At 40.5% G+C, this 144,179-nt stretch overlaps 2 protein-coding genes across 2 annotated transcripts; one reads left to right on the top strand and one right to left on the bottom strand.

Moving 5' to 3' along the window:
• Positions 1–26,557: 26,557 nt before the first annotated feature.
• Positions 26,558–53,965, bottom strand: LOC126424974 (nucleic acid dioxygenase ALKBH1). The gene is made up of 6 exons (XM_050087856.1): positions 53,638–53,965; positions 43,229–43,334; positions 42,982–43,138; positions 42,822–42,900; positions 31,809–32,002; positions 26,558–26,893 (listed from the first exon to the last, which is right to left on the bottom strand). Exons 1-6 carry the CDS (start codon positions 53,734–53,736, stop codon positions 26,599–26,601), a joined length of 930 nt encoding a protein of 309 aa, XP_049943813.1. The 5' UTR covers positions 53,737–53,965; the 3' UTR covers positions 26,558–26,598.
• Positions 53,939–135,604, top strand: LOC126424973 (beta-1,4-glucuronyltransferase 1-like). Its single transcript, XM_050087855.1, has 8 exons — positions 53,939–54,009; positions 62,967–63,193; positions 74,106–74,261; positions 90,163–90,390; positions 99,729–99,872; positions 108,626–108,817; positions 121,553–121,720; positions 135,410–135,604. The coding sequence occupies exons 2-8, from the start codon at positions 63,032–63,034 to the stop codon at positions 135,602–135,604; spliced, it is 1,245 nt and encodes a 414-aa protein (XP_049943812.1). The 5' UTR covers positions 53,939–54,009; positions 62,967–63,031.
• Positions 135,605–144,179: the final 8,575 nt, after the last annotated feature.

Below are 144,179 nucleotides of genomic sequence, written 5' to 3'. Positions count from 1 at the left end.
CTTCCCATGCTCCATTCACGAATGGAACAGAAAGAAGCCCTAGTAACTGGGGACATACAAGAATAGAACAGGAAGAAATCCTAATAACTGGGGGACGTACCCTCTGCTATGCACCTCATGTGGTTTTCAGAATATAGATGTGGATGTAGATGTAGAAGTAAAACTTATTTATACACGCCATTTATTGCACACTCTATTGTAATGCTGACCTGTCGGGTACGTTAAATGAGATAGAGCATCTGAGCGAGTCAGACCCAAATGTACTGCATGTTCTCATTTAGGTATGCCAATTTGTTGTCATACTGTTTTTCATTATTGTAAATACAGTATCACGAATACCACGGCTGTTATTCTATTGGGTCCAAGCATAATGAAGAGTATTTTTGAATTAAAAAGACCAGATTTTAGATACTTAACACATGTGTGCCTGTTGAATTATTAGGACAAATACCATGTGAATAGTCCTACACATATATGCAATAATTCATAAGATTGTTACCAACTGTTTGTTGCCACATAATGTCATCAAAATGGCACTTATATTACTTGATTTTATTCATGGTTTCATAATAAATGAACATGAAACCTTTACGAAGTTTGATGGAAGGTTTAGTTTCAAAGAGAATGTCAGCTTACTCCGGGTCCCTTGAACATATTTATCTGGAACCATTTGTTTAATACACCTACACTACTGGCCATTAAAACTGCTACACCAAGAAGAAATGCAGATGATAAATGGATATTCATTGGACAAATATATTATACTAGAACTGACATGTGATTACATTTTCATGCAATTTTGGTGCATAGATCCTGAGAAATCAGTACCCAGAACAACCACCCCTGGCCGTAATAACAGCCTTGATACACCGGGCATTGAGTCAAATAGAGCTTGGATGGTGTGCACAGGTACAGCTGCCCATGCAGCTTCAACACAATACCACAGTTCATTAAGGGCAGTGACTGGCGTATTGTGACGAGCCAGTTGCTCGGCCACCATTGACCAGACATTTTCAATTGGTGAGAGATCTGGAGAATGTGCTGGCCAGGGCATCAGTCGAAGATTTTCTGTATCCAGAAAGGCCCGTACAGGACCTGCAACTTGCGGTTGTGCATTATCCTGCTGAAATGTAGGGTTTCGCAGGGATCAAATAAAGGGTAGAGCCAAGGGTCATAACACATCTAAAATGTAACATTCACTGTTCAAAGTGCCATCAATGCGAACAAGAGGTGACCGAGACGTGTAACTGATGGCACTCCATACCATCGCGCCGGGTGATATGCCAGTATGGCGATGACAAATACATGCTTCCAATGTGCGTTCACCACGATGTCGCCAAACATGGATGCGACCATCATGATGCTGTAAACAGAACCCGGATTCATCCGAAAAAATGACATTTGCCATTCGTGCACCCAGGTTCGTCATTGAGTACACCATCACAGGTGCTCCTGTCTGTGATGCAGTGTCAAGGGTAACCGCAGCCATGGTCTCCGAGCTGATAGTCCATGCTGCTGCAAACGTCGTCGAACTGTTCGTGCAGATGGTTGTTGTCTTGCAAACATCCCCATCTGTTCACTCAGGGATCGAGATGTGGCTGCACGATCCGTTACAGCCATGCGGATAAGATGCCTGTCATCTCGACTGCTAGTGATACGAGGCCGTTGGGATCCAGCACGGCATTCCGTGTTGCCCTCCTGAACCCACCGATTCCATATTCTGTTAACAGTCATTGGATCTTGACCAACGCGAGCAGCAATGTCGCGATACGATAAACCACAATCGCGATAGGCTACAATCCGACCTTTATCAAAGTCGGAAATGTGATGGTACGCATTTCTCCTCCTTACACGAGGCATCACAACAACGTTTCACCAGGCAACGCCGGTCAACTGCCGTTTGTGTATGTGAGATCGGCTGGAAACTTTCCTCACGTCAGCAAGTTGTAGGTGTCGCCACCGGCACCAACCTTGTGTGAATGCTCTGAAAAGTTAATGATTTGCATATCACAGCATCTTCTTCCTGTCGGTTCAATTTCGCGTCTGTAGCACGTCATCTTCATGGTGTAGCAATTTTAATGGCCAGTAGTTTATAATTTACCAGCTGATGAGCTTTTTGGTTCGAGGTGAGTATAAACAAATATATACTCCAGTTTCACCTCAGTACCTGTAACTTAATTTTGAATATTTTGACACAGGTGTTAGTGATGAGCCCCCACACCCATCACCATCTTGTATGATATCATTGGATGATGCTTAGTTAGGATAAGAACTATCACTTATAACCAAAACTAAATGATTCCAAATGACTAATCGAAAATGCTGCTAGCTCCTGGACTATATGCTCACTGCATTCATGCACTTGATACGCTTTTACATTCTTGTTTCAGTCTCCATAACATACTTTGGACCACTTTTTGACGTATTGAAACAAAGCCAATTTGTTAACTGTAAGCTTGTGTGGAAAGAATATGGCTAAGTAAGTGAAGTGGGTTTATTTAGTGAATTTAATACCATAGCATTTTGATTTAGTGAATCATTTGCTGTAAACATGATATCTCATTGATGTTTATCACAATTTTTATTTGAACCTTGCATCCCCAGAGATGGCACAGTAGAAATCTCATGAAGCACATCCAAAGACACCACAAAGATGCTTTTCAAAGTCTTCAAGAAAAGTTGGAAAACCAGCCCCCCAAAAAAGGGAAGTGCACTGAAAGCGCCCTGAGAGGTATCAGTATGTCTGGCTCACAGCTGAGAAAGCAGGTTGTGCGATTGGTGATAGAACACGGATACGTGTTCACCCTTCATATTACCAATGAGCTTCGGACAGGTAAGCGGATCTTTACTTTTTTCTGACAGAAGTTGAAGTGCTAACACTACAGACTGTGCAGCTCATAACCGATTGCCATGCACGACTGAATACCGTCTGCCTTTCGATATTTCATTGCCTATAGTCTTTTTTTGTTACATGTTAGTGAAAATAGTAAAAACTGATGTGACTCACGGTTGCAAGAATCCCATACATTTATTTGTTATTGCAAAAAGAAAATCAATAAAAATGGAATGATTTTATGCCACCGACTGTATGAAAAGTAGATTAAATTTAGATGAAATATTGATGATTATAACATTAGCCTACATTGTACAGTTGTTAAACACTGGTCAAACAATTAAAACAATTTGGAATGATTTTGTAGTCATCACTGCCAAATGAAGATGTTGGTGTGCAGTGGAAGAGTGTTGGGTATGGATGCACCATATTAAAACTTTGCCGCAATCTTCAAGTGTTTTATTATACCCACTACAGTGCCGAGTTCCTCTCTGTATAAGTCACAGGGCCCCGCAATGCTGAGGACGCCACTTCACTGTCTGCTTAGCACGGAATGGCTACCTCAGCGACCCATGCAACGTACTGTGGTGTGCCGGCTGTGTACAGCTGAGGTGTTTTGACGACATCAGAATGTGCCGACAGCCGACTCAGCGGCCATTGACTCGGGATGCCTCTGGCTTGTGTTGGGAGCCAACAAGACTGCAAGCCATCGAGTGGTCCACCGCTGGCTCACTAAGGACCTCATGTTGGTCTCAGAGGGTCGAACCAGCGACCCGCTGTGGACTGGAATGCTGGCGCCCCATCTGCTGCTGCGTGTACCCGGTGGTGTGACACGCCCTGCCATCCAGGAGAGCTGCCACACTTGAATCCCTCTCGTTAGAAAACCGGCACATATTTATATGCAGCTGTGCGCCTCTGTTTTGCTAACGTGCCGCTCCGAGTCATGTACTCATAAAACCTAGGTTGGCCAGTGGGCCCCTTCTGCCTGTAACTTGCGTCATGCAAACCACTGCATTTACTCTTTTCAGCGGTTCTACGGCCCTGTGGCCTCCATTCTACTTCGCAACTGCTGGTAAGTGTAACTTACTGTCAACAGGCGCGTGCCTGGCTGTAACTTGTCCACTCAGAAATATTGCACCAAATCTAACTTTCCTATCTTAAACAGTGATCCCGCTACATTATTCCCCCATTGGAAAGACCCAGTCCCCAGGTTGACCTCTAACTACTCTTAAACTTGTTTGGGTTGGCACATACTTATGACATATTTACTACTACTATTAGAAAACTTAGATGTGGTCTAGTCCTCTTAAACACATAATTGAGACAAAATGTAAAAATTCCTTACTGGATGACCACTCCATTTAATGCTTGATCAACCCCTTATCTACCCATCTTACACCTTCGGTACCCAATTCACTGGGATTTGGACTACCGTCGGTTCCCTCTTGGAATTGGCTCTCCACCTGATCAGAATGAAAACAACACACTACGAAGTTAAGGCTGCGATGGCACTTCGCACAGTGGTGCTCAAAATGATCGTTACTTGTTGTTGCCTTTCCCTATATTGAGTGCCATGCTGCACAAGCTGCTCAGCTGATATGTGCCCCTCTTGCTCTAAAATGAACTGGTTTACGGATCTCAACAGACCTGGCTGCAGAGTTTGATTTAACAAGGTCAGATTCTGCCTTGGCAAAAACACTAAAGCCGCTTCTGGCCAGTACAGCTGTGGCTGTGTAACATTCAATTGCGTGATTCCTGAAATTGACACTGGCAGATGGACGGTTGGTCCTATTATGTTACACACAGCTCTATTGATTAAAATTCTGCTCCCCGCGAGCTCTATGAGTTTGGCTTCTGCAAATACTCCTTGCTCAAAACAACTTGCTACTATTACCAAATTCTCCTAGGCGGAGAAGATCCAATGCATCCTGACCCATTGAAAGCTCAATTTCGGCTTCACTATGTCACTTGGACAATCTATTTCTTTCCTCCTGGCTAAAGATAGCTGCACCATGCACATGTCCCGATTGGTGCCTATCACCCTGGCTGGACAATACCATTACTGTCCCTCTATAGCAGCTCCGTAATTCCTCCCTTGTCATCTCGGCATACTGTTTCTTAACCGCCGAGATCAGCAATACCTCCTCAGTTTTTTACTTCTACCAACTTGCTCCCCTTTTCAGTGACCTGAGGACAGTGATCACCATCACCCATCCTCCCTATTCAAAAATATTGCTGTCACGAGCAGGCTCACAATACTCGGAAACACATACAACACATGAAAATACAATACCTAATTAATCTACGCAAACCCAATGATACATAGCAAGAAAACAAAACTAAAAATACTCTACTACTTTCTGGATCGCAAGGCATACGGTACATCATGCAGTACTCTGTCTTCCTGGTTTTCCCTGCATTTAACACCTCTCTCCACTCTCTCTTTCTTCCTCTTCCCTTCCTGCGACATGCCTGGAATCACATCTGCACAACCCTTAAATCACCGCAACAGCCCAGTGTGTACTATCGTTGTTCTAGCTGGCAGCTGAAGCTTAACATTAACAGGTTTCAACTACTTGGTATGGTGGCCCTTGATACCTCGTGACAAACTTCTTCGTTTTCCCTTTTGGCATATGGGTGCTGGATAGCATTACCCATTCCCCTACTCTATACTGCGGTAAACTTCCTTTCTGCTTCACTGTGTCTTCCTGCCTTTCCAAAGCCTTCGTATTCGCCTTTTGTACCCGTTTCCAAACATCCCGAATTGTCCTCACAACTTGACGTACAGATTCACTGGCCCTTCCTCTCTGTTGCTTCACTGAATCAAACGGTGACAGCATTTTTCACCCGTACACTACCTCAAATGGAGACAAATCGGTATTGGTATGGACTTTTGCATCGTATGTACATACAATATGTTTCAAATACTTGTCCCACTCACGGTGATGGGAATCCACATAACAGCATCTTCCCGATTGTTTTGTGTACCCGTTCTGTCCTTCCGTTCACCTGTGGATGCAATGTGCTCATCCTCAACTTCTTTACGTTCAACAATTTACACAATTCCTCAATTAAATCTGACATGAAGTTGGTCCCTTGGTCAGTAATGACTGTCTCTGGTACATCAAACTTCAAAATCCAGTTGATTATTAGCACTTGCATGACCATTGCTGCCTGTTGATTTGGCATAGCCACCTTCTCCATTGTGTTGTTGTTGTGGTCTTCAGTCCTGAGACTGGTTTGATGCAGCTCTCCATGCTACTCTATCCTGTGCAAGCTTTTTCATCTCCCAGTACCTACTGCAACCTACATCCTTCTGAATCTGCTTAGTGTATTCATCTCTTGGTCTCCCTCTACGATTTTTACCCTCCACGCTGCCCTCCAATACTAAATTGGTGATCCCTTGATGCCTCAGAACATGTCCTACCAACCGATCTCTTCTTCTGGTCAAGTTGTGCCACAAACTTCTCCTCTCCCCAATCCTATTCAGTACTTCCTCATTAGTTATGTGATCTACCCATCTAATCTTCAGCATTCTTCTGTAGCACCACATTTCGAAAGCTTCTATTCTCTTCTTGTCCAAACTATTTATCGTCCATGTTTCACTTCCATACATGGCTACACTCCATACGAATACTTTCAGAAATGACTTCCTGACACTTAAATCAATACTGGATGTTAACAAATTTCTCTTCTTCAGAAACGCTTTCCTTGCCATTGCCAGCCTACATTTTATATCCTCTCTACTTCGACCATCATCAGTTATTTTGCTCCCCAAATAGCAAAACTCCTTTACTACTTTAAGTGCCTCATTTCCTAATCTAATTCCCTCAGCATCACCCGACTTAATTAGACTACATTCCATTATCCTTGTTTTGCTTTTGTTGATGTTCATCTTATATCCTCCCTTCAAGACACTGTCCATTCCATTCAACTGCTCTTCCAAAGCCTTTGCTGTATCTGACAGAATTACAATGTCATCGGCGAACCTCAAAGTTTTTATTTCTTCTCCATGAATTTTAATACCTACTCCGAAATTTTCTTTTGTTTCCTTTACTGCTTGCTCAATATACAGATTGAACAACATCGGGGAGACGCTACAACCCTGTCTTAATCCCTTCCCAACCACTGCTTCCCTTTCATGTCCCTCGACTCTTATAACTGCCATTTGGTTTCTGTACAAATTGTAAATAGCCTTTCGCTCCCTGTATTTTACCCCTGCCACATTTACCTTCTCCATATACCTCGAAAAATGGTCTATTATTGTCAGAACGAATCTGTTTCTCAATAGTGTTCGACTGAAAGGTCCGAAGGCATCAATTCTCAACATAGAAAATGGACACGTCACTTCCGGCAATCATTGTAGCTGTATCCGTTTCCGACTCAAATCTGCTCTCTGCGCACATGGTATACAATTCTTGACATACTGATCCACATCTGCTTTCCTATCTCTCCACCACTCTCCCATTCATCGCTCTAGCCCACCATGATCAGATAACACATGATCATGTGCTTCTTTTAAAACCTCATCTCTTAGCTTCGCTGGCACTACTACCCTTGGCTCTAACTTCGCTTCCTTGCACAGACCGTCATACATATTAAATTGTGGCTGTGTCCGATACAATTTACAATCATTGTCAGCATCCTGTAATTCTTGCCATACTGCTAGGTCATAACCTACGACTTCTACTTTTTCCACCTTTCTACACAGCGCATCCGCATTACCGTGCTTCTTCCCTGGCTTGTGCACCACCTCGTGGCCTCACAGCCCATCTAGTGAGTCTAATGGACGGATCCTTCAATCCCAACAACCACTTCAATGCAGTATGATCTGCCGCTACCTGAAATCTTCTCCCATATAAATAACATTTAAAATATGTGATTCCATAGATTACGCTAAGCACCTCCCTCTCTGTTGTTGAGTAATTCCTCTCTGCTGCATTCCACTGCCTAGACGCATAGGCTACAGGATGTTCTTTCCCATCAATTTCCTGACTGAGAACACACCCTAATGCTCGATTTGATGCATCGCATGCTAGAAAAAATTCCTTTTCAAAATCTGGAAACACAAGAACCGGACTTGGTGTTAACACTTCTTTCAGTTTGTCAAACGCTTTCTGACACTCTTCTGTGCACTCAAATTTCACACCCTTCTGTAACAATCGCGTCAAGGGCTGTGCTAAATCTGCAAAACCCTTCACGATCTTTTGATGAATGATTGCACTTCCTTAACTGTTTTCAGCTCCCTGTTCGCACTTCGTCCTTACTGATGATATGACCCAAATATTTCACTTCTTCTAATGAAAAATGACACCTCTCCAGGTTTAATGTCAAACGAGCTGCTCTTAACCTTATAAAGACTTCCCTTAACCGCTGTCTATGCTGCTCCATACTACTTGAAAACACTATAATGTCATCCAAATAGACCAGACACTTCCATGGTTTCAAACCCCTCAACACACTGTCTAGTCACCTCTGAAACGTTGCCGCAGCGTTTTTCAAACCAAATGGCATTCTGATGTACTGGTAATGGCGTCCAGGTGTAAGAAAGCAGTTTTTGGACGATCCTCTGGAGCCACCTAACTGAGAGATAACCATTTGTCATATGCATCGTAGAAAAGTACTGGCAATGTCCTAAGTGATCCAAAGTCTCCGATATGTTTAGAATAGGGTAGCATCCCTTACTGTCTTATTGTTGAGGTATCCGTAGTCACAACAGAAACCCGTCTTTCTTAGTTCCATCCATAGATTTTTTAGGCACAACGACAATGCCCGCACCCCAGCAACTATTAATATGCTCTATAATATCGTCTGCAAGCTACTGATCAATGAAATCCTCCACAATCGGCTGCAAATACCTCAGTATTCTGTATGGTTTATAGTAAACAGATGCTTCGTTCCCTGTTGGTATCCTATGTGGAACTAATGGAGTTGCTGCTAACGGCCCTTGCGGAAAAAACAAGCCCTTAAATTCCCACAACAATTCTTCCATATGCTCTTTTTCTCCTCCTTTCAAAGGCTTAACTTTGTTACACAATGCAGTTCTATCGGCAGTTAGTGGTTGATCGCTACGCCTGCCTCTCGAACACCAGTCTTCGTCATCTGGTACATCCAAATTCACTACTAAAACTCCTTTTCCCAAATTCGCATCTACAGCGCTAAAATTATCCACGTTCACAGGGACTACTCACCCATCATTTCCCTCCTGTACACGTACAACACTGTTTCACAAAACAACCTAATGGATTCAAAACTTCATTATCCTCCAATGGTTCAATAACACATATGGTACCAACAGGTAGACTTGACTCTACACTTACCCAAAGCAACTTCCCAGAGCCACTTAATACACACTCATGCGAATTAAGCCTCAATGCTAATGTACGCAGCTCAGTTGGTTTGTTCATGAAGTTGAACGCCCCTCGCGATAGCTCTGCATCGACAACAGTTTCCGCTAGATGAAATAACATTCCTCCGAGTTCCACAGTTTGTTGTCGAAGGTCAAATTTGGCATGATGCTGATGCAAGAAACCTACTTCTAGGATCATGTCATAGCCCTCACTTATCCATGGTACTACCTCCATGCCTTATCCATGGTACTACTTCCACGCATGCATCAAATCGGACTTTCCCTATGCAAAATTCAACTGTCACTGACCACAAAGGTGTGACCTCCTTATCCCCCACTCCACGTAACCTATAATGTGGTTGTTCTAACTTCCTTCATCTCATTAAACTCTTAGCAGCCACTGACACTTGCGTCCTTGTGTCCAACAAAATCTTAAACATTTTAGTTCCTATGGATTCAACCACTGAACATTCCACTTCTGCATACGTATTTGTAGCATTGAAATTAAATGGAAGCTCCCTTAGATGGGTCTTGGGCCCCCTCTGCCTTTGACGATTGTCCACCTCTACTAACTCCACTTCTCTATCCTCCACACTGCTGATCTCCACCTCTTCCTCTATTCCTCGGTGACTATGTATGTTGCCTCTGCACATGTCCCATACAACCACACTCATAACATTTTATAGCCACTGTAAATACTGTTTGTCTATCACATACCCTCGTTGCCATGTCTATTACCTCATATTGGATTGCCAGCTGAATGGCCGAACACAAATCTTTAAGAATCCCTTCACGCACTTTCCGTGCCATATGCGCCAGTAACCCCCTCAAAAATACATAAAGTGCCCTCTGCTTGGCCTCCTGCAACAGAACACCATTCACTTCATCTCTCTGACCCAACTCTAAAGTATACTCATTAATTTCTCTGATTCTGTCCGCAAATTTCTCTACCATCTCCCCCTGTCTCTTCATTATCGTACTCAACCTCTCCCTAAAGTACCGAGTGCTATTCTGTATCTTGTACCTCTGTAAAAGCCCCTCCTTCAACTGCTTGAACTGTCCTGCCTTCCTTAAGGACTGAGAACACCTTACATATGTCTTCACTTCACCCATTAATCTAATATTGGCTACATGTAACAACTGTTCATCAGACCAACCATTCATCACAGCTGAAGTTTCCAAGCCCACCACAAATGAACGCGCCTCCTCAGATGCCTTGCCAGAAAATGGAATAATCAAACTTGCGGCAGCTGGAACAGTCTCCTGCTGCGGCACCCTAGGCAACAACAACTGATCAGATGCTGTTTCCTGCTCACTCCTAGATGTTAATTCACTTATCAACTGCATATTGTCCACTGTCAATTGTGCTACCTTTTCCAACAAAATCTGTACCGCTTTTGGTTCCGACACACCTCGCGTCCCTGACTCTGCCATTGTGTTGCTTTTGTTCCCAGTTAGTCCTATTTCAATCTATAAAATCCCACAGAAAAAAAAAAAAAACATTTAACTACAAAAATAAACTGACTTCCTACAGCTCAGTATCTCATCTTACGTTTTAGGAGGAGATAAATAAAACATCATACTCAACCCACTACAAAAGTAATTAAATGCCACAAAAGAAAAAAAATCTTACTGCCCCAAACACACTAACATCTACTTTGACAACGCAAAGAAAGAAAACGTCCAACACTGCGGCATACCGGCCGTGTACAGCTGCGGTGTTTTGACGATGTCAGGATGCACCAGCAGCCGACTCAGCAGTCTAAATCCCTGTTGCCTCAGCGCTGCTCGCTAGGGAGCCACAGGGCGGCCTGCTGCGTGCTTCTTCGCCATCATGGTTAAGATCGCGGCGACAACAACCGCCTGCGATCCGACAGCCAAATATGCAGCCCTCACCTTGGGATGCCTTCGATGTTTGTTGGAAGCCAACAAGACTGCCTGCGGTAGCGAGCCGTTGAGTGGCCCATTGCTGGCTGTCTACGGACCCCGTGTTGGCCTCAGAGGGTCGAACCAGCGACCTGCTGTGGACTAGAACACTGGCGCCCCATCTGCTGCTGTGTGTAGCCGGTGGTGTGACACGCCCCGCTGTCCAGGAGAGCTGCCCCACTTGAATCCCTCTCGTTAGAAAACCGGCACCTATATATACGGAGCTATGTGCATCTGTTTTGCTAACGCGCCGCTCCGAGTCATGTACTCATAACACCTAGGCAGGCCAGTGGGCCCCTTTCTGCCTGTAACTTGTGGCATGCAAACCGCTGTGTTTACTCTTTTCAGTGGTTCTATGGCCCTGTGGCCTCCATTCTACTTCACAACCGCTGGTAAGTGCAACTTACTGTCAACAGGCCCGTGCCTGTCTGTAACTTGTGTGCTCAGAAATATTGCACCAAATCTACCTTTCCTATCTTATACGGTGGTGCTGCTACAATTTTATGTCATCGGTCTTTACTAAGAATAATTTCTGCTTGTTATATGTGTAGCGTCGCAACAGCTGCCAACACATTCCATAGACCAAACGTGGCTAACGGAGGCAGTGGCATGGTGGCAAAGTGGACGGTGAAGGCAGAGTTTATACTATACTATTATTGCACCTTCAGCATGCATGGCTGTCAGTGGTTGCCTGTCACCATAGTGCCATGCATGGAAGGTCTCCATGTTGGGGAGATGCTGTTGCCTAATCATTAGGAGCGACCTCGGGATTCACTGGGAGCTTACATTTGCAGGGGTGGTTATCACGAGGTGGTCCTAGGTGTGGTGAGGCACATCCACTCACAAGGGCATGCCATCCACCAGGAGGCAGGTATTGGCTAAGGCAATGGTGTAGCAGTTACTGAGTGGGATATTGTATGTTCGTAAGTCCTCGCAAGTATTGGGGGGGGGGGGGGGGGGGGGGGTTGTCGTGAATCCTGCAACCATTCCTCCACTCATTCCAGAGTTTGCTGCTACAGTTGAAGCCAAACCGATCCAGTAATTGAAGTGCAGACTGGTCTCTTTAAGAGCTGATGCAACATCAAGAAAACCATCGACATTTTTTAGGAGTAAATGTTCAGTATGTCAAGGACAGGAAGATTGTAGTTAGGATGCTGGTAGTCATCGAGCTATTCGAAAAACACTTGGCGGTCAATCTCAAGATGGAAATTCTTCTGTTGCTGGATTGCCTGAAAGTTCTTCTCTAAAACATAGTGAGTTTCACAACAGACAACGGGGCTAATACGCTGAAGGCCATTCAACTTTTGCCTGATGACATTCTTACATTGGAAGACTGCGATGAAGATCATTCATTGCCTGAGTGTGAGCTATTATTTGAGGGGAATCACCTAGAGAGCATCAGATGTGCTGCACATACCCTGCAGTCAGCTGTTGATGAGACAATCACTGCAACTCTGTCCTTTGCATGGTATGACCTCATCGCCCAAGTTCGCTCTTTAGCAAAGTGTCTTTGAACCCCAACAGTCACCTGCCTCATACGAAGAGAACAAGCTCTATACACACTAGATATCATCACTAGATGGTGAAGAGATTTAGAACTTTCAATCGTGATTTTTTTACAGACAGAGATGATGAAAAGTACAATCTTAGCGATACCGACTGGGGCCTTCTCAACCGTACCATAGCCACCCTCGAGCCCATCGAACCATAATTGCAAGAGGAAGGATTGCTCTTGGGGGATTTTTATGCGCTTTGGCTAAAGTGCAAACTTTGACTTGACAATATGCCTGGCAACAATCTCACTAACTTGAAAGTAGCAATGGACAACAGAGAACATGCCCAAACGTATAAAAGTGGTGAAGTGAGATGTACGGCATTGTTCGATTACCCAGGTTTCAAGGTGGCCCTCTTAATGGATCCCTGATTTTTTCATTCTTGGAAGAAGATGGCCTGGAAGCTGCTATTTCTTACCTATGTAAAATATGGTTTAAGATCCAGAAGGTGACTGATACCAAAACTGGCACTGAAGAAGTGTGACAAGGTCCTGTGGTGGATGATGAATCTGATGATGACGATGACAAACTTCAGCAACACTGGCCAAGAAGATTTCCAGTGAAACAAAGCTTCAAGAGAGTGTAACCAAACCGCTTTGTATAGGAAGACAAAACTCTGTAATTATTTCAAATGTACAAAGCAACTCTAGAAGAGCACAAATGTCCTCCAATACTGGGAGGAGCAACGTTTAGTACAGCCAGAATTTTATGGCCTTGTTTGTGTCGTTCTCGCTATCCCAGCAACGCAGGTGACTGTGGAGCAGTTCTTTTCATCTCTGTGATACATGCTGAACCCATTGAGGTACAAACTTGGTGAAGTATACGAGAACAATGTTTTGTACCTCGACCATAACATGGATATTGCACAGGAAATCTTCCTTGACACCTTCGTCCCCATTAACTACATCATCTTGTCTTCTGGGGAAAACTGGTGCTCATCTCCACTCTCTGATTTGGAATCTGTGTCATCAATGATGGAGATAACTACTGGTAATACCATAACCTAGGTTAAGCCATATATGTCTCTATTTTGTTTTACTGTCTCATATTGCATAATATTTCAGTCCTTATTTGGCTGGTTTGCTAGGCACATATTGGACAAAACCACATCTACCTCTAAATGCGAACAGCATCTTGTCAATTGTTGTGAATTCACCATGACTGCAATTATTATTCCTACAGTTGGCCAAAACCCTTTCATAAATATTGCAGACCGCTACGACCCTGTCAATCTTTTCTCTCTCTACTCTCGTACACAGATAATCAAACCCCATTGATTGACGCAAGAACAGGAAGTGCTTGTAACTGCATGTCGCCCTCGTGATCTCCATACGTGTTCCATCATCTTTCCATTGCTCTCTGCAGTTTTCACTTCACTCCAACTAAGAATAAAAGACCCATGCTTCACTCCAACTAGGAATAAAAGACCCAAACACCCACAATCTCATCCCATGTAGTGTCATTCCAGTCCCAATCACTTCGTCCCTTTCGTTTGCAATAAAAGAATTGGCACAGCCAACAATTGTTTTCAATAATATCGAGGCTTATAAATTTGAGAAATGCAACAATGGGTTTTGGAGTATTCCTACAAATCTGCCAGTACTCTTGAAGCAGCTTTCAGTGGGGGTTTGCTCCACCAAATAATTTCCTTGTCTTTTCCGATGTGTCATGTCTAATTTGTTTCCTGCGAGTGCACCAGGAAGAGAGAGCTAGACACTAACCTGGCTGAAGGCAGAGTGGGCTCATCCAACTCGTAGTTCTGAAGCAGAATCTGTGAAGCTGGAATAACTTTAAACCAGGTAACTCGGTGTGATTGTAAATAAGCTTCTAATGAAGAAGAGAGAGAGTTGGAGTAAACATTACTCAAGTTTACAAGGCACTGACATCTGAACTAAACTGTGGGAGGTGTTACTAATGTGTAACTACTACTATGTGCAACTAAATGCCGCAAGAGTCTAAGTCCTGTCCCTGAGGCAGGTTAGCGCAGTGACAACGTTGGAGGCAGAATACTATCGGAATCCTCGACAGCCATATAGTCTCCTGTGATGTTACTATGATCCTTGGAGAAACTTCCATTACTCTGGGTGCCTTCCGATCCTCGAGTATGTCATTTAGCTGCTCTGAGTGGGAGTTGCCTGTTATCAAGCACTGCGCCGCTCCGGCTCTTTCCATTGTGTACTAACCACGTGTGGAGGCTTTCCATCTGTCGAAGCACATTAATCCGTATAACAGTGGCTCCTACTGCTTTGTTACAGGACCATAACTTCACAGACAGCTTAACATATGCCTATTCATTCGCGACAGATGTAAAAAAAGAAATCCTCACCAGTATCATCAATCTCCATTTCATCTGCTTCCTCTTCAGAAACCTCTGAACCGCTGACTGCTCATTTGCTTCCACGCCCTCATCTTCCTCCTCTACATTTCAGCCCTCTATGCCTTCTTCACTATTCTGTGTCCCTTCTTGAACTTGCCTCTTCTCATCAGTGGTCAACTGATCAATAAGTCGCCTGATATCCTCATCGGAAGTGTCACGTTTTGCCCTAGATACAAAATACGATGGTGAAGACTAACAGACATAGATAGGTAAATATAATTAGTAGGTGCAATTATCATAAGATAGGTAGGCAGTAGATATACGTATATGCGTTACACTGCTGATATGAATATAACAGTGTATGGATAGATGAAATAGCTAACCAGTCATATTGTATGTTGATTGTGTGGTGTCACCGCCAGACACCACACTTGCTAGGTGGTAGCTTAAATCGGCCGCGGTCCATTTAGTACATGTCGGACCCGCGTGTCGCCACTGTGTGATCGCAGACCGAGCGCCACCACAAGGCAGGTCTCGAGATACGGACGAGCACTCGCCCCAGTTGTATGGACGACATTGCTAGCGACAATACGGACGAAGCCTTCCTCTCATTTGCCGAGAGACAGTTAGAATAGCCTTCTGCTAAGTCCATGGCTACGACCTAGCAAGGCGCCATTAGCCTTACCTAGTTTGAGAGTTATCGTATAAATGTCTCAAGAAGAACGTTGTAAACCAACAAAGATTAAAAGTTAAGTATAAAGCAGCTACGTACTTTTCTTGCTACCATTCAATAGTTATCCTGTTCTAGACTTGACGCCAGTCGGCGTGTGTGTACGCGTGCCTTTCTTTCGGCTCCCTTCCCAGTGTGGCGTAGCAAGCTTGTTACGCCACAACAGATTGGCGACGAAGGAAAAGTGTTCTTTCTGATTGCTAACATTTACTTGTGTCATGGCTTCGCCAGATGTACTGTCCGAATTTTATCGCTTGCAGAATCAGCAGACGCAGGCGTTATTGGATGCCCTTGGACAGCTCGTCCAGGGTCAACGTGCCATTCAAACCGATGTGGCAGCCGCCGATTCACCGCTACCGCAGCCACAACATGCAGTTGCACCGCAGTTTCGCCAGTTTGACCAAACCCACGAGACTTGGACGGAATGGTCCCGCCAGTTTGCATATCATCTAGCCACCTACAGAATTCAAGGTAATGAGCGGCAGCCGTTTTTGCTTTCTTGTGTCGGTGTGTCCACCTACCATGTGATAGTGAAATAGTGAAATTGTTTCCCCGACGCGACGTAGCAACTCTGTCCTACGAAGAAATTTTGTCTGCTTTAGATGCCTATTTCAAAGAAACAGTTAATGTAGTTGCAAAAAGGTATACGTTCTTTCGTACAAAGCGTACGGCCGGTCAAACTAATCGGGAGTGGGTTGCAACTTTGCAAGGCCTTACACGGGACTGTGCTTTTGAATGTGACTGTGGCCTTCCTTATTCCGATACTATGGTGCGTGATGCAATTGCACAGAACGTTTCTGATGTTCGCATACGGGAACAGATTTTGAAACTAGTTAATCCCTCCCTTCAACAAGTGATCGACATATTGGATAGACAAGACACACTTGACTTTGCTCAGGAATCATTTGAAACTTCGCCAGCTGTGTGTCGCATTAACCGGCCCGCCGGGCGAGCTGCGCGGCCCGGTAACCTGCCCTCGCGCACTTCGACTCAGCTGCCGCCGCGCTCTCAGCCTGGTGTGTCGCGCCAGCACACAAATGCAGTGAAATCATGCCCGCGGTGTGCTACTAGACATTCGCGTGAACATTGCCCGTCACGCCAAGCTATTTGCTTTTTCTGCAATAGGAAAGGACATGTTCAAAGTGTTTGCCAGAAAAAGCTCAGATCAGACAGTCACAACCATTCCAGGCCCTTTGCTTCGCGCCGGAATCGAACCAAGGACACTCAGGCTCGTGGACCTTCGCCCATGGACATTCATGTAGTTAATTCCACTTCGTCCAGTGCCACTCTTTCTAACAGTGACTGTGTTCGTCCCACAAAAACTGTGCGTCGACGTCGCCGGAAATCACGTCAATTAGCAAGTGATGCTGTACCTGTATCAGTTCAAATTGCACGAGACAGTTGCTCTTGTCGTCAGCAGGACAATAAACTTTTTGTAGATTTGGACTTTCATGGCAAGGTCATACCATTCCAGCTCGATACCGGAGCTGCAGTTTCATTGCTCAATCACGACACATACAAACAACTGGGCAAACCTCCGTTGCGTGCCGCAAATGTTCAGTTAAAAAGTTATTCAGGACAGAATATACCTGTGTTAGGACAGTGCAGCCTTCTTGCCACATACAAGGGACAAACAAAACTTGTGTCATTTTACATTCTTCATTCTTCTACTGCAGTGAACTTGTTTGGTTTACATTTATTTCAGTTGTTTAACATGTCTATTGTAAATCAGGTCCTATCTGTGAATCAGACTGTGCCTTTGGACAGTGTTTCTCGCTTATGTGAAGAATTTGCAGACATTTTTGCACCGGGCTTAGGTTGCGCTACAAACTATGACGCACATTTGGAACTGAAAGTAAACGCGCAACCGAAATTTTTCAGAGCGCACAATGTTACTCACGCATTGCGTCATGAGGTCGCAAGAACATTCCACGATTTAGAATCACAAGGTGTGAGTGAATGTGCGCAATGCCTCTTCTCTTTCAGCTCCGCTTCATTGCGTATGCCGTACAGGTGTTCCGTTCGTCAGGACGACGGAATGCGAACGCACCTTTCGCCAGTTGAAATCGGCGTTGCTTTCTAATACTTGCCTTACGCCATTCGTTCCCCAGAAACCCCTTTGTTGATGGTAGATGCATCGGATTTCAGGATCGGTACTGTGCTTGCGCACAAAGTTGGCTCGCATGATCGCCCTATTGCCTTTGCGTCCAAATTGCTCTCGTCTGCGCAAAGAAATTATTCCCAGATAGAGAAAGAAGCTTTGGCTCTCGTGTTTGGTGTTACTAAGTTCCATGATTTCTTGTATGGTCATCACTTTACCATCATAACAGACCACAAACCTTTGACATCGCTTTTTCATCCGAACAAGCCTGTACCTCCACATACAGCGCAGAAATTCATTCGCTGGTCTATTTTCCTCTCGCAGTACCGCTACGATATCTTGTATCGGTCCACTGCTAAGCACGGAAACGCCGATGCGTTGTCCCGTTTGCCTGTTGCTGAGGATAAAGCATTTGATTCTTCCGAACTTGCTTGCCTGTTCATTGATTCGGAAACCGATGAAGTGGTCGAATCGTTTCCGATTGATTTTCGTCGTGTAGCTACAGCCACAGCTGCTGACCCTGTCCTTGCTACCGTTTTGCGTTTTGTTGCTACGCAATGGCCTTTGTCAAAGTCTCGGATCGAGGACCCGTTGGTTCGCCAATTTTTTGCTCACAAGGAGAGACTTTTTGTTCGACGTGGTGTTTTGTTGTTGCGTTCTGATACTGATCAGTCCAGAGTAGTGGTCCCACGTTCGTTACAGTCCTCTGTTTTATGGCTTCTTCACCAAGGACATTGGGGTATAGTGCGAACGAAACAACTTGCTCGTCAGCACTGTACTTGGTTCGGAATCGATGCTGCGATTACGAATATGTGTTCTTCTTGCATGGCGTGTGCCGATCAACAATCCGCACCGCCGCGGAAAGTCTTTGCATGGCCAAACGCCACTTCCCCTTGGCAACGCTTGCACATAGATTTTGCTGGTCCATTCTGGAATGCTCGATGGTTGGTTCTGGTAGATGCCTTCAGTAATTTTCCTTTTGTTGTCCGGATGTCTTCCACGACGTCAACTGCCACCATCCAAGCGTTGTCTGCTATCTTTTGCATTGAAGGTCTTCCGCAGACTATTGTTTCCGACAATGGCCCACAATTCATGTCCGCAGAATTTCAGTCATTCTGCCAGGCCAATGGTATTCAACATCTCACATCCGCGCCGTTTTCGCCTCAGTCAAACGGTGCCGCTGAACGATTGGTCCGGACTTTCAAGTCACAGATGTTGAAGTTGAAAGAGTCGCATTCTCGGGAGGATGCATTGTTGCTCTTTTTGTCTTCGTATCGCTCTCAGCCCCGCGATGGTCGCTCGCCGGCTGAGTTGCTCCACGGTCATCCTCATCGAACCTTGATGTCTTTGCTGCATCCGCCGCATCAGGTTCCTGTGCAGCGGCGGACTTCTGCTTTTGCTCCAGGTGACGTTGTATTCTATCGCAACTATCGCGGTTCACGGCGTTGGCTCGCAGGGCGCATTCTTCGCTGCCTCGGCCGCGCGATGTATTTGGTTTTGGGGGCCTCTGGTGAGGTGCGTCGGCATCTCAATCAGCTGCGCCTCTGTCGTCGCACGGGTTCTGCCGCTCCCCGTCTGCTTTCAGCGACGGTGCCGTCCGGTCAGCGCCCTGGGGACCCATCTACTGGCTCGCCTCATCCACAGGTGTTACCGACGATGCCTTCCATTTTGCCCCATGGCGACGCGCTGCCGCAGCAGCCGCCGCCGCCTCCTGTTCTCCCGCCGGCGCCGCCCGCATTCGACGCTTTGCTGCAGCCGCCAAGCGCCTCCCTGGGTCACGCGCCGCCGATCGCTTCCCGTGACCAGCTGTCCTCCGCCATGGACCTCTTGCCCGATCCGGACCACATGACGTCATCGCGCGTCGGGTACCCCGACGCAATGGAGGTCGACCCTTCGGCCCCTCCTATCTCTTTACGGGCGCATACACCGCATGTTGACGTGCACCCTGGACTAGGTTTTCAGGCGTTTCCTAGATCCCCTCGGACCGAATGGCCGGGTGCGGGTGGCACAGCCTCGCCTGTTGTTAGGCTCCCCACCTCATCGCATACGTCCTCATGGGGTCCTCCCCGCGGCGAGCGGAAGCCTTATCACACGACCGTTCGCCGATTTGCGGGGGAGGAATGTGGTGTCACCGTCAGACACCACACTTGCTAGGTGGTAGCTTAAATCGGCTGCGGTCCATTTAGTACATGTCGGACCCGCGTGTCGCCACTGTGTGATCGCAGACCGAGCGCCACCACAAGGCAGGTCTCGAGATACGGACGAGCACTCGCCCCAGTTGTACGGACGACATTGCTAGCGACAATACGGACGAAGCCTTCCTCTCATTTGCCGAGAGACAGTTAGAATAGCCTTCTGCTAAGTCCATGGCTACGACCTAGCAAGGCGCCATTAGCCTTACCTAGTTTGAGAGTTATCGTATAAATGTCTCAAGAAGAACGTTGTAAACCAACAAAGATTAAAAGTTAAGTATAAAGCAGCTACGTACTTTTCTTGCTACCATTCAATAGTTATCCTGTCCCAGACTTGACACCAGTCGGCGTGTGTGTACGCGTGCCTTTCTTTCGGCTCCCTTCCCAGTGTGGCGTAGCAAGCTTGTTACGCCACAACAGATTGCACGAAAAACGTTGATCTAGATACATACTTCTACTAAATAATTCATGGTAAAAATGTTGTACAACAATAAAAAACAATGAGAGCCAAAGCGTCTCAAGAAACAATATCCACTCAGCAATCTTCAAAAAGAAAATGTATGTACATGAGCGGGCTCATGCAGAACGGAGTACTGCCAAAGTGGAGTACTCACGTTCGACCTCGGTTGGTGACTGCTACAAGGAGGGAAAACGACATCTGGTGCACGGATTGTGTTGACAGCATGGCCGACTGCAGGTACTGTATGTCCGTCGATTCAAACACCTTCACTACCACTTATCACATACACATCAATGTACTGTTATGCACCCACAGGAAGGTTAAACAAAGCTGATCGATCTGTTCATTTATTCCTCCGGCAGTGCTCTCACGTTGTTGTGTCTAATGATGAGGGGAAATGGTAAAATGCGATACTGCACAAATTTTTGTGACATTTTATATGCCATAATCATTGTACGCATTTATACTGCTAAACTTTGTGATATAATGTCTGCCTTTATCATGTTTAGCTAGTTAACACCTGTATATAACTAAACAGCTAACCCGGTTTGTGGTGTACAGTCCTAGTTGCAGAGCATTTCATATGAACATTGAACAAATTTAAAAATTTAGAATGCTGTCATAATTTTCTCAATAAGAGGTATAATCTTGTGTTAAAGGTTTAACACAGTAAGACAAGTATTAAATTTAGAAACCGTGCATCTGTTACGGGACACTGTAGCCAACAGCATGCAAGTTGCCCGGATTACATCTATCTGGTATTTGACAATGAGAGCACTTAGCGACTTCACACATATTTTAGATATAATTTGAAACCTTTACGAAACTACTTCTTGCTGCCACTCCCTACAAAATGACGAAAGAAAAACACATTTTCTCTGTACGTGTAGTATAACTTCAGCATCTGGCATGACATTTTAAGTTATTTGTTCTTTACTGCTAACTACATATTTAACATAAAATATTTAACACAAAAGGACCTGGAAGAGCAGCTGAACAGAATGGACAGTGTCTTGAAAGGAGGATATAAGATGAACATCAACAAAAGCTAAACGAGGATAATGGAATGTAGTTGAATTAAGTCGGGTGATGCTGAGGGTATTAGATTAGGAAATGAGACACTTAAAGTAGTAAAGGAGTTTTGCTATTTGGGGAGCAAAATAACTGATGATGGTCGGAGTAGGGAGGATATAAAATGTAGACTGGCAATGGCAAGGAAAGCGTTTCTGAAGAAGAGAAATTTGTTAACATCGAGTATAGATTTAAGCGTCAGGAAGTCGTTTCTGAAAGAATTTGTATGGAGTGTGGCCATGTAAGGAAGTGAAATGTGGACGATAAATAGTTTGGGCAGGAAGAGAATAGAAGCTTTCAAAATGTGATGCTGCAGAAGAATGTTGAAGATTAGACGGGTAGATCACATAACTAATGAGGAGGTATTGAATAGAATTAGGGAGAACAGAAATTTGTGGCACACCTTGACTAAAAGAAGTGATCAGTTGGTAGGACATGTTCTGAGGCATCAAGGGATCACCAATTTAGTATTGGAGGGTAGCGTGGAGGGTAAAAATCATAGAGGGAGACCAAGAGATGAATACACTAAGCAGATTCAGGATGATGTAGGTTGCAGTAGGTACTGGAAGATGAAGAAGCTTGCACAGGATAGAGTAGCATGGAGAGCTGCATCAAACCAGTCTCTGGACTGAAGATCACAACAACAACAAGTCATTTGTAAAGTAGTCAGCTGTTTGAAGCTGTTTTATAAATGAGAGTTCAATTCTTTAAAAATGGGTGTTCAGATTCAGGCTCTTGATTCTTTATTCATCAGTATATTTACTTACTAATATTACAAAACACATATTTACATTATTGTATTTGGCATTAATAAAAATTCTTCTAAAGAATTAAATGGTTTGGATAGCAATAATTGTGCAGCGTTTCCTTAAATGATTTGATTGGGGCACTTGTAACATGTTTACACAGTTTGTTGTATATTTTGACTGTCATGAATGTGTTTGATTTGTTATGTGTAAATTTGGTAGTTCAACGAGTATGTAGGTTACACTTTCTAGAATATATAAATTAATTATAGTTAAAAACTTATACATATTAAACAAAGGCTTGCAATGATGCAATGAGTTCTAGTATTTGCTCTTGCCATTACTCTAATTGCCTTCTCCTGAATTACAAGAATTTCATTTTTTATTTTTAGTTATTTATTTATTTATTTTGCTGTTTTCCACAGAGTATTAAACTGTATTTCAAAATAGTTTGTTTTTTTTAAAAAGGCAGAAAGGTGTCACATGACGTGAGTCTCTTTAGGAATTATATCAACCTTGATAACCTAACTTTTACTTGTTCTACATGAGTGTACCATTTTAGTTTATTGTCAAGTGTAATGCTTAAAAATTTTACATTTTGTTTTTCAATTTTTACTGTCTTTGATAGAGTGAATCACATACTCTGCATCTTATTCATATTTAACAGTACACCATTTGCACAGAAACATGGTGCTGCACTTTCTTTTACCAAGCTCATTCTTTTGACAAGAATTACAAATAAATAGTTTCCAGACATAATGTATACAATTATGTCTTAGCATCTGTATTATCCGATAAGTCATTTATTTGTACCAGGATCAGAAGAAGTCCTAATTTTGATCCCTGTGACACACTGTTGAACCTTACTTGTGTCTGATGACTGACATGAACTCATCACTTCCTTTTTTTTAGGTTTGATTCCATTAGTTTTAGGCATTTGTCACTGATTCCATAGTATTCTAGTTTGGAGAGTAAAACATGGTGTTTAGCCGTGCTTACTGGTTGGTAATGAAAGGGATTATCATTTTTTTAGTCAACCTTCAAAGCAAAAGTTGGGTGGTGCAGAAGGTCGGCACTTACATGCGTACGGCTTAGCTCAATGAGAATGAGAATTTGATGTGATACATAGCGAATCCGTTTTACATATTAACACACCACACACTAGCAAAAGTTGTTTCTGAATTAAACGTTCTTCTGTGTTTAATTTTTCATGTTTTCACCTATTTCTCAGATAATGTGTAATACGTAATACGCAGCACAATCGCTCAGTGTGATGCAGGCAGTGTTCTTTCATCATATGAAGCTACAGTCACCTACCCAGTGTGTTTCTTGGGTTAACTGAACGGTACACACTATGGTATCCTGTTAGTGGAGACATAGATTTCACAGATTAGTTGAGACCAGGGGCATAGATACAAGGAGTGTGGGGTGTGGTAGTTGAGAGCCATTTGAACAATGATGATGATAGTACATCAAAATTCATTCATATTTAATGCCATGAATTTCATTAACTATTGTAGATAAATACAATAGTACATGATTTGCTACTTGATTTGCATATTGGTGTAGAAACATTATTTATATTGGAGTATGGAAATTACTGTCTAGATGTGTTTCAGGAAAGGAGTATTACCAACTCAGTCTGCTCAATGACTTTATCAGGCGAACTATGTGTGTGTGTGTGTGTGTGTGTGTGTGTGTGTGTGTGTGTGTGTGTAGATTCATAGCGGCTCAATTTTCTTGAAATGTAATAGTTTCATGTATCTCTTACCGAGGTCCCGTGCTAAATTGACAATATGCAAACTCCAGTGCGACTCACGCCCAAAATTCTACTTCACAAAACTTCAATTTTCTACTTTGTTTAATGCCCTACATTGAATGTAAAGTCTTTTTCCAATTAACACAACAGTAATTAACACTTTTCCCAAAATATGAAATCTTTTTATCACAATATCACAGCATCTTTGACACTTATGTATTTTTAAGCTCGGTATTTGCTTTAATATATTACGAGTCAAAACACATGTTGCACATTGGAAACTTGTTATGTTACCAAACAAAAGTGTTCAATATTGCAAACCAATGTATATGATGGTCCAAATACGAACAACATTGTGAATATGACTCATTAGAAGAAAACTATGTAAGTTGCATTCTAGCACTAGCCTGTAGTGCAACAACCTTTATTACTCATTTGTAACTATGAATTATTGTTTATCCTAGGACAGATCACCACATCATACACTATGTGATCAAAAGTATCCAGACCGAATCCATTGGTAATGCTGGAATTCAATATGATGTTGGCCCACACTTAGCCTTGATGACAGCTTCCACTCTCGCAGGCATACATTCAATCAGGTGCTGGAAGGTTTCTTGGGGAATGGCAGCGCATTCTTCACAGAGTGCTGCACTGAGGAGGGGTAACGATGTCAGTTGGCGAGTCCTGGTATGAAGTCGGCATTCCAAAACATATCAAACGTGTTCTACAGCATTCAGGTCAGGACTCTGTGCAGGTCAGTCCATTACAGGGATGTTATTGTCATGTAACCGCTCCGCCACAGGCCGTGCATTATGAACAGTTGCTAGACTGTGTTGAAATATGCAATCGCCATCCCCGAATTGCTCTTCAACAGTGGGAAGCAAGAAGGTGCTTAAAACATCAATGTACGCCTGTGCTGTGATAGTCCCATGCAAAACAACAACGGATGCAAGCCCTATCCATGAAAAACACGATCACACCATAACACAATCGCCTCCGAATTTTATTGTTGGCACTACACACGCTGGCAGATGATGTTCACTGGGCATTCGCCATACCCACACCCTGCCGTCAGATCCCACACTGTGTGCCAACGTTTTTCCGCTGTTCCAATCATCCAATGTTAACGCTCCTTACACCAAGCAAGACATCATTTGACATTTACCGCCGTAATTTGTGGCTTATAAGCAGCCACTTGACCATGAAATCCAAGTTTTCTCACCTCCTGCCTAACTGTCATAGTACTTGCAGTTTGGAATTCCTGTGTGATGGTCTGGATAGATATCTGCCTATTACACATTACGACCGTCTTCAACTGTTGGCGGTCTCTGTCAGTCAACAGACAAGGTTAGCCTGTACACTTTTGTGCTGTACGCTTCCCTTCACATTTCCACTTCACTATCACATTGGAAATAGTGGACCTTGGGATGTACAGGAGTGTGGAAATCTCACATACAGATGTATGACAAGTGACATCCAATCACCTGACCACGTTCGAAGTCTGTGAGTTCCGCAGAGTGCCCCATTCTGCTCTCTCATGATGTCTAATGACTACTGAGGTCGCTGACTGGGGTACCTGGCGGTAGGTGGTAACACAATGCACCTAATATGAAAAACATATGTTTTTCGGAGTGTCTGGATACTTTTGGTCACATAGTGTATGTTTTGACAAAAGTATAAAAGCTGTCTTATTTTGAATAGTATAAATTCAGAACTGGAAATGGTACTTTCTGAACGAAGTCATCCAAAACCAATTAGTGGCTGGTTACTGAAAACCATCAACAATTAATTAAATACTGACCAACACTTTTGTTTGGTATTACTTCTCCTACACACTGATGAAATTTATTCACAGAGTAATGAATTATAAATCCACATTTAATCTGAATAAACCATTAGCTACTCTAATTATAACACTTTGATACTTCATTTTACCATAAAAAACTATGCCAATTTATTTGCACACATGGTGCCTCATTTATTCAGGCACCATTTAAACACAAATCTCAGAGATATAATAATTTTCCTTACAGTTTCCTTGCTTACCTTAAAGTTGATGTCTGTAAAATAAAAATGATGAAGTTTCTGAAAAGTTGGTATTTGTTTGTATTCTTAACAATAATCACAGAAACCCTGCTAACACATTTGTTCATATCATCAGTGAGTATTTATTACAGGCACTTTGCTTCTGAATACTGAATCACTTAGCATCATTCCCTTGTCAACATTCATTTTTCACTGCTTCATATCCATATGTTAATTAGCTTACAGTAACCACCTTGATACACAGATCAATGAATTAATTTAATTGACCCCTTATGCATAAACTGATCCCATACAAATTAATTATCCTGGAAATTCAAGTCCAAGGTGCATTTTATCAAAGGAAAATATATTTGTCTGTATGAAAGATACCTTACCAGGTGTGTGATGCACATGCCAACAATTAAAGAGGCACTAAAGCAGAAGGACAGATGCTGGGCATCAATTGCTATGCAGAACAATTCATCTATTTGCCTCAGATACTTATTTATTTTCCATAGTCACAATTTTCTGAGTCAGGATGCTACAGATGACAGTGATTTTTGCCCCTGCCTCAAAACTTGTCTTACATTTACATTTATACGTGATGACATAACATATTTTTCAAATGGTATCCACAAGTCCTCACTATCCCTGTCTAGCTCTAGATGCCAAGGCTGAATGGTGTCGAGAACAATTCGAGGGACACCGTGGTAACACAGCCGACTCCGCCCGGACATGATGGCTACATCCCCACTGTGTAAGTACACTGCTGATGGTTCGTCGTCCATGGTTGTTCCTCCCAGCAGAAAGATGGCTGTCTGTCCAAAACTGGTGGCAGAGATTAAGTGTCAAATACCAAGCAAAGGTTCACAGTCTGGCATGACGAATGCACTCAATATGACAACCAATTATCCTCATACATTATATTACACATGTAGAGTGGGAATTTACTGTATTTGGAAGATTAAATGATACACCCTAGCAGTGTAACTAATTCTGCGAGATTATGTTCTTGCTTTGGTCTCCAGTCTGAAGATTGGCTTCATACAGTTCTCCACAAGTGTATCCTGTACAAGCCACATCACCTCTTCCAATTCTGTCTTATAGTGAATTTGTGCCATAAATTTATTTTCTCCTTAGTTTGATTCAGTACCTCCTCATTAGTTATCCGATCTATTCATCTTCAATATTGTTCTGTAGCACCACATTTCACTTCCATACAACGCTATGCTCCAGACAGACAGCTTCTAAAATGAGTTACTAACATCTGAGTTTATGTTAAATGTTAACAAAATTGATTTTCAGAAATGCTTTTTTGCCATTACAAGTCTGCATGTTATACCGTGTTTATTTTTGCTAATGTTAGTTACAAAGGGCATTCAAAAAGTTTTGCACAGTCATCTCTAATATTTTTTTATTTTTTGCAGGAGGAGAAAGAAATTTTTTGCACACATACTTGGAACATTTAGCTATAAGTTGGTATATAAAATTATTTTCTTTTATTTACAGGTGAGCCATAATGGACCGAGAAGTAGATGTCAGGTTGCGACAATGGTCGTTGATGGAGTTCCTCTTCAAGACCGTCAATGACTCTGCCACATCAATTCACAGGAAGTTGCTCCCTGTTTATGGGGAGGGCACCGTGGATTGCAGCAGTATCCAGCGGTGGTTGCAGAGGTTTAAAGAAGGTGATTTCTCTCTACTAGACAATCCATGATGCAGTAGACCATCAACAGCAATGAGTGATGTGAATAAGGAGGCCATTGATCAAATCATCCAAACTGACAGATGTGTGACGACGCAACAGCTTGCTGAAATGACTCGTTTGTCATTGGGTAGTGTGGTATGACTGGCACAGTCAATGAGATACAGAAAAATCTGCGCACGTTGGGTGCCTAGATTATTGACAAGAGGAATAAAAACGATAACGAAGAATTTGTGCGGGGGTCTCATGAAGACCGTTACTGAAGAGTGGAAACAGTGATCTGACAGTGTCATTACCCAGGATGAAACATGGTTGTTTTTGTCCGAACCTGAGAGCAAAACCCAATCCACGGAGTGGCGTCATCTCGGGAGAAGAAACCAAGACTTTCACGAACAGCAGGCCGAAAGGTGGTGGCCTCTTTCTTCTGGGATCAATGTGGTTTCATTTTCATTGACTTTTTGGACCCTGGCTCCAAAGTTAACTGGGACTGTTACTGTTTGTCATTGGACAAGCTTCAATGTGCCATCAAGACCCACAGACCACACCTTCAGGGTCAGCTCATCAGACTACACCAGGACAATGCCAAACCCCATACAGCCCTTATGACGCAGGAGAAAATCAGGAAAATGGTTGGAAAATTGTTCCTCCGTACAGTCCAGACTTGGCTCCGTCTGATTTTTACCTCTTTGGTCGTATGAAGACCTATCTGCGCAGTAAAACATTTGATAGCGAGAAAGACCTTATGTCCTGTGTCAAGCAATGGTGTAAAAGTCAATCCCCAGAATTTTACCAAAGTGCATTTACATCATGGAAAGAACGTTGGGCCAGATGCATCACAGCTGATGGAGGCTACATTGAGTAGGCTCAATGTATTAGCTAAATGTTCCAAGTATGTTCACAAAAAATTTCATTCTCCTCCTGCAAATAATAAAAAAATTAGTGACAACTGTGCAAAACTTTTTGAACACCCTTTGTATTTTGCCCAACAAACAGTAAACTTATCTTACTACTTGCAGTGTCTCATTTCCTAAGCTAATTGTTTCGTCACTACCTGCTTTAATTAAACTACACCCTACTGCCCTTGTTTTACTTTTGTCAATATTTATTTTTAACATCTTTTCAAGATAATGAACTGAAATGGAAAAACATATTAATAATGTCTGTGAGAAACTGAGCTCTGTCATATTCTTAATGATGCAGCTATCACAGTATTCAGACAAGAACCTTCTGTGTACAGTGTATCATGGACTTTTCGAACCATACTTACAGTATGGAGTGACTGTGTGGGGAAACTCAAACAAACAAGAGACAAAACGAGTGCTCACATTTTAAAAAAAAAAAAAAAAAAAAAAAAAAAAAAAAAAAAAAAAAAAAACCGAGTGTTCACATTAAAAAGAGCGCAATTAGGACCATTTTAAGAAGAAAGACCTCTGAAATGTGCAGAAACTGTTTCAAGAATTTAGGTATCTTAACTTTTTCATCGTTGTATATATACAAAACAATAACGTACATCACAAAAGGTAGTGAGGACTGGATTACAAATGCTAGTGTACACAAACCAACAATAATACAAGAAGGAAGAATGAGGTATGGAGCATACCCCACCAACTGGCAGTGCTAGAAAAAGGACCACAGTACTCTGGTATCAGACTACTAAGAAGTCTGCCTAAAAACCTGCAAGATAGTGTACTTCACAATGACTTTCCAAAGAAACTTAAAGACTATCTCATTGAAAAAGAGTTTTATAGTGTTGCAGAATACTTATGCCATTAAATTTGTATATATTGTTATTCATTATCAATTATGTAAAAATGTAAGTTAAAGGTGTAGAAAAATAAGTGATAATGAATGTTAATTCTTGGACATGTCCTATATTACACGTACATTTACTGTACACAATGTAATCTTACAGGATCAAATAAAATTCAAATTCAATTCAGATACAATCTAATCGTTCACCTGCTTTTTCTAGTCCTCTGCTGTCTCTGATATAACTGCAATGTTATTGACAAACATCAAAGTTTTAGCTTCTCACTGTACTTCATTTTTCTTCCCAAGTTCTCCTTAACTGCCTTCACAGCTTATACTGAACACATAACAAGAGGGATAGTCTACAACCGTGTTTCACTCCCTTCTCAACTAAAGCTTCCCTTTCATGTTTATCTTAAATGCTGAAGAAAGCCGCCCCCCCCCCCCCCCCACACTGACTAAATCCTTCCACATTTGTCTCATGCATTTCTAGCATACTCTGAATGAAACAAATGTTACAAAAGCTTGTAAACAGGTGCAAATGGATGTTGGTTACTGCTCAGTCCTATATATTTTAATGTTATCTGATAGTTTTGTTCTGTATCTCCCCCTCCCCTCCCCCCCCCCCCCACTCCCCTTTCTGAATAAAACAAAGGATACTTTGTTTACTAACCAAACAATAAAGCAAACTCACCTCAGGCAGTGACAGGCTCAAATAAGGGAATAACCTTTTACAAAACAAATTATTAAACAACGTTCATACTGCATTGCTGTGTTGTAAAACGCTTAAAAGCGCTTACTGAACACAGCAAATGAAAAAATAGGTGTTAACAACAGCTGAGTGACTCAAGTGAGAAGGATGTAAAAGGAACTTGAAAAGGCCTGGCCAAAGAGAAACAAACAGGCTGCTGCCACTGTTGAAGATTCCAGCATAATTACAGCTAATTAAGAAGAACTATTGCAATGTTGGAACTTCATACATAACAGGAGAAGAATCATTGAAAATGGGAAACAATTGGAAAACTGAACATAAGTCCATACTTCTTTGGCCTCACTAATGCTGCCCTCTCTGGCTTATCATTGAAATAATAGTACTTTCTAATTTATAGCATTTCCAGTTTAATGGTGGTTCCTATTCATTCTTGTGACATATTTGCTTCTGCAAATCTAGGAATAGTTTCTGCCATTACATGTAAATCTACATATATGCTTCACAAACCACTAACCACTCGAAGTGCATGGCAAAGGATACTTCTCATTCCAGTTGCATACGGAGTGTGTGAAAAATGACCGCTTAAATGTCTCTGTGCGCCCTTGATCACTGAAATTTTGTTATCAGCTTTTCCTGGATAGTTTACTTTTAAAAGTTTGTCAATTTAGTTGTTTCATCATTTCTCTGATGCTCAACCGTGAGTCAAACAAACCTGTTACCATTTGTGCTGCCCTTCTCTGTATATATTCAATATCTCCCAGTTAGTCCTATCTGGTATGAGTGCCACACACTTCAGATTTTCCTAGTATTCTGACAGTAAACTGAAGTCTGCCACCTGCTTTACCCACAGCTGAGCCTTTGAGACCATTCCACTTTATATTTCTAGAAAGAGTTACACCCAGGCTTGTCAGATTCCAACCACGATTCACTGTTATCGTTGTCATAGCATACCACTTTTTTTATTCCAAAATTTCACATTTTTGTACATTTACAGGAATTTTTCAATCTTTGCAACATTTTAAAATCATACTGAGATACAATTTAATATTTCTGCATCTTTTTTTGGATGGTACTCATTATGGATGAAAGTGCATCACTTGCAAAATGTCTGAGGTTGCTATTAACACTGTCTGCACAACACGAACAAGGGGTGTAACGCACTTCCCTGGAACAAGCAGGAGGGCTGAAGATACTTCTACCTCTACTGATGAGTTTCCACCCAAGGTAACATGCTGCATCCTGCTTACCGAGAAATCCTTCGCCCAGTCACAGATTTCTTTTGATGCCCCATATGGTCATATTTTATTAATAAATTCTAATGTAGTATCAAGTCAAATGTGTTTTGGAAGATATGAAACACTGCATCCACCTGATTGTCTTGATCTATGGATTTTAGGATAGCAAGTGAGAAAAGTTTTAATTGGATTTTGCACGATCAATGTTTTCACAATCCCTGCTGTTTGGCACAGAGTAGGTCATTCTGCTGAAGATACTTCGTTATGTTGGGGCACATTTGTTTAAGCTTATTTAAGTAACCAAGTTTTAAAAAATAATGTTTGTTATCTCAAAAATTTTACCTGAACGACAGTAAAGGTGCAGTAACATCTTCCTCAGAGTGATCTGTATGTCCTGAGAGAGTTGAATCCAGCTGGTAAAAGTTCACAATAGCTGCTTCAGCAGAGAAGCTGGGAAATCCCACAGCCTCACAGACATATTTACAAACAGTGGCAAGGTCTGTTGGAAAAGGGTCCCTTGCAAACTCTGAATACACCTGGTGGGAGGAAAAAAATCAACATGAAATATGAAGTCTTTTTTAGTGGTACAAGTTATTTATCTGTAACATGATTATAATTAAACTTTCCCTACTTGAGAACGCTCCCATGAAAAGTGAGTGATCGTAGGAAAATGAAATTTTGTGGAAACATTTGTAAGGACATGCGGAAGAGAAATAACGAGCATTGAAAGAAACACATTTTAATTTCCACATGAGAGGATAATGTTAGCTCATTGCGTACAACATTTACATTACAGGTTACAACCATTGCTCAATGTGACAACTATTTACATCCACAACAGTCTGGAACCACACTAGAGATACTGTGTTACAATTGTTCGCCACACTTTTTGAACAGTGGACATTGCGGAATGTTCAGTTATTGTGATGCGGCTCATGCACTGCTTGATGGTCACACATTGCGACCAGAATTCTCAGCCCAGGTAACAGTAACCTCTTCAACAATTTGTGGTGCAGCTGGCCATCAGCCACTCTGGGGAACAATTCCCATATCACCAATTAATATAAACTTCCGAATTATGTTCTTCAACCCTGGTGTGGAAAGAGGAGCTCTCCATATTCCTTTAATGCGTCAATACTCATGAAGGGCAGAAGCACTATTACTGTTTTTTGGATGAAACAGCTTTACGAATAAAGCCCGACTCACCGTGCCCAGATCTGTGTTGACTGACTGCAACTGTAATTCACCCTGATGCTTGTGTTTCACTGCTATGTCACCCAGAAGTACCGGCACCTAACAGCAATTCATGAAACTAACTCTACTAACAACATAAATCTTGTAGTGCACACCATCTGAACGCATCCCTGTAAAGTTGGGTACCCATATGGCAAATAGTTTTCTCTCTACACTGGCCCAACTAGCAAAAGTTTAATTATAACCACACTGTATCAAATACAGGGTGATTCAGAATTCCTGTTACACAGTTACAGGCGTTATAGAGGCAACTCACGACAGCAATATTTGGTAATAAACTCATGCCTGGAAATGCAGTTTGGAGGATAAATGAGTGAATGATAGAAGGCAACACATTGATAGTGGTAGGTGTCACATGAAATCTTGTGTGATGTCATGTCATATGTCATCACAGAAAAACAGCGGCATCATCAGAGAACAACGCAATGAATTGAAGTGCATGTAGATCAGTTGCCACTAAATGATTTACAAAGATGGTGCATTACAGAAAGGAAGAGTACCAGTTCTCAGAATCCACCCTAACTGTGGTTGAGACCAGGTGCACTGTGCAGTTGATGGGGAAGAAGGAAGTCCTCCACTGATCCGTCAGAATCCACCGCCGAGTACCCACAACATAGTAGAACAGCAACTCCACCCATATCATCTCCATAGGGTGCAGGCAATGGGTGCAGGTGATTTTGCACCACATGCCATTCCTGCACTGTCGTGCCTATGCTCCAGACTTTCCTTGGATCATTTTTTCCACGCAGAAGGTGCATTTCACAAACACAGGTATGCTCAGCTGTCTTATTAGCCAGGTTTCGGATGAGGAAAATGCTCATGCCATATATCCCCATGGCTTTCAACACTGTTTGAGCTTTTAATGTGTGAGCTAGTATTACTTATGGTCGTTCGATTGGCTCTTGTATTCTACCAGCCCATCTAATGGGTCACATCCACTTTGCTTTCCTGCAAGACTTACTGATGCAGCATTTGGAGGATTTGCCATTACATATCCACCAGATGATGTGGTTCCAGCTTGAAGGCGTGCCAGCTCACTTTTTATGCAACGTCCAAAACATTTGGAGGAAGGTGGATAGGTCATGGTGGACTGATTCATTGACCACAACAATCACCTGATTCAACACCTTTGGACTTTTTCCTGTGGGGCTACATGAAGAGTATTGTTTACAAGACTTCTGTGGAGTCACAAGAAGATTTCCTTGCCCATGTAATGTCTGTAGCAGAGCTCATTTGGGACACTTCGGGAATTTTGGACCATGTGTTTATGAGCAAACTCCTGATTGCCACTTCGAGCATATGTAGGTACAAGTTGGTTGATGCATGTGCAGTGTACCTTTTGACATTTTTTTCAGTCATTTATCTTCCAAATGGCACATTTCCAGACATGGGTTTATTACCAAATATTTCTGTCCTGAGTCCCCTCTACAACACTTATAACTATGTAATAGGAATTCTGAATTATCATATATATATATATATATATATATATATATATATATATATATATATATATATATATATATATATATAATGGAAGGAAACATTCCACGTGGGAAAAATTATATCTTGTGTCTGTATGTGTTGATGGATATGTGCGTGTGTGCGAGTGTATACCTGTCCTTTTTTCCCCCTAAGGTAAGTCTTTCCGCTCCCGGGATTGGAATGACTCCTTACCCTCTCCCTTAAAACCCACTTCCTTTCGTCTTCCCCTCTCCTTCCCTCTTTCCTGATGAGGCAACAGTTTGTTGCGAAAGCTTGAATTTTGTGTGTATGTTTGTGTTTGTTTGTGTGTCTATCGACCTGCCAGCGCTTTTGTTCGGTAAGTCACCTCATCTTTGTTTTTATATATATATATATATATATATATATAAAAACAAAGATGAGGTGACTTACCGAACAAAAGCGCTGGCAGGTCGATAGACACACAAACAAACACAAACATACACACAAAATTCAAGCTTTCGCAACAAACTGTTGCCTCATCAGGAAAGAGGGAAGGAGAGGGGAAGACGAAAGGAAGTGGGTTTTAAAGGAGAGGGTAAGGAGTCATTCCAATCCCGGGAGCGGAAAGACTTACCTTAGGGGGAAAAAAGGACAGGTATACACTCGCACACACGCACATATCCATCCACACATACAGACACTGCTTGTGTCTGTATGTGTGGATGGATATGTGCGTGTGTGCGAGTGTATACCTGTCCTTTTTTCCCCCTAAGGTAAGTCTTTCCGCTCCCGGGATTGGAATGACTCCTTACCCTCTCCTTTAAAACCCACTTCCTTTCGTCTTCCCCTCTCCTTCCCTCTTTCCTGATGAGGCAACAGTTTGTTGCGAAAGCTTGAATTTTGTGTGTATGTTTGTGTTTGTTTGTGTGTCTATCGACCTGCCAGCGCTTTTGTTCGGTAAGTCACCTCATCTTTGTTTTTATATATAATTTTTCCCACGTGGAATGTTTCCTTCCATTATATATATATATATATATATATATATATATATATATATATATATATAGAGAGAGAGAGAGAGAGAGAGAGAGAGAGAGAGAGAGAGAGAGAGAGAGAGAGGGAGGGAAACATTCCACGTGGGAAAAATATATCTAAAAACAAAGATGATGTGACTTACCAAACGAAAGTGCTGGCAGGTCGATAGACACACAAACAAACACAAACATACACACAAAATTCAAGCTTTCGCAACAAACAGCAAACGAAAGTGCTGGCAGGTCGATAGACACACAAACAAACACAAACATAGACACAAAATTCTAGCTTTCGCAACCAATGGTTGCTTCATCAGGAAAGAGGGAAGGAGAGGGAAAGACGAAAGGATGTGGGTTTTAAGGGAGAGGGTAAGGAGTCATTCCAATCCCGGGAGCGGAAAGACTTACCTTAAGGGGAAAAAAGGACAGGTATACACTCGCACACACACATATCCATCCGCACATACACAGTCACAAGCAGACATTTGTAAAGGCAAAGAGTTTGGGCAGAGATGTCAGTCGAGGCGGAAGTAAAGAGGCAAAGATGTTGTTGAAAGACAGGTGAGGTATGAGTGGCGGCAACTTGAAATTAGCGGAGGTTGAGGCCTGGCGATAATGAGAAGAGAGGATATACTGAAGGGCAAGTTCCCATCTCCGGAGTTCTGACAGGTTGGTGTTAGTGGGAAGTATCCAGATAACCCGGACGGTGTAACACTGTGCCAAGATGTGCTGGCCATGCAACAAGGCATGTTTAGCCACAGGGTGATCCTCATTACCAACAAACACTGTCTGCCTGTGTCCATTCATGCGAATGGACAGTTTGTTGCTGGTATATCTGCTGCGTATATCTGATAATGCCCACCTAACGCCACATTAACAGGATTGACACAGATTCTGGAAATTGATGAACTTCAAACACACCAAGAAAATATCAGGGAAATTTAAAAAAAACACAGGAAACTCTCATTTTTGTCTCAGTAGGTGAAATGGTTTGTTTGCTGAGGTATCACGCATTGTCGCTGGCTGGGTGCAGTTGAGTACTTGGGCCGCTTCCCTCTCTCTCATTCCTACTACTTCTTCCCTTCCTACCACTCCCCTCAGGTTGCAGTTCGTGCTGCCACCACTTCTTGCCACTAGCCTAGCAGCTGCTGGCAAGAGGCAGGGACACGTGAGAAGTAGTTTGTTTGGATCTGATTCTCAGAGAGTGTCGACACAGCGGCTGAAGACAGCGGTCATGTGTGCACGAGTGACTGTGTGAATGTGTGTGTGCTCTCGTTTTCTGACAAAAAGTGTGGCTGAAAATTTACGTGTGACAGTATGATTGTCTTTTCTGTGGCTGTCTGCAGCTCAGCAATCATCTTTACCATGAGTCGCTACATATCTTCATTATTACTGATTATCAGAGTATTTGAACAAGTTATCTGCTGCACGGATTGATCACCGTGGTCTCATTTCATCAACATATTACCTACAGCTCGGGAACAGCTGGCCACAGGAGTGGTTTTCCATGACGGGTCAAAACTTGAGGCTGTTTCTGCACATATCTGTAATGGATTGGGCCTGCCAATCTGAAGCCATTCGGTTCCCACTAATGTGCATACCTGTCTGTCAGATCTAGTTTCACCAATCTGCCCACAGGCCACGTCTATTTGTGTGTGTCGTAATGCAACAGATTTTCACGGTTTATCCATGGACCAGGACTGCGGTGCTCCTCAGCAGGCCAGAGACTGTGGGTGATGGATTTCACTAATTGTGACTGTCTCCCTGCAAGTGTGTTGTACAGTGTGGTGTTTCATGGATATTTTATTTGTTCTAGCACATTTTGGCACTTCAAAAGTAGTTTATATGTTAGAAAGTATGGACAATAAGAATAAAAGAATTGTGTCAGTCACTGGTGGTCTGCGCGCTACGTACTCTTAATTGCACGAAAGAACAATCACACAATAGCTGTAAAATAACAGATGTAACACAGTGAGTAATAACCGACAATAGCAAACATAGTAGACAATAGCAAACATAGTAGAACCAACATTTTACTGGCGGTCACCTATAGTGTTGGTTTACACAATTCTTCCCCGCCTTATACACTTACTTGAAGAGACTAACTTTTTTCTGAGGTTATTTCTGAAATCAGTGATGGTATTTTAAATACATCTAGTGACTCCAAGGAAATGCGTATTTTTGTCACCAAATGTGTTCTGTTTTATTGAAATGAAATATCAGTGGTCTTAATGAAACACATATACCATACGTATTGCTTACTCCATCTAACAACAGTTCATCACAAAAGATCTTGATGTTAGTACTTAAGATTTTTCCTCACATCAGAAAATGCCATCTACTTGCAAGTTTATACTACTGTTTCATGTACTGTAGCTGTAAAGACAGATTGTAAACTTATGTCTCAATTTATCCTTGAGATCTCAAAATTTGTCAGGAAAAAATGCTAAACCTTGTCAGGAAATCAGGGAAATATCAAGGAATTTCACTTGGCAGAACTTGTGGCAACCTTGATTAAGTAACACGCCACATTACAGAAACTCTTTCCGCAGTCTGTGTCTGGTCTACTGTCAAGTACCTTAACACACTGTTTTGTCAGCCTCTTCTCACCTATCCCTAGCTGTTATCAGTAATATTTCATTCTTATATTTCTAACTGACTCAATCTTTCATTTTCCTTGGACAGTTCTTCCCTTCCTTGTAATCTCGACTGTCCATCAACAGTATTTGGATGTACTGTATTACAGAGTATCTTTCTCAAGAATTTCTTGGCTTCTCTTAGTCTCCACATTCCTGTGATTTGGAGAATTTCACTAGCATGCATACACAGTTGATTCACTGTGTTAGTTTGCCTTGAGATGGCTTTTCACTTGAATAAAGCGTGTCCTCTGGAGAGCAGTGACTGTCTTCTCTCACTTGGTGTTGCTCATTTGTTAGTTCTCAGTTTCACGATTTCCCTCAAATATGCATTATCCAGTCATATTAATGTGATAACCCGTCAAAAGCCTGAATAATTACCTTTTGCAGTGCAGCCCCCTGCAAGACATGGAGTGAGAAAGTCAATGAGGCTCTGGAAGGTACGGGCAGGATGTGGAGCCGTGCCAGCTCCTATGTCACGGTCAGCTGTGCTAGGTTTCTCGGTTGAGGATCCGTGGTGAGAACGGCGCAATCTAGGTTGTCCTGAAAACTCTCGGCTGGGTTTAAATCCAGAGCACCTGGTGGCCAGGGGAGTGGAGTAAACTCATCCCGGTGCTCTTCGCAACACGCACATACACTGCAATCTATGTGACATCGTGCACAGTCCTGCTAGCAGATGCCGTTGTGCTGAGTAAAAACAAACTGCAAGTAGGGGTGGACATGGTCCCCAATGATAGATGCATATTTGTGTTGATCATCCACAGAATACCTCAAAAACACTCCCCAGACCATAACACTGTCACCTTGTTTGTTCCACTCAGTGGACGTCCAGCTGCAGTATTGGCATGCAAATTCCAGCATTCTCAAATGCAGGAACATTCACTGAATTCTCACTGAGGAGACACTGAGCTGACCCTTGCTTCATACACGCATTCAGTTGCTTAAAAGTTGCATGTCTATTCACCTGTACACATCTACATAGCTGTTGTTCACCCTTACAATCTACAGCCTGTGACGCAACACAACTGCCTCGGTGTTAATTTTAGATAGCGTCATTTTGCCTTGAATCGTATACTTTAATGACAGTGACACGTGAACAGTTTACAAACTTGGCCATTTCAGAAATGCTTCCAACCATGGCCAGAAAGCCAATGATTGTATCCTTTTGAAAGTAGAAAAGTTCCTCCGTTTCTGTATTATAACAACTGCACTGTTTTCAGAGTCCCTCTGACATGCATTATTTACTCGCCACTGCTGGTGCTGCCACCTGTGAATGGTTATTGCATGTTGATGCCACACGTAGGCGTTGGTCAGATTACCGTGTATATAGCTACCAACTCTTCCTGTCTTACACTGGTCTTCAGATGATGAGCTGCTTTGATGTTTGCCATATAGTTTTTTTTCTTTTTTAAGGAAATTTGAAGTCCTGCTTTTTCTGCTTGCTATTTTAGTATATTTATCTGCTCTGTAGAGAGTATATTGGTATTCAAAGACAGGGTTGCAAGATCCCCTGAGAATGCAAAGCAGTTGAACTTGTGAACTTACTTGCAGTTTTAATTTTTTTGCTATTGTTCATTCGAACAGCTGATGTATTGTCCGTAAAGTCTAGCAAGATTTCCATTTTCAGTATTCCAGTACTCGCCCCACCCCAATGGAATTTGCAATCCAACTTTTGATGCATTTTTTCCCAAGTACTTCAAGTTTGACATTTAGCCTCTTCTACATTATTTGCAAGTAGTGCAAAATTGCCTATGAATGCTAGCAATTGCTAATTTTGTTGTTCAGTTGATATTTCTCATTCCTTTCTCATGTGACCTCCTCTGATCTGCAATTAAAGAGTAATGGTTACAGTACATCCCTTTGGTAAAGACCACAAACAGTAATGATGAGAGTACATCCCTTTCACAAAGACCAGTGCAGATTTCAAATGGTTCAGACAATTTGTCTATTATTACAATCAGTCTCTGAAAATTGATACTTGGAGGAACTGTCAACATCAGTGCCCCCAGCCAGCCTGTTAAAGTACGTCCTTCCTGTACGCCAGTCTGCTATTCGGCACATCTCATCCTGTTTGGTGAGTAATGATCTGTCCACATACATATACTTCTGTTCCATCCTGTTTTTCTCCCAGTTTATTTCAGACAATGCTAGGTAGGTACTACTATTATTTCCAGAAATTGCACTGATGTACTGTCATGTTGTACTTTACAGAGCAACAAGGAATGACAACCTGGAAATGGAGTGCTAATTATTTATATCATCTAACAGAAAATGAATCAATATGGAAGTTATTGACACTAGTTTCGTTGTGATGCTTTGACAATTTTGCAACCGTACGTTTAACTTTCATCTGTTCACAGCCGAGCAGCTTCAGCCATCTCTTGTCACCTTCAGATCCTTGTCAAAGATGCACCAAGCTGTAACATTTTGTGTTAAGTCAAGTTATGCAGTGTCTCAACTATTACAGCTGCAGCAATGTATGACTTGTACACAAATCCGTACAGTATGCTGTGTATTGTGTAAGGATCTGAAGGTGACTAGCAATGGTTGGAACCGGCCACATATAACAGTGGAAGATCTGCCAATAAAATTGTTGAGAGCTTGTAGCACTCACAGATTTCTCTTTAGACAACAAGTCTTTTCTTTTCTTACACAAAAGAAAGAGGGGGGAGGGGGGAGGGGAGAGACAGACATAATATTGATTCTATGCTTCACTACAGAACTGTACCAATAAGCATTGCATATAGTGTCACTATTACAAAAGAAAATGTGTGTGCTTATTAAACAAAGAAGAAAATGGAAACATCTTAAACTATGACTGACTTGCTGTAAAGTAGGAGTGACACTGGATTCAGAAGAGTGGAATGAAAAATCATATTAAATCATTTTTAAGTCATTGATACAACAGTTGCCACCATTTTTTCCACAGCATTTCACAGTGAGTTTCACGATATAAATATAGATGAGTGCTTGAGGTAAAAAGAATTTAGAAACTGGCATCAACTTACCATAATTTCAAATATAAGCTACTGAAACAGGCAAAAAGGAATACAAATGTCTCAAAAATGAGATCGACAGGAAGTGCAAAATGGCTAAGCAGGGATGGCTGGAGGATAAATGTAAGGATGTAGAGGCTTATCTCACTATGCGTAAGATAGATACTGCCTACAGGAAAATTAAAGAGACCTTTGGAGAAAAGAGAACCACTTGTATGAATATCAAGAGCTCAGATGGAAACCCAGTTCTAAGCAAAGAAGGGAAAGCAGAAAGGTGGAAGCAGTATATAGAGGGTCTATACAGGGGCAATGTACTTGATGACAATATTATGGAAATGGAAGAGGATGTAGATGAAGATGAAATGGGCGACATGACACTGCATGAAGAGTTAGACAGAGCACTGAAAGACCTGAGTCGAAACAAGGCCCCGGCAGTAGACAACATTCCATTGGAACTACTGACGGCCTTGGGAGAGCCAGTCCTGACAAAACTCTACCATCTGGTGTGCAAGATATATGAGACAGGCGAAATACCCTCAGACTTCAAGAAGAATATAATAATTCCAATCCCAAAGAAAGCAGGTGTTGACAGATGTGAAAATTACCCAACTATCAGTTTAATAAGTCATGGCTGCAAAATACTAGCGCGAATTCTTTACTGACGAATGGAAAAACTAATAGAAGCCAACCTCGGGGAAGATCAGTTTGGATTCCGTACAAATATTGGAATACGTGAGACAATACTGACCCTACGACTTATCTTAGAAAATAAATTAACGAAAGGCAACCCTATGTTTCTAGCATTTGTAGACTTAGAGAAAGCTTTTGACAATGTTGACTGGAATACTCTCTTTCAAATTCTGAAGGTGGCAGGGGTAAAATACAGGGAGTGAAAGGCTATTTACAAATTGTACAGAAACCAGATAGCAGTTATAAGAGTCGAGGGTCATGAAAGGGAAGCAGTGGTTGGGAAGGGAGTGAGACAGGGTTGTAGCCTCTCCCCGATGTTATTCAATCTGTATATTGAGCAAGCAGTGAAGGAAACAAAAGAAAATTTGGAGTAGGTATTAAAAGCCATGGAGAAGAAATAAAAACTTTGAGGTTCGCCGATGACATTGTAATTCTGTCAGAGACAGCAAACAACTTGGAAGAGCAGTTGAACGGAATGGATAGTGTCTTGAAAGGAGGGTATAAGATGAACATCAACAAAATCAAAACAAGGATAATGGAATGTAGTCGAATTAAGTCGGGTGATGCTGAGGGAATTAGTTTAGGAAATGAGATACTTAAAGTAGTAAAGGAGTTTAGCTATTTGGGGAGCAAAATAACTGATGATGGTCGAAGTAGAGAGGATATAAAATGTAGACTGGCAATGGCAAGGAAAGCGTTTCTCAAGAAGAGAAATTTGTTAACATCAAGTATAGATTTAAGTGTCAGGAAGTCGTTTCTGTAAGTATTTGTATGGAGTGTAGTGGACAATAAATAATTTGGACAAGAAGAGAATAGAAGCTTTCGAAATGTGGTGATACAGAAGAATGCTGAAGATTAGATGGGTAGATCACATAATTAATGAGGACGTAATGAATAGGATTGGGGAGAAGAGGAGTTTGTGGCACAACTTGACTAGAAGAAGGGATCGGTTGGTAGGACATGTTCTGAGGCATCGAGGGATCACAAATTTAATATTGGAGGGCAGCGTGGAGGGTAAAAATCGTAGAGGGGGACCAAGAGATGAATACACTAAGCAGATTCGGAAGGATGTAGGCTGCAGCATGTACTGGGAGATGAAGAAGTTTGCACAGGATAGAGTAGCATGGAGAGGTGCATCAAACCAGTCTCAGGACCGAAGGCAGCAGCTACAACAACAACAAGATATTGTGAGTAATAAGCCTCCTGGTAAGCTACGTCGTGATGCCATGTGAATAACAATTTTCACACAAAGAAATTAAACGATGTTCAACCAAGTTAAGGAACACTTTTATAACTCACCTTGGTGTCCCAGTCATGATGATACCCCAGTGTCGCCCATCGTAATTTCTTTAAGAGGTTCTGGCTTCTCACATCATATCTGTTCAGATGTTGGCAACAAGTTTATTAGTAAAAGTCTTGATTTCACTTAAGAATCATGGCAGTACACCAACCTACTTACTTACAGGAAGTTTCCCACCAGTCCTCCCCTTTCGTCAGGTCACCATGTGCATCGAGGTTCAGTCGGCTGTGAGGTTTCCTCGTAAAGTCACGTAGGCATCTCTGAATCCAGTACCTCTGTCCTGTACCTGTGAATGGATCTGGGATGACGAAGAAACCTAAAAGAATTTTATCATTCATTAGTTAAGGAAGGCCCATGGCCTTCACAATTACTGTAGGTTGGTAAGAATTTGATAAACTTAACATACCCGGACTGTCAGCAATCTCATACATTTTCCACATGTTGATGGGTTTCAGACCAAAGTTGCTCAAATCATCAATGTTTTTGTCCGTGAGTTCGACTCTCTTAACTTTCTGTAAGGTAAAGAGAACAAAAATTAATTCAAAATGAAAGTAAAGATTTAATATTAACAACATATACAAGAGAAAAAGATCAGGTAGTTAACGGGGGTAAAACAGGAGGAGGAGTAACAAATATCCAAGTTTAGAAGCACAAAAGTGTGGCTGGACCTCTGTAACTCAGGCAATTTCATGGTAGTCTGGATGATTTATTCATTCACCCATTGAATTCCATAAATACCATCATGAAGGGTGGATCATGTGATCCACAACAAAGGGTGTTTCAGAACTTTCTTTCCTCCTTTCCTTGTGTCCTTATTACTCATACTTACCTTCTCTCAGAATGGGTTGTTCTTGTTTGCTCATACTAGGATGTTACAGCCCTTGTATATACACTGCTTCGTGGCCAACTACCGATGTATAGCACGTCTGAAAGGAAAGAAATATCACTGCTCTCCATCTTACAAGGTTCAACTGCTGTTCCCTCAACCCCAGGGGAGTCATGGCTCTTTGTTGAGTTCACGTATGGAGCGCACGGGGCCCTGAGCTATTGCGGATCTTTCTTTCTTCCCAGGCTGCATTTCCTTACCCATGCCCTCTGTCCCTGTGCTCGCTCATTCCCCTCACTCTGTGTCTTTGCTTACACCGGCCTCGCTGTCCTCCTGGTCTTTACTATTCCTTACAGTTTTATTCCTCCTCCCTCCCCCCAGCATTTTTGGTCCCCATCAGAGGTTTGATCACCCATTCAAAATTTTGTCTCAGCAGTGTGAGCCAACTGGGGAAGAACATCTTACCTTGCGTCTTGGGCGTGTGGCCTTAGTGCCTCTTCCGTCTTTTCTTCGAACCAGTTGTCCTTTAATCCTATATATCCGGCACGGTAGCCTGTCTGTGTGGCAGGGTAGTTACGTACCCTTATGGCTGAGCTCACTGGGTACACCTAATAGCGGTTGCTTGTCATTCTGGAGCATCAGAACTCCCAGCAATGGCTGCTGTGCCAGATAGCATTGCTGTGGCTAGGTGGCACCCACCCCTGATCAGAGTGGGTAGTATCAGAGTGGATGCTTTGTATATGAAATGTATTAATGGGCCATTCTTCCACAACCATCTCTTTAGTTGGAAATGTATCCTTCAATGATGCTTCTTATGACGCTTTTGCCTTCCCTTTCCCGGCTACCCACTGGTAGGAGGGCCAGGATTGGCGCCTTTTTGTGAAACCATTTCCCAGCTACCAGATCTGCACCAGGACTGACGAGGATACTTTCCCACCACCAAGCCATAATTTTTTTTTTTTTTTTTTTTTTTTTTTTTTTTTTTTTTTTTTTTTGTGGAAACTACAGAAGACAAGTTTGACAAAGTAGACACACTGAGTAAAATGTAGTCAGGTTCGCTGCTGATCAAAACTTGTTGCATATGGTTCAGTGTGTCATTTTTCATAGGAACTTCTCCAACAAACTGAAGAAGTAGTCCACTCTAATCTGGAATAGTGGGGCGTTCATTTTGTTTGATGTATTCAGAAAGGCCGGAAGGGCAACCAAATTGATACCAGCACCTTTATTCTGGCACTGGAGGTGGATACCCTCCCAAGAAGATAAAGGTTATTTATCGGTGTGAAGTGAAGCCATACATTCTACCACCCTTGGGGTATTTTTGGGGTTTGCGTTTCCGGCATGTGTCTTCATGCTGTACAGCAGACCCTCTATGTTGTGAATGTCCACTCCATGACGGGAGATCCTGTATCATGATCATCATTTCCCACACTCACTGGATTTCCCAGTTTATAAGAAGGAAAAGTGTCTTAACTGCAGAAATGTGACTGTCTTCACCCTGGGTCTATAACACACCAGAGTCTATGTCACATCAGTCTGACCTCTTCTTATGGATGTCTCATTGTTGGTGACAGATGGTGACCAGATGATGTGATCAACTTCAGCGTATTCACCCCCCACTTGGATTCCCGTTCTGTGTTTATTCAATGGAATTGTAACTGATACTACCGTCACCTTCCAGAGTTGCAATCCCTTATTTCGTTCTACTTCACAGCTTATGTCTTTCTACAGGAACTTCATTTCATTAATGCTCACTCACTGACTCTTCATGGTTTCTGTCGGAATTGGGTTGCCCCACTGAGGGCTAATGTTGGTTTTTGCATGTTTGTCCATCAGAGACGTTGTTAGTATATGGATAGCCCTTTGTACCCCACTGGAAGCGGTTGCCGTCCATGTCCACTTGGACTCTGCACTCACAATTTGCATTTTCTATCTCCCTTGACAGAGGACCTGGTGCCCTAACTGACCTGCTTCACCAACTCCCCTCTCTCTTTCTCCTCCTTCAGGATTTTAATCCCCATCACCCCTTATGGGCAGTGCTTTTTCGTCCAGTTGGGGTCTCCTCATAGACCAGTTTCTTGTGGACCATTACCTGTGCCTTCTTAATGATGGTTCCCAATTTGAATGCCACTTCGGCACTTTCTCTGCCATTGATCTTTTGCTCACTTCCTCTCCCCTTCTCCCTTCTATACACTGGTCAGACCATGATGGATTCTGTGACACCTACCTCTTCCCATTGATTCTATCATTCCCTTCACATATCCCAATGGTCAGGTTTGACCAGCTCATACCATTGGACTTCCATCATGCTGATTGGCCTCTATATACCCCCAGGACATGTTAGGTAGTATTGCTGTAGCTGCCCGTGATGTGTCCAATACGATTAATCCCATTGCTGGCTTTGCAGTTCCCTGCTCGACCCCTTTCGCCGCCATCCAGTCCAGTGGTGAAGCACAGTCATTGCCGTCGTCATCACCATCTCAGATTGCCGTCGAGCCTCGCAGTGCCGTAAGCGGCACCTGTCCTCAACAGGTCTTATTACCTTTACATGCCTTTGCAACAAAGCCCATTACTTAGTCAAACAGAGAAAGTGGCTGAGTTGGGAATGCTTGGTCTCCTCCCTAGGTTCTACTGCCCCTTCGTTGCAGGTGTGGATTACACACTGCGTGCTCCCAGGGTGCAAATGACCAATTTTGCAACAGCATCAGTGTCGGCCGCCTTCCCAGCTTTCTTCCTCTTCTGGAAAGTGCAGGCTGAAGCTTCCCCCTTCCGATGTTTTATCTCTTGTCAGGTAGAATCCTACAATGAACCTTTTACTGAGTGGGGGCTACTTCTCGCTCTCTCCTCTTCCCACAATTCACTCCCTGGCCCCCATTCCATTCACAACCAATTGCTTCAGTACCCCAGAACTCCATAACGACAATATCTCCTCCAGGTGTTTAACTGTATTTGGTTCCAAAGTGTTTTCCCTTCTAATGAGGGTGTGTGGGGGGGGGGGGGGGGGGGGGGGCAGTATTGTGATTCCTTAAGCCAGGCAAGTATCTGTCGCCCCTCGATAATTACTAGCCAGTCACTCTGATCAATGTCCTCTGCAAGTTCTTTGGATGGATGGTGGCTCATCGGATCTGCTGAGTCTTCAAGTCTTAGAACCTTTTGTCTCCTTTTTGGGAAAGATAGTTTCTGATTGATCATCTGCTTCAGTTGGAAACCACAGTTCAATAGACCTTTCCTCAGCACCATCATCTTGTCACAGTGTTCTATCTTCGTAAGGCCTAGAAAATGGCTTGGCACCGTCACATGTTACTTAGTTCTGTGAGTGGGGTCTCCAGACCCCCCCCCCCCCCCCCCTCCTGATATTTATTCACCCTTTTATGTCCCCCAGTAATTAAGAGGTTGGGTTGACACCATTCTCAGTTCTCCGCAAATCCAGGAGAATAATGTTCCACAGGATTCTGTATTAAGTGTACTTCTATTGCTCATCGCTATTAATCGACTCATGGTTTCTGTTGGAATGTTGGTCACCCCTGCTCTGTGTGAGGATGATTCTGTATCTGGACTATGTTCCACTTGATGATCTCTGCAGAGCAACAGCTCCAGAGTGCCACCCAACACACTTCCACACAGACCGTCTCTAGTGGTTTTCAATTTCCTCCCCTTAAATCGTGGGTGGTGCATTTCTGTGCCGTACTACAGTCCACCAAATCTGGAGCTCTAACTCAGCTCTCAATGCCTGACCATGGCCCCCTATTTCCATTTCTTGGGTCTTCTTTTTGACAATTAGCTTACTTGTTTGCCCCATATCTGTCTTCTGAAGATTTTCTGTTTCCATAAACTCTGTGTCCTTTGCTTACTTGCCCACGCCTTTTGAGGTGAGAATTGTTCGACTCTTCTCCACCTTTATTAGACCTTAGTTCTGTCCTGTCTGGTCTATGGTTGTCAAGTTTATGGGTCAGCTGCCACCTTCATACTGCTCCTCTTGGACCCAGGCAACCATTGTGATACCTGTTTGGTCATCAGTGCCTTTCACACTACCCCTGTCGATAGTCTTCTGGCTGATATTGGGACCTGTCCTCCTCCCCCCCCCCCCCTCCCCTTTTCCGTTCAGCAGTCCCAGCTCCTAGTTTCCTACGCCACCACCATCCGTTGTTTCCCTGCTCACCCCTCCCATTCTATTCTTTTCACAGTCACCAGCTGCCAGCCGCGAGGTATGTTTACCAGTTGGGCTCCATCTCGCTTCTCTTCGCCATTATTTCTATCTTCCTTCTTTGTCCTGGTCCCCATGTTCTCTCCTGAACACCCCTGTTCCTCGGTTAGTGCCTCGGCGTGAGATCTGGATGGATCACTTCTGGGATCTGAAATGCTCCATCGCACTGATGGTGTTCCATTGTTTGTTCCACCCGCTCTTATGAGAGTTTCAGGATGCTATTATTTCTTACACTGATGGCCCTACATCCGCTGATCACATGAGATACGCCTTCACATCTTCTCTTAGCACAGAACACTTGTGGGGCGTATGAACTGATGCCCATTCATCAGGTCCTCTACTTTATTAAGTGGTGTTCCCTCACCTGAGTTTTGTTGTGTACCAACTCTATGAGCTGCCTTCAGGTTACTGCCCTGTGTTTTCCCACCACACCTTGCTCTGTGTCATCCACGACTTGCTCATCAATGTTGACTGTGCTCCTTGTTTAGTTGATTTCCTTTAGGTTATCGGCTATGTGGTTATCCCAGGTAATGAGCTCCCAATCGTCTGGCTGGGATCGGGGCAAGGGGCTGCTACCTAATCCCCCATTGACAGTGACCCCAGCAGGGGTAGATTTTCAGCTTTATGTCAAAAGTTCTTATTGCTCAGTCATGGGCCAACTCTTGTGGGGCCACCCCCTGTCTAATAAATTTTGCATTCTTCCTTCAGTATTTCTCTGTGATAATCTATCATCCTCTGCTGTCTTCTTATCAGCCATACCAGGTTGACCCATATTTTTTACTCTGTGTTAAACCCCCTCCCACCCATTCCCTCCCTTTGTAGTTGCTGGGAACCCCTCATGGTCCATATTTTGGTGGGATGCTCCCACACTTTGGCCTTCATGCTAAATATGCCCTCCCACTATCCTTGCCTTGGATGTTAGTGGATGATCCTCGTGTGGTTATATCTGTCCTCAGTTTTCTTCATAAAAGTGGGGTGTCCTTCCAGGTTTAAGTACCTGAATTTCCTTCCAGAGCTGGAGTCCCTTGGTTAGTATTGGTGTTGGTTTGGAAGTCCTTCGGCCTTACCTCCACACTGGTCAAATTCAACTCCCCCCCCCAATGGTATGGGGATTGGGAAGTCCCCAGCAGTGGCCCTTCATGCACAGTATGTCTGATTTGTCCCCTCCTCTCACTCTTCCGCAAATCCTCTCTTTACTCTTCTTGCGGCCCCAAGGTTCCTTCTGCCTCCATATTTGCCTGTTATCCTTCCACATCAACTGGGCTGCGATCGTGTTTTCCTCCTTAGTATCTGCTGCCAAGGGTCGTGGGACCAGTGACATTGCTGTGTGCCCCCACCCCCACCAACCAATCAACTAACCAACTAACCAACTGCTATTCTTATCTGCTACTTCATATTAACTTCAGCGATTTCATGAAATACTTTCAGCTCTCTATATGGTAGAGAAACTGAAAATTTGTGCTCCAATTTCTGTTCACAAGTGGCCCAACAGCAACCAGAGGCATTAGATTCTGTTCGAGCAACACCGTCATGCCAGTCTTTCCCAATTCGGGCTGAATTACAAATATCCAAAATAAGATAATTTTTCAATGAGACACTGCTTGTCCACACATCGCACGTGTCTCTGTGAACTGTCTGCCTGATGCTGAGGTACTCTTGTGGCCAGCAAGACCCCAGGTCTGTCCTCATTAGAACATGGGGAGGGGGGGGGGGGGCGAGGCAGCTCAAAATGTCACCTCTCTGTCCCAGTTCAAGTATCCATGTCATCAAGGATCAGTTACAATAGTTTTGGACTAGATTTCTCCAGGAGAGAATATAAAACCTTTATGGAACCCTTCCCAACTGGAAGGTTATATTGCCAAATTCTTTGTAAATTTGGCACAAGTTTCTAATCACTGAAATAACATAGCAGATCCTTTCAATGCGTGAAATTTCATTTTGTTTCCTCCTCCCCCTCGAGTGCTTCACTTTCATCGTCAGCCAGTGTAAATCACGCATATGAATTATTTCATTAATATTTTTATATTAAAATAACCATATCAGAACAGCAACTTTCAAGTTCTGTTTCACACTGAAGTAGGTGTGGGGTAGTGTATTTTTTATATTCATCAGTGTTCACACTTTTAATCAAAAAAGGAAACAAAATATGCATATACACTATGACAAACACCTTCCGAGTGAAAAAGTATTATGTTGCAGAAAATATTACTCCTTGCACAGAAAAAATATGTGCATTTCAACAACACAACACCAGATACTTAAAACCCATTCTCTTCTTCTACAGAAAGTTCTCACAAAGAGGTGATAAAGAAAACTCTGAGCCTGAAGAGAAGCTATTATTAAATTATCTCACTGACCAGTAAATCAATGTGTAGGGACATTCTCCTCTAGCATTACTTTTCCTCAACAGTAGTTGTCGATACCAGTATTATTTTTCGAACTTTGGACAGATCAATATTATCTCAGTTGCTCTCCTGAAAACTTTCATATCATTTTATACACAATATGTTAGTTTTCAAGATAAATTTTATGAGAAGTATTTAGTTAATAAAAAATTTCAGTCTCTATGTTACACTCGATAAATACTAGCTCTGAATGTACAGTTAAAATTACTTTTTCAGAAACATTTGAAATTACGAAATATTTGCACACTTAAAATTTCTATTATTAATTACGCAATACTGTACTGGCTACTATGTTTATTTCTGGATTCACTTATGAAGTAATATTCTAAAGTAATAATGTAACAGAAACTAGTAGAAACTCATTTGTTAAGAAAAATTGGAAACCCTTGGGAATTGGTTATTTCTGCAGATTGAGAGAGACATAAGTATACCTCTGATGTGGAATTAGGTGCAGTTTGAGAGAGACATAAGTATACCTCTGATGTGGAATTAGGAAGGAGGGGGGAGATTACACCTCTCAACTGGAATGCCGTAAGAGTCACACAAATGCTGTGTGATGGCTAAATGACAAAAACGACTTAAGGACTGTAGTGGCAAGCAACATACATGCGAAATGCACGAGTCAGTTTCAGAATCTGAGACTATAATCACTCGAGCTTGAGCTGAGACTGCTGTTGAGTGTAGTTCTGCCAAGGTATCTTTTAAAGGAACAGTGACTACTACAAAATGAACCTTTTAGAAGAATTTGAAATATATAAACATGCCCAACTAAATTCAAAAGATTTTTTGAATGATCAACTTGCATTAAAAAACAAACACCATTTTGATTGCATATCACCTATTATAAAATGTACATTTTACACATTAGAGCTATGTGCCACATTTTTTTCAACTGTATTGTATATAACTTCTTTATATACTTTGGTTATATTTAATGCTTTTACATATGTTCCTTGCTGCTAGCACAACAGATACTTAGATGTGATTCAGTAACTGTAAATCGTCAATCCGTGTTCACAATGATCACATAAAATATGTGCATTTCTGGACATGTAAAGGCATTACGCTTCTATGAAGAAGATACTGACATCTACTAAACTAATACTTAATAAGTATCTGTAAAATACGTCTCATACTTCACATAACCGTATAGCTATGGTCTCAAATTTTATAATATCCCCCGTTTTGTTGCCTTCTAAAGATGGCTCTGAGCACTATGGGACTTAAAATCTATGGTTATCAGTCCCCTAGAACTTAGAACTACTTAAACCTAACTAACATAAGGACATCACACAACACCCCGTCATCACATTCTAAAGATGACTAATTAATTTTTTTAAACCAGTGAAATATAATAAAAATATATGTGCAACTGATGACTGAATTTTAATCTGAAAAATATGTGCTACAGTTGCTGAAAATTACAGCCATGAATAAAATAATTATATGTAATGCTCTCAGTAGCACCAAAGTTACATTCTTAGATGAAACAGGGTCCAAAATTGAGAGTAACAAAGAAAAAGCAGAAGTGATAAACACCATTTTCTTAAATTCCTTCATAAAGGATGATACAGAACTAGTGCTCCTGCTTAATTCTTGCAAACTGAGGATATAGAATGTCAGTGTTGTTGAGAAACTGCTGAAATTGTTAAAATTAAAGTTCTAAACAATGATGAAACCTTTCAGATTATACACAGAATTTTCAGCTGAGTTTGTCCCCGCTTTAACCATAGTATAGCATAGACCTCTTAAACAAAAAGCTGCACCCAGTGGTAGAATCTAAGTTTGTGCTTAAACATAAGGTGGTATCTATAAAACATAATGAACTCCTCCATGTTGTCTAGCATGGATTCTGAAAACATCAATCATATGAAACCCAATTTGCACTTTTTTTACATATTATCCTTAAAGCCATAAATCAAGGCAATCAGGTCGATGTAGTATTTCTTGATTTCTGAAAATCATTTGACTCATTACCACACTAACTTTTAATAATTAAAGTATCATCATATGGAGCATCAAACAAAGTTTGTGACTGTATTGAGGATTATTTGGTAGGAAATGACATAGTATGTTGTCTTGGATGAAGAGTCATCAAGAGTTATTACTAAATAACTTCGGGTGTGCCCCAGGAAGTGTGTTGGCACCATTGCTGTTCATGTTGTCTATTAATGACCTGCCAGATAATGTTAACAGTAATCTCAGAGTATATGCAGGTGATACAGTTATCTGTAATGAAGTACTGTCAGATAAAAGCTGTGCAAATATTGTCTGCTCATGATAAGATTTCATAGTGCTGCAAATACTGGCAACTTGCTTTGAAAGTAAAACTGTGGACTTCACATAATGAAAAAAACTAGTATCCTATGACTACAATACAAATGAGTCACAAATGGAATAAGTCAACTCATACAAATACCTGAGTAGTCTGCAAAGAATAAGAAATGGAATGTTCACATAGGCTCAGTTGGATGCAATTAGTATATAAAAGGAATTAGTTATCAAACAGTAGTCCAACCCAGCACAGATTATTGTTCTAGTGTGTGGGACACATACCAAATGCAAAGAGAGGCCGCAAAAATTATCACAGGTTTGCTTCACTTGAGAGAGGGCATCATGGAAATGCAGAAAAACCTGGACTGACAGATAGATGCTTGTGGGTATACGCCAATTATTCCGTGAAAGCCTACTTACAAACTTTCAAGAACGAGTATTAAGTGAGAAATCTAGGAGTATACTACAAACCTTTAGGTATAACTGAAGACAGTGTCTGAAAAGACACTTTCAGGCAGTCATTTTTCCCACGCTCCAAATGTGAACTAAAAGGGAAGGAGGCCTATAAACGGCATGATAGGTGGCACACACTGGCATGCACTTTTAAAAGTGGTTTAAGGAGGATGGAATTAAATGTAGATAGGGAAGGAAATGGGTTGTCTCCTTTATCAAGTAAGCATCCCAGGATTTGTTGAATAAATTTAGTACGTGATTTGGAAAGAAGAAAACCAACTGAATAATTCCCTGTAAGTAGATAATTCCTTAATGTTTTTCTCCGCCGGCTACAGCAAACCCACGTTTCTGAGCGCATTTTCGATAGCATAATAAAGGGGGTATTAATGATTTCCTTTGTATGGATGGTGGCGTTTAAGAGTTTCTCTTAGTCCACATCTACCAGTGACGTCAACCACAAACTAGTCAGTCCTGGTATACGATAATTATAATTTAAACAGTTAATCACTTTCATAAAGATGTCAGAGCTATATAATCATGCAGGTATACTGCCTCCATGGACATGACACGTCCTGAAGTAAAAACATAACTTGTGAGTTTTGTTGGGTCCATGCTATTTATTGTATGTTATTTCGTTACGGATAGAAACAACTCACCTGATGTTTTTCGAATTCTGCATCTCTGAAGTTTATTACGTTTGATAAATCTGGAGGAGGACATTTACTTTTGTAATATTTGAAGTGTTTCTTAAACATACCACTACAAAACGTACCACGGAGCCCTTAATTACATGCGCGATCACAGATTTGTACTCTGCCGTTGACAGTTTGTTGTGGCGTTAGTCATTTGTTATTCTTGCTATCGTTGGCAAAGGTTGACAGCTAATATTTACGTTCACATAACATATGTAGTTCTAAACAAATAAGCGACACGTTCTAGTATAATTTTAATGTTAGTCTTTCAGTAACATTGGTTCCAGGATTCGTTCTACGAAACAAGACGTGCAACCAGACTCATCCCTGCCCATGGTAAGGCTCAAGGTGGCCATATTTAGCGTCATTTAAGTAGAAAAATGCATGTTTATTTGTATGTTTTCACTTTTCAGGTTCATTTCCTTTATTTAACAAAGCCGTTGACAGTGGAGTAATGTTGTTGGACATGTAGAGCAGTTCACCCGTAAATCAGAAGCGTAGTCACGAAGCCGGCGAATTTTCGACTTCCAGCCCGTATTATTCTGTACTGACGTAGTAGCGCGATGTTTGAACAAAAGATGAAAAGACTAGGCCACACCTGCCATGTAGTTAGTAATCTAAACCCTTTATCTTCACTTTTCGTTTCAGGCCGTTATAATGTGTAACTTGAAGTACGTTGTTGCGCCGATACTTATTAATGTATATTTCTTGTCGAATCGGTGTTGAGTGTACCTTGTATGATAGACGTCACAAACACAAGAAAGTCGCCAAGAATGTCAATTGAAACAGTAAAACGAATATAAACGGGGTTCTTTATCCGCAGTGGTGATTGACAGTGCATATTAAAATAGACTATTGTATACAGTTCCAACATTGTGTTGGTATCATGATCTGAAACTCAGTATATTTGTAATTTATTAATTAAAGGTACCGGTATCTTAAGAATTCCTTTTTTTTTTATTTTTTATTCTCAGACCATTACCTACACTATTATTAAGAAACATGAAATACAAAACGTTTAGTTACACAAAAATATTGCTTGATACAGTGCAGTTGTTAAGATACTGGTCCCATATTTGAGAGGCTGGAGTTTGCTTTGTCTGCTCATCCAAATGTAGGTTTTTCTTAGTTTTCCTAAATCATTTGAGGCAAATGCTGGGATGGTTCCTGCATCAAGGCCATGGGTAACCACCTGCCCTGCCCTAACATAACTATATTTTTCTGTGTACGGCCTTGCCGCAGTGGATAAACCGGTTCCTGTGAGATCACCGAAGTTAAGTGCTGTCGGGCGTGGTCGGCATTTGGATGGGTGACCATCCTCTGGCCGCCATGCACTGTTGCCATTTTTCGGGGTGCAGTCAGCCTCGTGATGCCAATTGAGGAGCTACTCGACCAAATAGTAGTGGCTTCAGTCAAGAATACCATCATGACGACCGGGAGAACGGTGTGTTGACCCCACGCCTCTCCTATCCACATCCTCCACTGAGGATGACACGGTGGTCGGATGGTCCCGGTAGGCCACTCGTGGCCTGAAGACGGAGTGTGTATGTGTATGTTTTTGATCTGTTTTGATTGTACTATGATGACAAATCCAGTATCATTTTAAAATGATCCCTGGATGGATGAATGAATGAATGAATGAATAAATAAACAAATGCATACTGGTACGCGCATATACTGTATTGCTAATGGTACTATAGCAAAGAATGTCCAAACTCTTATTTGATGGAAATAATTAAAATTGTTAGCTGTTGCTGATACGTATCTAAAGAATTTTCTGTGCATTGTCTGCAAGCTGTTATGGGTACTTGGACTGTCACGTTACTATGTCACCAAGTGAGGTGCTGTAGTGATAAGACATAACTCCTACTGATATTTAGATGGATGACTCTTTAAACAACAGTCTGGCCAACCAAAATTAGGTTTCCTGAATCACTTTTAATGTAAATCCTAGGATGGTTTGAATTGTCACAGCCGATTTCCTTGCCCAAAACAAATTTGAGCAGTCTCCAACGATTTCATTGCCTACACAATTCCAAACCGCAGTCTTTCTTCATACTTACTTACTTTGTCAATGTATATATGACACTCTTCTCATAACAACACCAAAGTTACCACGGAATTGGGTGAGATCACTAAATAGTTCTGTGTTGGGTAATTAATTTCTGGCTAATATGAGTATAGATGTTTGCTTTTCTAATGTTGGCAGCCACTTAAATGTACATCAAGAGAAACAGCCATTGTTGAACAAATCTGGAACTAATCTATGTGATGTGATAACATGATAAAAATTGATTAAAATTTCACCCTTATTTGTGTGGGCAAATACTTCTGAATATATATGAAACTTGTTTATGTATAGGTTGTTTCTAAAATGAATGTAAAAAAATGAGAGGGCTGGTGGAATGAATCAACAAGAAACTTCCACATAGCAACCCATGTCCATATCACTTAGCATTCAGCACTAGGCGTGACGTAACAGCATCACGCACTGCCAAGAAGGTAGGCACACAACCCACCATCCAAGTCGAAATAGTAGCAGGTAGTCTGGGTGGGATAACACCACAGAGTTTCTTCTGACATTTGCTAGGACCTGAAAGCATTGTATTTGGCTTTGCAAATGCCTCGTTGATACAGTGTCGTACAGAGGGCGGTACCTGCACACAGTGCAGGAGTCTGGTTCGCCCTGCGTCAGTGTGTCAAGAAATGGGGACACTCTTGTATTTGGTACTGTGCACAGTGCATGGGGAATGGTATACTTTTCTTGGGAGAAAAGGACAGACAGGCACAGTTCTTATGGGGCAGCAGGTGGAGGCACATGCACCGTCATCCACAAGTCCCTAAGAGAGACTGATGCAGTTCAGGTGAGTTGTCCACTGACAAGGTATCGTAATGGCGCATGTACGCTTCTGATGCGTTTATTTTGTGATGGCAGGTGCAAAGGCATGACATACACAGTCGTCTGCACACAGTGCATATGCCAGAGCTTGAAGAGGAGATTTTAGCACTGCAGGACTAGCCCTTAACAAACTAGCAGAGTGTTGCTTGAGGAATGAATGTAAGCCATTCCACAGTATGGCATGTGTGGAATGAAGATGATTTACACCCTTACCTCCTTCAGGAAATTCAAGCCCATAACCCAGATTATTTTGCGTGTCTCATTGACTTCTGCCAGTGGTTTTTGAGAAGTGTGCCGTGTAACTTGTATTCCCATGCTTTGTACTTTTTACAGATCAAAAATCTACATTTACATCTATACTCCATTAGGTGCATGGCAAATCCAGTGGGGTAAGATTGATCACAGTGTAACGCAATGGAAATATTGCAATGCATGTGTATCTAGTTTGTAATAAATTTGAAAGATAACCTTGTTAGTGTCTCTCCATGTAATGTGTTCAGTTATAGTGAGGACATCAGTTACAACCCTGAAAAATCACCTGTGATTGATACATTTCATTTGGTTTATTAATTCATCCAGTGGTATGTGATTTGTCACCATAATGCAGTGAAAATAACAACAGACACAAAGAAAATGCAAGTATATTTTAAGATGGTAGGACGGGTTGTGAGACATGACTTTGCTCCTGGAATTTGCCTGTAATGATTCTGGAAAATAGTGGGAAACCTAAATCAAGATTGACCATACAGAGTAAACTTCATCCTCCTGAAAATGTGTTCAGTGTGTTGACAACTGGAATTTCTCATTTGGTTAGTCCCTCTTGTATAGTGTTCTTTGGTTTACACACAATTTGCACCCAATAATTTATCATCATCATCATCATCATCATCATCATCATCATCATTTAAGACTGATTATGCCTTTTAGCGTTCAGTCTGAAGCATAGCCCCCCTTATAAAATTCCTCCATGATCCCCTATTCAGTGCTAAATTTGGTGCCTCTTCTGATGTTAAACCTATTACTTCAAAATCATTCTTAACCAAATCCAGGTACCTTCTCCTTGGTCTGCCCCGACTCCTCCTACCCTCTACTGCTGAACCCATGAGTCTCTTGGGTAACCTTGCTTCTCCCATGTGTGTAACATGACCCCACCATCTAAGCCTGTTCGCCCTGACTGCTACATCTATAGAGTTCATTCCCAGTTTTTCTTTGATTTCCTCATTGTGGACACCCTCCTGCCATTGTTCCCATCTACTAGTACCTGCAATCATCCTAGCTACTTTCATATCCGTAACCTCAATCTTATTGATAAGGTAACCTGAATCCGCCCAGCTTTCGCTTCCATACAACAAAGTTGGTCAAAAGATTGAACGGTGCACAGATAACTTAGTCTTGGTACTGACTTCCTTCTTGCAGAAGAGAGTAGATCGTAGCTGAGCACTCACTGCATTAGCTTTGCTACCCCTTGCTTCCAGTTCTTTCACTATGTTGCTATCCTGTGAGAATATGCATCCTAAGTACTTGAAACCGTCCACCTGTTCTAACTTTGTTCCTCCTATTTGGCACCCAATCCGTTTATATCTCTTTCCCACTGACATTACTTTCGTTTTAGAGATGCTAATCTTCATACCATAGTCCTTACATTTCTGATCTAGCTCTGAAATATTACTTTGCAAACTTTCAATCGAATCTGCCATCACAACTAAGTCATCCGCATAAGCAAGACTGTTTATTTTGTGTTCACATATCTTAATCTCACCCAGCCAGTCTATTGTTTTCAACATATGATCCATAAATAATATGAACAACAGTGGAGACAGGTTGCAGCCTTGTCTTACCCCTGAAACTACTCTGAACCATGAACTCAATTTACCGTCAACTCTAACTGCTGCCTGATTATCCATGTAAAGACCTTTAATTGCTTGCAAAAGTTTGCCTCCTATTCCATAATCTTGTAGAACAGACTATAACTTCCTCCCAGGAACCCGGTCATATGCCTTTTCTAGATCTATAAAGCATAGGTACAATTCCCTGTTCCACTCATAACACTTCTCCATTATTTGCCATAAGCTAAAGATCTGGTCCTGACAACCTCTAAGAGGCCTAAACCCACACTGATTTTCATCCAATTGGTCCTCAACTAATACTCGCACTTTCCTTTCAACAATACCTGAGAAGATTTTACCCATAACGCTGATTAAAGAGATACCTCTGTAGTTGTTACAATCTTTTCTGTTTCCATGTTTAAAGATTGGTGTGATTACTGCTTTTGTCCAGTCTGATGGAACCTGTCCCGACTCCCAGGCCATTTCAATTATCCTGTGTAGCCATTTAAGACCTGACATTCCACTGTATTTGATGAGTTCCGACCGAATTTCATCCACCCCAGCTGCTTTATTGCACTGCAATCAATTGACCATTTTGTGGTTCATGGTGTGGGTTCCTGTAGTCATGTCCTAGTTCATGAACCACGGGCAACATATGAGTGGCCAAGTAAGTGGTCCTGATAGTCGGATACCAGTTACTTTGGAATAAGGCTGGGCATCTCGGACATATTCTGAGTCGTGGTCACCTTTGTGCTCATACGGCAAAGACTACCAAATCCACCGGTTAGTCCCTCAGCCGTTAGGGGCAAAACCCAATGGGACCCGGGGCAAGTAAGGCTAGCAACCTGCTTCCCTGGTACTTTAAATATGATGCTGGCAACAATCAGAGCAAAATGCCTCGGGCCAATAATTTATAATAATGTAAAACACAGTTGCATACTGCATAACTGCACACACTAAGAACACCCACTGGCACCTCCTGAACCACAAACTTGTAGATATGAGCAGTGCTGTTTTTCTGGGGGAACGCTGGGGGATGTGTACCCCTAAACTTTTTCATCGACAAAGTAATTTTTTTACGATATTGAGAACTTGGAAGAGTGCCAAAGATTTATTTCACGGACATAAATTTTTTATTTCATTTTTTCGTGTTGGTAATTGCAATACGAATGATACCAGTGCAGTTTTTGGTGGGAAAATCGATGTCATTTACTGTTTCAAGCATTTCGTAGCTGTGGCAACCGTTCACGACAACTGAATCACTGGCAGCCAGTTTGACAAGCATGTAGTGCCTTCGCCTGCTAATAGTGGGCAATGGTAGTGCTAAACAGATATGCGTACACTCAAATCGCAGGCTTCATTTGAGGCGATGTAAACTGAAGTGTTCGATACCACTTTCTCTTGTATGTTTGTATTCCTCGGTATTGCCTGCTTCATTTGAACTGTAAAGTCAACTGAAGAGTCCGATACTTTTTTTTTAGTTCGACATGTTGATGACGTCATGGCTAAAAGCAGACGGGTGGTATCCCATGCTTCAGTTATAACTAATTTTTGCTGCATTATAACCCCTGTTGGAGTACCCTCAAATTTTTTTTTAGAAAAAAAGCACTGGGTATGAGCCTTGCACTCACTTCAGTCTGTTTGGAAAACTGACTCCAGGCCCATAGACATGCAACTATGCCTTATGCACATCTTCATGGCCACCTCTCAGTCTGCCTGAAAAACTGAGTCAGCATCAAATGAGATGTTGAGCTCAGGAGACAGACAAGTCATTACCATCACTTTCTGTAGATCTTGACACAGGGGTTTCTTGCAAAAGCATTATATTGTGATCATGTTTTATAATGACACAGGGTGTTATTGTTGTCCCCTTTCATTACTAACCACTACCCTTGAGTCCTTTAAATAATATTTATTTCTATAGTATGCATTACATATGAAGAACACCTTAGCTGCCTTTTTGAACAGATGTATTTTAGTAATATTTCTCATCTTCATGCTCAGTTTATTACACAATTTTATTTCCAGGTAGAACATTCTATTTTGAATTTTCTGTTTGTTTTTCTTTGGTAACGTTAGTCGAAACTGGCTCTTGTTCCATGATTATGTGTAGAACTATTACTGAAATTCTTAGTAATGTTTTCCCTGGTTTATACAACAGGATAGTAGATGTACTCTTTTAGTGCGCTAAGAATACCTAACTTTTTACATAGTTCTTTACAGTGGATAAGACTACTACTCGTGGTTATTACAATATTATGAAAAGGATTGTTGCTACTCACCATATAGCAGAGGTGCTGACTTCAGATAGGCACGACAAAAAGACTGTCACAAAATGAGCTTTCGGCCAACAAAGCCAGCCTACAAGCAGCAGCGCCTCAACCTTCATTAGTCATTGTCCTTACCCATCTGGCCCCTTCCCTGTTCCCATTCATGCACTACACAGCCCTCTGTTCCACCAACACACCCAGTCTTTTTACTTATCTCCTCCTTCGCACCCCCTCTTTCCCCCCTCTCCACCTACCTGCCCTTCCCTCTCTCCACCACGTCCCTGCGTGCTCCCACTAGCATCACTGTACTGTTTTTGTTTCCAGAGCTCTCGGGTGTGCAGCCAGATGTGATAGTTGAAGTCCCAAGATATTTCGGCGAATAACCTTTCCACCATAATCAGGTGGTTATGATGGACTGGTCTGTCTGCTCATTGTCAGTGTTATTTATGTCCATCATTCGGCCTTCGATTCCCTGTACCGACGGTCTGATTGCGACCACCGAACTTCCTGTTGCGGCCGCCGACATTCCGTTTGTGAGCGCCGACCCTTCGATTGCGGCCGCTGACAAACCGTTTGTGAGCGCCGACCCTTCGATTGCGGCCGCTGACAATCCGTTTGCGGGCGCCAACCCAGGTATGCGCCCACCCCGGCATCGCGCCGGATGGTGGAAGATGCAGAATGCCGTCATAGTAGGGTCTTGTGTTCGCTTGTGGCGAGACTCCTTGATGGAGTTAAGTAATGGTTGCCATGCCTTGCTAAGTTGAAAACCTGTGTCTCGGTTCATGAGATTGTCCGTTACGTGAATTTCAATGGCCTTCTTGAAGACGCTGTCCCAGTAGATACTGGTAGGGGCCAGAATCTTGGTCTCTTCGTATTTCGCGTTGTGTCCAGTTTCCAAGCAGTGTTTTGTCAGTGCTGATTTGGTGGGCTGGACTAGGCCTGTGTGGCGTTGGTGTTCTTTCAGTGGTCTTCGACTGTTCGGATTGTTTGACCGATGTAGGATTTGCCGCAACCACATTGAATATTATATATGCCCACTTTCTTGAAGCCAAATCCATCTTTCACTGTCCCCAGTAGGGCCCGTATCTTGGATGGTGGTCGGAAGACCATGTCAATTTTGTGTTGTTTTTGCAGTCTCCCAATTTTTGATGTCGCGTTGCCTGGGTAGAGAGGCAAGGCTTGTTTTCTCATCTATAGACTGTTCTTCATCTGGGTTTCTGCAGTGTTTCCGTCATCTGAGGGCTGCCTGAATCTGTCGTTTGCTGTATCCGTTCTTGTGAAACACATTTTCTAGGTGTTTGAGTTCTTTGTGCAGACTCTTCGTCCGATATCGAGTATGCCCTATGAACCAGTGTGCTGAGCATCCCGTTGAGTTGTGCAGGATGGTGGCAACTCGAGGCGTGTAGATGTAGGTCCGTATGTGTAGGCTTAATGTCAATTTATTACATACTGCCCAATCGTAAACATCCTTGGGGGTTTCATTTGCTTTCTCTAATAGCAATTCTGGTGTTTTATCATTGTCTATGATGTTGCTGTCATCACCAAAGAGAACTTTTCCCCCACATCTTATACTGCCAGAGAACACACACACACACACACACACACACACACACACACACACACACACACACAGAGAGAGAGAGAGAGAGAGAGAGAGAGAGAGAGAGAGAATGAATTGTATCCATACACTGTCCTGAGACATACCTGTGTTTATTTGTTCTTGTCTGACAATTGTTTCACTAATAATTTATCATCAGCAGACATATTAACAATCTGTCTTTTCATACTGTTTTCCAGGTAAGACTGTAACCACTCATCTACTATTCCTCTTACACCTAGTGCTTCTACCTCGTTTGGTGGTATTTTATGGTCAGAAGTGTCAAAATGCTTGAAAAAGTCTAAGGATGCGCCTGTAACACAGTCATCTTTGCCAAGTGCTTCGAGAACCTCTTCAGTGGATTGTAAAGTGGCTGATACTATACTTGTCCCACTTCAGAAACCAAACTGTCCTTTTTTTTAAAAAAAGCTATTTTTATATGTCTAACTCATTAGTCTTTCGTGGAAAAATACTGGAACTAACGGGATCGTTATTGTATATTTGTCAGTGGAGCTTGTGGGCTGCCTGTGCATGCCTTCAGAACAGAGACAGGAACATCACCTACACTTGCTGACTCCTTGTTTTTTACTTTCTGTATTGTCTTCCTGACTTCAGCCTCTGTTATAGGAAGCATAATTGTTGTGCTTGTTGCCTATGTCACTGTGGGTGCTACAATATTTTCCACCCCTGTTTTGTTTCAGGTGTGTTCAGTAGTGTACCAGTAATTGGCACTGTAAGATGAGGTGATAGGAGGCGCTGTGGCAGGATGCACCACTTGCTCTGGGGGAAGGTGGTGCTGCTGCTGGTGGGCGTGGTGGCAGTGCTGCAGGTGGTGCACCTGGTGCTGCTGAGCCGGCTCGAGTCGCGCCACCGCCGCCAGCCTGCCACGGGCCACGCCGAGCCCCTCCTGGTCGCCGCCGGCACTCAGGTAATTCCGTGTTCGAGAGCATCCCGAAGACGTCAGCCACCTGCCGTTTCTTATAAGTCGTACTTAACGAGATACCTCAAACACGGTGACCTCTTCTGTGTTGACTGGCGAGGAAAACATTGCGCTTTGCTCGTAGGACATCCTGAAAGTTGCGGATCGAGGCTGTCGAGTAGATGTAGTATTTCTTGACTTCCGAAAAGCTTTTGACTCGGTACCGCATATATGCTTATTACCGAAAATATGAGTCTGTGGAGTATTGAGCAAAATTTGTGACTGGAGTTGAATTCTTGGTGGGGAAGCCACAGTTTTTTGTTTTGGGTAGAATCATTGACAGAAGTAGAAATAACTTCAGGTGTGCCCTAGGGAATTGAGTTGGGGTCATTGCTGTTGTGTATTAATGATTTTGCAGACAATACTGACAGTAACCTTAGCATTTACATGTATGATGCAGTTATGTGTAATGAAGTATTGTTTGAAAACTGCTGCACAAATACTTAGTCAGATCTAGGTAAGTTTCCAGAGTGGCGCAAACATTGGCTACTTGCTTCAAATGTTCAGTTATGTAAAATTGTTCACGACACGAAATACCAGTGAGTTACAGTTGTAATCAGTGACTTCACAGAAATGCCTATGCAGGACTGTTGGTAGGGGTACAAAAAGGGACACTTGTGTAGGCTGAGTTGTATGTAAAGCAGGTGCCACACTTTAATTTATTAGTAGAATATTGGGGAAATGGAATCGGGCTATAAAGCACATTGCTTGCAAGCCATCCTAGAACATTTCTCAAGTCTGTAGTACCATTACCACACAGGAGTAACAGGGGATATTGAATGCATACAAAGAAGGACAACATAGATGGTGACAGGTTTGTTTGACCCATGGGGGGAGGGGGGGGGGGGGGGCACGGAGAAACTGATCTGACGGATGCTTGGTGATAGACACAAACTACCCCAAAAAGCCAAGTTGTAAAATTTCAAGTACCGTATTTAAGTTATGAATCAAAGAATATATTATAAGCCACTATGTACTGGCACCATAGGGATTGTGGGGACAACATTAGACTAATTAGAGTGATTTGAACATCCATTCTTCCCCTACAAACTGGTGCAGTGGGAATTACCCTCTGCTATGCTTTTCAGTGGTTTTGGAGAGTAGGGATGTAGACATTTCTTGTTGATATTTGGATAATTCCTATGTTTCTACCTATAGCACTTGTAAAACATACAGAAGTGTAATGTGTTCCTCTACTGTTGTGTTTAGTTTGACTTCTTATTTTAGTTTGATTTGTTTTTATTTATTTGTTTATTTATTTTCTTTTTCAATGGGTCGTATTTGTGACAACTCACCATGGTGTTGAACATTTCAGTAAAGTTCACATTCTCCTGGGCACACAGTGTGATATAAGTCTTGTAATAACATTATATATTTAAAAATTCAAGTCCATTGCTGCAATTGAAGTTCTGTATTGCGATAGAACTATTTCGGCTACAGTTGCCGTTTTCAAGCTATGTCTAGTTATTCGTGACTTCAGTATCACATTAGTGGCTGCTATCACTTATTAAATTGCTGTCTATGGTATTGTGAGAAACCGTAGGACTGCAAAAAGAGATGTCACTGAATGCACCCCACAAATACTTACCACAGTTCGTGAAAAACCGCTCGCATGCCACCGGCCCAGCTAGATGTCCAAATGCAAGCTACTTAGCACAGGTAGCTGCTTTAGGCAATAATTTTGTATTTATTTATTTCCTTCCAACATGCATGAGCTTAACTTAAAACATTATACATACAATTCTTTCATGCACAGATTAATAGCACAACACTTCTGATTTAAATTGTTCATACTCATGCATGTCAATGAAGCTCTCATTGAGTAAAGTGATTAATATTGAAGTAAGAGCTAATTTAGTTAATATTACATTTTAGACTAGTGCATTTACTACTTCGCTAGGTTATATATTGAAGGTTTCACTTTTCCGAACATATTTAGATAGAAAAGGAAATATTTTGTAAAGGCTGATAGTTGTTAGTTTTGTTTAAATTTTAGGTGTAAATTTTGGAAGAATGTAGATCTTTAGTTTTTTTACTAGACTTAGCAGTTAAAAGTTAAATTAATTCGTGTCCATCATACAGAGTTTAGTTAGCTGATTAGAACTTCCAAAAGTAAGTTTAAAAGTTTTTTTAAGTTAGGGTTTAGTTGCGTATTAGTACAGGCTATGATACTTCAGAGATCTTGCATCAAGTTATTCTCTGTTTTTGCATAAATTTTTCTATCAAATCATGTGTGACAAATGTGGTGGTTGCCGTAGAAATCTGAAGGAGGGGGTGTTCTGTGAAGACTGTAGGTTATGGTTTCATTGAGGCGAATGTAGAAGTGAGGAAATGTGGTAGATAATGAGGCTTTCCGTGGCAATGTAGGTTATGTTGAAAGGGCAGAAAAATCGCAGAACAAGAGGCAAAGATTTGTGCCCTTATGGCTGAATTAGAAAATGCAAATTTGGAATTATGTAGTATAAGGAAAGAAAAAGAGATGGCATGCTGGGAAAAAGTAGCAAGCAAAGGGCAAGAACGAGAAATTGTTGAAAAAACTTTAGAAATTCCATTAGTAAATCAGTTTGGCTTGAAACTTCCTGGCAGATTAAAACTGTGTGCCGGGCAGAGACTCAAACTCGGTACCTTTGCCCTTTGCGGGAAAGTGCTCTACTATCTGAGCTACCCAAGCATGACTCACGACCTGCCCTCACAGCTTCAATTCTGCCAGTACGTCTCCTACCTTCCATACTTCACAGAAGCTCTTCCATGAATCTTGCAGAACTAGCACTCCTGGAAGAAAGGATATTGCAGAGACATGGCTTAGCCACAGCCTTGGGGATGTTTCCAGAATGAGACTTTCACTCTGCAGCAGAGTGTGCACTGATATGAAACTTCCTGGCAGATTAAAACTGTGTGCCAGACCGAGACTTAAACTCTGGTCCTTTGCCTTTCGCGGGCGAGTGCTTTACCATCTGAGCCACCGAAGCACGAATCATGACCTGCGCTGACAGTGTAAATTCTTGCAGTACCTCATCTCCTACCTTCCAAACTTCACAGAAGCTCTTTTGCAAGCCTTGCAGAACTAGCACTCCTGGAAGAAAGGTTATTGAGGAGACATAGCTTAGCCACAGCCTTGGGGATGTTTCCAGAATGAGATTTTCACTCTGCAGCAGAGTGTGCGCTGATATGATACTTCCTCGCAGATTAAAACTGTGTGCCAGACCGAGACTTGAACTCGGGCCCTTTGGCTTACTATCTGAAGTAGTGGAGGAAGGGCCTCATCCAGATGTAGCTGAATGGATCTTGAATCAGAATATTAGCTTAAAGAAAAAAAAGACAAGTCAGGATGAAATCAGAATAGGAAAAAGAGAATTCTGCTTGTAGGTAGCAGTCATGGAAGGGGTGTAGCCCAGCAGCTTCAGGAGAAATTAAGTGAAGGGTACCAGGTCACAAGTTTTGTAAAACTTTCACCTGGCATGTAGGGACTTTGAGAAGGAAAATCAGGTAATTACAGTTGGGGGAGCAGGAAACAGCCTGGCTATGAATCCAAGATATAGTATTAGGAGTGATCTGGACAAAATAGGAGCAGAAACTGGGCTCATAAATGTGGGGTTTGTGGAGGTCTTTCAGTGCCTTGATTTGCCCTGGTAAACTCTGCTATAAGGCATGTTAACACTGAGCTGAACAGGGTGCTCCAGACACCAGCAAAATCTCACATGAGTGTTGTTCCAGTTGATGCCATTGATAGGTGGGGACACACTACACACGGCCTGCACTTAAATAGGAAGGGAAAAGATAAGTTAGCTTCTCTGTTAGCAGATACTGTAAGGGGAACCACAGTCACACAAGGGATGACCCTGGGGTTAATGGGATCAGGCAGACAGGTTTCTTAGTTAAAACCAAAATCCAGACAGGCAATAATCAAGAAAAATAGAATAAATGAAGCTTCATGTACTGTAAAGAGGGATAAAGCTAAGGTTATTATCAGTTTACTTCAGAGTCATGGGTGCTAACTCAGAGGCAGAAAGATTGCCTGCTGGCTGTCGAGATGGATTTCTGGAGACGGAGTTGTGGATACTCCAGACTTGACTATATTAGAAATGATAGGATCAGAGAGGTTATGAATGTCAAAAGCACAATCCTAGACTACATAGAAAGGAAGCACCTATTCTAGTATGATCACTTACAGTGTATGCCAGACAAAAGATGGCTAAAACGGGTATGGCAGAAGAAAGTGACGTAGACCTGCGAGGTACTGGAAAGACGACGTCAACGAAGCAATGGTGGCGAGAGGTCTTAATGAAGGAGACTCGAATGACCGTGAACGACGGAGATTGGGATGCGAGAGTATGGCAGAAGAAAGCGACGTAGACCTGCGAGGTACTGGAAAGAAGACGTCAACGAAGCAATGGTGGCGAGAGGTCTTAATGAAGGAGACTCGAATGACCGTGAACGACGGAGATTGGGATGCGAGAGTATGGCAGAAGAAAGCGACATAGACCTGCGAGGTACTGGAAAGACGACGTCAACGAAGCAATGGTGGCGAGAGGTCTTAATGAAGGAGACTCGAATGACCGTGAACGACGGAGATTGGGATGCGAGAGTCGGCGGCAGCCGTAGAAACCTCGCTCATATATATACTTCATCAAAATATCAGGGGAATAAAAAATAAAGTAGATGAGGTGTTAGTGTGTTTAGATGATCTAAAAAATAAGAATGAGATTGATATACTCTGTCTGTCTAACACTATGTGACTGTGGGGATGGAAAGTGTCTGTATAAATGGGTATGATTTAGCATCTTACACTTGCAGATCTAGCATGGATAAAGGAGGAGTTGCCATTGACACAAAACAAGGGTATAAGTACAAAACTGTAGAAGTAAGCAAATTTTGTGTCAATCAACACTTTGAAGTTTGTGCATGTGAACTACAGCTAGATAATGTAGTGTTGATATTAGCAACAGTGTACAGGTCCCCATTAGGAGATTGGGAGCTACTCACAAAAAAGTTTGACTCCCTAGTTATTAATCTGTGTTGATTTTAGTGTAAACTTTCTAAGCAATTCTGATAGTAAAAGTGAACTAGAAGTGTTGTTAATGATATATAATTTAGAGTCAGTGACCAATTTCACTACATGTATAGCTCAAGACAGCAGCACTCTAATAGATAATGTATTTGTGCAGCAAGAGGATGTAAAACTAACATGTGGTTTCCCTGTGATAAATGGATTATCAGATCATGATGCACAACTGATTAACTTACAAAAATTAGCATGGTGTACAGTTCAGAAACAATTAAGGAAAAATGTAAGGCTGGTCAACTCAGTATCTGTAGAGTACTTCAGAGTATGTTTAAGAAATGTTAATTGGGGAGATGTATATAATGAGCCAAATGCCAATGATAAATGCAACCTATTTCTTGATAAATTTTTATCCCTTTTTGAACACTTATTTCCCCCAAAAAATTACTAAATATACAGGGTGTTTCAAAAATGACCAATATATTTGAAACGGCAATAAAAACTAAACGAGCAGCGATAGAAATACACCGTTTGTTGCAATATGCTTGGGACAACAGTACATTTTCAGGCGGACAAACTTTCGAAATTACAGTAGTTACAATTTTCAACAACAGATGGCGCTGCATGTGATGTGAAAGATATAGAAGACAACGCAGTCTGTGGGTGCGCCATTCTGTACGTAGTCTTTCTGCTGTAAGCGTGTGCTGTTCACAACGTGCAAGTGTGCTGTAGACAACATGGTTTATTCCTTAGAACAGAGGATTTTTCTGGTGTTGGAATTCCACCGCCTAGAACACAGTGTTGTTGCAACAAGACGAAGTTTTCAACGGAGGTTTAATGTAACCAAAGGACCAAAAAGCGATACAATAAAGGATCTGTTTGAAAAATTTCAACGGACTGGGAACGTGACGGATGAACATGCTGGAAAGGTAGGGCGACTGCGTACGGCAACCACAGAGGGCAACGCGCAGCTAGTGCAGCAGGTGATCCAACAGCGGCCTCGGGTTTCCGTTCGCCGTGTTGCAGCTGCGGTCCAAATGACGCCAACGTCCACGTATCGTCTCATGCGCCAGAGTTTACACCTCTATCCATACAAAATTCAAACGCGGCAAGCCCTCAGCGCCGCTACCATTGCTGCACGAGAGACATTCGCTAACGATATAGTGCACAGGATTGATGATGGCGATATGCATGTGGGCAGCATTTGGTTTACTGACGAAACTTATTTTTACCTGGACGGCTTCATCAATAAACAGAACTGGCGCATATGGGGAACCGAAAAACCCCATGTTGCAGTCCCATCGTCCCTGCATCCTCAAAAAGTACTGGTCTGGGCCGCCATTTCTTCCAAAGGAATCATTGGCCCATTTTTCAGATCCGAAACGATTACTGCATCACGCTATCTGGACATTCTTCGTGAATTTGTGGTAGTACAAACTGCCTTAGACGACACTGCGAACACCTCGTGGTTTATGCAAGATGGTGCCCGGCCACATCGCACGGCCGACATCTTTAATTTCCTGAATGAATATTTCGATGATCGTGTGATTGCTTTGGGCTATCCGAAACATACAGGAGGCGGCGTGGATTGGCCTCCCTATTCGCCAGACATGAACCCCTGTGACTTCTTTCTGTGGGGACACTTGAAAGACCAGGTGTACCGCCAGAATCCAGAAACAATTGAACAGCTGAAGCCGTACACCTCATCTGCATGTGAAGCCATTCCGCCAGACACATTGTCAAAGGTTTCGGGTATTTTCATTCAGAGACTACGCCATATTATTGCTACGCATGGTGGATATGTGGAAAATATCGTACTATAGAGTTTCCCAGACCACAGCGCCATCTGTTGTTGAAAATTGTAACTATTGTAATTTCGAAAGTTTGTCTGCCTGAAAATGTACTGTTGTCCCAAGCATATTGCAACAAACGGTGTATTTCTATCGCTGCTCGTTTAGTTTTTATTGCCGTTTCAAATATACCGGTCATTTTTGAAACACCCTGTAACACCAAACAGTTTTCAAAGAAACCTGCAATCACTATAGGTATTAAAGTGTCTTCAGAAAGGAAAAGAAAATTTTATGAGGCAGCAAGAATTGGTAAAGACCCAGAAGTAGTTTTATACTATAAAAATTATTGTAACATACTGAGAAAATTTGTCAGAAAATCAAAACATTCGTATATTAGAGAGAAATTTACAATTCGGGCAATAAAATAAAATCAGTATGGAATGTTGTTAGAAAAGAGAGAGGAAAAGTAACCACTGGGGTAGGTAGTGTTACTATTAAAGAGAATGAGACCAGCCTAACCAACAGTACACGAGTAGCTAATGTACTTAACAACCATTTCTTAAAGTGTAGGTGAAAAATTGGTGAGAATAGTTCAAAAGAAAAAGCCAAGCAGTACATGGAAGAGTCAGTTTTGAGAAATCCTAGTCAGATTAATTTTCATCTGACAACCTCTTATGAAATGAAATGAGGAAAATCATTAAATCTTTGAAAAATAAATATTCTGTTGGAGTAGATGACATCTCTAACAAGATATTAAAGCAATGTGGAGCAGTTACAGCTGATGTTCTGAGCCACATCTGATGCATCACTAACTCAAGGTATATTTTTCAAGACAGGTTACAATATGCCATTGTCAAGCCTCTCTACAAGAAAGGAGACACTACAGATGTCAACAGTTACCAGCCAGTATCCTTGCTTCCAGCATTTTCAAAAATTTTCAAGAAAGTAATGTACTCAATAGTGGTTAGCCATCTCAGCAGTAATGGGATACTTAGTAAATCACAGTTTGGATTTCAGAAATACTGTTCCACTGAGACAGCAATATAAAATTTCACTGCCCATATAATACAGTCTTTAAATAGTAAAATGTCACCAATAGGAATTTTCAGTGACTTATCCAAAGTGTTTGATTGTGGGAACCATGACATTATATTACAGAAATTGCAATTCTATGGTGTAAATGGAACAGCTTATAAGTGGTTTAAGTCATACCTACAGAACAGGAAGGAAAAAATGTCTTTATATGGTTTAAATGATTCAAGGAAGTTTCCCAGTTCATCTACAGGGGGTGAAATTACATTAGGTGTTCCACGAGGTTCGATCATGGGTCCCCTTTTGTTCTTGATATATGTGAATGACCCCCCTTCTTATCTGAAACAAGAAGCTAAGCTGACACTGTTTGCTGATGATTCAAGAATCATTATTAATCCATTAAAAGAAACTCCAATAGAAAATGATACAAATAATGTCTTTGGAAAAGTTATTGATTGGTTTTCTGTGAATGGGCTTGCTCTGAACTTTGGAAAAACACAGTACATCCAATTTTCTGCTACAAGGAGTACAGTTCCTTCAATAAATATAACACATCAACAGAAGTCAGTAGCCAGGGCAGAGCATACTAAGTTTTTGGGTCTAAATATACATGAGAATCTTAATTGGAAAATTCATATTTTGGATCCCCTTAAGAGACTAGGTTCAGCAACTTTTGCAATCAGAATAATTGCTAATTTTGAGGATACAGAAATTAGAAGCTAACATACTTTCACTCTCTGATGTCATACAGAATAACATTTTGGGGTAACTCAACACTTAGGCAAAAAGTATTGACTGCTGAAAAGAAAGTGGTTAGAATAATGTGTGGGGCTCAGTCGCACATCTTGTAGGCATCTCTTTAAAAGGTTAGGAATTCTTACAACAGCCTCACAGTACATTTACTCAGTAATGAAAGTTGTTCTCAAAAACATGGACCAGTTTAAACCAACAGTGACATTCATGATTATAGTACCAGAAGAAAGGAGGACTTACAATATCCTCTCCTTAACCTATCTTTGGCACAGAAAGGGGTAAAATATGCCGCTGTAAAACTTTTCGATAAATTACCAGATGAAATAAAATGTCTGACAGACAACAGTAACAAGATTTTAAACATGTCTGCAACAGCAACTGTCGAAATTCTTCACGATAAAGGATGACAGCCAAAACAGTTGCAGGATAAAAATTTATTAAAATTCTTGACCAAGGTTTCGGTACTTATACGAGGGTTATTCCAAAAGTAAGGTCCGATTGGTCGCGAAATGGAAACGACTATGAAAATCCGATAAAGCTTTGCACAGATGTGTTGGGTAGTGTCTCTAGTATAACCCCAGTTAGCATCACGTCGCTCTTCTCATTTCTGAGCTCGCAGTGAGTGCGTAAAGATGTCTAGAAAATAGTGTCTGCCGCCAAGTACGAGGGCCTGGTGAGAAATTTCGCCTGAAGCTATGCAGCTAACATTACATAACTGTCGTGCTGTTTCTTCTTCAAGACAATTCTCAGCCGCATTCTGCAGGGGCAATGAAGATGCTCCTGCATCGTTTTCAAATGGAAATGTGAGATTACCCACAATACAGTCCGCAATTGTCTCCCCCTGAGTTTCATCTCTGGTCACATGAACCGCTGTCTTTGAAGACAACATTTTGACACAGACAACGAGGTGTAGGCCAGCGTGGAGAATTGGCGGAAAGCACTGGCGGCTGCCTTCTATGATGAGGCTATTGAAAAAGTCTAAGTCAGAACGGCGACTACGTAGAGAAGTAGCTGAAAGGTGTAGCTAATTGTTACAAGTAAAACATTTCTGATGTTCACTGTGGTTTCAATTTGGCAATCAATCGGACCTTACTTTTGGAATAACCCTCGTACATATACCTTCATCAGAAGTAAAAAATCTAAAATTACATCATGCAATGGAGATTAATAAAACAATTGTGCCAAAGGCGTCGTCAATAATTAAGACATATTCTCCATTTGTACAACATGACTATGGGCACAGGGTCAATGCGAACAGTTTAGCACCATTAATTCGCCTATGAACTATTGAGACAAGAGTGTGGAAGCACTAGGGCAGATGGTTTCGCCGAGAGAGGGCACTTGTGGTATGTGCCAGACATTCGCACGAGTTTATTTCAACATAAAATACAATTTTTTTATAGATGTGAGAAGTTCAATACAATAAGTATGTAAAAGTTTATATACGTAAACTGTTTTACATATTTTGAAGTGTAATTATGGCAGTTAGGTAGTTGATCATGTCTTGTTGTATATTATTATTATTATTATTATTGGCTCTACTGGACCATGCAATGTGCCAAAAAAGATTGCTTGGAGAGTTTTGTTTTAACTTTTCTTTGTTCTCATACCACTTCCATTCTCTCGGAACAGGCTCTCTTCCGCTCATCAGACTCAGTTGTTCCGGTCCCCTTGCATTTTTCTGACAGGCCACAACTGTCCAGTCCTGAATTTTTTTTGCCTTAAAATTTTTCTGTTTGGTGTATTGATTGTGTATTCCTGCTTACTTCAGGTCTTCTTTTACATTTGTCATCCATTTTATTGTTTCTGTTTCATTTTTACTGCAACATCTCTCCACTTAATCTGATGATTCCATTATAAAATATTTCGTAATCATTATGCGATGAATTAATGTCTGAAAGTGTCATTTAAAACTTTATATATAGTTCAATCAATATCTCTTGTTTCATTTACAGTTTTACAGTATTATTAACTGTCTGTTCCATTATTTTAAGAAATTACTTTTTGCATGTTTGAACAGCACTACAAGGGGCAGCAGTTCATTTATTCTTCCACTAAAGAATTTTTCTTAACTATGTAATTTTATTTGTTTATAGTTATTAACATTTACATTAATATCCTGCCTATCCTCAACATACAAATAAACACAGTATTATTTGACATAACGTTCTGTCTCACTGTGTGCTGCTGTGCCTAATTTGTGTGCCATCGAACACTGTGTTGTTATTAGTGACTGCACATGCAGGTGGAGTCACTGTTCTCTTCACTGGCACTGTCCCTGCAGCAGCACGGTCGGGTCCTGGACGCCAGTGGCGAGTACCGCCTGGTCCCTCACCTGGCCACGACAGCACGCCGGCCAGTCGCCGCAGACACCACACTCGTCACACAGTGCTCTTACGGGCACCTCCAGCTCATCCCGGCACTTGTCGAACGTTGGCAGGTCTGCAGATGTGAACTCTGTTCCTTGTTTGTTATTAGCCTCACTCAGTCAAATTATGCTGCTATTCTCTTTGATAGGTATTGAATCAGTAAACATAAAATATAACAGTGGTTGAGTACGAGACACAGATATACTGATGAGCTATAACATCACGAGATTGAGAGTCGTGCTGTGAGCACATTACGTGGTAAGGAAAGTCTGGAAATGGAGTGTAGACAAATGGGGAATAATTCTAGTGACAACACGAAGCCACAGATATGGAAATCCACTGACGTAGGCAACAGATTGTTAGGTCCTAGCACCTGGCAACAAACGCCTTGGAAATGATGAAGTTGTTGGCATGTTGCTGTCATATGCGAGACTTCGTGCTGGTTGAAATACAGCTTTTTGCAGTTAGGTCCCAGTACTGGTCAGACAACAACCTTGCAACATCTCAGAAAATCTTCTTGTGATTGTTTCCAGGCTAATGGTAGAAAGCCCGTGTACTGGACAAGGCCTCAGTTTATTATCTGTTCATTTGATCTTAAAATATTGTAACATTCAATTAACAACTGAGATATATCTTCAAGGCAGGGTCAACTCAAGTTTGAACTACCTGAATTGCTTTACATTGAGTCTCTTACATATTTTTTAATTCTGGAGAAATCCGTGGAAGAAATTCTCCAGGAGGGTCTCTATGATGCGGTTGTGCAGTGTTGCAGATCAGAAAACACACTGTGTTGTGAAACTAATCCCTTTTGTTACGGTACTGGACCATAACTAAATATTTATACATGTGTTCCCATATGGGAAAGAATCTGGTTCTCTATTCTTTTGCTTTAATTGTTAATACTAGAGAATAGTCTTTCCCATTTATAGGAGGAAGACTCTTGTTTCCACTATCAACTGTCTCATAAGAACTACCTTACATTAAATTGGTAAGTAGTTTACTCAGGCCCCCACTATCGCTGACAGCCTAATACTATTTGACTGGAAATCTTTTGATCCAGTATGTGTCCTGCTAAAGTCCATAAAGTATTCCTACTCAGCAGTCAAGACTAACTACTCTACTTTTAACTACCTTCCCCTAGAAAACCATACAAACCCACACCCAACAATTAGATGTTAAAAAAATTCCTTACATTATAAAAAGGATTACTTATTACTAAATAAATAATGGTTGTAGATTATTAACCTACTTGCTATCATTACAGTTTTGTTTCAAAGAGCGGTCAAATTTTGAAAAGTGATTGGCAGCTTGAGGACAAACATGTCAATTCCCACTGATTTCCCTTACACTGCAACTAAACTTAAGAGCTCGTAGAGCGGTAAGTATTAATGAGCTCAATCCTTCCCCAATGCTACATTCACTATGCAAGAGAAAATGTCCACTTCACTGAACAGCTTTGTACTCTTCACATAACACAAAACAACAATTACCTCTTGTACAAAAGTTATTTTACAAGTAATACTTGTTTTGTACCATTGCACATACTTCTATCAGCCACAATCAATTACTTTTTCGTACATCTTCCTATGTAATGGATCTGGGAGATGTGTTATTTTCTACCGGATTTGTCGATACCAAATCTAATGAGGGAGGTTGTAAATGTTTTCTTATATTTTTGTCAAAATATTTTTTGTGAATTGTAATTTGCCTTATTTTATGCTAATTTGCTTATATGTTCGAGAGTGACAGCATATTGATTAATATTAGTAGATGTGACGAATAATATCAAAGAGATTGGTTACAAGTGGAAGCTTGTGTGTTGTGTGAAATTTCTTTGACACTGGAGTCGTCTTTGACCGTAGTCAGTCGGCAGTGAACACTGGGTGTGTGATGGTGGAACAATGTACAGGTCCCCGTTATAATAATTTGCAAGTGACCAGCAAAAATGAGTTATTCTACTACTTTTTTATATACTCATCAAGAAGGAAGCACATTCGGAAAAATGGTATTTGAAGCACCAAAAATGAGGCAAACGCATTGAACCAGGACATTTCCGCAGCCAATGAAACAGCATTATGGAATCATACTTTCACTAGACGACTGAAACCAACACAAAAAAGTCAAATATCATCTTATAAACATCCATGGAAAAGTGAGTACTGTCACGAAATATGCTAAATTCAAGTATATAAAAATAGTGAGCATATTTCACCTATCACAGTAATACCTCTAAAGACCTTTTTCTGGGTTAACCTCTTACCTCTACAGTTTACCCTCATCACATCCTTCCTTACTACTACTTAATTCACATGCCCTCCCTCAATACCTCCACAGGTAGGGCACATGGATGTATTCTATCTACTCGACTAATGGCAACATTCATTAATGATACTTTTAAAGCAGTGTCTCTCCCATCCAGTCACCAACAATTATATAAAAGCTATATAAAAATTATGCAAATTTCCTTAGATAAAAGTTAAATAAATCCATAATACCTGTTGTTCTCAATTGGGGAGTTGTCTCTACACTTTGAATTTTGACATTATGTGTAATTATTCAGTTATAGTTTGGTATGGAAGGTCATAAGTCTTGAGTATTATACATTCCTTTCACGTTTTTTGTAGGTGGGTCAGTTAGTAGTGGTGTTTTGAGGTATGGTATTCTTGTAATTAATGGATAAAATTACTTATCAATTTTCCACTCTGAGAACTACATTTATGGTTCTTCACTTGAACTAAGTTCCCATCTACAATTATTCAGTTATAGTTTGGTATGGAAGGTCATAGGTCTTGAGTATTATACATTCTTTTCGCCTTTTTTGTAGGTGGTTCAGTTAGTAGTGCTGTTTTGAGGTATGTTATTCTTGTAATTAATGGATAAAATTACTTATCAATTTTCCACTCTGAGAACTACATTTAAGGTTCTTCAGTTAAACTAAGTTCCCTACATTATAAATTGTTGGAGTCTCAGTTTCCAGTTTTTTCTTTATTCTCCTTCTATACTTGGCAATATATTTTAATATAAAAAGTTTCTTGTATTGGCCATTTTCGCAGCAGTTGTTCAAAAGAAAAACCCCTTTTTTATGCTCCACATTAAGTTCTTTTATTTATGTTGTGCACCCAGATGCGTTCCGCCTTGGTTACAAGGCATCATTATTAGATATCAGATCAGTATGTAATTCATTATTTTTAAGCCAAACCGCTTTTCCTCAGTTAAAAACTGGTTGAAAGTTTTCAGTTTTCCTTTTGATCACTATTTTCAACATATAATTTTAACTGCCATTTTCTGTGTGTATATTATAGTATACACAATATAGTGTACCTTGAAGGTAGGTCCATTGTGCCCTCATATTTTGTTTCCGTAAAGCCTGAAAGTAAGTCTTCAGTGGTGAGAGGCCTATTCCATTCTGGTACTGTGGTTTTGTTCTCTTTTTTCTGACAAATACTAATGGATTGTTGTTGTGACTTTTTGGTGATTCTATTACATCTCATGAGGGTATTCTATTAACTTCTTCTTTTGCTGCATCTTTCACTGCTATTGGTATGGAAAAGGGTTTTACAACAAAACTGTTAATGTGACTTTACTTTGAGTATACAGTGGAAGTATTTTAATCATCCCTGGTTTTAAAGAAAAAATATCTATATATTTGATCAATAATAATACTACATCTGATATTTCTGAAGCTTTATTAACTATATTCACTATATCATGGGCCTTAACTTCCATAGTGTATCACGTATAAAATTCTGTGTACTATTGTACATAACCATTTAAGCAGTCAGTGATATTTTATCATTACACAGAGCAATTGCATCAAACAAGACTGATTTATCCATTATAAAACACTAGTAAACCCTCATTAAAATTCAATATAACCCTCCCTTTGTTCTGATAATCAATCCGTTCCTATAGTTATGGATAAATTTAACCTTGATACTAAATATTTGGGTGTGCAAAGGCATTTTCTTCCAGACTAAGTTTCACTAGTAACTTGGTATATATTTAGAATGAAATTTTCACTCTACAGCAGAGTGTGCGCTGATATGAAACTTCCTGGCAGATTAAAACTGTGTGCTGGGCCGAGACTCGAACTCGGGACCCTTGCCTAGGCAAGTGTCCTGAGTTCGAGTCTCGGTCCGGCACACAGTTTTAATCTGCCAGGAAGTTTGGTATATATTTGCTTACCTACTGTTCCTGTAGTTCCTACTGGTAGTCTGGGGAAAATGTATGTTTTGCTGTTTTAAGAAGTATTGAACTATAACCCTGATTTCACTACCAGACTATAATAATGGCCACGGGGAATGGAGCATACAATTTCAACCAATTTTTGTTGTATATTCTCTTAGGACTCATTCCTTTTCTTGTAATAAATCGTCTGATATACTTCTCCCCTTATCATACTTTATTAAATTAGAATGGAATAACGACGTCTCATTTTCAAATGTTTCTGGAGACCGAGCCCATCCCTAGGAGCTCTCTCATTTTCCCTTCTTTGCTATTATTGTTTGTATTGCTGGGTGATGTAGATTGGAATCCTCTCTGATTATTGATGTTGTTATTGTTTATAGTATTGCCTATCCGGTGCTGTCTATACCATGTATTCCCCTGTTCACTATTTTCATCTCTTGGCCATTGAATGTTGTTATTATTCCAGTCATCATTATTAGATTGGATATGTTACCATAAGAGTCCTACCACTCTGATTGAGTTTCAATAGTGGAATTGTTAAAGATAGTATAAGAGAATATTCATCTTTCACCAATATCTACCCGAGAGTTTATCCTTTATTCACCAAGGTGGTTCTTCTTTAATTGGGTCATCTAGACACTTACTGTAGCTTTATTAAATTTATGCTCTGTGAAGTCTCGGTAGCCTTTCCACTTATTATTGTTATATGGTTGGGCCCTAATAATTAGGAACATAATGTCTTCTGAGTTCTGTCGCTCCAGTACTTCGATTTAAACTTGCACTCAGAGTATTAATTCAAGCATGCCCCACCATTGTGCTGCATTTCCCATTAAATGACTGGTGACAAACCGTGTCTTATTATGCTCACTTCACACGTCGGGTAGCATCCCTTTGAAACCTTCCAAGAAAGTCACTGGGCGTGTATCACCAGTGAGGGCGAATATAAGGTATTTATGGCTTAATTCCCCTACTTAAAACAGCAGAAAAATCATCGTCTATGTTAAACTGTGACGTACCTTACATTAAGTCAGTGTTGCAGTTCTTACTTTCCTCTCGATGTACATAGTCAGAATTCAGCATGCCATTACTTGTGTTATTTGTACATACATATGTTACTGCTTGCCTCTTCTGAGTTGGTTGAGATTGTTTGAATTCCTGTCTGTAACAAATTAAAAATATGGATCTGCTGACGTTTTTGTAATATTGTTAGATTGAGAATGGGTACAATTAATTGCATATTCCTAGGTTTAGCATGGTACTATTAATCCCAAGTCCCCTTTGACATTCCAGCTTCTGTACTCTGGGTTCTAAATAATTAATGATCAACATAATTTTATCTACATGTGTAGTTGTTGCTTTCTGTAAACTAGTTTTAGTTTCTGAAAACTCCTTCTCTAAAGTTTTGTCATCTTACATAAATCATTCTGTGTGGCTTTCGCTGCATGTAGGTTGTTCAATTTGCTGTCAAGTTTATCTTTTATCTCCAACCATTCATCTATATCTTCTACTTAATTGAAACCTATATCTAACCTCTGTTCTGAATGATTCATTGCCCCTTTTAACTGGGATGTAAAATTGCCCCACATAAGTCCCTCCATTGTAATACTTTCCTCTGTAAACGACATGATTGGCTGACAATGTATACTCCAAGGTTGTAATATCAACAACAAAAGGGAAAGATAGATTGCTACTCACTGTAAAGATGGCAGATTGAGTTTCAGACAGGCACAACAAAAAGGCACTAATACATTAACTTTTGGCCAAAGACTTCTTCATGAAAGGAAACAAACACACACACACACACACACACACACACACACACACACACACACACACACAAGCAATCCCATCTCATGCACACAACTGCCATCACTGGCAGTTCAGTGTGGAATGCAGCTGTCACATAAAAGGAAGCAGCAATCTAGAGGGGGCGGGGAAGGGCTAGTTAGATACAGGTGGGGGAGAGAAGAGTTTAGTCTGTAGGACCATGCAGGGACTAGACTGCCAACAGGCGTAACATTAGAGGCTGTGGGGCAGGGATTGGGGAGGGGGACGAGCAAAACATGGAGCGGAAAAGGAGAGGAGCAAGGAAGAGGAAAGACAGGTGGGTGCTTTGGCAGAGTGCAGTGCACACAGAGGTGAGAGAATGAGAATAGGAAGGAGGTGATGGACAGAGATCGTAGAAACTGTCGGGCTGTTGAGCGGAGGGAGTGGGACAGTAGGTTACCGCAGGCTGAGGCCGGGATAATTTCGGCAGCAGAGAATGTGTTGTAAGGATAACTCCCATCTGCGCCATTCAGAAAAGCTGGTGTTGGAGAAGAGGATACAGATGACCCGGATAGTGAAGCAGTTATTGAAATCAAGCACATTATGTCCAGCTGCATGTTGTGCCGCAGGGTGGCATACTTTGCTCCTGGCAACAGTTTGGTGGTGCAGTGCCAGTCATCCTGGTGTACACGTGGTTGGTAATCGTACCAATATAAAAAGCTGTGCAATGGGTTTGGTATTGTGTGTGCGGGGGGGGGGGGGGGGGGGGGGGGGGGGGGGGGGCGGCATGAAGAAGGTTTTGATCGAAAGCTAATGTGTAACTGCATTTTTGTTGTCCTGTCTCCATTCAATGTGTCATCTCTACTTACATTGCTGACATGTCATTTCTTAGTTCACTATCACTATGTAATTACAGTTGTTGTTGTCTTCAGTCCAGAGATTGGTTTGATGCAGCTCTCCATGCTACTCTATCCTGTGCAAGCTTCTTCATCTCCCAGTACCTACTGCAACCTACATCCTTCTGAATCTGCTTAGTGTATTCATCTCTTGATCTCCCTCTACAATTTTTACCCTCCACGCTGCCCTCCAGTACTAAATTGGTGATCCCTTGATGCCTCAGGACATGTCCTACCAAACGATCCCTTCTTCTAGTCATATTGTGCCACAAATTTCTCTTCTCTCCAATTCTATTCAGTACCACCTCATTAGTTATGTGATCTACCCATCTAATCTTCAGCATTCTTCTGTATCACCACATTTCAAAAGCTTCTGTTCTCTTCGTGTCCAAACTATTTATCGTCCATGTTTCACTTCCATACATGGCTACTCTCCCTACAAATACTTCAAACATGACTTCCTGACACTTAAATCTATACTCGATGTTAACAAATTTCTCTTCTTCAGAAACGCTTTCCTTGCCATTGCCAGTCTACATTTTATATCCTCTCTACTTCAAGGATCAGTAACCAAGCAGCTGAACAACTATGACGTTATGTCCTTGAAAGGCAATCAGAGTTCAACAGTATATTGTAATGCCTTAACTCCACCTGGCTGTTCATCTACATCTACATTTATACTCCGCAAGCCACCCAACGGTGTGTGGCGGAGGGCACTTTACGTGCCACTGTCATTACCTCCCTTTCCTGTTCCAGTCGCGTATGGTTCGCGGGAAGAACGACTGTCTGAAAGCCTCCGTGGGCGCTCTAATCTCTCTAATTTTACATTCGTGATCTCCTCGGGAGGTATAAGTAGGGGGAAGCAATATATTCGATACCTCATCCAGAAACGCACCCTCTCGAAACCTGGCGAGCAAGCTACACCGCGATGCAGAGCGCCTCTCTTGCAGAGTCTGCCACTTGAGTTTATTAAACATCTCCGTAACGCTATCACGGTTACCAAATAACCGTGTGACGAAACGCGCCGCTCTTCTTTGGATCTTCTCTATCTCCTCCGTCAACCCGCTCTGGTACGGATCCCACACTGATGAGCAATACTCAAGTATAGGTCGAATGAGTGTTTTGTAAGCCACCTCCTTTGTTGATGGACTACATTTTCTAAGCACTCTCCCAATGAATCTCATCCTGGTACCCGCCTTACCAACAATTAATTTTATATGATCATTCCACTTCAAATCGTTCCGCACGCATACTCCCAGGTATTTTACAGAAGTAACTGCTACCAGTGTTTGTTCCACTATCATATAATCATACAATAAAGGATCCTTCTTTCTATGTATTCGCAATACATTACGTTTGTCTATGTTAAGGGTCAGTTGCCACTCCCTGCACCAAGTGCCTATCCGCTGCAGATCTTCCTGCATTTCGCTACAATTTTCTAATGCTGCAACTTCTCTGTATACTACAGCATCATCCGCGAAAAGCCGCATGGAACTTCCGACACTATCTACTAGGTCATTTATATACATTGTGAAAAGCAATGGTCCCATAACACTCCCCTGTGGCACGCCAGAGGTTACTTTAATGTCTGTAGACGTCTCTCCATTGATAACAACATGCTGTGTTCTGTTTGCTAAAAACTCTTCAATCCAGCCACACAACTGGTCTGATATTCCGTAGGCTCTTACTTTGTTTATCAGGCGACAGTGCGGAACTGTATCGAACGCCTTCCGGAAGTCAAGAAAAATAGCATCTACCTGGGAGCCTGTATCTAATATTTTGTGGGTCTCATGAACAAATAAAGCGAGTTGGGTCTCACACGATCGCTGTTTCCGGAATCCATGTTGATTCCTACATAGTAGATTCTGGGTTTCCAAAAACGACATGATACTCGAGCAAAAAACATGTTCTAAAATTCTACAACAGATCGACGTCAGAGATATAGGTCTATAGTTTTGCGCATCTGCTCGACGACCCTTCTTGAAGACTGGGACTATCTGTGCTCTTTTCCAATCATTTGGAACCCTCCGTTCCTCTAGAGACTTGCGGTACACGGCTGTTAGAAGGGGGACAAGATCTTTCGCATACTCTGTGTAGAATCGAATTGGTATCCCGTCAGGTCCAGTGGACTGTTAAGGGAGTGTTGGGAGTATAGCATTAGACTTTGCATAATTTCAGACTCTTCCAAAATTTTTAAGCTCTAAACTCTTGCTTTTCTTTGTAGGACTTTTAAATTATTAGCTACATCTGTTATGTATTGGTCAGAATACAGTGCGAAAAAAATATTTTGCTAGGAATAATGAAATTACACTACGGAGGGTGGATGAAGGGTAAGACAAGTTCATTGATTACCATAGGACACCATACGTTGCAACGATTTCACAGAAATTAGGCCAAAAGTAAAGGACAAAAAAGATAAAGTCAGCATTCTTTTCCAGCAGAATCTTGGTCAAAGACTTGTAAATAGATAGAAGGTAGCATGTGAAAAATACGACACTGCTGGTGTATATTGCATCAGTTGCGACAATTGTCGTGTCAGGTATGTGGGACAGACTGGCAGAGCATTTGGTATTAGATTCGAGAATGCCAGAATCTGAGGAATTCAAAGTCTGCTTTAAGTTGCCACTTAACATGATTCTGGCCACTCCATAAGAGGTGTAGTAAGTTAATAATTTAAAAGTCCTACACAGAAAAGTAAAGGGTCAGGCCTTAAACATTTTGGAAGAGATTGAAATTATGCTAAGTCTAAAGTTACACTGCCACACACACTTAACAATCAGGTGGAGACATTACAATATATCATCAAACCTTGATTGCCTTTCAAGGACATAATGTTGTAGTTGTTTGACTACTTGGTTATTGATTCTGGACTTGTTGTTGTATGCTCGTGTGTCTGGTCTGTTTGGTTTTAATGATATTTATGCAGATATATTCTATAGTTTATGTAGTTATGCTGTCTAACAGGGGCCTCAATCATTCCCACGATATCTGGCTATGCACAAAAGTGTTTGCAATTATCCTTGCTATGTGCATGGTGGCACTAGTGCCCTCTGAGACACACATGAGCACATTGATTATCAGTGTGACCCTGCATGATGATGTGGTTGGAGGGTTGCTGTCCGCCGCTTCCTGGTGTGAAGCAAACGCTCTTGTAACATGATAGTTTCGATCTACGACGCCCTGCTTATTGCGGGTAACGGTATTTTATTTTGAGAAGGTTGATCCCCCTGCTTCCCGTATCATGGCTTATGTATCTTATTGACTTATGTACACTAGAAGATGTGATTTGAAACCACAAAACTGGTCATGTTCCTGTAAAAGTTAACACTAGAAGTACCGTACTTCGCCATACCCCTAGTAGTACTGTGTGGGTCATTTTTTACCCTCAGTGGAAAAAGGTGTTTTTATTCATATTTGGGTGGTGTTTCGAGTGTCTTCATGTTGATAGTATGTCTCTAAAATAAATAGTACACTGTCAAACATAAATTTTCAGAAGTAAACATTTTTTTTATTTTGAATTTTACAGAAGAAATTCCACAATCTTTCATCAATCGTCATTAAAACAAGTAAGTAAAACAATGTTATAATGTTTCTTTTTATAAAAAGATTGAAACAGAATCAAAACATATTGTTTATGTGAGTATTAATAATATTTTTACTTTTATATAAAAATAAAGTAAGTACCAAATATTTGTGAAAGATTCTAAAATGCAGCAGGCGACTAAAATACTCTGCATGTTTTCTTGCTAATTGCTATATAGGAACTAAAATATAAGAAAAATAACTTCAGCCTATAATAATAAATATTTGGAAATGTCTAAGAACAAGAACTTGACAGACTTGCCTAAGCCAGGATTCAGACAGTCAACAAGAGTTTTTGCTCAGCAGCTTTTGCACACACTCTTGTTGCCCTTGAAGCATACTCTTGATGTTTTATTTCCCTTTGTTGTTTTGTTGCTTGCAGGAAACTTGAACTTGACGATACCGTCTACTTCCATATTGGCTAGTGCCAGTATCGATTTCCTGAAAGGGGAGATTGAGTTCTCTGTGCAGTTTGTAAGAGGCAGCAAGCTCATCTGCAACTCTGAGGATAAAGTCCTGAACTTGACAATGCCTTTTCCATATTGGCCAGTGCCGGTATCAAGTACCTGCAAGAGGAGATAGGCTCCAGCCTGTAGTTTGTAGAGGGCAGCAATCTCATCTTCTACTCTGAGGATAAAGACTCGGTGTGAGCGTTGAATATGACAAGGCCAAGAATATTGTAAAAGACATGCACAAGCTATTGGTGGGTGCCAGCTCGGACACTGTTGTGTCTAGCCATTTGGTCAACTATTTCGACTCCATCTTTAGTCCCATTGTAAAACTTCAAAGTTTCTTCTCAGTTTTCTCATTTATCTGACCAGCATGCAAGCTACTCAGGATATGGATTTTTTTTCTTTTTCCCTTGGTATGCTGTGAGAAGATTGTTGCCTGACTTGTAAGTGTGTTGCATACAATGTGTCGTCTCCACTTCATGCTGCAGGAAGGACCTCCTTGAGTGATCTCCGAAGAACGCCAACTAAACTTGTTCCCTTTTGTTTCAGCTCATCTGCCAGTTTCAGGAGGTGTAGAAGTTGTCAGTTGTGACGTCCTGTAAGGGCAACGCGCCTGACATCTGCTGCTGTGTAAGAGAACTGTTAGAAGTGCCCCAGACAACATTGTGGAAGGGGCTGGTGGGGGGGGGGGGGGGGTGCTTCCCCACTGTATAATATGTTGTTCTGTAGGTTCCCAGTATCACTCCGTAGGTCTGCTTGTCGCCAGTCCATAGAAAACGGAAAGTCGCACTCATATGAGTATCGTCTGACCACCGAATACTTTGTCTTTGACGTTATTTTTATCCCAAAGTATCATAATATACTCTAATATCTCATGAATAACTTCGAGGAATGGCCAGAAACTATTTAGTGTCTGAAAATCGGTGTTACTGATATCAAATTGTGTTAAAATTGTATGGGTCAAAAATGACCCACATGGCACTACTGGTATAACAGGTAAATTTTTCATACTTATAGGTGAGCTAGGGGGACAAAATTTTGGTGAGCTTTACAGCCCCATAAATGATGAAAAGTCATGGTAGCGTTTTGTCCTGCGATGATTGTAGAGGGGGCTACGGCCCTCGAAAAACCATCATGGGTCAAAAATGACCCACATGGTATTTCTAGCGTTAATATACAACTGAAAGCAGTTTATTTCAGAAAGCGAGCCAAGTAACTTTCATGAAGTTTGTACCCAGCAAAACAATGTGGTTAAGATCAGCAAATTGAAAAACTCACTCATGGCACTATAGACCAACAGTAACTTTTCTTCTTTGGAGATAGCTGGAATGACAAGTGTGTTGTAGGTGTAGCCTAATGATGGATGTAGTATTATGTTTGTTGAGATTCAACTCTTAAAACCATTAATTTCATGGGGTCACATGTTGAACTCAGGTATTAAATTTTGCCCTAAGTGTGTCCCTTATTACAGTGATTTGTCTTAATAAGAGGAGGGGTATGTGAAATCTGTCATCGACACAGATAAATGAGCAGCTTTTGGTTTATTTTCACTCTGCTTCCCCTTGTTCCTATGGCCTTTCCCAGACCTACCTTTCTCTTCTCACCCTGTTGCACTCCTTTTCTACCTCACCCCATGTTTTTCTCTCTGTCTCCTTATTCATACCTTTTATCTTCCCTCCCTTCTCCGCCCCCCCCCCCCCCCCCCCCAACAACTTATCCACCCTTGCCCACACTTATCCACAACCCCTTTGATTAACTGTCATCCCAACACACTAAATTTTTGCCCTTCCTCTTCCTGCCCCCCTCGATAACTGGCTCCTCCTCAGCCCCTTGTTTTCTGTCTCCCTTTTCCCATTGTCAAAAAGTGAGGTGCAACTACGGTTAAGGCACAGGATACACTTTCAGGAGGAGCTGGTTACACATCCCCCATCAGACACCCATATAAAGTTTTCTGTAATTTCCCTAAATCACCTAAGGCTATTGCTGTGTCTCACTGTGGACAAAATACGACAACACAGAGGAATTTTGGGATATGGTGATACACATGTTGCCCATGAAAGCATGTGGCTGGTGACAGAGTTCACTTTCTAAGTGATCCCACCATTACAATTACATATGGTAAGATAACACATCGATGCAGCATTGTGGCAGTTGATGGTGCCAGCCATAACTGCCACACAGCAGAACAACTCAGCTCAGGGATGCTGCACACAGGCAGGCTCGGTTTCTTTCTGGCAGCAAAGAATTGGGCGAAAAAGCATAGCAGACCTCTGTGTCAGATCAGATATCCTCTGCTACAGGTCCTCAAGAACACTGTACTCCACCACAGCACTCCACTGGTATGATGCCTCACCAGTATGTGACCTTCAGCAATAATTGGAGTATGTGACCTTCAGCAATAATGGGCTCCGCTGCACTGGATACTTCTCCAGTTAAATATTTCTTGAACAGTGTCTGTCTTGCTGTTGCCACCTTCATGTTTGACAGGCTCCTGTCTCCTTGCCTGGCAGTGGAAGAGTGGCTAAGCCATCCTCACCCACTGATGCAATGATTCGTACTCTTCACAAGAGTGACCCTGGAATTTCTTTTAAAAGGGCAAAGCCAAATTCCTTCCACTCCTTGTCCAATCCAATCTTGTGTGTCATCTCGAATGATCTCATCATTGAGGACTTTTGAAACCCTAGTCATTTTTCTTGCTTGCATTTGTTCCTTCCTTCTTTCCATCCGTCGTTCCTCCCTCTTGACTTCTATTTTCTTTCTTGCTCGAATACAATCGAATCTTGAAACTCTCATCAGTAAAGATCCATGTTAGAGGCCATGGTTGATACACAGTCTGTTATAATGAAGTTTAAGAATAAAGCAACAAGTAATTGGTAAAAGGAGAGAGAGAGAGATTTTGTCGATGGAAAGTCTCATACTGAAATTGAATCGTTTTATATACTCACCTCCCTCTTCATTTTTCATAAGTCTACCCAAACCAATTACAATAATTTATCATGTGATAGAGTATTAGTAGTCAATTTTATTGTTATGCCAATGATATTTTAAAAATCCTGAATAAAAATGTGGGCAGTCATTATCATTTTCCAACTCCAGTTTCCCGGATGTGGTAGTACAAGCACTCACCATCTTGTTTTGTCTTCATAGATCTTCTGTTACAGGACAGCTTCCCATTTGTGTCCTTTCTTATCCACATCTGATCTTGCAGTCTCTATCCAGCATTTTCTTGGGCATCCCCGTGGTCTTCTCCCTACAAGGCTCAGGCTGAAATACCTTTTGGCAGGTCTCTGGCTGTTCATTCTCATTATGTACCCATACCGCTGAAGCCTTTGTTTCTTTATGGCACTGGTAACAAGAACCGCAATACCAGCTACTTTTCTATTCACCTCATTCCTGATTTTGTCCTTTCTGGTTGTTTAGTTCATAGTTCTAATGAATCTCATTTCTGTTGCCTGAATTGTGCTGAGGTCTTTGTTTAGTAGGGTACATGTTTCTAAACCATATGTTAGGACTGGTACAAAATAGGTGTGGTAAATGGTTGCTTTTGCTTTTCGTGGCATTTTATCATCTCAGAGAAGATTTATGGTTAGACTATAAAAATTTGATGCTTTCTGTGTCCTGCTGAGTATCTCCTGCTTAATGGTGTCGTCTTTCGAGATTGTGCTTTCTAGGTACTTGAAATGTGAAACAGTTTCTCCTTTGACTCCTTCGGGAAATTTATTTGAGGTTGTTCCTTGCCTGTTGATGGTTATTTCTACTGTCTTTGTTTTACTTATTTTTACTCCAAAATTTTTGAATGTGTTGTTCCAATCATTAAGGTCAGTGCTTTCTGAATTTCAGTATATACTATGAAGCTGTATGGATTTTAGTTGTTTTGACTTGTTTTTAAAACTTAGGCACATCTTAGTTTAAAATTATTGTGTGGTAATCTGCTGTAAATCTTGTTGTTTTGTCACAGGCTAGTTGTCACAATGAATGTTCAAAACGTAGTCTTCCCTCCATCTTTTTTTCATATAGCACTTTTCTCCCTTGTGGTGGGCTCTGCCATTCCATGATTTGCCATTTACGTACAATCTGTCTCTGAAAATATGATCCACTAATAAACTCTTTGACCACACCAACTTTTGTAATGACATCACATGTAGTGAAACTCTTGTGCCTTTATGACTGATGTTACTATAAATAATATATGCTGTCAAGTATATTAGTACTGCAACAGTGTGCAGAAATACATTAAATCTCACATCACCTTAACCCAGAAATCTGATGCAATTATTGATCTCAGAATGAGGGAATAAAATCGTTAGAATTAGTTATGGAATAATAAAAATATATTAATGACGTGGGCACATGCGTTAGCAAGAAATGGAGTGATCTGTTTGTAATCCACATTCCATATACTGTAATAGTTATTTGTCCAATAATTACTCTTGATAGTTACAAGTTAGCTGTCAGAATTTTTGAGTCTTGTGTATTTATATGGCATGCATTCGGGTGCTGTTATGCTTTTCTGCACTTTTTCTTTACCCTCACTTCTCTTCCCTCCCTCCCTCCCTCCCTCTCTCCTGGTTGTAGCCTATCCCCGATATTATTCAATTTGTACATTGAGCAAGTTGTAGTGTTCATTGTGGATAGTGTGAAGTAAACATGACAAGTATTACTTTGGCAAGTGATAATGATAGTTTACTGAGCATATAATATTTTTTTTACGCAGAGTCAGAAGTATCAGCAGTGGCTTAATGCGGCACTCGCCTCAGCATTGCCAGTTATCAGGGCCGGCAACGGCTGGAGCGTGTGGTGAGGGGCAGAGAGAGCATAGTAGTGACACCGTAAAGTATGCTCCATCCTTCTGCGCGTAGAATGCATCACACATCCCCCTTTTTACTTGTACACCACTGCAGTAATCATAAATTCTCAGAACAAGTAAACGACCAGTAACCAACGTAGAAGCCCAGAACGATACCGATGCCGACAGTTTAAGAATCTGGAATTGATCACAACAATTATGCATTTTGTAATCTGTTGCAGTATTTTTGTCTCGGCCCAATATTTTTTTGACACCGATTAATCGGAACCCGAATGCGCAGGGCGTGGTGTCGGTGGCGGTGTATGCCGAGTACCGGGACCTGTCGGCAGCACTGTGGGCCGTCGCCAGCCTGCGCTCGTGCTACTCTGGCATCCGGCAGAATGTGTCGTTCCACCTCGTCTCGCCGATGTCCTCTGCGGGAGGGAGGGGCAGGGAGGTGGCGCCGCAGCCGCCACTCGTCCCACCCCCACCGAGTGGTGCCGACCCGTGCAGCACGGCCGGCATGCAGGTAGGCTGCTGTATTCAGAAATTTGTCTGGCTAGTTGCCTACAATATTTGAGTGTCTCCCCCCCCCCTCTAGTTCAGGTAAACAGCTAATCAATTATGTAATTCATCAGGTTCAAAAGTAGGTCTCAGAGTCAACAGATGAATTGCACTGAGGGGTCAAAAGCAATAATAAGGCACAGGATGTGAAAGCAGTCATTGGCGGCTGCTGCAGCTTTTATTTTCTCTGTCCGTTGGTAGTTTGACTGTTTTGATGTGGTCTGCTGTGACCTTTTCTCCATCCAAAATCGTCATTTATTTCTTAGATATCCTCCAGTGTCTGTATTCCCATTCCTTTTTTTGAGAGATGTGAATTATGCGAGATACATGCATTTGAATTGCAAATACAAAATGAAAAGTACTTACTTTTGTTTTGCATTTAAAGTACCTTTTTTTTTTTTTTCTCTCAAAATGATTTTTTAATTTTATTTGAGATACTTAAAATAGAAATATTGTGTACCTGTAAATTTCAAAATGCTTCTCATCAATATTTTATTTCATGCTTTGTAGTTGTCATTTATTTGATGAGCGATTTGTTCAAACAAAAATAGTTCCATGACAGATATTGATGGTGCAACAAGCGCTAGATAAAGTGAATATAACCGTGATCCTAATTATTAGAAAACATTGGAGGGCTTAATTACGCATTATATCTTGACTTATTGTTTGCTTAATGTAAAATGTACCAAAATCATCTGATAATACCTAGTGATCACAAAAGGAAGAGAAGGAAGGAAAGAAGGAGTGAACGAGATCGGTATTGCAGTTTTGTGCAATCACGGAATTACTTGCAGGCAACACTAAGAGAGTTCATTCAGTGAACAGGTAACAGCTATACCTGTGTAAATAGTGTCTGCATCCAAGACAGTAATGAGACATATCCATCCCCCTGCATAAATTATATTCTCTCTGGCTTGTAAAAACTGTGGCAATCTATAACATAATTACGTAGAAACTACTTCACTTTCTTAGTCGTGTAACAACTCTGACATGCTGTAACTCATTCATTGTTAACTCATTCACTGTTAAATTGCATCGTTTATAGTTATGTTTTGTGCACCTTTTTAATCTGTATTACTTGTATATTGTCAATTTAAGAACACAGTCGCAGCTCTCAAGATTCACTTAAATATTATCTGTACCTATAAATATTTATTTTGTAATACAATACATCGTTGGCCAAAGATCATTATGTAGCAAAGTGTTATATCTGTTGTATATATACTCCTTGTACAGGGGCTGGCAATAAAACCTCCCATATTTGACGTAGCCGGCGTGCCAATCGTAGTGAGGATACTGGTGTGGAGTGTGTTTTGTTTGAAAGTGGTGTATGTGCCATTTTCAGTGTGTGCCGTGGTGGGGCTTGTTAAGCATCTTGTGTTTGTTGTGGATGAATGTATTCGTAATGATGGTGGTTCTGTGATTAGTACTCTGTGAGAGTTTCAGAGACTATTAAAAACTATTCAACTGTGGGTGTCAAGCTTTAAAAAGACAGGCTCAGCACTGAAAAGAAAACCTACTGACCGTCCTGGGACTGCGACAGTGCCAGAAAATGTGGTGCGTGTGAGTGTCTGTGCAACAGTTAGCAATGCGTTCAACACTTAAACGTGCAGCTGCCCTGGGTTTCTCTGACAGGAGTGTAAGAATTCTTCATAGAGAACTTCATATGCACCCCTTCAAAATGATGGTTACCCAGGAATTAAGTGAAAGAGATTTTGAAAGTTGCAGAGCTACATGTGAGTAAATTCTATAAAACGCCTGGCACTTTGTTTATTTCTTCGGATGAGGCCCATTTCCACTTATCAGGAACTGTAAACAAACAAAATTTCCACTACTGGGCTGCAGAAAACCCTCATGAAATTCATCGGCGACCACTACACGTCCCTCATGTGACAGTTTGGTGCACCGTTGCCGAATGTTTTGTGTGGGGACCGTATTTTTTCGAAGAAGGTGGCCACTTGGTAATGGTTAATTCAGACTGTTATTGTCACATGCTAGAGACCTTCCTCCAACCTAGGCTAAACCAATTTATTGCAGATCATGAAGATCAAGAAGTGTGGTCCGAGCAAGGTGGAGCAACATCCCACACCTCACAGTGTTCTATTGAAATGCTGCACGAGTTGGTTCGTGGTCATCTTGTCTCTTACGCAAGGAGACATTGTGTGGCCCTCAAGGTCACCTGATTTATCACCTTGCAATTTTTTTTTCTTTGGGACATTTAAAGGCTCTAGTGTACAAATATTGTCCCACAATACCGCAAGCACTTAAAGACGTCAGTACCCAAGAAGCAGCAGCCATTCCAAGAGAAAAGGCACTTACATGTATGGAGAACTTTCGGGATGGACTTCATCAATGTATCAACAATGGAGGACATCATTTAGCACATATAATTTTTAAAACCAAATAATCCAAAATGGTAAAGTATTTATTTTTCATAAATAAAAGTAATTTTTCTCTATCATATTTAGTTTTTCTCTGACAACCAGTTAAAATTAGGGAGGCTTTATTGCCGGACCCTGTATTTACTCTCAGTGTTTTACATTCTATCAATAAGTGTGAAACCAAGTGCAGCCAAATACTGTGTATATTAGTGTGTACTCCTGATAATGTATATTATGGGAATGGATTTGCTATGAATGGGTACCAGGTACCACAATGCAGTGCACTGTAAGTACTCAAAATGTAACATCATTTGCGTTTCTGATTACTAGGTTTATGTCATTTTTGCCAGCTCCATCATCAAAGCATCTTGCTATACTTGTCCCATGATACAATATTTCCTGTAACACCATCTCATAATGAGTGTGCAATGGCTTGAAAACTAGTTAATGGTACAATATGCCGTATCTAAAATACAAAAAAGTGACTGGTTGCATTTTCATACCCAGATAAACTGGCAGTCAAAAATTGCAGAACAATACACAGAATATGAAGAGAAGACAAAAGGAACTTTGAAAAAGGTTGATTGTGTATACACCTCTGCTGGTACTCGGTCATCGTCCAAGAGAAGCTATCTGATGTAACGGCTCGGTGGATTGATTGTGAAACATTTGAATGAAAAGGGTTAGCTCTGGCTGGCAGGAGGTTTAAGCTATGATAAAGTAGCTGAGCAGATTGTGAACATTCATTCTGAATTTGGTTTGAAGCTGACAAAAATCATGAAAACTATTACCAACAATGCATCAAATATGGTCAGAGCTTTGAAAATACCACTGAGTAGGGGGAAGAGAAAAGATTGCTTGTAACTTGTAACTCAGAATTACTTATAAGGCAAATATAGATACAGTAATAAACATTCTTTTTTTGGGGAGGGGGGGGGGGGGACAATGGACCTTCATGTTAAAACTTTACAAATGACAGAGTACAGTATTAAAAGAAAAAATATTATTCGGTCCTGCTGCTTTAGAGGCATTAGATACTGTATTTTAATTTAACACTTTGCAGTGTACAAACAACAAAGCTACAGTATTAAAGAGAAAATACATTAGTTTAAACTTGATCCTGTTTTGAAGAAATCAGATGATTTGGCTTGTTTCACTTTTCATGCATTAAGTTTATCTCATTTTGCAAACTTATTAATTCAATTTATTTCACCAAATTTTGTTACATATAACAACAGATTACATAAAAATTCATTATATGTATATAAGATTTAATAAAATCAACATAATAGAGGGAAACATTCCACGTGGAAAAAATATATCTAAAAACAAAGATGATGTGACTTACCGAACGAAAGCGCTGGCAGGTTGATAGACACACAAACATACACACAAAATTCTAGCTTTCGCAACAAACGGTTTCTTCGTCAGGAAAGAGGGAAGGAGAGGGAAAGACGAAAAGAAGTGGGTTTTAAGGGAGAGGGTAAAGAGTCATTCCAGTCCCGGGAGTGGAAAGACTTACCTTAGGGGGGAAAAAAGGACGGGTATACACTTGTGCACACACACACATATCCATCCACACATATACAGACACAAGCAGACATATTTGAAGACCAATATGTCTGCTTGTGTCTGTATATGTTTGGATGGATATGTGTGTGTGTGCGAGTGTATACCCGTCCTTTTTTCCCCCTAAGGTAAGTCTTTCCGCTCCCGGGACTGGAATGACTCCTTACCCTCTCCCTTAAAACCCACTTCCTTTCGTCTTTCCCTCTCCTTCCCTCTTTCTTGACGAAGCAACCGTTTGTTGCGAAAGCTAGAATTTTGTGTGTATGTTTGTGTTTGTTTGTGTGTCTATCGACCTGCCAGCGCTTTCGTTCGGTAAGTCACATCATCTTTGTTTTTAGATATATAAGATTTAATAAACGTGTTGTTAAATTATATTTTGCCAGAACCTACAAAACTTTACATATAATAAAAATTATGCACAACAGAGTAAATATGAATCAGTTTCAACTGCGCAAGGAAAATGTTTGGATACAGGGTTATTATTATTATTATTATTATTATTATTATTATTATTATTATATGTCAAGTCTATGAGAATTTCTGGAGACATCTGCAGATTCTGAGGAGTTTCTACTGCCTAATCATGAGAGGTGCACCATACACACATTATAGCATAAAGAGACATGGATAAGCCACATCTCAAAGTAATTCATACCAAAAACTTTATGATGCAGCCATGACAAAATATTCAGCATTTTGGAATTGTGTTCATGGTCAATTGAAGCTTGTGAAACCTATTTAGAATCGACTGGGAAATCCTTTACATATTGATGTCCAACACAATGGGATTCATACAGTAAGTCTGTTCAAGATGTACTCACAGTCAAAGGTACTCTGAATAAAACTTTAAGGGAACTCAGATTAGCAGCTTTTAAAGAAATTAAAATACAGTTTCTTAATGACCAAAAAGCGAAGAAAGGCATATTAGCATCCATATCTTATCTTTTTTCCCAAAATGAAATGGATGCCAAATACTAGCAGAGAGTACATTAAAGAACTGTTTATTTCAGAAGATCGAAAAAACTTGCAACATTTTAATAAATCAAAAAGTTACTCTTATCGTACATTTGTCGAATATTGTGATTCTCCTCCAGCCAGTGATAGTGTCCACATTACAATATAAGGTCTACAACTTTGCTTCCGCCATTTGCCTTTAGGTGGCGACAACGGTAAGTAGCGGTTGAAAGAAACAGATCGCAGACATCAGGCAGTTAGTTTCGACATTGGTCAACATAACATCATTCAAACATTAGTCGATTTGTGTCTGAATCATAAAGTTGTTCTTGATTGAAAATGTCAGTTTATGAGCCTAATTCTCGTCAATTGCAGGAGGTGTTACTGTTTTGTTTCAATATGAAGAAAACAGCGGCTGAGACTCATCGAATGCTCTCAGGTACGCATGGTAAGGACGCTATTAGTGAAAGAACATATCGTGAGTGGTTTCAATGCTTCAGCAATGGTGATTTTAATGTCGTAGACCGGCATAGTGGTGGAAGAGAGAATGTTTTTGAAGATGCAGAATTGGAGACATTGCTGAGTGTACACTCACATCAAACTCAGGAAGAATTGGCATGATTAGTGGGAGTGACACAGCAAGCCATTTCAAAATGTTTCAAGGCTATGGGCATGTTTCAGAAAGAAGAAACTTGGATCCTGTGTGAGCTGAAACCAAGAGACGTTGAATGGCGTTTGTGTGTTTGTGAACAGTTGCTTCAGAGGCATAAACGGAAGGTATTTGTGCATCGCATTGTGACGGGACAAAAAATGGGTTCATTACGATAATCCTAAACGCAAAAAATCATGGGGATATCCCAGCCATGCTTCCATGTTGATGGCAAAACCGAATATTCATGGCTCCAAGATCATGCTCTGCATTTGGTGGGACCAGCTTGGCGTCGTGTACTATGAGGTGTTAAAACCAAGTAAAACAATCACAGGTGCTTGTTATCTAACACAATTACTGCATTTGAGCAAAGATTTAAAAGACAAACAGCTGCAATACAGCAAGAGGCACAATAAGTGATTTTGCAGCATGACAACGCTCGACCCCATGTTGCAAAAGAGGTTAAAATGGGAAGTCCTACTCCACCCACCGTATTCTCCAGACTTTGCTCCCTCTGACTATCACCTGTTTAGATCAGTGGCGCATAGCCTGGCTGACCAACACTTCCATTCTCATGAAGAAGTTACAGATTGGATCGATTCATGGATCGCTTCAAAAGATGAACAATTTTTTCGATGCAGGATTCGTACACTGTCCAAAAGATGGAAAATACTTTGAATGATATATGTGTAATCAATTTGTTTCATTAAGGCCTCAAATGTTGGTGAAAAAATGGTGGAAGCAAAATTGTACATCTTGTAGATCCAGAAACACTACAGTATTTAAAAGATAATGACAGTACTTTAGATTCCTTGACTAGACAACCAAATGTAAAAGAAAAAAATCTTTTCCTGAAACATAATACTTGTCTACCACATTCTGCTCCTGTTGAACAACTGTTTTCCTTTGGTGAAATGACACACAGCGTTAAAATCAATAAAATAAATGGCATGTAATATTTTGACTAATTAGAGGTATTTTATTTGAATAAAGGTATTTTGTATTTAAATACTTATATTTAAAACCATTTTGTATTTAAATTTGAAATAAGAAAGTCTTTGCATTTTGATTTTAAATAAATACTTTTAATAAACTATTTTGCACATCTCTGGTATTTGTCCTCTACAGCTCGTAGTACTGATGTCTTAATGTATGTCCTGTCATCCTGGCCCATGTTATTGTCAGTGTTTCCCATATGTTTAATTTACATTTTACCTTTCATTTGTGATGGGCTTAAACAACATACAGCCTTCATATGCTTTTTAGGATCTATATGGGAAACTGTACTTAAGTGTCTCATGTCATATTGTATTATTTAACAATACTGGCAGGACAGAAAAACCATATAACCTAGGTGCTGTGTGCACTAAACACAAAAACACAAATCCGTCTACCATCTCACAGGTCTGAGATGTTCTGCCACCCAAAATTGCTCTCTCTCTCTCTCTCTCTCTCTCTCTCTCTCTCTCTCTCTCTTACTCACTAAATACATTTACAATGATTATAAGTTTAGTTTACAAACAGTTAAACTTTCACTTCTCATAACCTCTGTGTTTGCCAGACAAACAAATCTTATGCTAAGTGCAAGTGCATCACTTAGTGATGATGAATATAACTGAACTCTCAATAAATCATCACATAACTTTCCTCACTTGCACCCAAATAAGGGCATATGTTTTATTTTCACACTGACACACATTTAAGGCCATCAGGCGTGCATTGACAATGGCCCATCCTGCTTAGTTTCAATGCTGTTTTCTGAGATAAATAATCTGTCCAAAAAGGTTTACCCAAAAAACCGTTCAGTCAGATTTCTTAAATGAAATGCTCTTGATTAACCTACAGATCTAAAATATAAATGTTAATTTTGTATATTGGCAATCATGGAAACAATTTACATGATCACAAAAAACATAAATTTCAAGCTTTCAGGCTCTTTAAAACGATTACTTTATCCATTGTAAAGGAAACAATTAATAACTAAGGCAAGATTTTCAGGTAACAGAAGAGAGGAAATATACATTTACATATATGCAACACAAACCACCTTACAGCATGTGGTGAAGAGATCTTAGGGTGCCACTATCATTTCTTATACCCTCGTGTTCCAGTCACAAATGGTATGCAGGAAAAACAACTGTTGGTAAAATTTCTCTGATTTTCTTGTAGAGGTTGTTCTGTGAAATGTATATGGAAGGAGGAAATATGTTGTCCTACTCTGCACGGCATATACAGTCTAGGAATTTTAACAGTAATCATCTCCATTGCTGTGAAACCAAGAGCGACAAAGCTGAATGCTACAGTATGGAACTTCACAGAACAGGCATAAGGCAACTTAAAACAAAAAGACTTTGAAATGTATGCTTAAAAATGAGCAATGAGTAGCATATTGTTGAAAGAAGTGTTCATTTCATTTTCCCTCCTGCTTTGCAGCCTTGTTATTACATATTGTTATCTTAGAGAATTGTAAGCAACAGGAGTGGTAATTTCAGTTGTCTTCATATGAGATGATATAATACTGCTAAATGACTCAGACCATGAATTGAAACAAATGGACCAGAAAATGGACAACTACGTACAGAAGCTTGGGCAAAGGCAAACTGAGACAAAATGGAGTTGATACAGTTAGGAAGAAGACAAGAGCAGCAATAATTTCTCGAGATAGGCGGCATGACGTTCAGGAGAGTTCACCACATCAAATAGTTGGGATCTCGGTACACCAACAACAACAGTGTAGAAATGGACATTGAGGAAAGAGTAGCTATGGAAATGAAACACATGAATTCCGTCAGGGAGACACTCAGCTCAAAATCAGTACCAGTGAATAATGAGATCAGAATGTATACAACAGTGATATGCCCAGCAGTTATGTACGATTCAGAAACCCCTAGAGCATGACTAAACAAGAAAACGAAATCTAGTAATATTTGAAAGAAGAATAGTGAGGAAGATGTGTGGACTGATCTTAGGTAAAGGAGAATGAGGAAATCTATGTTTTGACGCAACAACCAACAGTACTACAGAAGCCGAAGAGCCAAAGAATCCAGTGGGCAGAACATGCTTTTTCTGGATCTTCCACTTTCATTATTCCCACAGTTTTTGCAAGTATTATCAATTACTCCTCTTTCTCTCTCTCTCTCTCTCTCTCTCTCTCTCTCTCTCTCTCTCTCTCTCTCTCTCTGTCACTACCATTTTTCTTGTGATTATCTTATTCTTTGCATCATGGGATTGTGGTAATTCAGTTTTTTAGACTCTATAACTAAGCAACCCAGATATTTCCCGGTTCAGATGAAGATGTTTTAAGTCCATGACTTCCACTATTGCAGTTACATATTTTTTAAGCATTGAAGAGAGCTTCCATCTTCATGAAATGAAACATTAAAGTCTGGTTTAAACTGTTATCGTACTTGTTTCAGAGCAAATACATTACGTGTTATCTATCACTGCATAGCAACTTGTGGTTTTTTCTGGCAATAATGAGTCATTGGTTGCACAGCCTGTTGTCCATATATTTTACAATCTATTCCTGCAGAATGATGAAAACTTAAAATTTTTGCATTTTGAGACTCTCATAAAATCTGATTTGTAATAATAACTGCTAAATTAAACAAAACAAATTACTTTTTATTTGTGAGGTGAAAATTAATTCTGATTTAGACTCTAGCATTTCCTTTCAGAGTCTGTAGGAAACTACTCCTGAATTTTGTAGCACACTGCATTTGTCAAATTTGTGAATTCGCCTGACCACAGGTGTCCGGTGCCTATCGAGCCAATTATGCCGGAGGCGCCCGTTACCCGAACAACCTGCTGCGCAACGTCGCTCGTCGAGGTGCCGAGACCGAGTTTGTACTCGTCGCAGACATCGACATGGTGCCGAGTGCAAACCTGCGAGCGGTGAGTTGTTGCCACGAGGTTATTTTTAGATGTCGGTGACGGTCCTGAGCTGAAAACATTTTGTATAGTACGAATGAAATAGAGCAATTTGCAATGAAGTTGCCCCTTCTCATTATCACAAATCTCCTCCGAGATGACAATATTAATTCTTGGTTCTTTGTTCTACAGTTATCACATAGAGAAAGACAATGCTTTGAAGACTCATTTTTTAACTGATTCTTCCACTGATTGGTGGCAGTACAGTTTCATATTTACAGATGAAAATTCAGTTTTGTTGCTTTGGTATGTATTTATTATAAATATGTTTTTGGCTAGTCTACAAAGTTGCTGGAATACAAGGAAACCAAGTCTTGAAAGTTGAGACATCAGTGAATGCACAGTCATTGATTGTTAATTGATGCAGAGGCCTCAGGTGACTTGACCTCAAGGGGGAGGGGGGGGGGGGAGGATGTTGTAAGAGACATTCTGCCGGTTGTCAGGATAACATTCAGCTCTCCCCCTCGGACATGGTTGTAGTGAGGCAGTGAGTAGTGAACGGGTGAACATCTTGTGATTAATCAAGAACATAACTGCATTAATTCGTCAACTTACCATATTGCATAGTCACCGGCATAGTCCAGGGTCAGACATCGGCACTGGTGTATGTCAAGGATGCCGAGTTCGACACGCAGACCTTGCCAGTGTGATCAGTCCAGAGTATAAGTTGCAGTGTTCCTCAGTGACGAGGAATTGCTGAATCAGAACTCCAGCCCTCTCGGCAGGCAGCTGTGTTGCCCTCCAGCAAGGAGGCTAACATCAGCACGTATCTTAGTGCTGCACATGCTAAAGCATGCGGAGCTGAAATGTGGACCTCAGTGTAGGTGGCAGTGGCAGTGGCAGTGGCAGTGGCAGTGGTAGTGACAGTGACTGGCAACAGTAAAGTGTGCCTAGACAAGGGGAACCAGCGGAAGTAAAATTTGCCTCGACAAGGCAGCTAGGCAGACTCAGGCACGAACTAGTGTCCTCCAGATTTGGGGTCCGAGGTTGGTGAAAGTCAGCTGGGACGTGGCTCTCTGGTCAGAAGGTACCAGTTCGACTCTTGATGGTATCTAGACTTGGGTGCAGCAGGCTTCAGCGGCTTAGTGGAGGTATCACCTGGTAGTGGTGGCTGGATGACACATTTTGGGACGATGACTGGAGTGGACTTCCTCCCGCAGCTGGCTTCATATGGTGACTGATACTGCTTGGCTTAAATGGACAGTATTTATTTGTGCTTGTCCAGTCCCTGTTTTGACAAGGCCTCATTAACTGTTACTTATACAACAGAGCTGCAGTGCAAGGCAATGTGGCAGTAAATTTACTAGCACCACGGTGGCTTCTGTCTTTCCACTCTGTCAATGATATGGCCCTGGGTCTGCTGTCATGTCTTGGATGTGTGGCAAATACCCCAAGACCCGGGCAGTCTTGCAGCATCTGCTCAGCTAAGACTGCCCAAACAGGCTCCTCCTGATGGGAAATGCTTTTTGTATTAATCTGGGGGTGGTCTCTTTTCGTTAATGTAACCATGTGCAACCAAGTGAAGCAGTTGCAGTGTGACAATAATCAAGAAATATATTGAAATCTCCTAACTGGTTTTGTGTGTCAAATGCATTATAGCCAATCTTCATTACTAGTTAATGGTGTGTAGTTAGTATAGTGTAATATAAATATGGAGGAAATACAATGCAGGACATTGTGTGTGTGTGTGTGTGTGTGTGTGTGTGTGTGTGTGTGTGTGTGTGTGGGCGCGCGCGGAAATATCTCTTGCATAATGTCACTCAGTGAGCTTCAGACGCTCATCTTCACATGCCAGTAAATGGCAGTCCAACTATATTGTATGAAACTGAGAAATTTGAAGGGAGGTTTCAAGTTTTCTGTACACCTGCATAAACCAGGAAGAATATCATGGCACTGCAGATAGCATCTTTCCTTTTCCATTTACAGCTGATACTTCACGTAACATATGACTAAGCATCCAGTCACTATTTATTTATTATTGTATTTCACTTTCATCACGACAGCAATTGGCCTTTACACACGTGGGAACTGACAATTGTGGACCAAGAGGGGCGCATACTCAGAAGAATGTATGTGTTGTAGGTTTCCTGCAGACAGTTCTGCTCTGGCATGGATAACAAGTGCAACATTTGGATATCTACTCCAGAGGAGAGGTATATGGAACAGCACAATTCTTGTGGGCAAAATGCAAAAAACACAAGGCCTGGAAAATTAAGCAGTGGGATTGACTATGCAAAACCACACACAGCATGCACAACAAAAGCTCTGTATCAAGATTTTCGATGAGAGTTTTGAGGGCATCTGCCGTACACTCCAGATTTTGCTCTGTGTTATTTCCATCTTTTTAGCAAACTGAAAGAACATCCGGGGAAAAGAGATTTTCCAACAAAGAGGATGTTCACACAGGTGTTCTCAAATGGCTCCGTGACCGAGGAGTGGATTTGTATTGTCAAGGGACTAAACAACTGATAGAACATTCGGACCAATGTTCAAAGAGTGGATGAAAAGTAGTATCATGTACCTGTGTCTCTTTGAAATGTAGTGCAGCATTCAGTTAAAGTTTCTTGGCCTGCCATAATAATGTGTAACTTAATTTTTGAAATCACCTTGTATAAAATTAAGTGTATGTGATTCTGTATGATGATATTTTTTCCTAAATATTGCAGTAAGTGTACAGTGCCTATCATACTATTTTCTCTTTCCATTATTTGTTTCTACTACTATTGTTACTAATGTTCTAACATTGTGATGGCTACCTGTGTGCTACTCTACATGAAGTTTTCCTGTGGTGTCTTTTTCCCTGTCAGTCAAATGTTCCTTCACTGTGACAGAAAAGGAGCCATAGGTTTTCATTATTTCAATCTATTTTAACTAATTATACAGTTATCTTTCTCATCTGCTGCTGTTAGTACTACTATAGTGGCATATGCTGCTACTACTACTACTACTACTACTACAATAACAAGCAATACAACTAATAAAAGTATAAAAAGGCCCTGATACTACTACCACCACCTTGATTATTCTGCAGCTACTATAGTTCAATTCTTTTATCTTGGCAGCTAGCGCATGCCCGCCCAGACGCAGGAGATTGCTGCGTTGCCAGTTGCACACGACGCACGCGCCAATAAAAGCAGCGCCATAGTATAGCATAGTTCGCAAGCTTACTTTTAGGGGGGAACGCGCAGTTAATGAAGTAAAGCCACCACGGCCGCATTAAACCTTTCGCTGCCAGAAAGACGTGCTCCCTGTATTCCGCGCTGTGCGCGATTTTGTCACTGCACTGCTCGCCTGTGAAGACACATTGTGTTCCGACTGCTTTGACACTCTTTATCATTCGATTCCACAAAAACTATTTGGCCCAAAAATTAGATTTTTACACATCTTCTTGACTGATACTTCCCCCCATAAATGACTTAATTTTGTTTCAATGTTCAACGCACTTATTATGCAGCATTAAATATAGTAAACCATTGCACGAAATTTTTAAGAGTTTGCAGAGGTAAAAGTCCATAGAGTATACTCTCCGTATGGTCGATTTTAGTTGCCACAATGTTAAGAATGAAATGTGGACAAGATACCTAAATTTCACATAAAATTTACTGTATAACAATATCTCATTTAATTTAAGTACGACATAGGTGTCGTATGTAATATTGAGAAATATTCCGTCTTTCGCGACTGTAACAAAAGTTTTATTTACACTGAGCACGTTTGGCTTTATTTTAAAGCACTTCAATCAATCAAAAGGAAGTAGACAAAATACATTAAACAAAACTGTGGACTTACAAAAACATTAGGACTTGAATATACCGTCTATCAGTGAAGTGCTCTGAGCTATGTCAAATATAATTTTTGTGTGTGGCACACACAAACATCATTTATTTGATAAAACACTGATCAGCCAACACAAACGTTGAATATTGTGTTACCGCAGCACAAAACTACGAAAGGTGACTTGGCAATGGAGGAGACAAAATACTGTCCACTGAAGATGCTTCAAAAGAGAGAAACGCGTCTGGTCTAAATAAGTCGCTTATTACAGTTGCAGAAGAGGAATATATTTCAGTACCATTGGTCAAACTGCGACTGTGGAAGAAAAACAAGAAAGAGAACATGAGTACCATTGTGTATGTGCCATGCCTTTCATTGATTGAAGTGCTTTAAAATAAAGCCAAACGCGTCCGATGTACATAAAACTTTTATTACAGTCGCGAAAGACGGAATATTTCTCAATATTACATACGACACCTATGTCGTACTTAAATTAAATGAGATATTGTTATACAGTAAATTTTATATGAAATTTAGGTATCTTGTCCACATTTCATTCTCAACATTGTGGCAACTAAAATCGACCATACGGAAAGTATACGCTATGGACTTCTACCTCTGCAAACTCTTCAAAATTTTGTGCAATGGTTTACTACATTTAATGCTGCATAATAACTGCGTTGAAAATCGAAACAAAATTAAGTCATTTATGGGGGGAAGTATCAGTCAAGAAGAAGTGTAAAAATCAAATTTTTGGGCCAAATAGTTTTTGTGAAATCGAATGATAAGTGTGTCAAAGCAGTGGAAACACCATGTGCCTGCACAGGCGAGCAGTGCAGTGATGACAAAATCGCGCACAGCGTGGAATGCGGGGGGGCATGTGTCTGCAGCAGCGAAAGGGTTAATGAAGAGACAAAGCACTAGAAATTTCAAAAAATTGCATTCAAACGAATATAAATCGTGATGTAAGGCACTTCGATATTGTTTTTAAATAATGAAAATATTAAGCACCGTACAAGGTTTGAACTCATAACCTTTCGCATAAAAGCTTAACACCTTAACCGTTACGCTAACGCACCCCATGTGACTGCGCAATGCCATGAGGACTGTAACACGTCACACAAAATACTGACAAACACTGTTGGTATGACTATGAATTACTCACGTTTCGTCGAAGTACAATAGGAAATAAACAATTACCGCTGTTCTTTATTGCGAAAAAGCGATTCGTGAGATTGATACAAACACCTTTCCTTGCTATCGCGTGAATTAGGAGTCTTATTGCTTGTTTGGTTTAATTAATTAATAGAATATGAAGCAATTGGTATAAAGAATGCTTTTTCCAAACTTTCTATAAAAGAAAGTCTGCTATCAAGACACTGCTTTTGTTCTATTACTTTATTTATGACTGAACGTTTCTAAAACTGAAGACACTCGTCCATGCTCTGCACTGCAGTTGAGATCTGGCAACGTCGTTCTCTGTTCATTGGCTGACTGTGTTTTGTGACGTCAGATGCGCAGAACGAAGCTAAACTCGGCCGCCAACATAAATGACGCGCACTTTACTACTGCTGAAACTTGTGTTACTTACACTGATACAAACACTTATTCCAATACTTCCACTACTATTACCAATGATATTGCTATAATGTAAATGGATGGTTAAGAAATCGACTTACCAAGCGGCAGCAGGAGAAAACACACACACACACACACACACACACACACACACACACACACACACACACACACTAGTGGCTCCTTCTTCCATCAGAAGAATTGGAGGGGAAGGAAGAGGAGTGAAGGAGAAGGACTGGAGGGGTGTAGGAAAAGGGCTACAGCTCGGAGAAGTCACCAGAACCCCAGGTCAGGGGAGACGTACTGGACGGAATAAGAAGGGAAGACCTTCACTACTGACAATTTTACATTGTGTCTTAAAACGTGTGTGGCATTTGTGCTCTTTAATGTGTTTTATTACTGTCTTTCCAAGTCTGCCATCATAATCCTTACCACAACCACATACCACTTCATAGACTCCCAAAGTGTGGAGGCAGTCAAGCACATCCACAGTATACCAAAGGAAGTGTTTTATCTTGTGCTAGTGGCAAAATGTATTCCTTATACCATTCTTCTGAAGGATTTTGCTAACACAGTTCGTTACTCTAGTAACAAACGGGGTGGGAAATTCTACTCATCTTGTTTGCTTGGTTATTATTATTATTATTATTATTATTATTATTATTATTATTATTATTTGTGTATTGACTATGTTGGATCACATATGGTTTTTTGCTCCTCATTCTCTAGTAATAATAATAATAATAATAATAATAATAAAGATTTTATTGTCTTTAGGCCATTACAGCAATTGACAACGTCAAATGAAGTTACAATTTATAATACAGTGTGATAAGGTATTGACTACTGAAATATTTTAGCTTATATTACAATCAATGTACAGTGGGTCATCTGTTAGATTACTGCATTTTACAGTTGAAGAATTCATTGATATCATAGAATGGGTGGGCAATAAACCATTCATGCAGTCTTTCTTTGAATGTATGTTCAGGAAGATCCTGTATGGCATGTGGCAGCTTATTAAATAGCTTGTGCCCTGTGACTTCATAGCTATTTATTGATTTTGATAGTCTGTGGTAAGGCGTGTATATGTGTTTGATGCTTCTTGTGTTGTAACAATGTACATTTTCTCTACGTTTCACATCTTGTAGGTTCTTCTTTGTAAAGATTAAGACATTGTATATATAGAGGTTTATTACAGTCATAATTTTTTGTTTAGTAAATAAGGGTTTGCAGTGAGCCTTATGTGAAGAATTTGTAATTATCCTAATGGCTTTCTTCTGCAATAATAGGATGTCATGTATATGACTACAGTTACCCCACAAGATAATGCCATAGGATATTATACTCTGGAAAAATGCAAAATAAGATGATCTGATGTATGTTTCAGGTACACAATTTCTGAGTTGTCTTAATAAATAAATTACTCTAGATAGTTTACTACTAATATAGTTTACATGTTGGCCCCAGGATAACTTTTCGTCTAAATAAACTCCCAGGAATTTAACAGAACTAGGGTCATCAGATAGTGGCTTGTCTCTTAGAGTGAAGATTATCTGCTGAGTTTTATTTTCATTTAGCAGGAAACTATTTGCTCTGAACCAATATGCTGCATGAGTGAGTGTATTTTCAGCACAGGTTTTAAGATCATTAAGACTGTTACTGCTATGGAGAAAAGTCGTATCATCTGCATACAATACAGTGGTGGATCTAATAAACGAGGGGAGGTCATTGATCATTATCAGAAACAGGAAGGGCCCCAGTACAGATCCCTGAGGCACACCTACTCTAACATTTTCTATGTTTGACATTTCCTTACCAACACAAACTACCTGTTTACGGTTGTTGAGATAAGCTTTTAATAGTCTGAGACTGTTTTCTTTGATGCCGTAGAATTCTAGTTTCTCTAGTAGTGGCATGTGCTCAACACAGTCGAAGGCCTTGCTTAGGTCACAGAATGAGACCTGAGCAAAGCCTTTGTTCTCAAAAACTTTGAGGATGTAACTGACTACCGTGTTGATTGCATCAATGGTCGACAGATTCTTCCTAAACCCGTATTGTGTAGCATTAATTATTCCTAGATTCTCAAAGTGAGATGATAATTGTTGGTACATGATGCATTCTATTACCTTGGAGAATGTGGGTACTATTGAAATAGGCCTGTAGCTAGATGGAGAGTCTTTATCTCCCTTTTTGTATACTGGGACGATCCTAGACAGTTTTAACTCATCAGGAAAATATCCCTCAAGTAAGCACTTGTTTATACAATGGGTTAAGGGGTAGAGAATGCAGTCACACACTTTTTTTAGCAGGTTGGATGATATGCCATATATATCTAAGCAATCAGATGATTTCAGTTGTTTTATGACGCCTTGTACATATCTAGGCGATACTTCGGAGAAGGTTACCATGCTTGTATTTAGCGACTGTCTACCCCAATTTTGGGAGAGTAACTCTGATGGACTAATGTCTGGTTTGATAATTGCGTCTCCTATTTCTTTCACTGAATTAATAAAAAACTCATTGAGTGTTTGTGGCGGGATATTAATTTTGTCTTTTTTAGTATCTCTGGCAGCACTGTTAATTACTTTCCACGCAGTTTTGCATTTATTGGTGGAATTATGTATGCTGTTGGCATTGTAGGTTTTTTTGGCTTGCAGGATGGCTTTTTTGTATTCATTCCTGCATTCCACATAGGCTGATTTGGCACAGTCAGACTTCAAACTATTGTATATGTTGTACAGCAACAAAACTTGTTTCTTTAGATCTGTCAGCTGTTTAGGATCAGGATTACTTACTTCTTCATTGGAAGTGCCTATTTATGGAAAGGTCATCATAGCCATTGCCCATCAGTATTTCCTTAGGAAATATAGCTCTGATTGAAAGCACTTTTGGGAATTATATCTATCAGAAAATGACAGAGGTGGCAGAACAACAACAATAATAATAATAATAATAATAATAATAATAATAATAATAATAATAATAATTTGGATTTCTGCCTCTTTCGGTATCTCCTTTCAGTGTATATCCAGTTATGATGTTCCACAGATGGTACCTTGAAGAGTCTTGTTTTTGTAACTCCACTTCTTTGAAAAAGTGTGGGAAAATAGCCTTTCTTATGTGAATGCGAGACTGTCTTTCTACAGTATTTAGTGATACCGTGGACATCTGAAAAACATCCGAGCAGAGGGATTGGAATGTCGAGCAGTGAAGTTTCAAGAGGAGTATGACACAGCTTAAAGACTCATAAGATTTTATTGTCTTACTCTAGACATGTTCATAATTTCTCACCCATATATAGCAGATAATTTCTGTGTACTTTTAACTTGTGATAAGCAGAATTTCAACCTCTTTCCAAGCAGGATTTTTACGAGTTCGCACTGCGGGGCCGTCTCTTCAGCGAATCGCGGCGTGATGACAAAACTGTGTATGTGGTGCCAGCCTTCGAAGCTCCAGAGGCCATCCCTCCTCCGGAGGATAAGGCACAGCTACTGAAGCTGGCTGAGAAGGGCCTGCTGCGGCCATTCTACATAGAGCTCTGCCTCAAGTGCCAGGTTAGTGAGCACTACTAAGATCAATCTGTGTTTGTTCTTTTGGCACAGAATGTGAACCCTCATCTGTAGATACTCTAATTGTAGGTTTACTCATCTGCTAATTGTGTTCCTCAGCCGCCTTCCCTTGCCTGCAGGTCATTCATGAACTGCAAGGTTTTTGAAGTGATTTTTAAGATAATTGTACACTATCATCTACAAGAGGGGTAATAGAAGTGATTCATAAAACTACTGTCCAATATCCTTGACATCTGTTTGTTGTAGAATCTTAGAATATCTTCTGAACTCAAATGTAAGGCGTATTGTGAACAGAATGACCTCTTCCGTGCCATCCAACATGGATTCCAAAAAACATCAAACATATTGTAACCTATACTGTTTACCTGCACGGATGTCATCAGTAGCAGTGCCTCTGTCGAAAACTGACTGAAAAGTTGGTGGCGGTGAAAGTAAGCTGTTGTCAGTAATGTAGGTCACACCAGTATTGAAATTTAGACACTTTAATTGCACTTTGATATTCTCTGAACTCATGTTTGTGGCTGGTTCGGGTCTCAAGTATACTTCAGTTTTGTACAGATAAACAAATAGTTACTGACTACATGCGGTGGATGTTCTACCTTATAGTTTGAATATAGTATCCTAAGATCAAAGTAATTAGTAATAACAGTTGTTCATGTATGGCAAATAAACATTCAACACAGCTGCTTAAAGTTCAATTAGTAATTCCCCTTCCTCTTGCACAGAATTATTAATATTAATTATAAGCATGTAGCAATACTTTGTTTTCAGCAATCTACACTGTCGTTATAGGTCATTGTTAACGATTGATACAATTGTTGGTATCTTGTACAAGTTCATATTAAAAGCAATCATTGTGAATTATCGAGTTATAAATGGTAGGATGTGAAACGCGTCACAAACACGGTATATTTTTTGACTTAATGCAACCGCCAGATCAACTGCAGTACATTTTCCATATAGGTGACATAGCAGTTACTCCATTACAGTCTCACCGCAGAATGATTGTTTTTTGGTAGGGATGGGCCTCATAAAGAATGGCATAGGAACAGACTTATTTTGAAGATTGCATAATTCTTTAAACTTTGGCTAGTTTGAATTTACTGGTTTTGATGGACTACAGGAACTAATAGAATTTTGGATTATAGAAAATGTTGATGGTTTAAATTTTGAAAAATACATGGAACTATTATCCTTACACAAATGTGAATCCCCTTGTTTATGTGAATGAATGCCATATTGCAACTTAGAGTGAATTACATGAAGTTACTAATTAGTGACAGTGTGGCATGCCATTTTGTACAAACTGTGGCCAGAAAACAAGTGGACCACCCTGTTGCTGAACATGCTGCCAAACATGATATCCTTCATTTCTTCTTCTTCTTGCGTTACGGCCTCTGTAGGACCACGGGTAGCCCCTTCGTGGACTGCATTTTCCTCGTATACTCCCAGAACCTCTTCATTCTTTCTCTTCTCCTCTCCCACTCTTCTTCTGAGATCTTCAATTTCCGTTTCTCCTGGCGGCTCCACTGGTGACATTCTAATCTTTTCCTCTATTCTTCTCTGTCATTGATCTCCGGCATATTTGTCAGTGTATATTTGTTCCTCCAATTTTCCTTTCCTTTGACCTTGATCCCCAATTCCAACCAGTCCTTCCGAAGTTCAACAATCCACTTGGTTCCTGTCTTTCCCCTTGTCCTCCCTGTAGTTTCCCACACTCTCTTCGTCATTCTGTCCATACTCATCCTAACTACATGCCCAGCAAACCTTGCCCTTTTCAGTCTGATTTCCCCGGATATTGTTCTCATGTTCCGGTACAGTTCTTCCCTAGGTCTTTGCATCCACCTCTCTCCACCTCTTTTGGGACCTAGTATTTTTCTCAGTATTTTCCTCTCTTCTTTCTCTAGTTTCTCTGCCCCATTTCTTCCTAATGTCATCGTCTCGGCAGCATATAATACTGCATTCCTCACTGTTGCCTTGTAGTGACTTATCTTTGCCTCTGTGGATATATTCTTTTTATTGTATACCTCTCTCGTCATGCAGAAGGCTGACCTCATCTTCTTTATCCTCTCTGTTATTCCCTCCTTGCTCCTGTTCCTTTCTGTTATAAATTCTCCCAGGTATTTAAATTTGTCCACCATTTGCACAGTGCCTTCCCGTGTTTCCCAGTTGGCAGTGGTGTTTAATGTCTTTGTCTTGTTATAGGCGATCCTCAGTCCCAGCTTTCTGGCTACCTTCCTTAAGTTGTTGAGTTGTTTCTTTGCGTTTTCTTCCGTCTCACTTAGTATTGCTATGTCATCTGCAAAGGCTAGGCAGTCCACTTGAGCCCTGTTGTCCTTTTTGTCCCCCACATGGGTCTTTGGTATTACCAATTCCTCGTTTATTGCTCTCCACTGCCTGATCACTTCATCCAGTGCTATATTGAACAACAATGGTGACAATCCATCTCCCTGTTTAACACCAGTCTTTATCTCAAAATCTTCTGGCAGTGCTCCTCTGAATCTCACCCTTGCTTTTGTGTCTGTCAGAATTTCTTTTATGAGTTCTTGTGTAGTTCCATCAAGTCCTCTGTTCTTCAGGATCCTAACAAGAGTCTGTCTGTTAATGGAGCCTTTGTGAAGTCCACGAAGATTATTACTGTCTTTTTGCTTTTTAAGGCCCTATGTTCTATCAGTTGCTTCAGGATAAATATCTGTTCTACACAACCTCTTCCTTTCCTGACTCTCACTTGGTAGTCGCCAACTGTACTTTCTACCTGTTGTACTCTCTTGAGCAATAGTTTTGACAGCACCTTGTATCCGACCTCTAGTAGCGATATTCCTCTGTAGTTGTTTGCCATCTCTCTTGTCCCCATTCTTGTGTATTGGTACTACAATTGCATTCTTCCATCCTTATGGCAACTTCTTTGTTCTCCAGATCTGATGAATTATGTTGGTCATGTTGTCTACTGCTTTGTTGCCTCCACAGTTTATCATCTCAGCTGCTATACCATCTTCTCCAGTTGCCTTATTATTCTTCAGATCGCTTATGGCATGTGCGACTTCATCCCTGGTTGGAGGGCGTGGCTCTCTCTCTTCTGTGTAAGTCCCCAGTTCCAGCTCTTCTTCGGGTGGTTCACAGTTCAGCAGGTCGTGAAAGTGCTCTGCAAAAATCTGACAGTTCTCCTTCGCACTGACAGCCAGCTCCCCTTTCTTATCTCTTATAAACAGTTCCCTACCCTTGTATCCAATCAGGCTCTTTTTGAATTTCCCGAAAAAGTGTCTGCTGTTGTTTTTCTTGAGGTTGTTCTCAATCTCGTCCAATTCCTCCTGCTTCATCTTCTGTCTTCTGGTCCATCGTATTGTTCGGGCTGTTTCCTTTCTTGCTCCTAAGAAAACTTCCCATTTTTCCGGGTCCTTCTTGCTGCTCCAGTCTCTCCAGGCTTTCCCGCGAGTCTCTACCGCTTCCTCACATTCCTTGTTCCACCACCAGTGCTTCCGTTTCTTTTCTTCCTTTCCCCATAGTTCAGCCTGTTTCGCCATATTTCACTTCATGTCGTCCCATTCATTGAATGATTCAATTCCTTCCTCATATCTGGATCGATTGTGTCTTAATTTGTCTCTGTCTACCTTTATGTTTTCTGTTCATCTGTGGCAGTCTGTCCCTGTTTGGAATCCAAAGGCACTTAACTTCTGTAAGATAGTGATCGGATTCTATTCTTGTGTTCTTCCTGACCTGTGTGTTCATGATCTCCTTCATTTCAATGACTGCTTCACAGCCTGTGCCATATGGATCCTTCCCACCAACACCAGATTTTCTGACTTGTGCAGTTGGAAACACACCCAGTCTTCTTCTTTATTTATTTTATTTCTCTCCTTTTTTGCTACATCCCCCCCATCCCCCCACCCCATCCCCACCTCTCCCTCCTGCCGCCTAACCTGCAGCATTTCACTGTCTGCCACCCCCACCATACAATCCCTCCCCTGCCCCGCCCCAGCCTCCTCCTTTCTCCCACCCAGTCGCCACTCCCATCATGCAGTGATGCTGCTGCTCATAGTGTGGTTCCAGTTGCCTGAGACTGCAGTCGTGTGTGTGAGTTGCTTTTGCGTGAGTGTGTGTGTGTGTGTGTATGTGGTCTATTGTTGACAAAGGCCATTGGTCAAAAGGTTTAAGTGTCAAAATTTTTTTTATTATGCCTATCTGCGACTCAGCATCTCCTCTATATGGTGAGTAGCAACTTTCCTTCTCATAATACAGGTAAATATTCGGTAGATAAAATAACCACTCATTTGGATCCCTGGGCAGGGACTACCCAGAATGATGTTGTCATCAAGAGAAACGAAACTGGTATTCTACAGGTTGGAGTGTGGAATGTTAGATCCCTTAATCATGTAAGTAGGTTAGAAAGTAGAACAGTTATCAATCCGAAGATTGTTTTGAATGCCACAGTGCTTTGCTAGGCACAGATCTGTTGGAGCTGGTATACCATTGTCTTCCTCTGACATTTATCCAGCCACTTATAAGGTGACCCATGGTTTCTGAACCACAGTGCATCTCAGAATTTTACATCGACAAACATTGCCGGAGGTGAAAGAAGTGATAAATGGCAGACAGAAATACTAGGGTTTTTCTGAGGTCTAACCTGAGACCTTCAGATTTGTAGTTGGAAGCTTCACTGCTGAGTCACTGAGAATCTAAAAAGTGAAAGGTGTAGGTTGGAGTTAGATATTGTGGGAATAAGAGTGGCATATAGCAGAAAGAACAGAACTTTTGGTCAGGTCAGTATGGAGTTAACAACATAAAATCAAATAGGGGTAATGCAAAAAAAATGCCTCATATTTAATAAGAAAACAGGAGAACATCAGTAGCTACTATGAAAAGCATAATGATCACACTATAATAGCTAATATAGGCACAAATCCAACACTCATCAAAGTAGTAAAAATTTATGCTACTAGCTACACACATGATAAAGACATTAAAAGAATGTCTGGTGAGATAAAATTATTCAAATAGTTAATAGAGGTTAAAATGTAATTGTGATGGAGGTCTGGAATTCAGTAGTAAGAAAAGGACAAGAAGGAAAAAATGGGTGAACATGAACTAGAGGAGAAAAAATGGAGGGGGAAACTGCCTGGTAGAATTTTGCACTAAGCACAGTTCAATCAGTTATAATAATTGGTTCAAAAATCATGGAAGAAAGTAGTATACTTGGAAGGGACAGGGAAACACTGGAAGATTTTAGTCAGATTGTATGATGGTAAGACACAAATTTCAAAACCAGAAATTAAACTGCAGAATATTTCCAGGAGCAGATGTGGACCTTAACTTATTGATTATGAACTGCAGACTAAAATTGAAGAATCTGCAGAAAGACAGAAATTTAAGGAGCGGGGATGTGGGTAAGATGAATGAAGCGGAGGTTGTTGAGGATGTCAGAGGGAGTATTAGACCACAGTTGACTGAAACAAATGTAAGGAACATAAGACAAATGGGTAGCAGTGAAAGATGAAATAGTTGAGGCAGAGAGATTTAAATAGGCAGATAATTTGTGACAGATTGGATGTAATGGACAAAAGGAGAAAATATGAAAATATAGCAAATGAAGCAAGCAAAATGGAATACTGTCATCTAAAAAATGAGATTGATGGGAACTGCAGACTGGTGAAGCAGAACAGCTAGATGATGCATGCAGGGTTGTAGAAGCTTGCAGAACTATGGGAAAGTTACCTATGGAAACTGAAAGGTATCCCTGGAAAAAAGAGAAGCTCCCCTATGAATATTTATGAACTCAGGTGAAAACCCACACTAAGCAAAGAAGGGAAAGCTGAAAGAAATGCACAAAGGTTTTGTAGAAGGGAAAGACACTTGAAAGACAGCACTATAGAAAAACAAGAGGAAATAAATTAAGATGAGGTAGGAGATATATTGAGAGACGAATTTGATTGAGTCTTGAAAGACCTAAATCGAAACAAGTGTCTTGGAATAGACAACATTCCACCATAATTTTTGGAATCTTCATGAGAGCCAGCTACGAAAGAAATATTCCACCCTGTACGTAACATATATCAGGCACATGAAGTACCCTCAAACTTCAAGAAGGATGCAATAATTCCTACTCTACTCAAAAGAAGGAATATGTTAATAGGTATGACTTTTACAATGCAATAATTGCTACTCTACTCCAAAGAAGAAATATGTTAATGGATATGAATATTACCAAACTATCATATTAATAATTCTGTTTTCAAAACACTGGCACAGATGATTTACAGAAGTGTGAAATGACTGATAGAAGATGACCTTTGGGAAAATCTGTTTGGATTTCAGAGAAATGTAGGAACATGCAAGGCCATGCTGACCCTACCCCTTTCCTGAGACAGAGAGAAGCAAATTGATGTTTATAGCATTTATAGATATAGAGAAAGTTGTGACAATGTTGACTGGAATTCAGTCTTCAAAAGTCTGAAGATATCAAGAATAAAATACAGGGAGCAAAAAGTTATCAGTAACTTGTACCAAGCGAGATGATGCAGTGGTTAACTCTCTGGACTCACATTTGGGAGGAAGACAAATTAAGATTTTCTTCATTATTGTTTTTTACAGTCACAGACGTCACTAGTGGTGATGTGCTCTGAGGACCCCCTCAGCACTCTGTGCAGTGTTGGTACGTCTGCGTGTCACCTGCTGTGACGTAGGGGTGTCTGCTGACAAACTGTAACCGCCGCAGGCACCGGAGAAGTAACTTTAAATAGTAATAAAAATACAAAACAAATATTTGAAGTAATACCCAATATAATATGCACATAGATGATGTCTCCATGATCTAGCTATCTTAGAAATTATATTATATTAAAGTTAGTTGTAGACTTGCTTGCTCATTTATAGACAACAAGGGTACTGAAAAATTTCACACCTCTAATGCTTATGGGAAAAAATCCCAAATTTAATTCAGCTAAATTCTGTACCTTTACACATAATAGAATTCAGGGCTTCTGATATATCACCAGCTTGCATGCAAATTGTGTTTCCAGTATATTGTGGACAGAGTTGAAATGGGGGTGTAAGGGCTAGAAACACACAAAAATGAAAATCACTAAAAAAGATCAAAACTCTGTGTATTTTTAACATGGAAGGTGCCTAATTTGAATCTCATTCTGAACAGGATTATCCGTGTTTTAATTAATTGATATTAATCATGACATCCTCTTTTGGATGAAACAGATTACCTGTATTGAGGTATTTTGATCTTGTACTTAAAATGTGATAGTTCAGTTGCTTCAAAATTCTTTTCAGAGCAACAGTCAAAAAGTAAGTTACACAGTGCTCTTGTATCGGTCTTTATGGGACTGGCTCATGGAAGCTATTCCCCACAGAACCTATTGTGTCACTGCAAATAAGTGTTAGGAATGTTGGGGATAATTTCTAAAAGGGAAACCACATATGAAAACTAGAATCACACGAACAACCTGATAAAATGAAAATAAGTAAAAAATTTATGCGAGAAGATACTGATAATTTCAAGTAGTTCTATGCTGTAGCTGAAAGTGTGTCTTATGCTACATCAGAAGCTACTTTTAGTATGTGAAAATTTTGATAATGATGAACAAAGAGCCTTCCTTCATAAGCAGTAGATTTGGTACATATCAACTGCTCAACCATCTCTGGTTTACAAAAAGAGTGGAGAATTTAGTAGAATTATATAACATGAAGTAACTGCTGTGCATGTATCACCAACAAAACAAACTCTGTTGAGTGACCAACTTTTTTTTTTCCATCTTGCTGATAGGCGTAAATTGGTTGTAGAAACAGTTCTACAATGTTGCAGCTTAGCAAGGTTTTATTCATAATGGTGGTGCTTTTGATCCAAGACTAAAATATTTCTGAAATATAGTGAATGATATGTCCACAGCCAGTGTCTGGATAGTTTTACTAACAATAACAACTACTACTACTACTACTATAATAATAATAATATTTAGATGCTGATAATTATGGTAATTTACATTATTAGATATCATTATTGTATATACATTTATGTTACTGAAGTCATACCACAAATACAAGGTGAAGCCTAACTAAACCAACAAAATTTCAGAAGTTTTTCAGCGATATTTTCAGAGTATTTTGGTTAAGGAACCTGTGGTCTCCAATGGTTCATTGTGAAGGACTTACTTTTTGCTTGATTTCTCACCACCTTTATCTTTGTATCTGTACTGCACCGAAAATGTGTACAAAAATGCAAATGTCGACAGTAGTGCTATGTGTCTCACTTGGAAACATTTGTCAGTGTATTTCTGCTTCATTTTCTCAGTGTAGTGCAAAACAGTATAATATCATCATTGTAATAAAGGTGGTCAGACTTGCTCATTTTTGTGTTAGCGAATCTCCTTTCATGGTTCCTCTTTCTATTTCCCGCCATCCTTATGAAGTCCAAGGGTATATATATATATATATATATTCTTTAATCACTTAACATATTTTAATCACTTAGCATAAAGTTCTAAGCTATCTCGTATGTATTATTTTGACAGAAACTTAAAATATTGAGTATACTCTGACAATATAAGAACAGACTTTTGAGATTGGGGAAGGGGGGGAATTATATTCATTTCGGAACTCACCACTGATAGTTAAGTTTTGGTTGCTAGAGAGCATCTGGTCCTAAATTTGTAGCCTGCTTTTCTGTTTTGGTTGCCATTGCATATGTGCAGTTTGTCTTTGTCATGTATTGTTATTTACACATCCAAAAATGAATAGCTATATTTATCCTGTGTTTGACATTGAATTTAGTGGTTCAGAAAGCCAAGAAAAATGTGATACATTGCTTCATCAGAGGCTGAAAGTGGAGAAAGTTCTCCAGTTGACTGACAAGTACTCCCCAGTGGTATGAAATAAATACATTTACTGTGATACACCCAGCTGCTCCAAGATTTCCGTTCACAGAATACCATTGTGCAATACGTGGTTCATCTTCATATTTACGCTACTTTAGTCGCAGTCCATTGCACAAGTACAATCAGGGTTTAATTATTGGTGTTCTTCAAAAATTTATAATTGATTGCTTTTAGCTTTAAAAGCTATCTTTATGTGCCTATATGTAATGTCATTCCATTATAAGATGCTTTTCATTAACACAGAGTCCTGTTTTATGAACATAATTTGTAAAAAAAATCAGTATGTTCAGGGGTTAAAGTACTGACTTAGGTTAAATCAATATATTGTTTCTCAAAGGCTGCCTGTACAGATATTGTTGAAAACAGCCAAAAATCCATTAATCCTGACTCCATTTGCAATTCTGACATCCCCAATAGCCTGATAAAATGTAATGCACAGTGTAAACTAAAAATTTAAATTTGTTCTTTATCCAGACAAAATTTTATTTGAAATGAAATTTTATGTTTTTCTTTGCTGGAGCAGTCCCAAGTTTGTCTAGAGCAGTATATCATTTAATGGTATGTATTGTTGGGTGAAGCAACACACAGATAATAAATAGTACTGCAGCAGCCACTTAGTGGGGGTGCTTGATGAGAGTAGCAAACCTACCTACACATTGTGTACCAGCACGTTGCTGCTCCTACCCCACCCTGTGTCCCAAATAATGTCCCTACAATTCACCCCATCTGACATCTGGGAAAGATATTTTCCAATAGTTCAGTTCAGTTCATAATTGCCCTTTTTTCTAAGTTGTCTACCATCAAAACAAAATTTTTCGTGCTAAACATCAGTGTTTAACAAATGTATCACTGACATTTAGCAAATCATGTACAGTGTAGTCTTGTTTACGCAGTCTAGGTGAGGCTGTTGTCACACAGTTACAGATGAATCAGAAGAATCAATAAATTCAGAAAAAATGTAGAGTGACAGTGCTTAAATGCCACACAGATTAAATTTGTTTTGACATGGGCAAGCAAATTGTACATTATTTTTCAGGGAGAATTTGATGAGATACTGGAAAAAAACATGGTCAGTTTTATAAAGGTGATATAAATCTCATTCATATGTTGTTTATGTGCAGCACAATCACACAGGTATTTCATAGTTCAGCCAAAGTTCATAGTTCAAGCAAAAACCCTTGGTCTTCCAAACAACTCGTTATTTTTTCCGGCTGTTTTGTTGCTTCTCTGTGTGTTGTTATATCGTCATAATGAGCACCGCTTCCTCCGACAATATATCTTCACTATTACTGTCTGTAGGTGAACAAATGGCAGTAACTTCATCACCAGGAATCATCATTTTGAGTTAAAAGTCTTTAATTTCCTTCTGTTTATTCTTCCAGTCTGTCACTATTGAAGTTCCAACACAAAATTCAGTAACAATTTTTCTCAACAATTCTCCTTTCCATTCTGTGCATTTCATCTGACTTTTTGTCCTTAGACACTGCCATCTTCTTTCTGTTTGATTTGAGTTTACACCCACATCAAACAGAAGCATTACAGAGTGCTGTGTAATTTGATATTTTTGAGCTTGTTAACTGACACTATGCCAGTATCTGTTTATGGAGGTTGCCTGAATTTACGAGGGTCACTCCAAAAGAAATGCACACTATTTTTTTAAAAATCCATCTTTTATTCTACATGTTTGAAAGTTTTACAGTGTGTAGATATATCCTGTAGGAACAGCATTTTCATTTCTCCACATAATTTCCATCCCTCTCAACTGCCTCATGCCACCTTGGAACCAGCGCCTGTATACCTGCATGGTAAAATTCTGGACCAACCTGTTGAAGCCACTGTTTGGCAGCATGCACAAGGGAGTCATCATCTTCAAACCTTGTTCCACGAAGAGAGTCTTTCAAATTCCCAAAGAGATGATAATCACATGGAGCCAGGTCAGGACTGTAAGGCGTGTGTTTCAGTGTTGTCCATCCGAGTTTTGTGATCACTTCCATGGTTTTTTGACTGACATGTGGTCGTGTGTTGTCGTGCAACAGCAGAACGTCCTGCTTTTGCCAATGTGGTCGAACACGACTCAGTCAAGCTTGAAGTTTCTTCAGTGTCGTCACGTATGCATCAGAATTTATGGTGGTTTCACTTGGCATGATGTCCACAAGCAAGAGTCCTTCGGAATCGAAAAACATCGTAGCCATAACTTTTCCAGGAGAAGGCATGGTTTTGAATTTTTTTTCTTGGGTGAATTTACATGATGCCACTCCATTGATTGCCTCTTCGTCTCTGGTGAAAAATGATGGAGCCATGTTTCATCACCTGTCACAAGTCTTCCAAGAAATTCACCTCCACCATTCTCGTACTGTTCCAAAAGTTCGCTGAATACTGTTTTTCTTGTTTCTTTGTGAGCCACTGTCAACATCCTGGGAACCCACCTGGCACAAACCTTTTTTAACGCCAACACTTTCAGTATTCTGCAAACACTTCCTTCCCCTATCCCAACATAGCACGACAATTCGTTCACTGTGATGCTTCTGTCAGGAGTCACCTATTCGTTAACTCTCTGCACATTGTCTGGAGTGTGTGCAGTACGAGGCGTGCCGCTGCAAGGACAATCCTCAATATTGCCGTGCCCACTTTCTTCACGTAACCTGCTTGCCCATCGACTAACTGTACTGCGATCGACAGCAGCAACTCCGTACACCTTTTTCAACCTCTTGTGGATGTTTCCCACTGTCTAGTTTTCACAGCACAGGAATTCTATGACAGCATGTTGCTTCTGATGAACGTGAAGTGTAGCAGCCATCTTGAAGGCATGCTGTGACGGTGCCACTCACGGGAACAGGTTGAACTAAGTTTTGAAAACAAGCAGGAAGGATGTATCTACACGCTGTAAAACTTTCACACATGTAGAATGAAAACTGTATTTTTACAAAAATAGTGTGCATTTCTTTTGGAGTGACCATCGTAAATTTAATTAGTATCCTCATTAGTTGTTGCTGTTATTACTTTCAGATTATCAAATACTGAAATGGAAGAAAAAAAAATCGATCCAAAATGACCAGAGATCCGGATTAATGAGGCTGGGTAAACAAGGTTCCACTGAAATAAAGCAGCAGCCCAAGGACTTGCAGCTACAGGCCTTGTAGTTTTAAATGTGATATTGTTTATTTTTGTGTTTCATTAGTACTTATTTTTTCATGTGGAGTCGCCTGACTGTCAGTGCAAGGTACGTAATAGCTGATTAAATGATGTCATGTTATTGAAAGAATAAGAAAAGCGTATTGCTTACCAACAACAGTGGGTCTTAGAAAAACAGTGTTATAGCTGTCTGCATTTGTAGGAACTCATTTTGAAACATGGTGGTAGTCACAGAAAAAAACTGAGCTAGCATATTGACCTGACAGTTCAATTAAAATTTGAACTGAGCATGAGTGACTGACAGCCAGATTGCAAAATGAAGTCGCACATCTGTGTTTGAAACGTGTGATCAAAAATTTCAGTACAAAAGTTATAATACACACAGTTCGTTGAGTTTTATTGTGAAAATTGTTGGGCTCGGAATTACAAATGAATAAAAATAATAATTTTTGTGACCCCAAATATTAGTGTTCTTATATCTTCACTATTCTAGTCACTATGGAGAGTCAACATATAGCATTATGAGATGGAATGCTACAGGCTGCATAGGATGCCATAAGCCCTCTTGTCTCCTCAAATTTTGCAGACCGTAGTAAATATTTTGAATTTTTCCTCTTTTATTGTTTCTTGTAAATTCTTGTCTTTGACAGTGTTAATTTATGGTAACTTTGATGATATGGGTGCAAGTTTGTATTTTTTAATATTGTTGCAGGTGCACACAGATTATGAAGCGTGGCAGAAGGAGCCGCCATCCAAGGGTCTGTCACCATTGTTTGAAGTTCTGTGGAAGGACCCGTGGGAGCCGTTCTACATTTCTCGCAACTCTGTACCCTTTTACGATGAAAGATTTAAGCAGTATGGATTTAACAGGATCAGCCAGGTATGTCAGGCTTCTTACTAGGCTGCTGCTGCTGCTTCTGTGTATTATCTCATGTCTTTGTGAGGTCAGCATGTTATTCATTGTATTTGGCAATGTTAGTGGCTGAGGGCGACTGGATGCCCGTCCTGTCTCCACAGACAGTGTACTCTAGTTGTTCGGTAAATAATTTGGTGTACACGCACACACACACCCACTCTCTCTCTCTCTCTCTCTCTCTCTCTCTCTCTCTCTCTCTCTCTCTCACACACACACACACACACACACACACACACACACACACACAGTGACTGGCTGCCGAGGCCAGAGTCTGTGCTCGTGCGTGCATTTTATAATTCCAATGAAGGCCTTTTTGGTCAGGGGCTTACTTGTTTGACACTCCTTTGTTATGCCTATCTGTGACTTGGCGTTTTTGCTATATGGTGAGTTACCTTAATTAGATTCTTTTTCATATTCTTACGCATACCCACACACTTTCATAGTCTTTGACTGCAAGCTACTTGTATCATTGGTGGTCTGATATAGGCTATATTACTATTTTACTGCATTTTTAGTTGTTGTAAGGATCTACAGTAATCTTGTAGTACACAATGAATCACAATCTGTATCACGCATTTGTGCCATATAAAAATCTCATTTAAAACTAACTTCAGTTTATTACACTGTATTTTGACTTCCTATAAGTCTTAGACAATGACTAGCGAATAATGTTGCATTCTGAGATGTAATTAATTATATTGGCCACAAAATGGTTAATGGAGAACATCTGTCACTGTATAGTTAAGCCCGGTTTTTCAGGCTGACCAAACTGGATTATTCTTCACACTAGACTTCCTGGCGACTGGCCCTTATGACCGTGTTTCGCCACTTGAGAATTATTCCAACAATTGGTTCCCTCAGCCCTATCACTTAATCTTACACATTTCTACAGGGTCCCTTTCCCAGCTCCTTAACTCAAACACCGTGGAACTTATTTAATTACTGGGCTTGTTGCACAATAACTTCAAACTTTCTATTCCAAACTTACAAGCAAACTAAAATGAATCAATTATCCTTAATACTATCCCCTTGCGCGTTCATCTTCCTTCTGCTGCTTTTATGCTCTGAGTATCCGATCCACAGGTATCTGAATGACAGCTGGGTCTGAACTCTGTCTTGTGCTTCATCTTCTGTGTACCAAAACGAGGACTACACTCAGCAGAACAAGTGTCACTGCAGTGTTGGTATGACAGTAGTCGTGTTGTCTCTTTCTGGTACTGATTTTCCCGATATAAATTTGCACGCTGCACTAAGGTTTCCGAGGAGACTCTTCCCTCCTGCTGGTTCAAAATCATGTTTATAGACTGCATTAATTCTGGCCCTAGAGTTTGATTTAAGCTGGTTAGATTTGTAGCTGGTAGCATTTACACGGGCTACTCTGGTCGATACAAACGAGGCTGCAAAATATTCAGGTAAGTTATCTCTGAATTCGTGGCTGGCAGATGGAAACTGGGCCCCCTTATCTCAAAACTTGTCCCATTTGATAACAAACCACTTCTTTTTAATTCTAGTTTCTTTGCTGGCGTAAGCTTCCCTTGCTCGAAACAACTAGCCACTACTGCCATGTTTTCAAAGGTAGTGTATAACTGCCGTGCCTCGGCCTGCTGAAAGTATGATTCTGACTCGATCACTTCTTTATTGCATTTTCTTACCTCCTTTTGTCCCATCAGCAATTTCACTGCGCAGGAATGCTGCCCCTCTCTTATTACCATATGCGGACAGACTGTGATTTCCTCGTCGTGCAATATGTGTAATTTTGTTTTCTCCATTTACACATACCTTCCCTTGTCTTTTGCAATTAATAATAGTCTCTGAGTTTTTACTCTTACACGTTTCTTCAGTATCCCTCACTTGACGAAATGTGCACGAACTATGTAGCACTCGTAATGTGCTTGATTCCCTGCTACTGGTATAGAAACAGAAATGTAAACTTTTGCTCCATCAGTTCCCACTGAAATTATGGCTATCTTGAAATAAAAAGGTAAGTTTTTGTGCTCATGTTCTAAAACCAGCCTCAACTCTATTGGTAATTCCTTCTGTACTTCCCTTAGACCCTCTAGATACTGCTCTGGCGACAACAAGTTTACCCCTAGCTGACCTCTTACAGGCTGCTGCATAGCCTCCTGTACTTCTGTTCCTTTCCCATGTGTCCCCCAAGCACTATCTTCTACAGACTGCAACCATTTTGTCATTACTACTTCGCTATCTAAGACTTCTACTTCCGTTTTTGGTTTGCTGATATTCTTATTAACTGCCTTTTTTGTAGCTCTGACATACCACATTACTTCTCCAGCAAAGTTGTTGTAGCAGTCATGTGTTATTCAATATGTCCTTCTCTAAACTTCTAATCTGTGTAGTGTGCCAATCATTCACAGCTTTGTTCCCTTTTCCCAACTGTTTAACCTCCTTTACTGTGTCATTCATACTTTGAATGTCTTCCCCATCAACAGAACCAAATATTGTTTCCGTAAGCCAGTCTCCAGAGTCAATCGTATGCTCTGTGTGCTCTCACACATACCTCGGCATATCACTACCTTTCTGTTCCCTGATGGAATTTGTCAGATGCTTTTTCCAATCTTCCCACCTCGTTACATATCTCCCACATGTTGAATACCACCTGCATCACCCAGCAATGACAGATGATCACTACATCTTACTGCTTGGCAAACAGCACTCCCCCTTCCAGGTGCCGGTTCCGTAACACTTCCAACCCGATAAACAGCGGTAATCCCACTATGAATCGGATCATCTCGCCTTCTCTGCATCTCACCTATGGACGGGAATATCTATCACTTTCCTCCCCCTTTAATTCATTGCTGCTCCACAGCTGCTTATAGTAATTACACTCAATGTATACCTAACCTAAAAAAAGTATTAAGTGACTATCCTCTAGTAATCCACATGGGTTCCTTGTTACCACTTCATTCATGGCCTCTTGTTTACCTTCTAATTACCTTCCTCTGCACTTTACACTTCTGGTCTGCATCTCCTATCTCTGGAATAACTTCTGGACTCCCTTCAAAAGATTGCAACCACCCTTCATGCACAGTTGTCATTCTCATCAGCAACTGAATCATGACATTTACTGGTGATGTAGTCTCCACCAGTTAGTATGGCTCCTGATACTTTGCAGAAAACTACTTTGCCTTCCCTTCAGCATATACAAAGTTGATAGCGTCACCCACAGACCGACCTTATGCTGTGGTATTCTTGATGTACAGCCCACTGCTTCTTGCTGTTTCTCCATTGCTCGTGTATTTGCCCTCCATATTCTATTCCAGATTTCCCTAATCACTCTGGAAAATTCCTTAACAGACTCTCTAGTCTTCCCTTTTTTTGTTTTCTATATGTTGAGAAGTTGATGGCATTCTGTGACCATATAGTACTTCATATGGTGATACTCCTGTATTCGTACGCTGTTTTGGGATGTAGGTAGAGACAACATATTTCAAATAGACATCCCAGTTGGTGTGATGCAAGTCAACATAGTAATCAAGCATCTTCCCGATTTTCCTATGAACTCTTTCAGTTCTTCCATGGGCTTGTGGATGGAAGGAACTCAGCCTTAACTTCTTCACATTCAATAACCTACACAATTCCTTGAATAGATCTGATATAAATTTTGTTCCCTGGTCTGTTACTATTGTTTCAGGCACTCCAAACTTCAGTATCCAGTTATTCACAAGTGCTTGTGCCAATGGGTTTGGCATTGTGACCATTTCTACGTGTCTTAAAAAATGATCTATGATTGTGAGAATGTACTTATTCTGTGTGAATGTTTTATTGAGTGGACCTAAAACATCAATCCCCAAAAATTTGAATGGTGCTAATGCTTCAGGTAACCTTTGCAATGGTTCTCTTGTTCGACACAAATCTGCTCTCTGCACACACTGTATACAATTCTACACATACTGGTTTACATCCATCTGCCTATTCCTCCTCCAATACATACTGCTTCCATTGGTAGATCTGCAACCTCCATGACCTGCTAACATATTATCATGAGTTTCTTGTAACACACTATTGCTATGCTGGTATCACTACCTGCAATACCGATTTGGTTTCTCTGTATCCATCCTGCATACATAACTGTGTCTCCTTAAAATACTGCTTACATTCGTCATCCGCTTTCATTACATCTTTCCATTCTGTATGCTCTTTACTGGAAATATGTAATAAAGCGACTTTCCTACTTGAGCTATCCGCATATCTGTGCTTCTTCCCAGCTGTATGTGTAAATTCGAAATCAAATTCACTGAGTCATACTGCCCGTCACATCAACGTACTAGAAGGGTCCTTTAACCCCAACAACAATTTTAATGTTTTATGATTTGTTAGTATCTAGAATTTTTACTGGACAGATAACATTTGAAGTATGTAATTCCACAAATAAGGCGTAATCTCTCTTTCTCCATCGTGGAATAATTTCTTTCTCCAGAATTTAGTTGTCTTGATGCATAAGCTACTGGATGTTCTACACCTTCTGCCTCTAGTGACAACACACAAGCAAGTGCATGATTTGATTCATCATATGATAAAACAATCGTTCTCAGCCAGTATGGCAACCAAGCAAACTTCACCCAATACAATATATGAGTCATCCATCTTTGCAGGAGGAGAATAAAAAAAAAAAAATCTGCTGTTGGTATCATTCAAAGGGTATTATTACTATGAATTAAAAAAGTATTGCACGGTTTGGGAAATCAGTTTTGTAGTTATTATTGTTCAAACACATTTACATTAACACGTTTGTCTGAACAGTACAAGCCCAGGAGGAGGAAAGGTGAAGCAGGAAGTGACAGATGAATTATGTCTCACAAAAGATGAATATTAATTTCACGCTGGTGCTCCTGCCCATCACTCCATTCATCTGAAGTGCTACTGAAACCATTTTATGATTTTTATTTTTTAAATCCATAAGTTCTTTTCTTATTATATTAATGTATTCCACAGTCAGACTATTATATCTGCTCTTAAAAAAATTCTTGTAAACAAGAAAAATAAGTGAAAAATTCTGTTGTGTGTCTGTACCCTAAATACTCAGCAAGCCACCGTATGGTGCATGGTGTTTCCTTTCCAGCTCTCCTTTCAAATAGAATGAGGGTAAAAACAACTGTTTTCTGTCACATACACCTCCATCTGTTACATATGCTTCCATACAAGTCCTAATTTCTCTCATATTATCTTTGGGTGGTATAATGTTACAATCTAATAATATTTTGGTTGGGTTCTGATTATTTGGTTATTGTAGTTCACTTCATCTAATTGTTTCAAAATAGTTCTTTTAAAGTCAAAGTTTATGGCTGGTGAATAGCTGCACCATGCTGAAGGTGTGCCAGTTAGGCAGCTTATGATTGGGATAATTTGTCGAAACTAATAGGAGAAGATCACCAAAATCAGATTGTGTAGGTTGAAACAGATAACTAATACACCATGCCACAACTTGATAATGAGAGTTGAAATCCCAGTTATTCTCACCAATAATTTAAAATGCATATAAGATAATTTTAATTTTAAGTTTTACCATGTATGTCTAGTGAGACATTTATTCCATTTCAATCATATATTCACAATTAATTAAAACTGACAAGGTAGGGTACTCAAACAGAATGTTTTTTCACATCTGTATGCTTGCAAGCAATCTTCTCCTTTCATGGTGATCCATACAAACCTGTGATAATAGCTGTGTGAACAATTCCGTGGAACACAAAAGATCACTACTGCACCAACACTAGTAACTCTTATTGACCGAAAATTACACACTGAAAATTTGACCTGCCACACAGCCCTTCATGGGAGGAGATACCTTTGGAATAGCAAATGTTGCTGCTACCTTTCTTTGCTTGCAATTTAATGGTTGAAGACCAGAACAGTTTGTCATTTCATTGTTGTTTTGTTAAAGGCTCACAATTGAATTACAGTTATAAAATTGCTCTTTGATTAACGACCATCACAGTAAGGTCTTATGAACGTGCTTTTCCTATGTTTAATTGTGTGGCTCAGAACAGGATCTCTTTTATTCCTGTGTTATTAATTTTCTTCTCCACTCGAGCATAGCTCAAGGAAAACCAGGCAAAACCTGAGCGAAGCCTATAACTCTGAGTTACGCAATTGATACAATAATTACTAATTGTGAAAAGCGGTTTGGGGGACTTGAAGCACAGTACGTTAATATACACTGATAAAAGAAAATGTCCGCCCCGGTAGCTGAGTGGTCAGTGCGACAGAATGTCAATCCTAAGGGCCCGGGTTCGATTCCCAGCTGGGTCGGAGATTTTCTCCACTCAGGGACTGGGTGTTGTGTTGTCCTAATCATCATCATTTCATCCCCATTGACACGCAAGTTGCCAAAGTAGCATCAAATCGAAAGACTTGCACCCGGCAAACAGTCTACTCGATGGGAGGCCCTAGTCACACGACATTTACATTTACATAAAAGAAAATCACTACACAAAAAAATAATTGCTGTAGAGTAATGGAATTCTGTGAATACATTCTCTCATAACATATGTAAGTGATTAAAATTCCAAGGTAATGTTTTAATGTGAACACGAGTTAGGCCCGTGCAAATGTGAAATGCTGGTACATTAATAACTGTTGTAACTGCCAGAACGTTGCATGCAAGTATGCAAAAATGAAGACATTTTTTGTTGTACAGGTGCCAGATGACAGTATGTGGTGCGGGCTTTGAGGCCTGTTGCACTTCATCAGTCAATACACGGATCGTTAATGCTGTTTGCGCATGATGCTGGAGCTGTCATTCGATGATGTCCTGTATGTGTTCGGTTGGAGACAGATCTGGTGATTGAGCAGGCTAATGCAACATGTCAACACTCTGTAGAGAATGTTGGGTTACAGCAGCAGTAAGTGGGTGAGTGTTATCCTGTTGGAAAACAACCCCCGGAATGCTGTCGATGAAAGGCAGCACAGCAGGTCAAATCACCCAATTGACGTGCAAATTTGCAGTCAGGGTGTGGGGATAACCAGGAGAATGCTCTTGCTGTCATACAAAATCACACCCCAGATGATGTGTAGCATGCAGGCAGGTTGGTTGCAGCCTCTCTGCTGGCCTTCTCCTTACCAACCCATGGCCATCACTGGCACTGAGGCAGAGCCAGCTTTCATTAAAAAGCTCGACAGACCTCCACCCAGCCGTACAATGAGCTCTAACTTGACAACACTGAAGTAGCAGCTGCTGGTGGTCTGGAGCCAGTGAAATGCATGCACCCTGCAGGTTGCATGTTTTGGACCTGTCCTTGAAGTAACTGATTTGTAACAGTTCATTGTGTCATTGCGGTGCCAGCTGCTGCTCAAATTGCTTCTACAGATGCAGTAGAATGCACCAATCTGGTTAAGTCACATACTTCTTTAAGTCATTCTGGAGATGGTTCAGTTATATCCCACTGGAGCATTCATTTAATTTCTTGATTGGCAGCAGGTCTCCTCACTCATTGAATCAAATAGAGACAATGACAGTATCTGTGCTTGTGACAATGCATCGGATTCTGAGACTTCATATTGAATTTGCTCATGTAGAGACATAATGCCTCAAATGGTTCAAATGGCTCTGAGCACTATGCGACTTAACTTCTGAGGTCATCAGTCGCCTAGAACTTAGAACTAATTAAACCCAACTAACCTAAGGACATGACACACATCCATGCCCGAGGCAGGATTTGAACCTGCGACCGTAGCGGAGACAGAATGTTTGTTGTTTTGGGCAGTGGTCTTTTGAATGTATTGGTATCTTTATCCAACCACTTAGTCCTTATTCCCTATCAGTATTTACTGAATAAATTTACCAAAACTGGAATGCTGTTGCTCATGAGGTGGAACTTGCCCAAAGAAAAGTCAACTATTGCACCCTTGTTCCTCAGAAGGCCAAGCCCTACAGTGCAATCCACAACCAGATTTGAAATGACTAGAAGTTGCTTCCAATTGCTACGTTTCCCAGCATGACATTGAGCCGTGTCTGGAGTCTTACACTGCGTGATCGTCATCTTGCAGTTCCGATAGTATGACTATTATTTTTACAGGAAATTAGCTCTGTCCAGTTTTGATTTGAACACTGCTGTCCCAACAGCATTAAGCAATGCACTTGCATCTAAAATCACACATAACGTCAATTCCTTCTACTTTGTCATGTATTGCAGTTTGTGGCACAGACGAATTACTAAATTTGCAGGGGTTAGCATTTTGCACTAGCTCTTCTAACCATGCCATTGTTGTACCTTAACATTTTCATTTCATGGCCATAGCCCTCTTTACTGCAGACTGAGGCACAACACGATTATTACTATCCACCACCTCTGTATTTACTGGGGATGAATTTCTCCAGTCAGTGTTATTCGACAATGGTGGTTTGCTACTCTGCCATTTATTGATAGTGCTCAGAATTTGATAACCTAGGTTGTACTAACTCCAGCTAGAGGCAAGGATAAACAACTGTACCATGACATCACAGCTAAGCAGCAATTGAAATGTATCGCAGCAAACTCCAAAAGATTTGTATGGCTCATAAAATCAGTAAGTTTTCAGTTTATATATGAATGAGGTTGTTTAACAGGGGAGAAACGTAACATAACATTGCTCATAAAATTAGCGCATTTTGAGTTGATATGTGAATGAGGTTTGTTAAGAGGGAAAACGCACAAAATTCTATGTGCAGAAATCAGACATAAATATTTAAACACAGGTAACTGCTGTCTGATTTATTTGGTACATATCATATTTAACAATAACAATTTGTAAAAACAGCTGCCCATGTCTTTAAAAAAATGTGTGATTTTCATGGGTATGAACAGTTCAGAATATTTGGAATGTTTCTAAATGTGCAGTAGTTAAAACATTTACACATTTCCAAATAATATTTTTATATAGAAACACTGAGACATTCACATCACAGTCAGTTGTACCTTCACAATTTTCTGTTACCAATATAAGTTCAAGAACATATTCAGTGATGGTTTGTGGATGATTGCTTAAGCTCAGAAAAATTCTCTCGTTTTCAGATATCAACATATTTCTTAAAATCATATATGTTAGTAAAAGCACTGGTGTTTCAGTGGAATATTTCAAACTTCCCCTACTTAGGTTTGTAAGTACACAGTTTAACTGAGGAATCGACATATCATCCCCAAGTAAAAATTGTTTGCAATCATCACAGTTTAATCTTTTAAACAGTGAGTGACAATACTAACTTGCAGTGTTTGTCAGTAAGACAATGCTGGGAGTACATTACTGAGATTTGTGTTACTTTTAATTCTCCAGAAAACCTAACTGTGGGTCTGTAGCTGCAGTAATTATGATCAAAAATGCTTGTATCATCTGGTATATCCTCAACAATGATTCTTTTAGTATGATCAGGGGGTATCTCAATGTAAGACAATAATTGATATTAAAAAAACATGCTGTGACTTACCACACGGGAAAGCACTGGTAGATAGACACAATAAAAACCACACAAATATCAAGCTTTCGCAACCCACGGTTGCTTCATCAGGAAAGAGGGAAGGAGAGGGAGAGACAAAAGGATGTGGGTTTTAAGGGAGAGGGTAAGGAGTCATTCCCATCCCGGGAGCGGAAAGACTTACCTTAGGGGAAAAAGGGACAGGTATACATTTGCAAGTTGCCTGTATTGACTAAATCTGGATTACAGAACATCAGTCAGATTTTCCAGGCAATTAGTAGTCCCAGTTCAGCTCTTTAATGCAATAATCTGCAGGCTGAAGTATGCCTTGAGTGGTATGTCTGAGAGTAGTATAAGCTTGTGGGGGTAGTTTTTGTGTCTCAGCACTTAAATTTTTCCAGTACTCTAACCATATAGACTTAAATTTTTCCGGTACTTTAACCATATCAAAATGTCAGTGAGGAACATTTTTCACTCATCTAAAGTTTTGTCTGTGGCGTGTTGTTGGAGTGTGCTGTTCAGCCTAATACCTTTCGAGGCAGTTTCCACATTCGAAACATTCCACCATGAAATGATGACCTGCAAAAATTCAGCTATTTCTTTTCCATATCTTAAATTGTGTTGGTCAGTTAATATGATAAGACTATTTGCTACATGTTCGTTGAATATTTTGCACACTTACTGAAATACTACCTTTCGAAACTTCTTGGTTGGAGGGCTTTCACTGACATACCATAGCTATTTTTCATATATTCATTTCTTTCAATTCCGGGGACTGATGACCATAGATGTTGAGTCCCATAATGCTCAGAGCCATTTTTTCTTTCAATTTCAAAGACTGCCCTGAGAGATTTGAATGAAGCAGTTTTAATATGAGATAATTCATTGAAACTGAGATACACAAAATCTAGTCCTTCATTTTTTTTGTTTAACCAATTATTTCTGACACTTTAAACAGATGAGCAGAATAGAAAATGTGAAACACAGTTTTTTCATTTGATGAAGTTTGACAGTATTGTGTTTTCAGCTCTGATAGAATTAAAAGGAAAGGTGTCACTTTACTGTTCATAGAATTCTTACCAGTTACTACAGTTAATACTATCATACCAATTGTACATACCATTAATGGTGGCAGATTTCTTTTACTCTACCGATGAATTTTTTAGCAGAACCAATTGATATAAGTATAATTGAAAAAGTCAGATTAATGAGAATGTAGAGGGATATTGAAATATTTTTTCAACAGGTCCTATACAAAATGGTACTCATGGTTTTGGAATAAGTAAACAATTTTTCATTTAAGAGCTAATAACAAACTTGACGCAAAACATGTAAAAGTAGAGGTCGCATGTTTCACTCGCACAGAAATGCATTCTCGTGGTGCATTCTGACCAATTCCAGCCCGTTGATCTGCAGCAGCTTCCTCAGTTGACTGTTGCATGCTGATCTGCACACTTCTAATGTTCTTGTTTCCCGTGTACAGCGAGGCACCACAGTCTTACCACAGGTGTAGGGAAAGTTCTTTCACAATCAGTCATGTATGGTTACGTGCAGTGCTTTTAAACTTTTGTCAGAAGAGGCTAGAAAAAATTGCATTAAAAACTGTGCTTGAGAATGCTGCAGGAGCCACTAGCTATTCTCAATACAGAGAATAAATTAGAAGAGGAAGCATAGCTCAAGTTACTTACCAAGGCAGGCAGCTTCCCGTGTTGAGAACTCTCCTTGCTATGTAGTGTACATGCACATATGATTCAAGCTCAAAATAACTCTTCAAGGTATGTTTATAGACTGGGCAGTATATACAAGCCACACTTTTCAGCATGCCCTCATTGTTGCTGTTGATTCCTCCCTTGAACCAAGTTAGGTGACAACGGTTCAACACACGGGATAAGCATTTGGGGGGACTGGCGTTCAAACCCCCATTTGGCCATCCAGGTTTAGCTTCCTTGTGGTTTCTCTGAATCACTAGGTGGTTCCTTTGCAAAGTACAAGGTGATTCATTATTCCTCTTTCACTTGTGCTGTGTTCCTATGACTTTGTCTTCGACATGACATTAAACACTGAATGCCCACCTTTCTTTCTTTCCTTCTTTCTTTCTTTCTCGTGATGGACAGTGGCCAGTAGCATGCATTCTCTCTTCCCGTAACCCCCTGCTGTAATAAATGGGGGCGCTAGATCTTGTAGCAGTTTTCTTTAGCTGTTGAAATGCCTTGTGTATTAACTGACATGATTGTTAATTGCGTCCTTGAAAAAGACTAGTCTGAAAGGATCAGCTGATAGGTGCTTCTGATTCGTTCTCCGATGTTGCCCAAGGTACTCCGAGTTGCTGTTTTTATTTCGTTTACGTATCAGCAGTGTATGACACCATCAGCAGTTAGCTAAGGTTAACTGAACTCCACACTGTGATTGAAAATGTTGAGCTAACCCGGCTCATCACTATTTTTGTTCAGCACTGTACGTTCTGCATTGACACAACACAGCCAGTGGAGCTTAGAGAAAAATGATCTCTCTCAAAGAAGTGTACTCACCCCAATCCTGTTCGCTATACTTACAAATGACCAACTTACGCCAAACCTCCCCCCCCCCCCCCCCCCCCAATCCCCCCAAGAGCTTCTCATCTGCTGATGATCTCGTGCTCAACACAAAGAGCAACAACTTTGAATCAGTGGAAAACATGTTCACTAATGGCTCTTGAACAATTGTCAAGATACTGCAGCGCAAACCAGTTTAAATCAAATCCATATAATGCACAGGTATGTGCTCTCCATTTGAGAAACTGGGAAGCCACTATGTAACCAAGTGTCTAGCCAAAGGTTTAGTTATAGAACAATGTTATACTCCACAATTCCTAGGAAGGACACTTTGGACAGATATCTTATATACAAGAAGCATTGCATGAACAACAAATTGAAAGTTCCCACCAGCTACAGTGTCATTAGAAAACAGGTTGGTTCATACTGGTATACCCAAGCCAAAACAGTTTGAAATTCTGCAACAGAACTTTGTTATTTCACTGCAGAATATGCCTTTCCTGTTTGATATAACTCGTGACTGTTAACGATCTACTACAGCTGTGTGCCTCTATCACCTGGCAGGAATAGCTCCACCTTATGTTCAAAGAGAAATAGCTGCAAACAAGGAAAGAAAAGAAAATGCAGCAGGAAGCAACTCATCTATGACATGGAAATGAAGTACATGTGCAATGACTGAAACCAGGAAGAGCTGTTCAGAACATCAGATGTGCACACAACCACAGATGAAATAGCAAGGTAACAATTGTGGAAAGCTGAGGACATCTTCCTCCTAGTTGGAAAAGAGTATGTGAAACTCTGGTTATGAAAAGAGATGGAAGTTCTGGAACAGACTGAGACCAGGATGGCCAGGTCTAGGGTTAATACAGTAAGATGGGGCTACTGCAAAGAAAACAATGTCAAGTGCAATTGTGGAGAAGATCATACAGTTAAACACAACTTTATATTGGATATTAGAAGCATTTGAAAATCATCTTGACACTGATGAACGGTAGTCCACTAATGAACACAACATTATCTTTCTACGAAAGTTTGATACTCTGACAATATAGTGATATTTCTACACCCCCGTTCCTCCATCCACCACCCATCCCATTGCTCTTCGTAAAACTTAGATTATTCTGCCATGTATTCGATACGGACAGTTCTCATATGAAAACGGTGATGCTTAGGACCACAAACATTATCCTATTTATCTGTTTGTTATTCAGTGGCCTGCAAAGATTCACAGTAAAGCATAATACATTGTGGGCCATGAGAGACTATGAAAATTTTTCACACTGAAAGCCTGGATCGTGTGTCTGTTCCAGACATAGATGTGGGACTTCATTTTGCAATCCATTTCTTTCATGCTCTATTTGGATAATCAAATCATGCTAAAACTGCTTTCCTCCTTGAGTACATTACAGCTTACAATGAAGTGCTATGAATGTGTGCAGCTTTTCCATAGCCCACTATTGTTGGTCAACAATGTACTTTACTTTGTTTTTCAGCAACCAGATATTATTTACTTGCTGTCAGGTACCTTTCACTGATAGCCAGCTGGACTCAACACACTATAAATAATATCAAACAGAAATATTCATATAAGAGTACATGGCCTTTACAGACTCAGTAATAATGTAACTATTAAGCTCTGATAACCTTATCACAATATTAAGAGAATAGTTTCTGCGATGACTAATCGGTGTTAGGCTTCTTTTTCTTTTCCAGGTGTGCGAGTTGCATGTTGCAGGCTACAAATTTTCTGTCCTGAATAATGGATTCCTTGTACATAGAGGTTTGAAAACAGCCAATTCATTCCACACTAGCAAGGACATTGAACAGGAACGAAATAGGATGCTGTTCCGGCAGTTCAAGATAGAACTGAAAGACAAGTACCCAGAATCATCTCGCCGCTGTTACTGATGTTAATAATTAATTCCAGCTATGCGGCAAGTTTTCAAAAACAGTGGAGCTGCTGAATGAATATTGCTCTTTAGTACAAGCACATATACAAGATGGTTGTAATTTGAAGGCAGCTACAGAAATTTACATACCTTAAGAATCATTTAACTTTTTAAGTATGTTATTGCACAAAGCTCATTTTTTTAAACTAATTGTTACCATAGTCATGTATGAATCAGTTTTGTGTACCTGAGTTTTAAACATCTAAAGACATTGTACTATTAGTTACAAAAAAACTCCATGTTATTCATATAAAAGACTGTCTCTCTACGATATTAGATAAGTACAATTTTTATATTCACTTGACTTGAAGTATTGTTAAGTTTTTAAGCTATATTATTCCACATATTGACACCAAATGCTACAATGTATTATTAATTCTTACAATATAACATCCCTCTGAGCACTAGGTAATTCTGTACCATAAAAAATGCATCTGATGTTAACTCATCAACTAGGGATAGCTTTTCAAAGTATAATGTAGTTCTGCTGTCAAAAGGCTTAATATTTTTAAATTAATATAGCACTACAATCTCAGAGACATAGCTCATTTATTAACTGCTTGTTGAGTAGTAATTTGGTTCTGTTAGTTATTTTAAAAAATATGACTTTAGTTTAAAAAAAAAGCTTTAGATTGATGAAGGAAACAGTGTGCAAAGCAAGAGATAATCATATTTATATGGATGATTTTTTTAAGTAAACTAATATGAAGTTTTAGCAATAATTCTAGTCACTTATAATATCTTTCTTTCTCAGAGAATACGTATGCCTGTGGAGCACTTGTAGGGAGTCCCTCACGCATTCTCTAGTAAGTTCATACAAAAATGCTCAAGAGACGATATTTGTAGCATTGTTCCCAATAATCATTTTTTGTCAAAGTCTCTGGTCTAGTTTTCATTGGTTTCCTGTAGTTAAAAAAGTCTTCAGATTTTTTTTGTTTAAAAACTCTTGACACTTTCTTTTGTCGCATTGTGTGAATTAGTGTGTCATCTTATTACTAAGAAGCAGGTGTATTATCAGTATCCCACAGTACTGTGTACGTTATCTTGAGAACTCCTCACAAAAACATGTCCTGTGGTCACTAACCGGTGTCATATATTTAAAAATATGTTCATACAAACACTGAGTAGCTGTTTTTCATATTGGTGGATTCTGCATTTTTGAAACTTCTTTTTTATATTGCATGGCACCTGTTTGCCCATGCCCAGTGTTCTTTGTCAGTTTGTGATAATTTCAATCTTGAATCTTCTGATATCCCTACTTGGTTGCAGATAAAGCTGTTATGGTTATTTTGTTTTTATTTATTGTGGCCAGCTAAAGAGTGTGTTTGAATTTACTTAGAATTGTTTTTCTTCTTTTTCCCAGTCTCTTTTCATTCATTCACTGTATTCAATTTTATATTCTTCTGTCTGCCCAAATGTTGTAACGTAAACTACTCAGTCAATTTGTATTTATGAATTGCGATTCTAAATTTCATTCTATTGTGAATGATTTCTTTTTTTTCATCAGTAAGGTTAAGTTCAAAATTTTCTACATATTTGACTGGTATCTGTCATCACTACACCCTGATCTGATGGTATATCTGATTCCCCCTCCCCTTATAGATCTTCTGTGATTCAGTGTTAGTCATAATATTTTCCTGAGAATTTTCCTTTCTTGTTTTTCTATGAGTTTTTATTTGAGATCTGCCAGTAGTTGTTATTTATACCTTCAGTTTCATTTCAGTGCTTCCTAATCACCTTTCCTTTAGCTAAATTGGACAGTAGTAGTGATAATTAATCCACATACCTAACCTCAATTTTGATTTAGAACAGTTCATCAACTTCTTCCAAAAGCGTAACTTTTGATGTTGTGTTGCTCAAGACTTGTTGGATCAGTTCTGTATGAAAGTGTGTCTGCCCATACATAATCATATGCTTTTTTGAACTCGACATATGTAACAACTGTGTGTTTAGTGTCTCGTAACTTCATGTGACATCTACACTCATGTACCGGTATGTATAGTACTCTCTCTCTGGCAAAAAAGGTAAAGCATATTATAAAAATGACTTTCTGCTTTGGGAATCACTCCACGCATGTAAATTGTTTGTATGGCATCCAAATGTATCAGATTGCCTTATAGCACAACAGGACAAGGAGTGGTCAACTTCCTCAATTAAATTATTGCACCTCTCTCTCTTCCTCCCAGTCAAAATTCACATTAGCCCACGTATCTGAAATTAATTTTGACTAGATAGCCAGAAGCAGCAACTTCTTACTCTCTATATCTTTCAACAAGGTGAAACAGTACGTTGAACCAGTCCTGTCCATGGATGAGTGATCACATCAAAGTACCAAGCAGCTACTAAATTCTAGTTTGGGGAGGTATATTTAATTTGTTTATCAGACTTATTATGACCAGCAACCACAAGATATTTCCATTTTTTAAGCTCTTTAAACTTTTCCTGTATCTTCTTCTTCTTCTGTTATTTTCAAATGCGTAATTTAATCGCTACAACTTTTTCAAACTCCATGTGGAGTAACTCACAACTTGCTGACCACTCCTTCTACCTTTAGGTAATGACATGCACATTGCAAAGAATTCCTTTGTGAAGAGAGAGACACATTAGATCAGATCTTTCAGTTTATTCCATGACTTCCTGATGAGGCTAACCAGCCTAAGACCTTCTTTCTTCAATGTCAAGAATTCTGCCATGTCTCTGTATACTATTTCATACAAAACCAAAGTAAACAGTAATGCTAATGGCTTCTGCCACCTAATAAAGACTGGAAGCCCCCTATATTGCCGTTTGATCTCTTGACTGTTGAACGACTTTCTTAATTCAGTCTTTTGTGTGAATCCTTCCACTGGATCCATTGTGAACAAGAAGCACCTTCTTCAGGGTTTTAAATGGATTGTCTTGTTTAATCAAAGAGTAGTCCACTGAAGCTCACTGTCATATTTTATTTTAATAACGGCAGCTTGTGATAATTCTCGTAGTTGAAACTTGACTTTCTGGTAGATGAAATTGGTCATTTGAAAGTTGATCAAGTTTCATGGTATATGCGATACCTCACATAGTGGTATTAGGTGTAAATATGGCCAAACAGTACATTCGCCAACATCGCATCAAAGATGGCAGATGAGATTGTGTAGTTATGTGCTTGGCACTGCTGGATCTGAATTGGCTTGTGATATTGGCTTAGAAGTGAGTGATGTATTTTGTGCCCCCCTTTCACTCAGTATTACCTCCTCCTCCAAAATACAACTCTTAATAGTAATACTATGTTGCTTAGAAGGATAAGCCAGCAATTAAAATGTGTCAGAAGCTTCTTACTGATAATATCTTCTTCTTTTTTTTATTCTTGTTTTGCACTCCAAGCATTATTCCTCTGCCTGATATGGTGCCCATCTCTTCCTTGATCTTCCCAGGTTTATTCAGCCTACCTGATATTAATTTCTGATATTGTAGGGTAGTCTGCCACCCTGGGCAGTGTTCTACCAATTATGCACTACCATTTGTGGAAATTGCAACACCAAGAAGGAAACACATGAATTCCATTAATTTAATACCACAGGTTAGGTACATAACAAGTAACAAATGATTACCTTTTCAAAACTGTGCATGTCCTTTGAGCCCTACTATTCAGTAAGTCTTGTGGCCACCATGCGCTGCAATTAGAGCTGCTATACACAATAGTATTCAATCAATAAGGTTCTGAATACATTCCTGTGGGATTTCCCTCCACGCAGTTTGTATCCGAGCCTGCAATTCCGTGACATCAACTACTGGGGGACCTTGACGCACCAGGTGCTGACCAAACATATCCCAGACAGGCGACATGTCTGGCGAACTTGCAGGCCAGGTAATCAATGGTACCCATAGCTGTTTGAAGAAGGCCTGTACATTCCCCACAATATGTGGCCGGGCATTGTCCTGTTGAAATGTGGCCTGTGGCAGTGCCTGAAGCAGGGGGAATACCTCAGGCTCCACAACCTCCTTTAGGTACTGATTGCTGTCCAAAGTGCCCACAATACGAATGAGGCAAGATCGGTTGTTGTAACCTGTGGCGCCCCAAACCATCACACCTGATGTTTGTCCGCTATGCCGCTCCACAAAGCCCTCCAGATTGTGCTCATCACAGTACTGTCAGACACGTAAGTGGCCATCACTGTACGACATGTTGAAGCAGTACGCGTCCAAAAAGGTTACATGTTGCCACTCGGCACCCTAGTGACGGTGTTCACGTGCCCATTGCAGTCGGAGGAGCTTGTGGTTTCTAGACAATGGAAGCCGACATAATGGCATGCGTGCAAGCAGTCCAACCTGCAGTAGACAGCGATGAACTGTTGATGCAGACAAGTTCACACCTGTTGCAGTGCTCCAGCGATGAGCCGATACTGTGGATGGCGCTCTACAGTCCGTAATGGCCGTGCAGACAAGATGACGGTCATCCCGTGCTGTGGTCATGTTCCATGGTCCAGTTCCTGCTCGTCAGTGCGTACGACCTTCCTCTATCCGCCGCTTCCACACACGCATCACTGTTGTAGCAACATGCCCTGTGCGAGCCAGAATGTCACGGTATGACAACTCTGTTTCCCGCAGACTGATCATTCTGCCCCGTTCGAACTCGCTCACATGCCGATATGGCTCCCTTTGATGTCGACGAGGCATCCTGGAACTCACTGTGTTGTTTCCACCTTGTGTGACAGCTCTGCACCGAATGCACTAGGCACAACGACAACGCTGTCGGACCGACATGAGAGGGCTCTGCTTGGCCTATGTGTACCCCATCTTGCTGCAAAACGTATCATATTGCTTGTACACCCGTTGCAATTCCACCAAGTGTGGCGCTGTTTGGGTAATTCCCTCTTGTTTTTGCACTTTTCACAAATGGCCATTCTGGTATTATAGGGTAGCCTGCCACCTTTGCCTTGTATGGACAGTGTTCTAACAATTATACTTTACATTGTTGACACCTCACAACATGACTCAAATGTTTGAACTTGTCACTTATTACCATTTGCTGTATTTACAAAACTTGTACAAGTGCGTAAGGGGACACACTCGCCCTCCGTAAAAGGCTGATAATAAAATTAAGCTGCCATACCTTAATAAAGCACAAAAAATTAATGATGTTGAGTTAAGACAATATGTGAGATAAAATAATTAGACACTTATCACTACAGAAAATTATGTTCAAATTACAAAGCATATATCTATGCCTTTGTATCAATTTATTTGGTTCATTTCAACCTTTTAATGTCATGGTTGTGTTGTTCAGTACGTCTCCTTTCCTCCCATGTGTCTTTGCATGTGTAAACAAAATCGTTAATAAATTGTTGGCTGAATTGAATACCTTTCATGCCATAATAAGGAAAATACACAACTGAGTAGTAAAGGATAAAGTGGAGGTTGTAGAGGTTGTAGGGCTGTCAGAATAAAGCCTCCTCCCCAATTTACATAACTATGTCTTCTTCCATTATGGCTTCTGTAAGACCACAGGTAGCTGCTTCATGGATTGCATTTTCTTCTTCTTCTTCTTGCAGAAAATCTTCATCTTTTCACTTCTGTTCTTATTATGTCTCTCTGCTACAAGTTTTACGCTGTTCTCAATGTAGGGCTAGTGGAAGTTGATCTATTGACATAACAGCAAGTCTGAACAGGTGACCCGGTTGCTATTAGGTCTCTTGGTATGTTGTGATCATCAGTCTGAAGTCTGGTTTGACAAGGCTCTCTCTTATAGTCTGTCGTGTGCAAGTTTCTTTTCATCTCTGCATAGTACTACAGCCTTCATTCACTTGTCCCCCTCCAGAATTTTTACTCGCCACATTTCCCTCCATAACCAAGTTAACTATTTTTTGACATCTCGGGTTGTGTCCTGTCAAGAAATAACTTCTCTTCTCCCCATTTTTTTTACGGTACATCTTCTCTAGTTATTTGATTTGTCCATCTAATCAGCAACATACTTCTGTAACTCCACACTTCATAAGCTTCTATTCTCCTCTTGTATGTATGCTTTATTGCCCATATATCACTTTTGTGTAAGGCTGCTCTTCAAATGTGTTCAGAAAAACTTCCTGACACTTAAATACACGTTTGATGTCAACATATTTCTCATTTTTGGAAAAGATTTTCTTGCTATTTCCAGTTTGCATTTTATGTTCTCTTTTGCATTTTATGTTCTCTATACTTCTTCCATGATCAGTTATTTTGTGCCCAAATAGCACAACTTGCCTACAACTTCTCAGCCCTCATTTCCTAATCTAATTCCCTCTGCATCACATGATTTAGTTCCACTACACTCAATTAATCTTGTTTTAATTTTGTGGACATTCATTTTATAACCACTTTTCAAGACTCTATCCATTCCATTCAACTGAACTTACCAAGTCCTTTGCTACCTCTACAGAATAACAATGTTATCAGCAAATGTGGAAGGTTTTTTTTCTTCTCCTTTACCTCTAATTCATTTTCCGACATTCTTCTTTGTTTCCTTTTCTGTTTTCTGTATGTACATACATGTTACATTGTCAAACAGGGCCACTCATGGGTGCACAGACTGTGACCTAGTTGTGAATAAAGACATTGATCCAGGAAGTACAGAATTCTTTTCTTTATTTCCAGTCAATGAATTGTTTGTGATCACTGACTTGAATTAAAGAAACTCACTCATGGCTATTGGTTGTTCAGCCTTTTTGTACTATATAGGAGGCAAAACTGTTAAAACATAAAGATGCTGAAATATTTTTTTTTTATTTTTGCCTTAAAATTTGGTCTTCCTCCACCACTCTGCCACCAACAAATCCCTTCCCTCCACCAATTTTCAGCATCCTAGTTTGGCTCTCAATGTTGTAATATTAATGTAGCTCATCCTATCATTAATTCAAACAATAGAAAATCCTAGATGGAATTTAGCATTAATTCAAAAAAATGTTCAAATATGTGTGAAATCTTATGGTACTTAACTGCCAAGGTCATCAGTCTCTAAGCTTACACACAACTTAACCTAAATTATCCTAAGGACAAACACACGCACCCATGTCCAAGGGAGGACTCGAACCTCCGCCGGGACCAGCCACACAATCCATGACTGCAGCGCCTTAGACAACTCGGCTAATCCCGCACGGCTAACATTAATTCAGTTTCATTCTAAGACTGATAGTTTATATGAAGGTTATTATGCATTTTGTTCATTAATCCTTGAACACAGCCTTATATTTTTGTTACAAAATTAGAGACAATGTTTCCTGATTTGTAACTGTAACCAAACAAACATGAAGTGTAGTATCTCTTTTAGAGCCTCCAAAATACCCACTATGCAACACCAGTTTTCACATTTAGGAGTCACAAGATTTAAATTCCCATCCAGCCATGCTGATATAGGTTTCCCATTGTTTCTTGTAGCAACACAAGGAAAATGATGGGATGGTTCTTTCTTAGAGGACACTTCTGATTTCCATCCCATCTCTGTTTCTAGTACTAACCCATAATCATCCTCCTTCCAACACCAGTATGGTCAATGGAGCATAAAAAGTGGGCAAATTGTTTCTTGAACTGCTCTCTCCCACTGTGAAAATTTTTTATTGTACTGAGTTAGAACACAAATGGTGCAAAAATGACAACTGACAACTTTTTTAAGAGACACTTGGCCCCATGTCATAGGTACCTGCCACTGTTGATAGGCTCATAATAAATTTGTCTCTCATGGTGATGACTAAAGATTATGCTATCAATGGAAATCCGTGGGCACTGTTTTGAATGGAAAATATTTTTCATTGAGAATGTGTGGAGGCAGGAGTCAGAATTGGTTGTGGTTTCTGAGATGGTAAGGTATATAATATTGCCCAAATCAGGAATATTATTTTAATGTTGTTGGATAAAACTGTGCATATGGGAAATGTGAATAATGAAGATGATCATTATGTAATCTGTTGTACTTTTCTTGTAGCTAGTCAATTTTAGAAGCCTCAGTGTGCTGGTAACTTATGTTTATGGGATTCTAGGATTTTTTTATGTATTCAGTGTGTAACAATTTCCTATGGCAATAAGCAGTTTTCAGTTCCAATGAACTGCAAGTATACCTTAAGACAGGGTACTGAGATTGCAGGATTTGAATTTACAATCAGTCCTAAATAATAAAGATTCCGCAGTAATAACATCATTTCCTTACAATTGGATATTATGAGTACTGCAATGTGCCTAGCAATAAACAAACTCCAAAACTGTTTGCACCTAATTTCAGCTGTGATCAAAACCAGGAATTAAGCAAACTCATTAACAATGTACTTTGTAAATTACAGTCTTTAGTACAACTGCTGCACACCCAAGTTTGTTTTGCAGTGAACCGTATGACAGTTTACTTACACAGATAACATTTTAATGAGTATGTGTAAAAGTAACATGCAGCTCATTGTGTCTGTGGTAATTGTCAAATAGCTTTGATAGCTGATAAGGCTTACTAGACTGCATTTGAGTGAGTCTAGACAGAATACTGCTCTTTCAACAATTATTTGTTACTCTCTCTACCAACTACAGGCAAAAAAAGATCTCAC

Source organism: Schistocerca serialis, chromosome 10 (genome assembly GCF_023864345.2).
Source record: "Schistocerca serialis cubense isolate TAMUIC-IGC-003099 chromosome 10, iqSchSeri2.2, whole genome shotgun sequence".
NCBI classification, from domain to species: Eukaryota; Metazoa; Arthropoda; class Insecta; order Orthoptera; family Acrididae; genus Schistocerca; species Schistocerca serialis.
This window is presented reverse-complemented; position numbering and strand designations above follow the sequence as displayed.

Bases quoted from the DNA above. Each gene is read 5' to 3' on its own strand.
- LOC126424974 (XM_050087856.1), bottom strand. From the start codon at position 53,736: ATGTTTAAGAAACACTTCAAATATTACAAAAGTAAATGTCCTCCTCCA. The intron at 43,139-43,228 runs GTATGTTAAGTT...AAATTCTTTTAG, and splicing joins TGAGATTGCTGACAGTCCGG to GTTTCTTCGTCATCCCAGAT. The intron at 32,003-42,821 runs GTGAGTTATAAA...TCCTCCCACCAG, and splicing joins ATCATGACTGGGACACCAAG to GTGTATTCAGAGTTTGCAAG.
- LOC126424973 (XM_050087855.1), top strand. From the start codon at position 63,032: ATGCACCACTTGCTCTGGGGGAAGGTGGTGCTGCTGCTGGTGGGCGTG. The intron at 74,262-90,162 runs GTCTGCAGATGT...CCGAATGCGCAG, and splicing joins CACTTGTCGAACGTTGGCAG to GGCGTGGTGTCGGTGGCGGT. The intron at 90,391-99,728 runs GTAGGCTGCTGT...GCCTGACCACAG, and splicing joins GCAGCACGGCCGGCATGCAG to GTGTCCGGTGCCTATCGAGC.